General features: G+C 49.6%; 1 protein-coding gene and 1 pseudogene across 1 annotated transcript; one reads left to right on the forward strand and one right to left on the reverse strand.

Annotated features, from left to right (window-relative positions):
• The first annotated feature begins 49,159 nt into the window (after nucleotides 1–49,159).
• Nucleotides 49,160–79,999, forward strand: LOC103631140 (uncharacterized). Its single transcript, XM_020539978.1, has 5 exons — nucleotides 49,160–49,448; nucleotides 49,531–49,591; nucleotides 49,912–51,455; nucleotides 78,719–78,882; nucleotides 79,820–79,999. The coding sequence occupies exons 1-5, from the start codon at nucleotides 49,160–49,162 to the stop codon at nucleotides 79,997–79,999; spliced, it is 2,238 nt and encodes a 745-aa protein (XP_020395567.1).
• A 9,996-nt stretch (nucleotides 80,000–89,995) lies between these two features.
• LOC103631141 (leucine-rich repeat extensin-like protein 3) lies at nucleotides 89,996–90,549 on the reverse strand (annotated as a pseudogene).
• Between the last annotated feature and the right edge of the window lie 53,630 nt (nucleotides 90,550–144,179).

Here is a 144,179-nt window from a genome sequence, read left to right on the forward strand (position 1 = left end):
CATTGATTATGTATTGATACATTGAGGATCTGATGGTTCCCTTTTCGATGCATGCTTGTGGAGCCATTTTTTTTAGACCACCTATCTATTGGTTTGAAGGAAGTCCTTGCCTAGCCTAGAGTTGGTTGGGTGTGGCTAGTCACCTATTCCTAGATGATGTGGTGTTTACATCAGCTTAATATGTTTGTCAAATGTGTGAAGGATTAGGGGTTATTATTATTGACTTTGTATGTCTGGTACTTTGAGTGCATCGTATGATAGAATGAAATGTAAGTTTCTGAACTACAGTAGATGAAGACTTATATTATGTGTAGGTTATCCTTACTAGTTGGATATTTTTCTTAGTTGAGATGTTGAATGAAGTATAGTGACATGGGTTAAGCAAGTATTGTGTTGTTGTTGGGCTATCAGTGCTCTATGTAGAGTTTTTGGCATTTCTTCGATGAACTATGCCGCATAAGATGTTATTGGCTTCTTTTGGCTTTATTGCTCCATTAGTTCTATAGATTTTCTCCCTTTTGGTGGGGTGCAAGGAATGTTAGATTACATGATTATCTTTTCATGATGGCAAGAATAAGGTTTAGGAAGATTAGGAGTTTTGTTCCAATAGAACTACTTGTTTCATAGTGCTTTAAGGTGAGGTGTTTGATCTTCTTATACATTCGTCGGGTGTAGATGTTTCACCATTTAATTAAAATTAATGGTTGAAGTTGGTAAGGGTTGTGCTTGGTGCATATTACCCCTTCATAAAAGAGTGTTGTCTTAAGACATTGATGTTGATGTATAGCTGCATCCAAATTTGATGGTGTGAAATTGGAGTGTTGATTGCAACTATGACATGCTTTGAGCTTCATTACATGTTGTTTCATGCTTGATGTCAGGTCGTGTAGTTTCCTTAGACAATTAGTCCAAGGTAGAAGTTCTTGTGTTAATTAAGACCAATAATGGACCCATGTTTTGAATTGTGGTGCTATATGGGGTACCTTGGGTGTTTTGCTTGGAGTGGCCGAATTCGAGGTCGAATTCTTTTTAAGGGGGGTAGAGTGTAATATCCCAAAAAAAATGTTGACCAAAAGTTAATCTCTGGTGCGTGGATGAGGTAAAGGGTTGTGGGCCATTGGATGCAAAGATAGAAGTCATCTGAGGCGTTGTTTCTTTCTCCCACAAAAACCCTAGGTGGCCACCCCTTTTTTTCCCTTCACCCCCCCTCTTGGCCGCCACCCCCTTTTTCTCCCCCTTGGCTGGACGCCCCCTCCCCCTATGGCAGCCATCCTCCATTGCTTCCTCCCCCAAGATCTCCCCCTACGCAGCAAGGATCGAGAAAAGGAGGGGCACGTTGAATTGAAGAGGAAGAGAGGATCAAGGAGATGTTCTTCCCCATCTCCTCTTGAAGATTTATTGGGGAAACCCTAGGTATGGATGAGATCCTTGTTCCTCCCTGTAATTATAGGCTTTTGGAGGTTGTGGATCATGGGAATTAAAGGATTAGAGGTTGGATTTGATGTGGGGTTAGGTTTTGATCTCGAATTTAGTTTTCTGCAGAATGGCAGATTCGACAGTTTCTGTTCATGCCAGTTTTCCGTGGTCTTAGTGGCCTCAAAAAAATAAAAAGTCTATGTATGAGTCGTAGATAATTTGTAGATCTTTCCGTGGCCGCGAAGAACACCTCAATCGGACATCCGACCAGAAAGTTATTGCAGTTTTACTATAGCAGTTTTTCAGTCTCATAATTCTGTGCAGAATCTGTTCTCTTAAGATTTAGGCAATTTTATCAACAGAATTAAACTGTGGGTTGGTAAAAGAAGTTGTAGATAATTTTATAATCTTTCCAGATTGTTAAAGAGTGCATTCATATGATTTGTGGAACTCCAGTTATGTTTGTTTTACTGTGGCTGTTCCTGTTTACCTGACAAAAATGAGTGGGTCTGTTCACTGGTGAGTTTCATCTAGTAAATGGCCGAATTGGCTCTTCCAACTATGGAGACTTTTGTAGAGGGATAAAAGTTCTTACTTCCTGCAGAATTTCATAATTTTTGGTTCAGCAGTTTTGGAGATATCGAATTTTAAAGTTAACTATACTGCTGTCTAAAACAGATTCAGTCAGTTATCTTGTCAGATGTTTTAGAACTTGTAGATGGCAGAATTTAATTATCTATTGAATACTGAAGTTGTAGAGTATTTTGTGTAGATACTCATAGAGTATTTGTTTGATATCACCGCTGTTTGAATTTTAAAGATACAAAATTAACAAACAGCGTTGCTGCTGTATGGCATGTGGTTCAGGGTGGGAGTCTTTCCACTGGGTCTTGGTTTAAGTGTAGGAGTGTTTTGTTGATTGATGGCAAATGTTTGTGAAATATTTGTACTAAGTTTTATGCCCACTAGCAGGTGGCTACACTCCAGATCATGTCTAGTACATTTCTTCTTCTTCGATGAAGGCAAGTGAATGTAGCGGTGGTTGCTTCCGTTCTGACCTATTATTTCTATCGCCTACACTCTAATATTCAGAAGTATCAGATTCTTTCATAATTGGACTCTATGGTGATGCTTTACTTGCTTGCATTATACTGATGCTCAATCATATATTGATGATGATTATGATTTGAGTATGACTCATGAGATTAATTCACACCCCTGAAGGTAAATGAAGTATTATTTGAGGTTGGTATTGTATCTGAAGGTAAATGAAGTATTATTTGAGGTTTATGTTGTATCTGAAGGAAGTGAAGTTTATTGATAAATGTAGCATGCCATATACATTGCATGACTCATTTGCATATGAAGTTTTGTCGTGACCTATGGTCCGACCGTACCGGTACAACTTAGCATCGTACGTTGCCCGAGAAGGGGTACGATGCGGCTTCATACCCTTAGAGGTATGAAGGCAGAGGACATATGCATTGCATTCATATGCATTCATTGAAGTGATATTTGCAGATGATGTGGTTTTATACCCCCAGAGGTATGAAGATAGAGTACCTACACATTGCATTCATATGCATACATTGAAGTGATATTTGCAGGTATTGTTGACGCAGGGAAGTGTTATAGAACCTATTGTGGTTGTTCGAGGAAATGAGATGGTATTGGTTATAGTGGGACTACTGAGTTCTATATCTACAAGCATTTCTGATTTTTAATTGTGACTCTTTTAAAATGTTGATGAATTCAATTTGTGGTTTAAATATCTCGTCATAACAATTAGCTTGCTGAGATGTTTCATCTCACTCTTGCATTACTCAATGCAGGTGCTTGTTGCTCATCAAGGGGAGTGGGAAGTAGCAGCACATCCACCTTCATTCTCATAATAATGCTGCGCAGACGCAGCCATGATTTAATTAGAAACTTCTTGTCAAAAGATGTTTGTTTTTAACTAGTCGTGCGCACTGATTAATTCAGTTCATGTTGTTATGGTTGTCTTCCCATTGCTAGCAGATTATTAATGTCTTATATGTTTTCTTATCATGATATCTATTTATACTTTGTTGCTTCCCCCATTTATGCAATTTTCAAAGGAGATGCTGTCGAAATTTTATATATGAATATTAGATGTGTAGTTTAGTAGCATTCTGGGGTGTTTGTGGATCCCGGGGTGTTACAACTCACCTTCTTCTCCTTTGCCATAAGGCATGTGTGATGCTCGTTGGGGAAGAGGGATGACTTGTTGAAGGCAGTGGCGGCGAGTCCTTCATTGTCGGAGTCGGAGGAGGAGCAATCTGAATCCCACTCCTTGCCTAGATGTGCCTCGCCCTTTGCCTTCTTGTATGCCTTCTTCTTCTCCCTCTTGCTCCCTTGTTCCTGGTCACTTTCATTATCGGGACAGTTAGCAATAAAATGACCAAGCTTACCGCATTTGAAGCATGAGCGCTTCTCCTTTGTCTTGGTCTTGCTTGGCTGTCCCTTGCGACCTTTAAGCGCCGTCTTGAAGCGCTTAATGATGAGGGCCATCTCCTCATTATTTAGCCCGGCCGCCTCAACTTGCGCCACCTTGCTTGGTAGCGCCTCCTTGCTCCTTGTTGCCTTGAGAGCAATGGGTTGAGGCTCATGGATTGGACCATTCAATGCGTCGTCCACGTACCTTGCCTCCTTGATCATCATTCGCCCGCTTACAAATTTTCCAAGAACTTCTTCGGGCGACATCTTGGTGTACCTAGAATTTTCACGAATATTGTTCACCAAATGAGGATCAAGAACGGTAAATGACCTTAGCATTAGGCGGACGACGTCGTGGTCCGTCCATCGCGTGCTTCCGTAGCTCCTTATTTTGTTGATAAGGGTCTTCAGCCTGTTGTAAGTTTGGGTTGGCTCTTCTCCCCTTATCATTGCGAATCGTCCAAGCTCGCCCTCCACCAACTCCATTTTAGTGAGCATGGTGATGTCGTTCCCCTCGTGAGAGATTTTGAGGGTGTCCCATATCTGCTTGGCGTTGTCCAAGCCGCTCACCTTATTGTACTCTTCCCTGCACAAAGATGCTAATAGAACAGTAGTAGCTTGTGCATTTCTATGGATTTGTTCATTTATAAGCATAGGGCTATCCGAGCTATCAAATTTCATTCCATTCTCTACAATCTCCCATATGCTTGGATGGAGAGAGAATAAGTGACTACGCATTTTGTGACTCCAAAATCCGTAGTCTTCCCCATCGAAGTGTGGAGGTTTGCCAAGAGGAATGGAAAGCAAATGCGAATTCGAACTATGTGGAATACGAGAATAATCAAATGAAAAGTTCGAATTGACCGTCTTCCTGTAGTCGTTGTCGTCGTCCTTTTGGGAAGAGGTAGACTCATCGCTATCGTCGTAGTAGACGATCTCCTTGATGCGCCTTGTCTTCTTTTTCTTCCCGTCTTTGCGCTTGTGGCCTGAGCCCGAGTCAGTAGTCTTGTCATCCTTCGGCTCGTTGACGAAGGACTCTTTCTCCTTGTCGTTGATCACGATTCCCTTCCCCTTAGGATCCATCTCTTCGGGCGATTAGTCCCTTCTTGAAGAGAACGGCTCTGATACCAATTGTGAGCACCTAGAGGGGGGGGGTGAATAGGTGATCCTGTAAACTTCAAAACTTAAGCCACAAAACTTTGATTAAGTGTTAGCACAGTTAATGCCAAGTGGCTAGAGAGAAGATCTTGCACAATAGGATAATCACACGGAGTTCAACACAGAGAAGACACAGTGATTTATCCCGTGGTTCGGCCAAGTACAAAACTTGCCTACTCCACGTTGTGGCGTCCCAACGGACGAGAGTTGCACTCAACTCCTCTCAAGTGATCCAATGATCAACTTGAATACCACAGTGTTATGCTTTTCCTTTCAATTTCCCGTTTGCGAGGAATCTCCACAACTTGGAGTCTCTCGCCCTTACACTTGAGATTCAACAAGAAATACGGAGTAAGGGAGGGAAGCAACACACACAAATCCACAGCAAAATGCGCACACACACGGCCAAGAATCGAGCTCAAAAAGACTATCTCAAAGTTCTCACTAGAACGGAGCTCGAATCACTTAGAATGACAAACGAATGCGCAAAGACTGAGTGTGGATGATCAAGAATGCTCTAAGGTTGCTTGGTGTATTCCTCCATGCGCCTAGGGGTCCCTTTTATAGCCCCAAGGCAGCTAGGAGCCGTTGAGAGCAATTCTGGAAGGCTGATCTTGCCTTCTGTCGTCGGGCGCACCGGACAGTCCGGTGCACACCGGACACTGTCCGGTGCCCGATTTCCTTCCTTAAACAGCGCAGTCGACCGTTACTGATCTGGGAGCCGTTGGCGCATCGGACATGTCCGGTGCACACCGGACAGTCCGGTGCCCCCTTCCGACCGTTGGCTTGGCCACGTGTCGTGCGCAGAATCCGCGGCCGACCGTTGGCCCTAGCCGACCGTTGGCTCACCGGACAGTCCGGTGTACACCGGACAGTCCGGTGAATTTTAGCCGTACGCCGTCGGCGAATTCCCGAGAGCGGCCTGTTCGGCCGAGGCAGCCTGGCGCACCGGACACTGTCCGGTGCACCACCGGACAGTCCGGTGCCCCAGACCGAAACAGCCTGTTGGCTGTACACAGCCAACAATCTCCTTTTCTTCTTCTCTCTGTTTCTAACACTTAGATAAATATATTAGTACACAAAACCAATGTACTAAGGCTTAGAAACATACCTTTGCTCTAGATTTGCACTTTGTTCATCCATGGGCATGAATCACATTTAAGCACTTGTGTTGACACTCAATCACCAAAATACTTTAGAAATGGCCCAAGGGCACATTTCCCTTTCAATGTCTTGTATGAATTCCACGGCCTTAGCTGAAGTTAAAGAAGCAATGGGTTTGAACTCTATCCATTTAGTGAATTTGTCGATTGCTACTAGTATATGAGTGTATCCTCCTTGAGCTTTTTTGAAAGGTCCAATCATATCCAGTCCCCAGCATGCGAATGGCCAAGTTACTGGTATGGTCTGCAATTGCTGCGCTGGTAGATGTTGTTGTTTTGACAAGTACTGGCAGGCTTCGCACCTCTGAACTAGCTCGGCTGCATCACTTTTTGCTGTTGGCTAGTAGAATCCCGACCTGAAGACTTTCCCGACTAGCGTCTTGGATGCTGCATGTATTCCACATTGCCCAGCATGGACCTCATCTAGAAGTTGCTTCCAGTAGATGAGAGAATGCATTTCATGAGGACGCCCGATGCACCCCTTCTGTATAGTGTTTCCCCAATGAGTGTGTAGTGAGCTGACTGTCTAGCGATGCGCTCGGCTGCATTTTTGTCGTCTGGTTCCTCTTCATTCTTTATATATCTGATGATCGGCTTCCTCCAGTCGTCGGAATCTGACTCTAGTTGGTTCAAGGTATTACATTCTTCTGCCTGATCCAGTGAGATGCTTGGGTGTGGTATCTCTTGTACGAAGACTCCAGATGGGACCTGAGTTCGACTGGATCCTAGCTTGGACAATACATCAGCTGCCGTGTTTCGATCTCTCTCTACATGGTGAAATTCCAGACCTTCAAATTTATCTTCTAGTTTCCGGACGGCGGCGCAGTATTTTCCCATAGAATCGCTCGAACAATCCCATTCTTTGTTTATCTGGCTTATGACTACCAGAGAGTCTCTGTATACCATCAATCTCTTGATGCCCAGTGATATAGCGATGTTCAGTCCATGAATCAGAGCTTCATATTTGGCTGCATTGTTAGAGGCTAGAAATAACAACTGGAGGGCATATCTGAGGTGCTCGCCTCCAGGTGCGGTAAAGAGGATCCCCGCATCTACTCCCTGCAGCTTTAGCGAGGCATCAAAATACATTCGCCATACTTCTGCAGTTTCTGGGTTATCTCGTACTTGCTGTTCAGTCCATTCTGATACGAAATCAACCAGTGCTTGAGTTTTGATGGCAGTGCGAGGTCGAAATTCAATGTCATGAGATCCCAGCTCGCAAGCCCACTTGGCTATTCTGCCAATGGCTTCTTTGTTGTGAAGAATATCCCCTATCGGAAAACCAGTGACTACTATGACTTTGTGGTCGTCGAAGTAGTGACGTAGTTTGCGTGCAGTTAGAAGTACTGCGTATAATAGCTTCTGAACTTGAGGATATTTTTTCTTCGAGGGACCCAGAACTTCACTGATGAAATAAACAGGATGTTGTACTAGGTAAGCATGTCCTTCCTCTGCTCACTCGACTACCAACGCGGTGCTCACCACATGAGTCGTGCAAGAGATATATAGCAGCAAATCTTCAGCTGGTTGAGTCGACGTGGCCCGTCGTGGCGGTTTCAGCACTGGTGGTGTTGTGAAGAACTTTTTAATGCGTCTAGGGCTTCCTGTGCTTCTGAAGTCCACTGAAACTTGTCCACCTTCTTGAGTAACTTATAAAATGGTAAGCCTTTTTCTCCCAGCCTGGATATGAATCTGCTCAGGGCTGCCATACACCCGGTAAGCCTTTGAACCTTCTTTTGTGATCGCGGTGCCTCCATCTTCATGATGGCTTCGATTTTCACTAGATTAGCTTCAATTCCCCGGTGGCTGACAATAAACCCGAGTAACTTTCCTGCTGGTACCCCGAAGACACATTTTTTGGGATTAAGCTTCCATCGATATCGCCATAGACTGTTGAAAACCAGCTGTAGATCTTCAATGAAATTTTCTGAGTTTTCTGTTTTGTTTACCACATCATCCACATAAGCTTCCACACGCTTGCCCCAGTGATCAGCTAAGCATGTTTGAATAGCTCTCTGATAAGTCGCTCCAGCGTTTTTGAGGCCGAACGGCATGGAGGTATAGCAGAAAGCACCGAATGGAGTGATGAACGCTGTTTTTTCCTCGTCTTCTTTCGCCAAGCTAATCTGATGATACCCAGAGTAGCAATCCAAGAAGGACAGCACAGAACATCCAGCGGTAGAATCTACCACCTGATCTATCCTAGGGAGCCCGAAGGGATCCTTTGGACAGTGTTTGTTGAGATCCGTATAGTCGACGCACATGCGCCAATCCACTTTATTATTTTTGAGTACAAGAACAGGGTTGGCTAACCACTCGGGATGTAACACCTCTCTAATAAATCCAGTCGTGATCAAGCGAGCCAGCTCAGCGCGAATGGCCTCTCTTTTGTCGGGCGTAAAACGACGTAACTTTTGTCGAATAGGCCTCGCCTGGGGGTAGACCTTCAGTTTGTGCTCGGCCAGTTCTCTCGGGACTCCCAGCATATCCACAGGTTGCCATGCGAATACGTCTCGGTTATCTTGCAAAACTGGACGAGCGTGCTTTCCTATTTGTTGCCCAGGCTGGAGCTGATGATGGCGGTCTTGCGTTCATCAGTGAACCCGAGGTTGAACCTTTTAGTTTCTTCAGTCGGCCGCATAGAAGTCGCGGCTTGAGCTTCACTCGCATGCACTGCGAGGTCTTCCTCAGGCTTAGAGTTTGCCTGCACAGAAGAAGTCATCGATGGTTTGGTGGTGAGGGCCGCCTGGATGGCCACTCGGAAACATTCTGCGGCACCTTGGAAGTCAGCGCGCACAGTTATGATCCCTTGCGGTCCTGCCATCTTCAATATCATGTATGTGTAATGTGGAATGGCCATGAACTTCGCCAATCCAGGCCTCCCGATGATGGTGTTGTACCCGCAGTCGAAGTTTGCCACTTCGAACCTTAGGAACTCGGTTCTGTAGTTCTCCGGGGTTCCAAAGGTGACCGACATGTAGATGTGGCCCAGCGGGTATTCTCCTTCAGTCGGCACGATGCCGAAGAAGGGTGTATCTGACTCGTGGAGCTCTTTGAGGTGAACTCCCAAGCCTTGGAGTGTCCGGGCGAAGGTGACGTTGATGTTGCTCCCCCATCCACTAACACCTTCTTCACCCTGCTCTCTCGGATCAGCGGATCGATGAGGAGCGGGTATTTGCCTGGGTGGTCGAAGTTGAGCCACTGATCTGCCCGGGTGAAGGTGATCGGGTGCTCCGACCATCGGTACAGAGCGGGAGGACCGGTGGTCGCCACCATTATTTGGCGATCGTTGAGCTTTTGTTGTCTTCGGTTCTCCTGCGATCTGTGTCCGCCGAAGATGACGTTGACCTCTCCGTCGACGCGCGGGAAGGCTCCACCTCCTCCCTCCTCCTGTTGCTGGGGTTGTCGTGGTTCTCCTGGTCCTCCCCGCGGCGGAGGAGGAGGTAGAGGTTGGAAGGGTCGGCCGTGCCCGACGGAGTGCTTGAAGTCTCTGCAGTTCCGAAGGGTGTGGCGCATATCCTTGTGGTACGGGCACTGGGCGTCGAGGATGTCGCCCAGCGTGCGTTCGCCTCCACGAGGTGCTCCCTGGGCGCGAGAGGCGGGTGGTCCGGCGGCGTGAACTTCTTCGCGAGGCCTCTTCTCCCAGCGTTTGTCGGGTTGCTGGTTCGTATCGCGTCGTGGTGCTGCTGGCGCAGGCTTCACTCCTTCGATGAGGTCCTGAGCTCGCTCGTCGGCGGTGATGTAGAGGTCGGCTTCCCGGAACAGTTGCTCGGAGGTAGTCGGCGCCTTTTGTAATATGGCTCGAACGAAGGCCGAGTCGTTGGATCCTCTGTAGAAGTCCTTGATCACGGTCGCCTCCGTGACCTCGGGGATACAATTTCTCATGGTCTGGAACCTTTTGAGGTATGACCGGAGAGTTTCGTCCCCCCGGCACTTGATGGATTTGAGGTCCCATGGTAACGCTGGTTTGTCGGAGAGGGACTAAAAGTTGGTGGTGAAGCGTCGACTGAAGTCGCTCCAGTCGTCGATGCAGTGTCGGGGTAGATGTCGCAGCCATTGCAGCGCGTCTTGTCCGAGGACAATGGGTAAGTATGCGGTCATCACGGCCTCGGACGCCCCAGCAGCTCGAGTAGCGGTGGTGTAGACGGTCAGCCAGCCTCCTGGATCCTGCTTAGGTTCATATTTGTCGACATTGGATACCTTGAAGTTAGGGGGCCATTGAATGGCCCTAAGGCGTGGAGTAAGTGCAGACACTCCACACGTGTCTTCCTGTCGTCGGGGATGATGTCTGTCCCGGGGAGGGGAGTGGTTGTCGTGGTGCCTCGACCGTCCTCGGGTGGTACCGCCAGTCGAGGCTGTTGCCGACTCAGTTCTGGTGGCCTGACTCCGGGCTGGGATGCCATGGTCCCTGTCGTACTCTTCCCGGCGGCGGATCTCGTTCTCATGTCATCGTTCACGCGAGGCATTGATGGAGCTCCGCGCGTCCCGGCGACTGTTGATGGTGTGTCGTAGGTCGTTCGACGGGTGAGCGAGAGGTAGAAGATGGTTGGCTGCTTGAGTGAACAGTCATCGATAGCCTTCGGCGTCGGGAGTCCGAGGGAGCCCATCAGCTATCCGAGCCAGTACCCCTCCGACTTCACTCGGCGTGTTCATGGCTCGGGCGAAGTCGGGGTTCAGGTTGCGCCCGAAGAGTGGATTTTCCCGACGTTGCCTTGCTTCATGCTCGGCTTGTTCCTGAGCTCGTCGGCGATCACGCCGTCGGGAATTCCTTCGTTCCCTGAAGACGCGTTCCTCCGGAGTCTCTCCTATCTCTGAGACCTCGTCTCGAGATACGGGCTGCTCCGGGTCCCGTTCTCCGGCCTCGTGATGTCGCCAGATATTTCGACGTCGGTTCCTCCGTCGGCGGGATTCCCGCTGAGGAGGTTCCTCTCCGGGTGCAGTTGGCTCGTCGTCGGAGATGGGGGGCGACTCCACTCTCCCGATGAAGAGGACGTCGGGGTAGAATGGTGCGGCTGTCGTGGCGATCTTCTTTCCATTCTCCTTTGAGGACGGAGGCACAGAAAGAACAACTTGCTTCCCCCCGGTTTTATTTGTTTCTTTCTTCCTTGCGATTTGTGTCCATTCTTTCGTCGGAGAGGTAGATAGTGGAGTTCTCCGGGTCAGCGGGCTCTCGGCTCCTGGCTTGCTGAAGGCGATCTTTTTTCGGAGCGCTGGAGGTTGCACTTTTCCCTGCCTTACTCCGATATTTTCGGAGGTTGCCGGAGGAGACTTCTTCCTTGGCGGATCTGTGATGCGATGTAGAGTTCCTTCCTCATCTGCTACGGATGAGATAGTTCCGAAGCAGAACACGGATCTGGGGCGGAGGGTGATCTTGCGCTGGAAGGTGACGGCCATTGAGCTAGCTTAGATCGGCGACACACCCCCTACCTGGCGCGCCAACTGTCGGTGTTTTGGGTCCGACCGCACACCCGGGGTTGCCCCTCAAGGTGTTTTTTAGGAGTAGGACGGTGTTGCCGACTGTAGCTCAACGGTTCGTGCAGGACGCACGAGAAACTGCAAACAATGATGTACAGGTTCGAGCTGCTTAGAGATGCGTAACACCCTACGTCCTGGCGGGAGTGTTTTATGTGGTGGATTACAAGGGAATTCTCTAGTGCAAAGGACGTAGAGAGTTGAGGTGGATGGCTGAGTAGTGAGATGGATTCAAAGGGGTGCCCCCTAGGCCTTATATATTCGACCGTGGGGCAATACATACAGATATGATAACAACGTGCATCTAAGAAATAGTGAACCGATTGAGTCTATCTTCCTATAGTTCCACCGACTCATCCTCGCTCGGTTCCGTTGTACGGGGTTCCCGCGCGGGAAGGTCGGGTCTCTGTTGTAATTACTTGCTCGAAGTCATTGGGTCGTCTGGGCTCGCACCGATCCAGCTTTGTGTCAATCTACTTCACTGGTCATCCCTCCCCAGGCCCACGAAGGGATGGCCTTACGATTTATTGGGCCCTTGGGCCTTTTGTGGGGTCTTTTATCCTTCCAGTGGACCCGGGGGATATCTGTCCCCCACAGAACCCTGAATCAAATTTGAATTTGAAACAAACTAAGAAAAATAGATATTAGAAAAAATAGAAAAGAAATAGAAAATAAAAAAAGAAACATTATGCGTGCGCCTGGGCCGCCAGAGGTGGATTTCGGCCTAGCTCCTCTCCCTGGCAACTGCGGCCCATTTTCCCCTTCCCAAGCACGCGCGCAGGTAGCCCACCCGTGCCGGGCCCTCACATCATCCGCAGCGGCGTGCTGTGGGGGATGGATATCCCCTGGGTCCAAATGAGGCGTATTCTCTACATGGGCCGACCGACCGACTCGGGCCCGAGGCCAATGGGCTAAACAAACTTGGCGCACAAAACAGGGACTCTATTGTAATCTAAACCGTCTAGGAGATATATAAGGAAACTGACTTGTAACCCAAGCCATGCCGGATTATATAAGGCGAGCTAGGGATCCCTCCCAAGGCAGATCTTAGGGGATCTGATCTCATACACGCCCCCCGCCCCTCATCAAACATCAAAACCCTAGCCCTCATTGTAACCTCCAGATATCAAAGCAATACAATCCACCGCAAACAGGATGTAGGGTATTACGCATCTCACGGCCCGAACCTGTATAGATCGTGTGTCATGTCGCATCTCGAAGCGAACCATTGAGCTACAGTTGATGTTGCCGACCCACAAAAGCATCTCGTGGTATACCCCGTGGTGCATTGCCGGTACTAAAAACCGACAGTTGGCGCGCCAGGTAGGGGAGGCGACATTGACATCAGCTAGCTCTATGGACCATCTTCAACGACAAACAAGTTCAAGACTGAGCGGATCCAATCTACTACCAAACCGCCAGTGGCTGTTTTGTCATCGTTCGACGGATCTGTGTTGGCACGTGTGCTGCTGTCGCAGAGGATCAACAAGGCAGATTTCAACCAAGATCCTATGGTTCCGACAGACAAGTTCTACCAGATTGAACTGAAGAATATAGTTCTAGATCAACAATTGGAATCCTCCGCTAGAGTCACAAGGTTCAGAAAATCAAGTCAAGATCAATCTATTACTCTATTGGCAAGAAGATCAATCTGGCTGCACCCGAACTTGCCGTAGTAAGAGGGCACACTAGTCAGTAGTCGTTCATATTATTCCGGGATAGACTCAGAAGCAAAAATGCCCTCGAAGTTGTTTAGATAAAAAGCGAGAAATCTGCTATCACCTGTGGCTGGAGGGAATGTCACCAGCCCTTCATTGTGTACCGGCATAAGGAAATTTGAGCAGGCGCATGCATATATGTGCGCACACAAAAGAGAAGAAAAAGCAAGATTTTACTCCGCTAATTACGCTGTGTCAGGTGGCCAACTCAACTAAACAGCGCATACTTCGTCACGAAGGGTCAATTTCTATTCGGCGTGCAGATCCTCCATAGTCCATACCAGTTGTCCAATGGCTAGACTACTCCAAACAGCTAAGTCATTTTAATTATGCATTTAAATATGAACACACTAATTATTTTTTCATCTATCCACATTATTCGGTCTGGTCACTTGCATATCATTCATGTATTGAATGTTCTTTCTGCAAAAGTTACTACTCAGATTATTTTTGATTATTTTTTCAGGAAACTTGTCGCGACCTCGCGTAAACTTTCAGTGGTCTCTAGTTGGATCATTTATGTATCACTCGGGATGTCAGATCACTCATTATTTCTAGATTATTCATATTATTTCAGGATAACTCAACTACTCGTATTATTTCAGCACCAATATTTCTGGATCAACCAAAATTTTGGAGCGCTTAGTATATTCCTAGATCACTCTGATTATTTCGGTTCTTTCATATTATTTCTGGATCACTCTAATTATTTCGGTTCTTTCATATTATTTCTGAATCACTCTGATTATTTCGGTTCTTTCATATTATTTCTGGATCACTCTGATTATTTCGGTTCTTTCATATTATTTCTGGATCACTCTGATTATTTCGGTTCTTTCATATTATTTCTGGATCACTCTAATTATTTCGGTTCTTTCATATTATTTCTGGATCACTCAGATTTCAAATCAATTATATATCTCTGATCATCTCTCTGGGTCACACCTCGCTAACTCTAGCCATGTGTGCATCACAGTCAATTCACTCATACTATCTCTAGATCATCTCAGTTATATTACCTCAGGCGTCATGAACTCTATATGACCATCGTTAAAACGGAGCAATCGGCTTGGGTCTCGGTGCCCGACCCAGGTTCGGTGTTACATGCTCACGCTAAATCAAAAAAGGTACCTCAAAACCCTTCCTACAGAGCAATCGGCTTGGGTCTCGGTGCCCGACCCAGGTTCGGTGTTACATGCTCACGCTAAATCAAAAAGGGTACCTCAAAACCCTTCCTACGGAGCAATCGGCTTGGGTCTCGGTGCCCGACCCAGGTTCGGTGTTACATGCTCACGCTAAATCAGAAAAGGGTACCTCAAAACCCTTCCTACGGAGCAATCGGCTTGGGTCTCGGTACCCGACCCAAGTTCGGTGTTACATGCTCACGCTAAATCAGAAAAAGCTCGAGGGCCAGGTCGTTGCCCGCCTCGCTGACTCGCTACTTCGACAGCTCGGGGGCTGGGTCGTCGCCCGCCTCGCCGACTCGCTACTTCGACGGCTCGAGGGCTGGGTTGTCGCCTGCCTCGCCGACTCGCTACTTCGACAGCTCGGGGGCTGGGTCGTCGCCCGCCTCGCCGACTCGCTACTTCGATAGCTCGAGGGCTGGGTCGTCGCCCGCCTCGCCGACTCGCTACTTCGACGGCTCGAGGGCTGGGTCGTCGCCTGCCTCGCCGACTCGCTACTTCGACAGCTCGGGGGCTGGGTCGTCGCCCGCCTCGCCGACTCGCTACTTCGACAGCTCGGGGGCTGGGTCGTCGCTCGCCTCGCCGACTCGCTACTTCGACAGCTCGGGGGCTGGGTCGTCGCCCGCCTCGCCGACTCGCTACTTCGACAGCTCGGGGGCTGGGTCGTCGCCTGCCTCGCCGACTCGCTACTTCGACAGCTCGAGGGCTGGGTCGTCGCCTGCCTCGCCGACTCGCTACTTCGACAGCTCGGGGGCTGGGTCGTCGCCCGCCTCGCCGACTCGCTACTTCGACGGCTCGAGGGCTGGGTCGTCGCCTGCCTCGCCAACTCGCTACTTCAACAGCTCGGGGGCTGGGCCGTCGCCCGCCTCGCTGACTGGCTACTTCGACAGCTCGAGGGCTGGGTCGTCGCCCGCCTCGCCGACTCGCTACTTCGACGACTCGAGGGCTGGGTCATCGCCCGCCTCGCGACTCGCTACTTCGACGGCTCGAGGGCTGGGTCATCGCCCGCCTCGCCGACTCGCTACTTCGACGGCTCGAGGGCTGGGTCATCGCCCGCCTCGCCGACTCGCTACTTCGATAGCTCGAGGGCTAGGCCATCGCTCGCCTCGCTGATTCGCTGCTTCGTCGACTCCGGGAGGCCACACTACCGCCTCATCTGCTCGGGGTGCGTTACGACACACCTCGCCGACCACTTCGTCAGCTCGAGTGCTTCTGCCCACCTCACCAAAACCACCCGGAGGAGTAAGTTGCTTGATCCTTGAATGGAGGATACCATCAGAAAAACTTTTGAAGACTACAAGGAAAAATCTTCAGAAAGCAGAATTTGGATCTTCAAGCTGATTGTATCTCAAAGTCAACTTGAAGCTCGAGGGCTTGTGGGGGATGGATATCCCCTGGGTCCAAATGAGGCGTATTCTCTACATGGGCCGACCGACTGACTCGGGCCCGAGGCCAATGGGCTAAACAAACTTGGCGCACAAAACAGGGACTCTATTGTAATCTAAACCGTCTAGGAGATATATAAGGAAACTGACTTGTAACCCAAGCCATGCTGGATTATATAAGGCGAGCTAGGGATCCCTCCCAAGGCAGATCTTAGGGGATCTGATCTCATACACGCCCCCCGCCCCTCATCAAACATCAAAACCCTAGCCCTCATTGTAACCTCCAGATATCAAAGCAATACAATCCACCGCAAACAGGATGTAGGGTATTACGCATCTCGCGGCCCGAACCTGTATAGATCGTGTGTCATGTCGCATCTCGAAGCGAACCATTGAGCTACAGTTGATGTTGCCGACCCACAAAAGCATCCCGTGGTATACCCCGTGGTGCATTGCCGGTACTAAAAACCGACACGTGCGTACCCTGTCCTCGCTCTCACTGAGTGTGGGCTTACGTCCTTAGCTGCACTAGCATCGCGCACTGCCATCTAGGGCCCCTTGTCGGTCTCTGTGGGCGCGTACCGGTTCTTTTCCTTGGTTCGATATCAAGTGGCCCCGGTACCACTGTAGCTCTTCCTTCCCACTCCCCGCAAATGGCGCTGGCGGCGCACCTAATCGTGCGAGATTCTCGGACTAGCTGACCACGGGACTCATAGAATCGACCTACCGAACGTCGTGGGGAGATAAAGGACACCGTATCCTCATTACCGCTCTCTACCCAGCTAGACACCTCGCGACCAGAAAGTGACAGAGAAGGAGAGAGGAATCGCCGCAGGGGGGACTTCTAGTTCTTGGCGCCCAGGCCTTCGGTACCGTGCCCAACGCCTTCTGCAACCCCGGAGAAGGGAGGTGGTGGACGTGCCACCTGGAATTCGTTTCCGGTGCTGCCTAAATTGCTCGTCGGAGTCACGCCCTAGCAGCCAACCCGCTCTGCGTCGTGTCCAGACCCTCCACCACGCCGTATCAAGGTAATATGTAATTCTGATTGACTCGCGTCAGCTGGGGATCGGGCAGAGCGTTTCGGCTAGGAGCTTGAGTGTGGAATCCGGGGGCGAGGGAGTCCGGCCATGGTGCGCCGTCGTGCAGTACTATTTCGTCACCGGCGATGGCTTGGGGAATGGGAGGAAATTGTGATCGACCGTTGGATTCAGCGGACGGTCTGGATTGAGCAAACGGGGTCAGATGGGAAACAACCCGGAACCGTTGATTTCACTTGCGACGGCTATGATTAGAACCCGCGTGACCTTTCGAGCTACCGATCACGACCCTCTATCGGTGATCCGTCGGTTGCGAGCCCACCTTGGTAGTTTTAAACTCGGCCCGTAGATTTAGGATTTGGCGGATGTCAATAGATATCCGGTAGGAACTAATCCCCATCGTTCAGATTACATCGGGCAGCCATGGACGCATACCGGATCGCGGGAGCGCCGATCTGATCTGAGTGGTTGATTGATAATCGGACGGCTCTCATGACGTGATACCCCTTTGCGAGTACAATTTACTAAAGAGACCGTGGGCAAAGTAAAAGTCAACCTGCCATCCAAGGGGGGTGTAGACTGAGTCTGGGTAATCTTCTGAGATTGCCTCTGATCTTTTTAGTAATTGACGCACAAACCAGGAAATAGAGAAAACCGGGAAATTATTATAGAAATTGGTTTTTAATACAAAAATAATTCCATAAACTTGGATAAATCATATTAAATTCATTTTAGCTCCAAATTGATTCATTCCAGAGACATTAATTTTGTTTTAATATTGTCTATCAACTAGTAACACTGTTTAGCCATGAAACTTGAATTAAAATTGTTCATTTGAATTAATCTATTCTAAGTACCTAATAACTTCGAAAATTCATAATTTCTCCATTTTAACTTCGAATTGAATCGTTCCAGTTGCGTTAGCTTCATATGAATATTTACTATGTAATAACAACATTTATTATACCATGTCTCATTATTTTATAATTAGATATTTATATCTAACTTATGTTGGTTAGTCTTGTTAATCTCCTTATCGTTATAAATCTACTAAAATATGATCTATGATCAATTTATAATTTAGATTAAAATTGAATTAATTACTACTTTATGTTATCTTTTCTCTGAAATTATAAAATAAACATAGAACCTAGTGTTAATCATTTAATCACATCATAACTTGATGACCATAGTTCCGATTTTAGTGGTTCTCGAACCCACGATCTCGTAGCGACGTATAGATCATTATTATACATTTTGTTCTTATGTTTGGTGTGATGTTAATTTTATCTATACCATGTTTGTTTGTATTGCTACGATTAGCGCGAGGTCACGAGGATCTGAAGAATCATCCTGATATCTAGAATATCAAGTGCTAGGCAAGTTGTTCCCTTGTCCACTTTTGTTACCCAATAATGTTCTTTAATACCACTTATTCATGCATAGATTTAATTTTGATGGGACCCAATTGGTCACCCTAGTCTGTTTATCATTTTTCCCTTATTTACCCCTGAATCATTTGAGTAGTTATGCTATTGCTTTACATGGTTTTGGGTTAATATTTCATTATATCCATGTTCCAACTATTTTGTTATTTTATTTATGTTCATGTCAAGATCATTATTTTTAATTGGAATATGGAGCTTAACTTGAGAAACACGTGCCACCACAAGGGAGGAATGGGACCCCTTGGCTAATTAATTAGGAAAGCTAGTGGAAGACTACCTTACCCGAAAGGGGCAAGGGCAGTAGGGGAGTTGCATGTAGGGAGGTTCTCGGGTTGATTTTGCTGCGATGGCGGTGAGACGGGGGGTTCTTGCAAGTGCTCTTCCCATAAACTGTAGTGGGTTTTCGGGAGCTAGTGAAACTTTGTAAAGGCCTCGTAGTGGATCCCTAGCCATTCACCTCGGTAGTGTCTAAGGGCCTTGCAAACCCTGGCAACATGGGATACACGACTTGTGGGTACAGGGTACAACCTCTGTAGAGTGTGAAACTGGTATACTAGCCGAGCTCACAGTCATGAGCAGCTCAGGACTCTCGCATGATTAATTTATGTAACTTAAATTCAATTTGTCATTTGCATTTGCATTTGCATGGGATTATTTATTAATTTTGTTCTATTATTTATTATGGTTTGGTATTCACTTACATTTAGTAATTGCTAATAAAATTTGACCAACTTATTAAAAGCAATGCTCAGCTTTAACCCCTATTGTTGATCAGTCTTACACATCACATGAACTCCCACCTTTGGTGAGTTCATGCACACTGGTTTCCCCACAACTTGTTGAGCTATGATCATGTGTGAGCTCACCCTTACTGTCTCACACCCCCCACAGGAGAAGACCAGGTGGTTCAAGAGGAGCCACACAACGAGGAGTTTGATCTGATCCAGGTGGCGTCTCCCAGTTGACTTATCGGCGACAAGGATGGACCTTAGTTCGTTTTATGTTTATCTTTTATTTTGTAAGACTTCGCGATGTAATAAGTACTCTGATTATATAGTGATATTTATCTCTATACACTCTGTTATTATATATGTTGTCTTCTTTGGCGCATGTATGAGATGTACTCGGCTTTGTCCCTTAAATCCGGGTGTGACAGAAGTGGTATGAGAGGAATGTTGACTGTAGGACGAAACCTAGATAGAAATGGACAAACCCTTACCCTTTTACCTTACTCTGATTCTTTTCTAAACTTATCTTGATCTTTTCTCATCTATTTCCGCTTAACTCTGATTATTCTTACCTTTCCTTCTAAAGACAAATGTGGATTTCACACTTTGAAATCCTGTGCCTAAAGTGACCTTTAGGAATAGGAGACCTACTCTTAGGAACAAAAAACAAAACTATTTTTAGGTATCTATGCACTTGAATGCTTGTCTTATGATGCTTGTTTGATTTGGATCTTTGATTGAGTGTGATTAGTTATGGAGTAATGTCCACAATTACATCTGCATATACATATGGGCATGAATAGAATTCATAAGCTAACTAAACAACTTAGATTATCCTCCATTAAAGTATATCTATTTCATATAGATCCCTCTTATCTTAAAAGATTCTCTCTTATCATAATAGATCCATCTTATCTCGAAAAGATTCTATTCTACCCTAATCAAAGATTCTATCTTATTCATAGAGACTCATCTTGTCCTAATAAGCATACTTATCCCCACCACTTTGCTTATCTCATAATAGTGTAACAAACATGATCTATTCCAAAATAAAATAAGTAGATCTTATCTAGTCTAATCTGATTACACCAATTTAATTCTGATCCCATCTAATCTGATCAGATCTAACCTAATGGACAAACATGTTAGATAATACTGGTAAAATAAGATTGGATCCTACTCTTATAAATATGTTTTAACCTAAATTGGAGTCTTAGTCCAACCTGGTCATATGCAACTACCTTAACCACCCGATAGTTGCATAACCCCTCAGTTTTAACCTAACAAAGAATCTGACCCACCTACACCATATGACCCCTCCTATCTCAAAAGATTCTAACATATATTAATAATATATATCCTACCCTGGTAGACCTATTTAACTTAAACTAGTCTAATCTAGTTATATCCAATCCAATCCAGACCCTAGCTAATCTAATATGATCTGATCTAAAGGGAGTTACTTAAGCAAGTTAGTTAATGCTGGTAACACAGATTAGACCATCTTCATACGAATGGATTCTAAACCTAAATTTGTGTCCTAGACCAACTCGTCCATGAAACCACGACCTAGCCTATGTGATAGGTTGCCCAACTCATTCATCCCAAAAGCAAAGCAAAACTTTGTTTAATCTACCTACCCCATATACCGCAATTGTTATTCCAACTCAGATAATGGCATCTAACGCCACGACCGATGGTCCCTAATTTAGACCCCCAAAAGAAGCTCGATTATGACATAGTACACTCATTCTATGTCAACACTCACCTAATAGTTAAAACATGATGTACCCTTGTTTCTATACCACACCTGTTAATGGGATGAAAAATTTTAGGTGTATAAAATATATACTAATTGGAAGTTCCACTGAGATAAAAAATATATATATACTAGAATTTCATAAAGATAAAGTCAGTCGGATATGCTCAACTAAATGGTATTCTTAAATAGGATTATGGAATCTAATGTGCTCTAATCCAATGTGGTCTACTTAAACATATTAGTGGTACTTGGACCCTTCTAGCCAGGTGTAGACCAACTTAACCATGAGTATAAGAGCTAACCCAACCCATAGATTCATGATGAATGGCATAATCTATCTGTCCCCACCAAATGTCAAACAAGTTTTTGATCTACACCATATAGTTTATCTCATCTTGACAAATTTTATTTTAACCTTGGATATTCACCTTATACAACTAGTTACCCCAAGCTTGATATAAAACAACAGATTAAGCCATGTCAAAGAATCTTCAGTTCATAACCAGCTACTAGCCTATTCGTTCTGCCTTGCAAAACTATTTTTACCATATGTCTCTAACTTCGATGGTCAATACCAGGAATGAAAGATTATCAGGCAACAACAAACAGAAATGAATCCTCTAGATCCTCCATCGGTTGGAATTGATCAAGTGGTTGCCACCCAAATGCTGTTAATACAACAAATGGCAAACATGGTTACTGAAATGCAAAATCAGATAAGGCAAGAACGCCAGGAAATACGTCAGGACCGGCTGGAGATATGTCAAGAAATAAGGCAAGCACGGTTGGAAAGACAACAACAACAACGCCCACTACCTCCACCACCACCACCAGCTCCACCAAGCTACACACATATATATATATATATACTATTTGTAAGATCTAAGTGTTACTTTAGTTAGTAGTTGGTATGATACTATTTTAGAAGGAATAATAAGGTCTAATTGACCCCATGTGTTGCTAATAAAGTATGCATCATGCTGAGATTTTGTTTGTGCATATGTTCTGAGATGACATAGTTGTACACCCTTGTCTTACAAATCTCGAGGACGAGATTTCTGTTAAAGAAGTAGGATTTGTAAGGCCCAAAATTTTGTATAAAAATAATAATAAAATAAATAAATAAATAAATAAAATAGTAAATTCAGATATCTCAAAATTACATCGGAGCTTGGAATTTTGAAGACTGAATTTTGAAACCAAAAGAAATAATGGAAAGGTTTCTTGTCCAACTAAATGATTATTCATTTCATTAAAAAGGATACACTATAAGCATTTATTTAAATAAGAATTAAATTTAGATTACACAAATCGAGACTAGACTTTTTAAGTTTAACACAAAATTAAAACTCGAGAAAATAAATAATAGAAGATACTCCATTGATTTGTTATCCTCATAAATTATACATGCTCTTAAAACTTAATAATTGATAAGATTATTCCCTGGGAATTAAGTTATATTAAAAAAGGGGTAAAACTATTTTATGTTGAGGAAAATTGAGAGCACCTAGAGGGGGGGTGAATAGGTGATCCTGTAAAACTTGAACTTAATGCCACAAAAACTTGGTTAAGCGTTAGCACAGTATTGCCAAGTGGCTAGAGAAGAGTCTTAGCGAAACACAATAACCACAAGAGAATCAACACAGGTAGACACAGTGGTTTATCCTGTGGTTCGGCCAAGTACAACACTTGCCTACTTCCACGTTGTGGCGTCCCAACGGACGAGGGTTGCAATCAACCCCTTTCAAGCGGTCCAAAGACCCACTTGAATACCACGGTGTTTGTTTTTCCTTTCTATATCCCGTTCGCGAGGAATCTCCACAACTTGGAGTCTCTTGCCCTTACAAAGATGTTCACAAAGAAGCACGGAGTAAGGGAGGGATTAGCAACTCACACAAGACACAAAGATCACAGCAAATACGCACACACATGACCCAGACTTAAGCTCAAAAGACTAGCACACTAGAACGGAGCTCAAATCACTAGAATGTCGAACAAGTGCGCAAGAATGGAGTGTGGGTGATCAAGAGTGCTCAATGAATGCTTGGTTTTCTCCTCCATGCGCCTAGGGGTCCCTTTTATAGCCCCAAGGCAGCTAAGAGCCGTTGAGAGCAATCCGGGAAGGCAATTATTGCCTTCTGTCGCCTGGCGCACCGGACAGTGAGGTGCACCACCGGACACTGTCCGGTGCACCACTGGACACTGTCCGGTGTGGATTTCCTTCCATATTTGGCAAAGCCGACCGTTGGCAGCCTTGGAGCCGTTGGCGCACCGGACACTGTCCGGTGCACACCGGACAGTCCGGTGCCCCCTCCCGACCATTGACTCGGCCACATGTCTCGCGCAGATCGCGCAGCCGACCGTTGGCCCGGCCGACCGTTGGCTCACCGGACAGTCCGGTGCACACCGGACAGTCCGGTGAATTATAGTCGTACGCCGTTAATTTATTCTCGAGAGCGCCAAGTTCGCCTGAGCCAGCCTGGCACACCGGACACTGTCCGGTGCACCACCGGACAGTCCGGTGCACCCAGACAGCGCTGGCTTTGGCTGAAACAAAGCTATCTCTCTCCAATTTGTTTTCTCCTATTTCCAGCACTTAGACACAATACATTAGTCTTTAAAACAATGTACTAAGTCTGAGAAACATACCTTTTGACTTGATTTGCACTTTGTCCACCACCTTGCATATATTAACACTTAAGCACTTGTGTTGGACACTAAATCACCAAAACACTTAGAAATGGCCCAAGGGTACATTTCCCTTTCAATCTCCCCCTTTTTGGTGATTAATGCCAACACAACATAAAACAAGTAGAACAAGTACAAAATCAATTCAAATAAGAACTCAAATTTGTTTTGAATCAAATTTGGCATATATGGATCATTCTTTGCCACCACTTGGTTTGTTTTTGCAAATCAAACTCAATTTCCTATCTCTAAGTCAAACACACATGTTGAAACATAAAGAGAGATATTTCACGAGAAATTGATCAAGTATTCAAAAACTCCCCCTTTTTGTCATAATTAAACCTTCTCCCCTCAAGAGACCCACTTTTGACAATAAGAACAAATAAGAGTATTTTGACAAACAAAAACTCTAGCTCTATTATTTTCAAAATTCACAAGTGGTAGCTGATCCATTTATTGCTTTGGCCTTATTTTCTCCCCCTTTGGCATCAAGCACCAAAACGGGATCAATTTTGGCCCTTTAACCCCATTGCCTCACCAAAATCTTCAACTAAGAGTAAAAGGCAATAAGATCATAAAGATGAACTTGGAATAAGTTACCCTCTCATCGGAGTGCAGTGGAAGTCTTGCATGGTCCAAGTCCACCTTTTCCCTTTCAATCCTCCTTAGAGACTAAATCAAGCAAACTCAAGCACATGGTTAGTCTCAAAGGGTCAAGTTGTAACACATCTCCCCCTAAATATGTGCATCACTTTGCAACGGACTTGTGAGATCCGGGGAGTGCTTTTACAACTTGAGCACCATAAATAAGCAACCAAAATGCATAAGGAACATGATCAAAGGCATAAACACAAGTATGCTATAAATCAATCCAAGTTCCGCGAATCTAAGACATTTAGCTCACTACGCAACTTGCAAAAGGTCTGCTCATCTAAAGGCTTGGTAAAGATATCGGCTAGCTGGTTCTCGGAGCTAACATGAAATACTTCGATATCTCCCTTTTGCTGGTGGTCTCTAAAAAAGTGATGCCGGATGTCTATGTGCTTTGTGCGGCTGTGTTCAACAGGATTATCCGCCATGCGGATAGCACTCTCATTATCACATAGGAGTGGGACTTTGCTCAGATTGTAGCCGAAGTCCCTGAGGGTTTGCCTCATCCAAAGTAGTTTTGGCAACACTGTCCTTCGGCAACGTACTCGGCCTCAGCGGTGGATAGGGCAACGGAGGTTTGTTTAACTCCATGACACCAGGGACCTTCCTAAGAATTGGCACGTCCCTGATGTACTCTTCCTATCGACCTTACACCTAGCATAGTCGGAGTCTGAATATCCAATCAAGTCAAAGGTAGACCCCTTTGGATACCAGATCTCGAAACAAGGCGTAGCGACTAAATATCTAAGAATTCGCTTCACAGCCACTAAGTGACACTCCTTAGGATCGAATTGAAATGTAGCACACATGCATACGCTAAGCATAATATCTGGTCTACTAGCACATAAATAAAGTAAAGACCCTATCATAGACCGATATGCTTTTTGATCAACGGACTTACCTCCTTTGTTGAGATCGGTGTGTCCGTCGGTTCCCATCGGAGTCTTTGCGGGCTTGGCGTCCTTCATCCCAAACCTCTTGATCAAATCTTGTGTATACTTCGTTTGGGAGATGAAGGTTCCATCCTTGAGTTGCCTCACTTGGAACCCAAGGAAGTAGCTTAACTCGCCCATCATCGACATCTCGAATTTCTGAGTCATCACCCTGCTAAACTCTTCACAAGACTTTTGGTTAGTAGAACCAAATATTATGTCATCAACATAAATTTGGCACACAAAAAGATCACCATCACAAGTCTTAGTAAAAAGAGTTGGATCGGCTTTCCCAACCTTGAAAGCATTAGCAATTAAAAAGTCTCTAAGGCATTCATACCATGCTCTTGGGGCTTGCTTAAGTCCATAGAGCGCCTTAGAGAGCTTAAACACATGGTCGGGGTATCGTTCATCCTCGAAGCTAGGGGGTTGCTCCACGTACACCTCCTCCTTGATTGGCCCGTTGAGGAAAGCGCTCTTCACATCCATTTGGAACAAACTGAAGGAATGGTGAGCGGCATATGCTAGCAAGATATGAATGGACTCTAGCCTATCCACAAGAGCAAAAGTCTCCTCAAAGTCCAAACCTGCGACTTGGGCATAACCTTTTGCCACAAGTCGTGCCTTGTTCCTTGTCACCACCCTGTGCTCGTCTTGTTTGTTGCGGAACACCCACTTGGTTCCCACAACATTTTGCTTAGGACGAGGCACCAGTGTCCAAACTTCATTTCTTTTGAAGTTGTTGAGCTCCTCCTGCATGGCCAACACCCAGTCCGGATCTAGCAAGGCCTCTTCTACCCTGAAATGCTCAATAGAAGAGACAAAGGAGTAATGCTCACAAAAATTAACTAATCGAGATCGAGTAGTTACTCCCTTGCTAATATCACCCAAAATTTGGTCGACGGGATGATCCCTTTGAATCATTGCTCGAACTTGGGTTGGAGGTGCCGGTTGTGCTTCTTCCTCCATCACATGATCATCTTGTGCTCCCCCTTGATCACACGCCTCATGTTCATCATCTTGAGTTGGGGGTTGCACTATTGTTGAGGAAGAAGGTTGATCTCGTTCATCTTGTTCCTGTGGTCGCACATCTCCAATCGCCATGGTGTGTATTGCGGCCGTTGGAACTTCTTCTTCATCTACATCATCAAAATCAACAACTTGCTCTCTTGGAGAGCCATTAGTCTCATCAAATACAACGTCGCTAGAGACTTCAATCAAATCTGATGATTTGTTGAAGACTCTATACGCCTTTGTATTTGAGTCATAACCTAACAAAAACCCTTCTACGGCTTTGGGAGCAAATTTGGAATTCCTACCCTTCTTCACTAGAATGTAGCATTTACTCCCAAAAACTCGGAAATACGAAACATTGGGTTTGTTACCGGTTAATAGCTCGTATGACGTCTTCTTGAGGAGGAGATGAAGGTAGACCCTATTGATGGCGTGGCAAGCCGTGTTCACGGCTTCCGACCAAAAGCGCTCGGGGGTCTTGAACTCTCCAAGCATCGTCCTCGCCATGTCAATGAGCGTCCTGTTCTTCCTCTCTACCACACCATTTTGCTGTGGTGTGTAGGGAGCGGAGAACTCGTGCTTGATCCCTTCCTCCTCAAGGTACTCCTCCATTTGAAGGTTCTTGAATTCGGACCCATTGTCGCTCCTTATCTTCTTTACCTTGAGCTCAAACTCGTTTTGAGCTCTCCTTAGGAAGCGCTTGAGGGTCCCTTGGGTTTCAGACATATCCTGCAAAAAGAACACCCAAGTGAAGCGGGAAAAGTCATCAACAATAACTAAACCATACTTACTTCCTCCTATGCTTAGATAGGCGATGGGTCCGAAGAGGTCCATATGAAGCAGCTCCAGGGGTCTTGATGTGGTCATCACATTCTTGTTGTGATGCGCTCCTCCCACTTGTTTACCTGCTTGACAAGCTGCACAAGGTCTATCTTTTTCCAAGGTAACATTAGTTAAACCTATCACGTGTTCTCCCTTTAGAAACTTGTGAAGGTTCTTCATCCCCACATGTGCTAAGCGGCGATGCCACAGCCAGCCCATGCTAGTCTTAGCAATTAAGCATGCATCTAGACCGACCTCCTCTTTTGCAAAATCAACTAAGTAAAGTTTGTCGTCTAATACACCCTTAAAGGCTAATGAACCATCACTTCTTCTAAAGACAGACACATCTATATTAGTGAATAAACAGTTATATCCCATATTGCATAATTGAGTAACAGATAACAAATTATATCCAAGAGACTCAACTAAAAACACATTAGATATAGAGTGCTCGGATGAAATAGCAATTTTACCTAACCCTTTTACCTTGCCTTGATTCCCATCACCGAATATTATTGAATCTTGGGAATCCTTGTTTTTTACGTAGGAGGTGAACATCTTCTTCTCCCCCGTCATATGGTTTGTGCATCCGCTGTCGATAATCCAGCTTGAACCCCCGGATGCATAAACCTGCAAGGCAAATTTAGGCTTGGGTCTTAGGTACCCAACTCTTGTTGGGTCCTACAAGGTTAGCACAAATATCCTTAGGGACCCAAATGCAAGTTTTGTCTCCCTTGCATTTTGCCCCTAATTTCCTAGCAATTACCTTCCTATCCTTTCTACAAATGGCAAATGACGCATTGCAAGCATGATATATTGTAGAAGGTTCATTAATTTTCCTAGGAACATTAACACCATTTCTCCTAGGCATGTGATTAATAGCATTTCTCCTAGCTACATTTCTACCATGCATATAGGAAGAATTAGAAGCAAACATAGCGTATGAATCATAAACATGTGAATCAAAAGCATCATAACTTCTATTTGCATTTCTAGCATGTCTCCTATCATGATACATAAAAGCATGGTTCTTTTTAGCACTACTAGCCATAGGGGCCTTTCCTTTCTCCTTGGCGGGGATGGGAGCCTTATGGCTTGTTAAGTTCTTGGCTTCCCTCTTGAAACCAAGTCCATCCTTAATTGAGGGGTGTCTACCAATCGTGTAGGCATCCCTTGCAAATTTTAACTTATTAAATTCGCTTTTGCTAGTCTTAAGTTGGGCATTAAGACTAGCCACTTCATCATTCAATTTAGAAATTGACACTAGATGTTCACTACACGCATCAATATTAAAATCTTTACACCTAGTGCAAACCACAACATGTTCTACACAAGATGTTGATTTATTAGCTATTTCTAACTTAGCATTCAAGTCATCGTTTATGCTTTTTAAACTAGAAATAGAGTCGTGGCATGTAGACAATTCACAAGAAAGCATTTCATTCCTCTTTATTTCTAAAGCAAGGGATTTTTGAGCTTTTACAAACTTATCATGTTCATCATATAAGAGATCCTCTTGCTTTTCTAGCAATCTATTCTTATCATTCAAAGCGTCAATCAATTCATTTATTTTATCCACCTTGGTTCTATCTAGACCCTTGAATAAACATGAATAATCTATTTCATCATCATCACTAGACTCATCCTCACTTGAAGAAGCATAAGTACTAGTGTTACGAGCGCTTACCTTCTTTTCCCTTGCCATGAGGCAAGTGTGATGCTCGTTGGGGAAGAGGGATGACTTGTTGAAGGCAGTGGCGGCGAGTCCTTCGTTGTCGGAGTCGGATGACGAACAATCCGAGTCCCACTCCTTGCCAAGATGTGCCTCGCCTTTTGCCTTCTTATAGTTCTTCTTCTTCTCCCTCTTGTTCCCTTGTTCCTGGTCACTATCATTGTCGGGACAGTTAGCAATAAAATGACCAACCTTACCACATTTGAAGCATGAGCGCTTCCCCTTTGTCTTGGTCTTGCTTGGCTACCCCTTGCGACCCTTTAGCGCCGTCTTGAAACGCTTGATGATGAGGGTCATCTCTTCATCATTGAGCCCGGCCGCCTCAACTTGCGCCACCTTGCTAGGTAGCGCCTCCTTGCTCCTCGTTGCCTTGAGAGCAATGGGTTGAGGCTCATGGATTGGACCGTTCAACACATCGTCGACATATCTCGCCTCCTTTATCATCATTCGCCCGCTTACGAATTTCCCAAGAACTTCTTCGGGCGACATCTTGGTGTACCTAGGATTTTCACGGATATTGTCACCAAATGTGGATCAAGTACAATGAAGGACCTTAGCATTAGACAAACGACGTCGTGGTCCGTCCATTGTGTGCTTCCGTAGCTCCTTATCTTGTTGATGAGGGTCTTGAGCCGGTTGTATGTTTGGGTTGGCTCCTCTCCCCTGATCATTGCGAATCTTCCAAGCTCGCCCTCCACCAACTCCATTTTGGTGAGTAAGGTGACGTCGTTCCCCTCATGTGAGATCCTGAGGGTGTCCCAGATCTGCTTGGCATTGTCCAAGCCGCTCACCTTATGATACTCGTCCCTGCACAAAGAGGCTAACAACACAGTAGTAGCTTGTGCGTTTCTATGAATCTGTTCATTGATAAACATAGGACTATCCGAGCTATCAAATTTCATTCCACTTTCCACAATCTCCCATATGCTCGGATGGAGAGAGAATAGGTGACTATGAATTTTGAGGCTCCAAAATCTGTAGTCCTCTCCATCAAAGTGAGGAGGTTTGCCAAGTGGAATGGAGAGCAAATGAGCATTTGTACTTTGCGGAATACGAGAGTAGTCAAAAGAAAAGTTCGAATTAACCAGTTTCCTTCTCTCGTAGTCGTTGTCGTCGTTGTCCTTTTGGGAAGAAATGGACTCATCGCTGTCATCGTAGTAGATGATCTCCTTGACGCGTCTTGTCTTCTTCTTCTTCCCATCTTTGCGTTTGTGGCCCGAGCCCGAGTCGGTAGGCTTGTCATCCTTGGGCTCGTTGACGAATGACTCCTTCTCCTTGTCATTGATCACAATCCCCTTCCCCTTAGGATCCATCTCTTCGGGCGGTTAGTCCCTTTCTTGAAGAGAACGGCTCTGATACCAATTGAGAGCACCTAGAGGGGGGTGAATAGGTGATCCTGTAAAACTTGAACTTAATGCCACAAAAACTTGGTTAAGCGTTAGCACAGTATTGCCAAGTGGCTAGAGAAGAGTCTTAGCGAAACACAATAACCACAAGAGAATCAACACAGGTAGACACAGTGGTTTATCCTGTGGTTCGGCCAAGTACAACACTTGCCTACTTCCACGTTGTGGCGTCCCAACGGACGAGGGTTGCAATCAACCCCTTTCAAGCGGTCCAAAGACCCACTTGAATACCACGGTGTTTGTTTTTCCTTTCTATATCCCGTTCGCGAGGAATCTCCACAACTTGGAGTCTCTTGCCCTTACAAAGATGTTCACAAAGAAGCACGGAGTAAGGGAGGGATTAGCAACTCACACAAGACACAAAGATCACAGCAAATACGCACACACATGACCCAGACTTAAGCTCAAAAGACTAGCACACTAGAACGGAGCTCAAATCACTAGAATGTCGAACAAGTGCGCAAGAATGGAGTGTGAGTGATCAAGAGTGCTCAAGGAATGCTTGGTTTTCTCCTCCATGCGCCTAGGGGTCCCTTTTATAGCCCCAAGGCAGCTAGGAGCCGTTGAGAGCAATCCGGGAAGGCAATTCTTGCCTTCTGTCGCCTGGTGCACCGGACTGTCCGGTGCACCACCGGACACTGTCTGGTGCGGATTTCCTTCCTTATTTGGCGAAGCCGACCGTTGGCAGCCTTGGAGCCGTTGGCGCACCGGACACTGTCCGGTGCACACCGGACAATCCGGTGCCCCCTCCCGACCGTTGGCTCGGCCACATGTCTCGCGCAGATCGCGTAGCCGACCGTTGGCCCGGCCTGAGCCAGCCTGGCACACCGGACACTGTCCGGTGCACCACCGGACAGTCCGGTGCACCCACACAGCGCTGGCTTTGGCTGAAACAAAGCTATCTCTCTCCAATTTGTTTTCTCCTGTTTCCAGCACTTAGACACAATATATTAGTCTTTAAAACAATGTACTAAGTCTGAGAAACATACCTTTTGACTTGATTTGCACTTTGTCCACCACCTTGCATATATTAACACTTAAGCACTTGTGTTGAACACTAAATCACCAAAACACTTAGAAATGGCCCAAGGGTACATTTCCCTTTCAAAAATGCATAATAAATACTAGATTTTTGAATGAGCTATTCAAAAAAATATTGAATATACGTGTGATTATCTATTTAAAATATCCACATAAATGGATAATAGCAAATTATAATATATACAGTTCAAGCTGGATCTTTATGTGTTATGCAATCAATTTCTATTTTTTGTTTCAACCATGAATCAAATTCGAATTTGAAACAAACTAAGAAAAATATATATTAGAAAAAATAAAAAACAGAAAAGAAATAGAAAATAAAAAAAAGAAAGATTATGCGTGCGTCTGGGCCGCCAGAGGTGGATTTTGGCCCAGCTCCTCTCCCTGGCAACCGCGGTCCATTCTCCCCTTCCCAAGCACGCGCGCAGGTAGCCCACCCGTGTCGGGTGCACACGACATCCGCACCGACGTGCGCACTGCGTCCTCGCTCTCACGCCTGCGTCCTTAGCTGCACTAGCATCGCGCACTGCCATCTGGGGCCCCTTGTCGGTCTCTGCGGGCGCGTACCGGTTCTTTTCCTTGGGTCGATGTCAAGTGGCCCCGGTACCACTGTAGCTCTTCCTTCCCACTCCTCGTGTATGGCGCTGGCGGCGCACCTGATCGCACGAGATTCTCGGACCAACTGACCGTGGGTGTTGCGGAATCGACCTACCGAACGTCGTCGGGAGATAAAGGACATCGTATCCTCATTACCCCTCTTTACCCAGCTAGACACCTCGCGACCAAAAAGTGACAAAGAAGGAGAGAGGAACCGTCGTGGGGGGTGGGGCTTCGAGTTGTCGGTGCCCAGGCCTTCGGTATCGCGCCCAACGCCTTCTGCAACCCCGGAGAAGGGAGGTGGTGGTAGTGCCACCTGGAATTCGTTACCGGCACCGCCTAAATTGCTCGTCGGAGTCACGCCCTAGCCGCCAACCCGCTCTGCGCTGTGTCCAGACCCTCCACCGCGCCGTATCAAGGTAATATGTAACTCTAATTGACTCGCGTCAGCTGGGGATCGGGCAGAGCGTTTCGGCTAGAAGCTTGAGTGTGGAATCCAGGGGGCGAGGGAGTCCGGTCATGGCGTACCGTCGTGCGGTACTATTTCGTCGTCGGCGATGGCTTGGGGAATCGGGGGAAATCGTGATTGACCATTGGATTCAGCGGACGGTCTGGATTGAGCAAACGAGGCTGGATGGGAAACAACCCGGAACCGTTGATTTCACTTGCGACGGCTATGATTAGAACCCGCGTAACCTTTCGAGCTTCCGATCACGACCCTCCATCGGTGATCCGTCGATTGCGAGCCCACCTCCGTAGATTACATCGGGCGGCCATGGACGCATACCAGTTCGCGGGGGCGCCGATGTGATCTGAGCTGTTGATTGATAATTGGACGGCTCTCATGCCGTGATACCCTTCACGAGTACGATTTACTAAAGAGACCCTGGGTAAAGTAAAAATCAACCCGTCGTCCATGGGGGTGTAGACTGAGTCTGGGTAATCTTTTCAGATTGCCACTGATCTTTTCAGTAATTGACGCGCAAACCAGGAAATAGAGAAAACAGGGAAATGATTATAGGAATTGGTTTTTAATACAAAAATAATTCCATAAACTTGGATAAATCATATTAAATTCATTTTAGCTCCAAATTGATTCATTCTAGAGACATTAATTTTGTTTTAATATTGTCTATCAACTAGTAACACTGTTTAGCCATGAAACTTGAATTAAAATTGTTCATTTGAATTAATCTATTCTAAGTACCTAATAACTTCAAAAATTCATAATTTCTCCATTTTAACTCCGAATTGAACCGTTTCAGTTGCGTTAGCTTCATATGAATATTTACTATGCAATAACAACATTTATTATACCATGTCTCATTCTTTTTGAGAGCACCTAGAGGGGGGGGGGTGAATAGGTGATCCTGTAAAAACTTAACTTATAGCCACAAAAACTTGTTAAGGGTTAGCACAATAATTGCCAAGTGGCTAAAGAGGAGATCTTGCACAATACGACAATCACAGAGAATTCAACACAGAGGAGACACAGTGATTTATCCCGTGGTTCGGCCAAGTACAAAACTTGCCTACTCCACGTTGTGGCGTCCCAACGGACGAGGGTTGCAATCAACCCCTCTCAAGCGGTCCAAAGACGCACTTGAATACCACGGTGTTTTTGCCTTGCTTATCTTTATCCCACTCGCGAGGAATCTCCACAAATTGGAGTCTCTCGCCCTTACACTTAAGATTCACAAAGAAGCACGGAGTAAGGGAGGGAAGCAACACACACAAATCCACAGCGAAACGCGCACACACACGGCCAAGATTCGAGCTCAAAGACTATCTCACAGTTTCTCACAAGAACAGAGCTCGAATCACTTAGAATCACAAACGGATGCGCAAAGACTGAGTGTGGATGATCAAGAATGCTCTAAGGTTGCTTGGTGTCTTCCTCCATGCGCCTAGGGGTCCCTTTTATAGCCCAAAGGCAGCTAGGAGCCGTTGAGAACAAATCTGGAAGGCCATCTTTGCCTTCTGTCGTCGGGCGCACCGGACAGTCCGGTGCACACCGGACAGTGTCCGGTGCCCGATTCCTTTCCTTATTTGGCGAAGCCGACCGTTGCAGATGCGGGAGCCGTTGGCGCACCGGACATGTCCGGTGCACACCGGACATGTCCGGTGCACACCGGACAGTCCGGTGCCCCCTTCCGACCGTTGGTTCGGCCACGTGTCCCGCGCAGATCGTGCGGCCGACCGTTGGTCCAGCCGACCGTTGGCTCACCGGACAGTCCGGTGCACACCGGACAGTCCGGTGAATTTTAGCCGTACGCCGTCAGCAAATTCCCGAGAGCGGCCTCTTCGGCCGAGGCAGCCTGGCGCACCGGACACTGTCCGGTGCACCACCGGACAGTCCGGTGCCCCAGACCGAAACAGCCCCTCGGCTGTACACAGCCAAGTCTTCTCTTCTCTTCTTCTTTCTGTTTCTAACACTTAGACAAATATATTAGTACATAAAACCAATGTACTAAGACTTAGAAACATACCTTTGCTCTAGATTTGCACTCTGTTCATCCATGGGCATTGATTCACATTTAAGCACTTGTGTTGACACTCAATCACCAAAACACTTAGAAATGGCCCAAGGGCACATTTCCCTTTCAATCTCCCCCTTTTTGGTGATTTATGCCAACACAACATAAAGCAACTAGAACAAGTGCAAAATCACTTCAAATAAAAACTCAAATTGGTTTTGATTCAATTTTGGCATATATGGATCATCCTTTGCCACCACTTGGTTTGTTTTTGCAAATCAAACTCAAATCTCTATGTCAAACACACATGTTGAGGCATAAAGAGAGTCATTCCAAAAGAGATTGATCAATGATTTCAAAAACTCCCCCTATTTCCCATAATCAACACTTCTCCCCACAAGAAGCCAACTTTTGACAAGAGAGACAATAAAAGCATTTGACAAAACAAAAACTCTACTCTATTATTTTCAAAATCTCTCAAGTGGTAGCTGATCCATTTATCGCTTTGGCCTTTATTTTCTCCCCCTTTGGCATCAAGCACCAAAACGGGATCAATCTTGGCCTTTTAACCCCATTGCCTCACCAAAGTCTTCAATTAAGAGCAAATGGCAATAAGATTTCATGAGATGAACTTGGAATTAGTTACCCTCTCATCGGAGTGCAGTGGAAGTCTTTCATGGTCCAAGTCCACCTTTTCCCTTTCAATCCTCCTTCGAGACTAAATCATCAAACTCAAGCACATGGTTAGTCTCAAAGGGTCAAGTTGTAACACATCTCCCCCTAAACATGTGCATCACTTTGCAACGGACTTGTGAGGTCCAGGGAGTGTTTGTACAACTTGAGCACCACAATAAACAACAAAATGCAGAATGAACATGATCAAAGGCATAAACACATGTATACTATAATTCAATCCAAGTTCCGCGAATCTAAGACATTTAGCTCACTACGCAGCCTGCAAAAGGTCTTCTCATCTAGAGGCTTGGTAAAGATATCGGCTAGCTGGTTCTCGGTGCTAACATGAAACACTTCGATATCTCCCTTTTGCTGGTGGTCTCTCAAAAAGTGATGCCGGATGTCTATGTGCTTTGTGCGGCTGTGTTCAACAGGATTTTCCGCCATGCGGATAGCACTCTCATTGTCACATAGGAGTGGGACTTTGCTCAGATTGTAGCCAAAGTCCCGGAGGGTTTGCCTCATCCAAAGTAGTTGCGCGCAACACTGACCTGCGGCAACGTACTCGGCCTCAGCGGTGGATAGGGCAACGGAGGTTTGTTTCTTAGAGTTCCATGACACCAGGGACCTTCCTAAGAATTGGCACGTCCCCGATGTACTCTTCCTATCGACCTTACATCCAGCATAGTCGGAGTCTGAGTATCCAACTAAGTCAAAGGTAGACCCCTTTGGATACCAGAGCCCGAAGCAAGGCGTAGCAACCAAATATCTAAGAATTCGCTTCACCGCCACTAAGTGACACTCCTTAGGATTGGATTGAAATCTAGCACACATGCATACGCTAAGCATAATATCCGGTCTACTAGCACATAAGTAAAGCAAAGAACCTATCATTGACCGGTATGCTTTTTGATCAACGGACTTACCTCCTTTGTTGAGGTCGGTGTGTCCGTCGGTCCCCATCGGAGTCTTGGCGGGCTTGGCGTCCTTCATCCCAAACCGCTTTAGCAGATCTTGCGTGTACTTCGTTTGGGAGATGAAGGTGCCGTCCTTGAGTTGTTTCACTTGGAACCCCAGGAAGTAGTTCAACTCGCCCATCATCGACATCTCGAATTTCTGCGTCATCACCCTGCTAAACTCTTCACAAGACTTTTGGTTAGTAGAACCAAATATTATTTCATCGACATAAATTTGGCACACAAACAAATCACCATCACATGTCTTAGTGAAAAGAGTTGGATCGGCTTTCCCAACCTTGAAAGCATTAGCAATTAAAAAGTCTCTAAGGCATTCATACCATGCTCTTGGGGCTTGCTTAAGTCCATAGAGCGCCTTAGAGAGCTTACACACGTGGTCGGGGTACCGTTCATCCTCGAAGCCAGGGGGTTGCTCCACGTACACCTCCTCCTTGATTGGCCCATTGAGGAAAGCGCTCTTCACATCCATTTGGTACAACCTGAAAGAATGGTGAGCGGCATATGCTAGCAAGATTCGAATTGACTCTAGCCTAGCCACAGGAGCAAAAGTCTCCTCGAAATCCAAACCTGCGACTTGGGCATAACCTTTTGCCACAAGTCGAGCCTTGTTTCTCGTCACCACCCCGTGCTCGTCCTGTTTGTTGCGGAACACCCACTTGGTTCCCACAACATTTTGCTTGGGACGAGGCACCAGCGTCCAAACTTCATTTCTCTTGAAGTTGTTGAGCTCCTCCTGCATGGACAGCACCCAGTCCGGATCTAGCAAGGCCTCCTCTACCCTGAAAGGCTCAATAGAAGAGACAAAGGAGTAATGCTCACAAAAATTAACTAATCGAGAACGAGTAGTTACTCCCTTGCTAATGTCACCCAGAATTTGGTCGACGGGATGATCCCTTTGAATCATCGCTCGAACTTGGGTTGGAGGTGCCGGTTGCGCTTCTTCCTCCATTGCTTGATCATCTTGTGCTCCCCCTTGATCAAGCGCCTCCACTTGAGGTACCTGTTCGTCATCATTGGTTGGGGGATGCACCATAGTTGAGGAAGAAGGTTGATCTCGTTCATCTTGTTCCTGTGGCCGTACTTCTCCAATCGCCATGGTTCGTATAGCGGCCGTCGGAACATCTTCTTCATCTACATCATCACAGTCAACAACTTGCTCTCTTGGAGAGCCATTAGTCTCATCAAATACAACGTCGCTAGAGACTTCAACCAAACCCGATGATTTGTTGAAGACTCTATACGCCTTTGTATTTGAGTCATAACCTAACAAAAACCCTTCTACAGCTTTGGGAGCAAACTTAGAATTTCTACCTTTCTTCACTAGAATGTAGCACTTGCTCCCAAAAACACGAAAGTAAGATACATTGGGTTTGTTACCGGTTAGTAGCTCATACGAAGTCTTCTTGAGGAGGCGATGAAGATAGACTCTGTTGATGGCGTGGCAAGCCGTGTTCACGGCTTCCGACCAGAAACACTCAGGGGTCTTGAATTCTCCAAGCATTGTCCTCGCCATATCGATTAGCGTCCTGTTCTTCCTCTCTACCACACCATTTTGCTGTGGTGTGTAGGGAGCGGAGAACTCGTGCTTGATCCCTTCCTCCTCAAGAAACTCCTCCACTTGAAGGTTCTTGAACTCGGACCCGTTGTCGCTCCTTATCTTCTTCACTTTGAGCTCAAACTCATTTTGAGCTCTCCTGAGGAAGCGCTTGAGGGTCCCTTGGGTTTCAGACTTATCCTGCAAAAAGAATACCCAAGTGAAGCGGGAAAAGTCATCAACAATAACTAAACCATACTTACTCCCTCCTATGCTAAGATAGGCGACGGGTCCGAAGAGGTCCATATGCAGCAGCTCCAGGGGTCTTGAAGTGGTCACCACGTTCTTGCTGTGATGCGCTCCTCCCACTTGTTTACCTGCTTGACAAGCTGCACAAGGTCTATCTTTTTCGAAATGCACGTTAGTCAAACCTATCACGTGTTCTCCCTTTAGAAGCTTGTGAAGGTTCTTCATCCCCACATGAGCTAAGCGGCGATGCCACAGCCAGCCCATGCTAGTCTTAGCTATTAAGCATGCATCTAGACCGGCCTCTTCTTTTGCAAAATCTACTAAATAAAGTTTGCCGTCTAATACACCCTTAAAAGCTAGTGAACCATCACTTCTCCTAAAGATAGACACATCTATATTTGTAAATAGACAGTTATACCCCATATGACATAATTGACTAACAGATAGCAAATTATATCCAAGACTCTCTACTAAAAATACATTAGAGATAGAATGCTCATTAGAAATTGCAATTTTACCTAACCCTTTTACCTTGCCTTGATTCCCATCACCGAATATAATTGAATCCTGGGAATCCTTATTCTTGACGTAGGAAGTGAACATCTTCTTCTCCCCCGTCATATGGTTTGTGCATCCGCTGTCGATAATCCAGCTTGATCCCCCGGATGCATAAACCTGCAAGGCAAATTTAGGCTTGGGACTTAGGTACCCAACTCTTGTTGGGTCCTACAAGGTTAGTGCAAATTTCCTTAGGGACCCAAATGCAAGTTTTGTCTCCCTTGCATTTTGCCCCTAACTTCCTAGCAATTACCTTCTTACCCTTTCTACAAATAGCAAAGGGAGCATTGCAAGCATAATAAATGGTAGAAGGTTTGTTCACAACTTTTCTAGGAACATGAGCAAAATTTCTCCTAGGCATATGCACAACATTTCTCCTACACATATCTCTATCATGCTTATGGGAAGAACTAGAAGCAAACATGGCATGAGAATCATAAACATGTGAATTAAAATCATTATAAGCATTTCTAGCTTGTCTCCTATCATGGTACAAGAAAGCATGGTTCCTTTTAGCACTACTAGCCATAGGGGCCTTCCCTTTCTCCTTGACGAAGATGGGAGACTTATGGCTTGTTAAGTTCTTGGCCTCTCTCTTGAAGCCAAGACCATCCTTAATTGAGGGGTGTCTACCAACCGTGTAGGCATCCCTTGCAAATTTTATTTTATCAACTTCACTCTTGCTAGTCTTAAGTTGAGCATTAAGACTAGCCACTTCATCATTTAGTTTTGAAATTGAAACTAAGTGTTCACTACAAGCATCAAAATCCTTACACCTAGTGCAAATTGTAATATTTTCAACACAAGAGTTACTTGCTACTTCTAGTTTAGCAGTTACAACATTAATTTCACCTTTTAAAGAAGAAATGGTTTCATTACAAGTAGAAAGTTCACAAGAAAGTATTCCATTTCTTTTAACTTCTAGAGCAAGTGAATTTTGTGCACTAACAAACTTATCATGTTCTTCATATAAAAGGTCTTCTTGTTTCTCTAAGATTCTATCCTTTTCATTTAAGGCATCAATCAACTCATTAATCTTAGCTATTTTAGTTCTATCCAATCCCTTGAATAGACTAGAGTAATCAATTTCATCCTCACTAGATTCATCATCACTAGAAGAATCATAAGTATTAGCATTACGAGTGATTACCTTCTTTTCCCTTGCCATGAGGCAAGTGTGATGCTCGTTTGGGAAGAGAGCCGATTTGTTGAAGGCAGTGGCGGCGAGTCCTTCGTCGTCGGAGTCGGACGAAGAGCAATCCGAATCCCACTCCTTTCCAAGGTGTGCTTCGCCTTTGGCCTTCTTGTAAACCTTCTTGTTCTCTCTCTTCCCATTTTTCCCTTGCTCCTGGTCACTATCATTTTCGGGACAGTTAGCAATAAAATGACCAAGCTTACCGCATTTGAAGCATGATCGCTTTCCCTTGGTCTTGGCCTTGCTTGGCTATCCCTTTCGACCTTTTAGCGTCGTCTTGAATCTCTTGATGATGAGAGCCATCTCTTCATCATTGAGCCCGGCCGCCTCAACTTGCGCCACCTTGCTAGATAGCGACTCCTTGCTCCTCGTTGCCTTTAGAGCAATGGGTTGAGGCTCGTGGAGTGGACCGTTCAACGCGTCGTCGACGTATCTTGCCTCCTTGATCATCATCCGCCCGCTCACGAATTTTCCAAGTACTTCCTCGGGCGTCATCATCGTGTACCTGGGATTCTCACGAATATTGTTCACGAGATGAGGATCAAGAACGGTAAAGGACCTGAGCATTAGGCGGACGACGTCGTGATCCGTCCAACGCGTGCTTCCGTAGCTCCTTATTTTGTTGATAAGGGTCTTGAGCCGGTTGTAAGTTTGAGTTGGCTCCTCTCCCCTTATCATGGCGAATCGTCCAAGTTCGCCCTCCACCAACTCCATCTTGGTGAGCATGGTGATGTCGTTCCCCTCGTGAGAGATCTTGAGGGTATCCCATATCTGCTTGGCATTCTCCAAGCCGCTCACCTTATTGTACTCTTCCCTGCACAAAGACGCTAAGAGAACAGTAGTAGCTTGTGCATTTCTATGAATTTGTTCATTTATAAGCATAGGGCTATCCGAGCTATCAAATTTCATTCCATTCTCCACAATCTCCCATATGCTTGGATGGAGAGAGAATAAGTGACTACGCATTTTGTGACTCCAAAATCCGTAGTCCTCCCCATCGAAGTGTGGAGGTTTGCCAAGAGGAATGGAAAGCAAATGCGAATTCGAACTATGTTGAATACGAGAATAATCAAATGAAAAGTTCGAATTGACCGTCTTTTTGTAGTCGTTGTCATCATCCTTTTGGGAAGAGGTAGACTCATCACTATCGTCGTAGTAGATGATCTCCTTGATGCGCCTTGTCTTCTTCTTCTTCCCTTCCTTCCGTCTATGCCCCGAGCCGGAGTCGTTGGATTTGTCATCTTTTGGGTCGTTGACGAAGAACTCCTTTTCCTTGTCGTTGATCACTATTCCCTTCCCCTTAGGATCCATCTCTTCGGGCGGTAAGTCCCTTTGTGAAGAGAACGGCTCCGATACCAATTGAGAGCACCTAGAGGGGGGGGGTGAATAGGTGATCCTGTAAAAACTTATCTTATAGCCACAAAAACTTGTTAAGGGTTAGCACAATAATTGCCAAGTGGCTAAAGAGGAGATCTTGCACAATACGACAATCACAGAGAATTCAACACAGAGGAGACACGGTGATTTATCCCGTGGTTCGGCCAAGTACAAAACTTGCCTACTCCACGTTGTGGCGTCCCAACGGACGAGGGTTGCAATCAACCCCTCTCAAGCGGTCCAAAGACGCACTTGAATACCACGGTGTTTTTGCCTTGCTTATCTTTATCCCACTCGCGAGGAATCTCCACAAATTGGAGTCTCTCTCCCTTACACTTAAGATTCACAAAGAAGCACGGAGTAAGGGAGGGAAGCAACACACACAAATCCACAGCGAAACGCGCACACACACAGCCAAGATTCGAGCTCAAAGACTATCTCACAGTTTCTCACAAGAACAGAGCTCGAATCACTTAGAATCACAAACGGATGCGCAAAGACTGAGTGTGGATGATCAAGAATGCTCTAAGGTTGCTTGGTGTCTTCCTCCATGCGCCTAGGGGTCCCTTTTATAGCCCCAAGGCAGCTAGGAGCCGTTGAGAACAAATCTGGAAGGCCATCTTTGCCTTCTGTCGTCGGGCGCACCGGAAAGTCCGGTGCACACCGGACAGTGTCCGGTGCCCGATTCCTTTCCTTATTTGGCGAAGCCGACCGTTGCAGATGCGGGAGCCGTTGGCGCACCGGACATGTCCGGTGCACACCGGACAGTCCGGTGCCCCCTTCCGACCGTTGGTTCGGCCACGTGTCCCGTGCAGATCGTGCGGCCGACCGTTGGTCCAGCCGACCGTTGGCTCACCGGACAGTCCGGTGCACACCGGACAGTCCGGTGAATTTTAGCCGTACGCCGTCAGCAAATTCCCGAGAGCGGCCTCTTCGGCCGAGGCAGCCTGGCGCACCGGACACTGTCCGGTGCACCACCGGACACTGTCCGGTGCACCACCGGACAGTCCGGTGCCCCAGACGGAAACAGCCCCTCGGCTGTACACAGCCAAGTCTTCTCTTCTCTTCTTCTTTCTGTTTCTAACACTTAGACAAATATATTAGTACATAAAACCAATGTACTAAGACTTAGAAACATACCTTTGCTCTAGATTTGCACTCTGTTCATCCATGGGCATTGATTCACATTTAAGCACTTGTGTTGACACTCAATCACCAAAACACTTAGAAATGGCCTAAGGGCACATTTCCCTTTCACTTTTATAATTAGATCTTTTTATCTAACTTATGTTGGTTAGTCTTGTTAATCTGCTTATTGTTATAAATCTACTAAAATATGATCTATGATCAATTTATAATTTAGAATAAAATTGAATTAATTACTACTTTAGGTTATCTTTTCTCTGGAATTATAAAATAAATATAGAACCTAGTGTTAATCATTTAATCACATCATAACTTGATGACCATAACTCCAATTTTAGTGGTTCTCGAACCCACGATCTTGTAGCGACGTGTAGATCATTATTATACAGTTTGTTCTTATGTTTGGTGTGATGTTAATTTTGTCTATACCATGTTTGTTTGTATTGCTACGACTAGTGCGAGGTCACGAGGATCTAAAGAATTATCCTAGTACCTAGAATCTCAAGTGACCGGCAAGTTGTGTCCTTGTCCAGTTTTGTTACCCAATAATGTTCTTTAATACCACTTATTCGTGCATAGGTTTAGTTTTGATGGGACCCAATAGGTCACTCTAGTATGTTTATCATTTTTTCCCTTGTTTACCCCTGAATCATTTGGGTAGTTATGCTATTGCTTTACATGGTTTTGGGTTAATATTTCATTATATCCATGTTCTAATTATTTTGTTATTTTATTTATGTTCATGTCAAGATCATTATTTTTAATTGGAACATGGAGCTTAACTTGAGAAACACGTGCCACCACAAGGGAGGAATGGGACCCTGTCGGTACCCAAAATCAGGGGTACCCTCTCCTACAGCATGAAGACACCGCACCCATGCGACGTCCCTTAGCCACACGGAGGGCCGCGCCTGACCCCACCGGATGGGCAGGCCAAAGGGCGCCATGTGGCAGGGAAAGACACCACACCCCAGTAAGGCCGGACCCCCACAGAAGGACACCGGACCCCTATATACGAGTCTGGAGCCTTCGGGTAAGTCCGAACTTCAGCAGGGTCCCGGAGCGAGAAGGACCCTAGTGTGTGCAGGGGTCCGGCGCTGACACGTGTGCGGGCCTTGCCTCCGCTTCCCGCTCAGGCGGAGATCCACTGCTTGTGGCCCATGACATAAGCTACCGGGCCGACCCTGACAAGAAGTCGTGTAGCCCCTACATTTATTGAGGAAAAGACGCGCCACCTGCCACTGCGCTGATGGGCGACGCGCCCTCTAAGCATTAAATGTGTCCCGTCCCATCTGCTGGCAGGCGGCATCAAGGTCATCCAGCATGCGGCGCGCTTGCTGGGTCTGCTGGCAAACAGTGCGCCCGTGCTAGGCGGCACCCTATACTCGTCTTCTCTTCCGCAGGAAGCTTCCCCTGCACGCCAAGGATACGCAGACCTCGAGCGATAGGGCACAAGAAGATTGCCTCGGCAACAAACATTAGAGGATCCAAGCTCTATATTCGTTATGTCCCTGGGCCCACATGTCGGGGCCCAGTCCTTTTGTGCATGCCCCCTTTAGCTATAAAGGGGGAGGCATACGACGTTACAAAGGGGGCTCTCAGACCTAGCTTTAGGCAGACACTCATAAGTTCATACAAGCTCCAAGCAATACATCACACAGTGGAGTAGGGTATTACGCTCCGGCGGCCCAAACCACTCTAAACCCTCGTGTGCTCTCGTGTGTTGATCCAGCAGCCTCGTAGCAAGCAAAACGCTTAGGCCCCTCCTCTCTTCAGGATTTAGGGCGGGTGCAATCTGCCACCCGGTTGGGGAGATTTCCTCTCCGACATTTGGCGCGCCAGGTAGGGGGCTAGGCTTCAAGTTTTTGCTTGTTTTCTCGCTCAACATGATGGTGCGGATCATCGAGCACCGCGCCGAAACTTCGGAGGATTTCATGATGGAGCAAGAGGTTGCATCCTCCGTGCCACGAGCGCCCGACCGCCCTGACTCTGGGACTGCTGCCATGCATGCCATGCAGCAGCACACGCCAGCGCAGGCGTCCCAGACTCCGTCGAGGGCAGCGCCTACGGCGCTGTCTGCGGCCAGAGAATTGCTGCGCCACCCCCTAGCTCCTAGGCATCACCGGGGGCCATGAAGAAGTGGCGCGACGACGTCGACCGGCTGCTCGGAATGGCGCATTCTACTTCGTCCAGGTCGAGGCCTCGATCATCTCGGCGCCAACGCGAGGCGACAGCGTCTGTGCGCTCGCCTTCCGTAAGGGGTGCATAGACCGACGACCTCTGGGCGGAGCTCAACCGTAGGCGTACGGGAGATGACGCCCAGGTATCTTTGGAAAGGGCGCGTGAGCGCCGTCAGAACATTGAGGGTTGCAATCTCGACCAAGATTTCGCCGCGGAGGCACCGCAGACACCAGTGGGCGCCCGGTCCCAAACGGGTGTCCCCTTGGCCGGCGTGGGCTGCGCCGCCCTCGCAGACCATATTCGCGTGGCGTCATGGCCGCCCAAGTTCCGGCCATACCTGCCGGAAAAATACGACAGAACATCAAACCCGTCAGAGTTCCTATAGGTGTACGTTACCGCCATCACGGCAGCAGGTGGAAACACCACTGTGATGGCAACATACTTTCATGTGGCCTTATCTGGACCTGCCCAGACCTGGCTCATGAACCTCATCCCGGGATCAGTCTACTCCTGGGAAGAACTCTGTGCGCGGTTCGTGGCGAACTTCGCCAGTGCTTACCAACAGCACGGTGTGAAGGCCCACCTCCATGAAGTAAGGCAGGAACCCGGGGAAACCCTCTAGAAGTTCATCTCCCGCTTCACCAAGGTACGAGGTATGATACCTCGTATTTCTAATGCTTCCATCATCACGGCTTTCCGACAGGGAGTACGTGATGAAAAATGTTGGAGAAGTTGGCCACACATGATGTGGAAACTGTCCCCACACTCTTCGCTCTGGCCGACAAATGCGCCAGAGCCGCCGAGGGCCGTGCATGGCACTCGGCCCCACAAACTGGAGCTGCCCAGTCGGGTGGTACGGGGCCCGTCCTCTGGGACAGAAAGAAGAAAAAGAAGAAGGACCGTGACTACCAAAAGCCGTGGTCCACTACTCTGGTGGTCGCGGCAGCGACCGGAGGCCAGGGCGACCACAACAAACGCCCGCGACTGCAGAAGGGTAACAGCGGTTCATGCTCTGTGCACCCGCATGGTCGCCACAGCGCCATGGAGTGTCGCGAGATCATCGACCTCGCAAAACATGTCAGCGAGCGACGCGAGCAGTCCTCCAAAGACGACTCCCCGCCTCGCCGCCGGCCCGGCAAGGAAAAGGTGGACGACGGTGAGGTGGCCGCGGCTGAACGAGACCTCGGGTATCAGTCGCCCGAGGGCGACCTGAAGGATATCTTTGTCGGAGGCTCCTACTCCGGTGAAGACAGCTAGACGGACCTCGGGGGAACTCCGTGTCCCCCGGTCTACGAAGCTGAAGCACGCCTTCCTCTGGAGGCTCTTTCGGACCTCCCACGGGTCCGAGCTGCAGACAGGTACATGCAGAAGTGATCACAGCCAGAGACAAGGGTTCCCGTGTCAAATGCGGATAGGAACCCTGGGTCGGTGCTTAGCCCTGCGGCAAGTGCCACTCCAAGAGGTGCTCCGCAACTCTCCCCAAGCTGGGAAGGACCCTCCAAGGTAACGGGAGTGCACCGACCCAGGGGCAACCATCTAGCTACGACTGGAGGAGTACCTTACCCCGATGCCAAATATCTATATAAGTTCTATCCATAGAGCAAGACAAAGGGGTCGAGTCTATTTCCTTTTTTATAACTAAATGACGCATACGTGTATGATAACCCGGTGGGGTCTGCCCCCATGAACCCGGACTGTTGGTCTGCACACATGCACGACAAGTTATGAAGAAGAAACTACCCCCTTAGTCGTGCTCTTGTGATAGTTCCATCTTGCTGCTCCATGGTCCCACCTTGCAGTCTTTCAGATAATAACTTTCAGCTAACCCACCCGTACGGGTTCCATCTGTCTGACATGGCGACATCCGAATTGAACAGCCAGGCTTGCAGTTTAGGGCCCCTGACACGAAAGGGGGGAGGTCCGACAGCCTGGGGGCGGCTCTAGAAAACAGGACCCCGTTCCATAGGGTAGTCCGGAGCCCATGTAGCCGCTCAGCCAGGTCCTGTACCGTGGGCCTACATGCTCCACCACCCCGCGATGGGAACTTAGTATCTAGAGTTATAAGTCCTGTGGGTCCGACAACCTCGGGACCGGAGCTAGAGAAGGGACATTAGTCTCCTGGGTGGTCCAGAGCCCGCGTAGCCGCTCAGCCTGATCCCGTACCATGAGCCTGCACACTCCACCACCCTGCGACAGGTGTCCTAGTATCTAGAACCGCGACCCAAGGGGGTTCGGAAACGCAACTTGGCCACCCGGACTAAAACCTGCAGGTACCGAGCATGTATCAAAGGACGACTAATGTCAGACAGAGCACCCTATGAGGTGTGCTACTAATGCTTTCTAGCTAAAAGTGGTGTACAGATCTAGATCCCGGTGAGTTGCCTCCCGAGGATTGTTGGCAACCTTTTCAGAAACGCTGGTATCCAACCTCAACACATCAAGCCTGCATCCCAGGCGGGGGGCCAGGGAAGAGTCAACAACATCGCACACAGCAAGAACATGTGTTACACAGATAAGTGTTAAATGCTGCTTAGAAGACAATATTTATTTCTTTACAAAAACAGGGAAAGACCTGGGGGCCGGTTCTAAAGAACGGATGCCCGTTCCATAGGGTGGTCCGGAGCCTGTGTGGCCGGTTAGCCTGGTCCCGTACCCAAAATCCTGCACACAACACCACACCATAACGGGTGTCCTAGTATTTAAAACTATAGTCCTGTGCGTCCAACAACCTGGAGGTCCGGCTTTGAAGAACAGACACTTGTCTCCTGGGGGGTCCGGACGCCATGTAGCCACTCAGCTAGGTCCTGTGCCGTGGGCCTGCATACTCCACCGCCCTACGGCAGGTGTCTTAGTACTTGGAGCCACCATCTAGGGGGTTCGGACGCGCAACTGGGCTTCCCAGGCTAAAATCCTACGTATGATATTACATTTTTCTCTCAAACAAATATCATTACATTCCCTTACAAGTGGGACCCTAGCTCCATTTCCGCAGGAATGGACTACATTGCACCAACGAGAGTCGCGCTAGGAGCTGGCTCCGGACTGATGAGGACATCACTATTATTGATACAACCACACCAGTGACCCCTTTACCATTCGTAGCTAATCAGGGACCAATGACACGAGCTTGTGCACGTAAACTTAATTATAAGGTGAACTCGTTTCTGGCTGCTGAAGCTAATTATTCTTTAAATGTGGTATTAAAACCTTGCTACGACTTTATTATGCTCAGGTGTCTGGGAGGTGAACCATCTTGGAGTAGAGAAAACAACAAAGCAATAAAAGCTGTTGCACCCGAGATAATTTCATAACTGCAGCAAGTGCATGTTAAAGAGGGCATATCTTTCAACTCCCAAGGTTGTTTAAAGCAAATAAGCACTTGTTGGAAAGGTCTCTTCGTCTACTTTCTAGTGGATCAAGAATCAACGAGAGATCAGATACTAAGCGTCCAGAAACTGCCGAGTGAACTACTGCTCTACCAAGTCAATTTCGTAACTGCAGCATGCACCAAATTAAATGGAGCATAACTTTCCACTCCCAAGGTTGTTTAGTGCAAATAACTACTTGTTGGAAAGCTCTCTTCGTCTACTTTCAGGTGCATCAAGAATCAATGACAGAAACCAAACGAGGCATCCAGAAACTGCCGAGAGAGTTTCGTTCTCCATTAGAACTCCTTTCTATTCCTCTATTTAAGCAACTAGCAGCCACCAAAGAAGTTGGGTTTTTGTTTGATGTAAGTTTAGTCTTTGCTACTTCCTTGTAAACGCGTGTGTCGGCTAGACCACCCAGATACTTGAAACAGAACCCCAACTCTATCAGATCCGTGAGCGTCTGCTTTTTATCTTGTTCTTGCTTGTTCTCGTTTGCTTGCAGGTTCAAGGCTATTCTTGGCACGGTAAGAGCAGCAACAATAGGAGCCGGTGTAACTATCGCTAAGGCGCAGCACCCTTGTGGTTGTTGTAGTCGGATAGCACAACGTCGACCTCCACCCCAAATCGTAGTTATCAGGAGACGGTGTACCTGCCGCTCAAGGCGCCACACCATTTTGGTTGTGGTAGTCGGGCAGCCAACGTCGTTCTCCAACAAGTTTTCCACCACCATCATCTCTCATCGAAAGATCGGGCACCCTTCTACCCGTTGGGTTTATCAAGTGGTATCAAATTTCAGGTTGCTCGGTGAGAGAACTCAATCTTCCTTTTTTTATTTACCTACAGTCCACTTTTGCCCAAGGATATATTTAGATCAGAAATTCACCTAAAAACAGTTTGAGCCTTTGCTTTACTACTTAGTTTTCGACTTGTTGAATTCACGGTTGCTGCATTTGGGTCGAGTTGCTGGTCTAAAGTTTTCTTACCGCTAGAGTTTCGAGTTCGCGCCACCTTGTTTCGTCACCAGTTTAGACCTCTTGCTGCAATTCAACCAAAAAGAAGAGAAAGCAAAAGGCGAGTGCATAAAAAAAGCCGCACTAATCAGCAAAACAAAAAAAAGACACGTGCAAAACAAAAGAGAGAGAAAGAAAACCAGTTCTGAATTTTGGTAGATAAAATTTGTAAGTGCAACAAAACAAAAGGCAGTTTGTGTGCCTTCTTTTTATAGTTTCAGAAATCAGATTGCTGTTCTCAGCTTTTGGTGATACTATTTGTGTAACGGCTCGCGTCTCTATTACGGTTTGGACTAGGACCAGCACAACACCATTGTGGAACGTTTATTCAACTTGTTGTGGCTAACGTGGTACTAGCTATTCCTTGGAACTATTGAAATTGCAGCTACCTATAAATCCACAAATTTTTCTACTACACCACCAGGTTGTGCTAGCTGCCACCGTTGTTGTTGTTCTTGCGGTTTGTCGGCACCTCCTGTATTGTGTGGTGAGAATTTGTAAGAGCTTGATTTCTTGCTAGTGAGGCAGTATTTATCCATCCACATCCTAGCAACTACTAGGCTGCATTACTTGTTTTTGTATCTCTTTTGCACTAACCATGGCAGAGGATGCAAATGCGCGGCCTCCACATTCTCCACGAACAGCGGGCATCATTCAACATTTTGAACGTCAAGTAATGTTGCACACAGATGCTCTCAACGAAGATGTTCAAGTAACCAATGAGTGCATTGGTCAATTAGAAACAGCACAAATTGTTGCCAACAACACATTGACCACATTGGAACAAACACTAGCTGCTACTAACACCTCTCTTGCAGCAATTATTACACGATTAGATAGGATGGAACAATTTGGGCGTGAAGGAAGGCAACAAGGTGATAATGACGGTAATGGTTCTATTGCTAGTACAGCAAGAGATGATGATATGGAGTATTCAGTGGACACCGAGCATGATGACCGATCTAATAGGCATCGACGACACCAACGGCGCGATCGTCATGGCATGGGTGGTCGACCTCCACGACGTGAGGTACGTGAAAATGATGATTCTCTAGGAAGAATTAAATTTTCAATACCACCTTTTGATGGAAAATATGATCCTGATGCATATCTAACTTGGGAACTATCGGTAGATCAAAAATTTGCATGCTATGAATTTTCTGAAGTTAATATGGTTAGAGCTGCTACTAGTGAATTCACAAACTTTGCTTCTATTTGGTGGCATGAGTACCAAACTACACACCCAGCTGCCATACCACAAACTTGGAATGCTTTAAAAAGAATCATGCGTAGTCGTTTTGTTCCTTCCTATTATGCTCGTGACTTATTACATAAATTACAACAGCTTAGGCAAGGTAACAAATCTATTGAGGAGTACTATCAAGAATTACAAATAGGCATGCTAAGATGTGGTATGGTAGAAAATGAAGAGGCTGCAATGTCTAGGTTCGTGGGTGGTTTGACAAGAGAAATTCAAGATATCTTAGCTTACAAGGACTACAATAACATTACTCGATTATTCCATTTTGCTTGTAAGGCTGAAAGAGAAGTGCAGGGACGACGCGTGAGAGCTAATACTTATGCAGGTCGCAATACATCATGGCAGCCCCGCACTAGTGCTGCTAGCACTAACCATGATTTTCAGGGAGATGTTTCCAACCGGTCATCCACAACAACATCGAAATCAGCACCTTCTCGTGCTATTGAGACAGGGAAAGCATCCTCCCAAGCTACAGCCAAATCATCTTCTATTGCTTCCACAGGAAGAACAAAGGACATCCAGTGCCTCCAATGTAAAGGATTTGGGCACATCCGAAGGGACTGCCCAAGCAAGCGTGTGCTAATTATAAGAGAAAATGGTGAGTACTCATCAGCCAGTGATTTAGATAATGATACATATGCCATGCTTGCTGCCCAAGATGCAGAAAAGGAGAATGATGATGTAGAGCACATTGGGGCTGCATATGCTGAACACTATGAGAGCCTGGTTGTAAGACGTGTCTTGAGTGCCCAAATTATTAAAGCTGAACAAAACCAGCGACACAACCTGTTCCAAACTAAATGTGTAGTTTTGGAACGATCTTGTCGTATTATAATTGATGGAGGAAGCTGTAACAACTTAGCAAGCACCACCATGGTAGAGAGGCTTGGGCTGAAAACGCTTCCACATCCACACCCCTACTACATCCAATGGTTCAACGACAGTGGTAAGCTTAAGGTAACACGTATGGTCCGTGTGGAATTTACAATTGGTTCATACCATGATTATATTGATTGTGATGTGGTACCCATGCAAGCTTGCTCTATGTTATTTGGTAGACCATGGCAATTTGATAAGGACACCGTGCATCATGGTAAAACAAATCAATACTCTTTTATGCATAATGAGAAGAAGCTTGTTTTGCACCCTATGTCCCCCGATGCTATCTTGAAAGATGAAGTTGCTAGAGCATGCAAAGAGAAAAACAAATCTGTTCATAATAAAAATCTAGATGTTACAAAGGAATTGGTACAACCTAAGAGTGATAATTCTAAATCTGCTCATGTAAGGAAAAATGAAATACAACTGAAAAGTGCTTGTTTCCTTGCTTCCAAATCTGATTTACTTGAATTAAACGATGTTGATTCAATCTGCTATGTGTTTATATGCAAGGATGCTTTGTTCTCACTTCACAACATACCATCTACTTTGCCTTCTACTATCACTAATCTTTTGCAGGACTATGCTGATGTATTTCCAAAAGAAGTGCCACCTGGGCTGCCACCGATAAGAGGAATTGAACATCAGATTGACCTCATCCCAGGGGCTTCCTTGCCAAACCGAGCGCCATACAGGACGAACCCAGAAGAAACCAAGGAGATTCAGCGACAAGTACAAGAATTGCTCGATAAAGGTTATGTGCGTGAGTCCCTTAGTCCTTGCTCTGTCCCTGTTTTACTAGTCCCAAAGAAAGATGGCTCATGGCGCATGTGTGTAGATTGTCGAGCAATTAATAACATTACCATCAGGTATCGTCATCCTATCCCTAGGTTAGATGATATGCTGGATGAACTTAGTGGCTCGATGATTTTCTCTAAGATTGACTTACGTAGTGGATATCACCAAATTCGCATGAAGCTAGAAGATGAATGGAAAACAGCATTTAAAACCAAGTTTGGTTTGTACGAGTGGTTAGTCATGCCTTTTGGTCTTACTAATTCACCTAGTACTTTCATGAGATTAATGAATGAGGTTTTACGTGCTTTCATTGGAAGATTTGTGGTCGTCTACTTTGATGACATCTTGATCTATAGCAAATGTCTAGTAGATCATCTTAATCATCTACGTGCTGTTTTTAATGCTTTACGTGAAGCACACTTATTTGGTAACCTTGACAAGTGCACATTTTGCACAGACCGTGTCTCTTTTCTTGGCTATGTTGTGACACCACAGGGAATTGAAGTTGATCAGGCTAAGGTGGAGGCAATACATAGCTGGCCAGTCCCTACCACGGTCACGCAAGTCCGAAGCTTTCTCGGGCTTGCTGGGTTCTATCGTCGATTTGTGAAAGATTTCAGCACCATCGCAGGGCCACTGCACGAGCTTACGAAGAAGGGTGCAACATTTTCTTGGGGCAAGGCGCAAGAGGATGCATTTGAGACTTTGAAGGATAGGTTAACTCATACACCCCTTCTCCAATTACCTGATTTTAATAAGACTTTTGAATTGGAATGTGATGCTAGCGGTTTTGGTTTGGGTGGTGTTTTGTTGCAAGAAGGGAAGCTTGTTGCTTATTTTAGTGAGAAACTGAATGGTCCTAGTTTGAACTATTCCACTTATGATAAAGAATTATATGCTTTAGTTCGAACTTTGGAAACATGGCAACACTACCTATGGCCTAAAGAATTTGTTATACATTCTAATCATGAATCTTTGAAACATCTAAGGAGACAAACAAATCTGAACCGTAGGCATGCCAAGTGGGTCGAATTTATTGAATCTTTTCCCTATGTGATCAAACATAAGAAAGGAAAAGATAATGTCATTGCGGATGCTTTGTCTCGTCGGTACACCATGTTGTCCCAACTAGATTTTAAGATTTTTGGCTTGGAGACAATTAAACAACAATATGCTTTCGATGCTGATTTCAAAGATGTGCTTTTACAATGTAAAGAAGGAAGGACATGGAACAAATTTGTTCTCACCGATGGCTTTGTGTTTTGGGCTAACAAATTATGCATTCCAGCTTGTTCTGTGCGTATATTATTATTACAGGAAGCACATGGAGGTGGGTTGATGGGACATTTTGGTGTGAAGAAGACAGAAGACATATTAGCGAGCCATTTCTTTTGGCCAAAGATGAGAAGAGACGTGGAGCGATTTGTTGCTCGCTGCACCACTTGTCAAAAAGCTAAGTCCCGTCTTAATCCACATGGTTTATACATGCCTCTCCCTGTTCCTAGTGCACCATGGGAAGATATTTCTATGGACTTTGTTTTAGGACTGCCTAGAACAAAGAAGGGGAGGGATAGTATTTTTGTTATTGTGGACAGATTTTCTAAAATGGCACACTTTATACCATGTCACAAAACTGATGATGCTACCCATGTTGCTGATTTGTTCTTTCGGGAAGTTGTTCGTTTGCATGGGGTTCCAAACACTATTGTTTCTGATCGAGATACTAAATTTCTTAGTCATTTTTGGAAAACATTATGGGCTAAGTTGGGAACTAAATTGCTCTTTTCTACTACTTGTCACCCTCAAACCGATGGACAAACTGAAGTCATAAACCGTAGTTTATCTACCATGCTTAGGGCTATCCTGAAACATAACATCAAATTATGGGAAGAATGTTTGCCTCACATTGAGTTTGCTTATAATCGTTCGCTGCATTCTACAACTAAACTATGCCCTTTTGAAATTGTGTATGGTTTTGTCCCTCGTGCTCCTATTGATCTTGTTGCCATCCCACATTCTGAAAAAATGAATTTTGATGCTTCTCGCCGTGCTGAACTGATTATAAACCTGCATGAACAAACTAAAGCAAATATTAAAGCCATGAATGCTAAGTATGAACAAGCAGGTAGCAAGGGTAGAAAGCATATTACCTTTGAACCTGGTGATTTAGTATGGGTGCATTTAAGGAAAGATAGATTCCCTGATTTGCGTAAATCTAAATTACAACCTAGAGCTGCTGGACCCTTCAAAGTGCTTCACAAAATTAATGATAATGCATATAAAGTTGAATTGCCTGCAGATTTTGGGGTCAGTTCCTCTTTTAACATTGCAAGTTTGACACCATACTTGGGAGAGAACGACACGTTTGAGTCGAGGACGACTTTGTTGCAAGAAGGGGAGGATGATGAGGACATCACTATTATTGATACAACCACACCAGTGACCCCTTTACCATTCGTAGCTAATCAGGGACCAATGACACGAGCTTGTGCACGTAAACTTAATTATAAGGTGAACTCGTTTCTGGCTGCTGAAGCTAATTATTCTTTAAATGTGGTATTAAAACCTTGCTACGACTTTATTATGCTCAGGTGTCTGGGAGGTGAACCATCTTGGAGTAGAGAAAACAACAAAGCAATAAAAGCTGTTGCACCCGAGATAATTTCATAACTGCAGCAAGTGCATGTTAAAGAGGGCATATCTTTCAACTCCCAAGGTTGTTTAAAGCAAATAAGCACTTGTTGGAAAGGTCTCTTCGTCTACTTTCTAGTGGATCAAGAATCAACGAGAGATCAGATACTAAGCGTCCAGAAACTGCCGAGTGAACTACTGCTCTACCAAGTCAATTTCGTAACTGCAGCATGCACCAAATTAAATGGAGCATAACTTTCCACTCCCAAGGTTGTTTAGTGCAAATAACTACTTGTTGGAAAGCTCTCTTCGTCTACTTTCAGGTGCATCAAGAATCAATGACAGAAACCAAACGAGGCGTCCAGAAACTGCCGAGAGAGTTTCGTTCTCCATTAGAACTCCTTTCTATTCCTCTATTTAAGCAACTAGCAGCCACCAAAGAACTTGGGTTTTTGTTTGATGTAAGTTTAGTCTTTGCTACTTCCTTGTAAACGCGTGTGTTGGCTAGACCACCCGGATACTTGAAACAGAACCCCAACTCTATTAGATCCGTGAGCGTCTGCTTTTTATCTTGTTCTTGCTTGTTCTCGATTGCTTGCAGGTTCAAGGCTGTTCTTGGCACGGCAAGAGCAGCAACAATAGGAGCCGGTGTAACTATCGCTAAGGCGCAGCACCCTTGTGGTTGTTGTAGTCGGATAGCACAACGTCGACCTCCACCCCAAATCGTAGTTATCAGGAGACGGTGTACCTGTCGCTCAAGGCGCCACACCATCTTGGTTGTGGTAGTCGGGCAGCCAACGTCGTTCTCCAACAAGTTTTCCACCACCATCATCTCTCATCGAAAGATCGGGCACCCTTCTACCCGTTGGGTTTATCACGGACAGCCTCACCAACGGCGGCGACCACCTCTGCATCGATGGATCGCCAGCGGTAGCGACCACCCCTGCGCCAGCAGCGACAACGACCTCCGCCTCGGGCGGCTAGACAACAGCAGCGATCGCCCCAGGGCGAGCACTACTGTGAAAAGGTCCTCGCCCCCGTCCTCCTACGGGGGGTGACAACGAGGCCATTAAAGCCAAAGAGTCGGGGACTCAGCGGTAGATGGCTCTGATGCCCTCACCAGCAGAGGCAACCACCTCTGCAAGAGGTAGCCTCACCAGCGGCGGCGACCACCTCTGCACCGGTGGGCGGTGGCTGCCTCAGCACGCACGAAGGGATTCTCGCTCCTGTTTCGACCTACAAGAGTGAGGACAAGACCATCCAAGAACGTCGCTGCCACCGCCGTGGTGTACGACGTCTTGTACGGTTCCCCAGTGCGCTCGGCGGGAAGGGGAAGCCATGGATGTGGCAAACCCGCACACAGCGCGACTGTCGCCCGTGCAGTGGATGGGCAACCACGCCCCGACCAGACGGCAGGAGGCAGCGTCGGAGGCGGCACCAGAGCCATCCAGCCCCAAAGGGCCAGACACGCTGCAGCTGACAGCCTGCAGTCGGCCGGCCCCGTGTAGCCAAGGTCCCCCCCCGCAGGATTGGTGAACACCCTTCCCCTTCGAATGTTGGAGGAAGAAGCGGGTCACCAAGCCAAACGGAGGGTAGGGCCCCGGCTCAACCCGCCTCCCACCACATCGAAGATGATGAACATCCTTGAAGCTGGGGGTGGGAGAGAGGACGCAACCCGGCTTGCTTCTCCCCACCACAAGACTAGTGGTCATCCTCCTGGGTGACCGCCTGCGGGGGACTGCAGTCGGGCTGCGTGATGAAAATCCTTGAAGCCGAATGGTGGTGGAAGGATGCCAACCCCCACGGGGTTGCACCCCTCCAACGGCAGCAGGAGGAAGACAAGATCGGCGACGCCACCACAAGCGCATGCTCTCCGACGGTGAAGTCGCCGGAAGATACCACCTTGACGCGGATCCCTCCAGAGAACACCGGCGCACCCCATCTGGAGGCCCGGAAGGCGAAAGGGCGCGGTGGTCGCAAGAGGAGCGAGGCATGTCTACTGCCCGGGGGATCGACCCCTTTTTAAAGGCAGATCCCCACACTCGCGTCCCTGAAACATCACGGGCGAAGTCTCCCCCGGCATGCACCAAGGATCTCACCTTATGACACGGGGGCCAGGCCCCACATGTCATGCAAACTAACCCTAAGAAGAGGCGTGCGACTACCCTGCGGCTACGCGCCCCTCCATTTCCGGGGCAACCAGCGGTCAAAGAGGCGAACCGCCACGCAAGAGGCGTGCAACCGTCCCACGGCTGTGCGCCCCCTCAGCTCCGCCACAACTGGTGGCCCAACTCAGGGGTCCAGGCCCACACGTCATGTAACCGGCGCGCCGGTTACCTTGTGCAAAGAAACCGCACCGCCGCCTGCGCCAATGCCACGTCTCCTCGGGACTGTCACGGATTCTGAAAAGGTAAATTTTTCAGAACCAGTGCAGCGACTCGAGGCAGCCCCGCGAATGGCCCAACAGTGCCGTTAAGTACGTTGGTCACGGGTCAGTCAGCCGTGGGAATAGGCATAGCAGTTGGCATGGCCATAGGTGGGCTGGCAGTAATTGCAGCAACGGGCACACGGAAACAGCAGTCCAACCGCCAATCAGACTCTGGTCCCACCTGCAAGCTCGCATCCTCCTTTGAGGCGGGACTGGGTGCCACTGTCGGTACCCAAACTCAGGGGTATCCTCTCCTACAGCATGAAGACACCGCAATGCGACATCCCTTAGCCACGCGGAGGACCGCGCCTAACCCCACCGGATGGGCAGGCCAAAGGGCGCCACGTGGCAGGGAAAGACACCACACCCCAGTAAGGCCGAACCCCCACAGAAGGACACTGGACCCCTATATACGAGTCTGGAGCCTTCGGGTTAGTCCGAACTCCAGCAGGGTCCCGGAGCGAGAAGGACCCTAGTGTGTGCAGGGGTCCGGTGCTGACACGTGTGCGGGCCTTGCCTCCGCTTCTCGCTCAGGTGGAGATCCGCTGCTTGTGGCCCATGACATAAGCTACCGGGCCGACCCTGACAAGAAGCCGTGCAGCCCCTACATTTATTGAGGAAAAGACGCGCCGCCTGCCACTGCGTTGATGGGTGACGTTCCGTCTCAGCATTAAATGTGTCTCGTCCCATCCGCTGGCAGGCGGCGTCAAGGTCATCCAGCAGGCGGCGCGCCTGCTGGGTCTGCTGGCAAACAGTGTGCCCGTGCCAGGCGGCACCCTATACTCGTCTTCTCTTCCATAGGAAGCTTCCCCTACACGCCAAGGATACGCAGACCTCGAGCGACAGGGCACAAGAAGATTGACTCGGCAACAAACATTAGAGGATCCAAGCTCTATATTCGTTATGTCCCTGGGCCCACATGTTGGGGCCCGGTCCTTTTGTGCATGCCCCCCTTCAACTATACAAGGGGAGGCATACGACGTTACAAAGGGGGCTCTCAGACCTAGCTTTAGGCAGACACTCATAAGTTCATACAAGCTCCAAGCAATACATCACACAGTGGAGTAGGGTATTACGCTCCGGTGGCCCGAACCACTCTAAACCCTCGTGTGCTCTCGTGTGTTGATCCACCAGCCTCGTAGCAAGAAAAATGCTTAGGCCCCTCCTCTCTTCAGGATTTAGGGCGGGTGCAATCCGCTACCCGGGCGGGGAGATTTCCTCTCCGACAGACCCCTTAGCTAATTAATTAGGAAAGCTAGTTGAAGACTACCTTACCCGAAAGGGGCAAGGGCAGTAGGGGAGTTGCATGCAGGGAGGTTCTCGGGTTGATTTTGCTGCGATGGCGGTCAGACGGGGGATTCTTGTAAGTGCTCTTCCCACAAACTGTAGCGGATTTTTGGAAGCTAGTGGAACTTTGTAAAGGCCTCGTAGTGGATCCCTAGCCATTCACCTCGGTAGTGTCTAAGGGCCTTGCAAACCCTGGCGACATGGGATACACGATACAACCTCTACAGAGTATAAAACTGGTATACTAGCCGAGCTCATCGTCATGAGCAGCTCAGGACTCTCTCATGATTAATTTATGTAACTAAATTCAATTTGTCATTTGCATTTGCATGGGATTATTTATTAATTTTGTTCTATTGTTTATTATGGTTTGGTATTCACTTACATTTAGTAATTGCTAATAAAATTTGACCAACTTATTAAAAGCAATGCTCAGCTTTAACCCCTATTGTTGATCAGCCTTACACATCACATGAACTCCCACCTTTGGTGAGTTCATGCACACTGGTTTCCCCACAACTTGTTGAGCTATGATCATGTGTGAGCTCACCCTTGTTGTCTCACACCCCCCCCACACACACACACAAGAGAAGACCAGGTGGTTCAAGGGGAGCCACACAACGAGGAGTTTGATCTGATCCAGGTGGAGTCTCCCGGTTGACTTATTGGCGCCAAGGATGGACCTTAGTTCGTTTTATGTTTATATTTTATTTCGTAAGACTTCCGCAATGTAATAAGTACCCTGATTATATTGTGACATTTATCTCTATACACTCTGTTATTATATATGTTGTCTTCTTTGGCGCATATATGAGATGCATCCGGCTTTGTCCCTTAAATCTGGGTGTGACAAGGCTAGACAGTCTAGCCTCGCTAGACTTTAATCTCTCGACTAAAGAGAGCAGGATTTTGTCCTTCTCGAGGGCTTCATTCCAAAGCATTATGACTTCCAAATGTAGGTTCCCAAAAGCTATCTGAGTGCTTTCGTCTTCTGCATCCTTCTGGGCCTTCAAAGCTTTGCTAAGGATAAGACCCTGACAAACAAAATATATAAAAATAATAATAAGTATTACCACAAATCGTTTGCCAAAAACTTTCCTAACAAAAATTAGTAAACGCAAAAATAAAAATATGCAAACCTTCAAGCTGTTATAAGCAAGGTTGTCTGCAAGTTGGTCCTTCGTCATTGCAGATAGACCAAGTTCAAGCTTCGGATATCCCATGTTGTCCATCATTTCTCGACAAACATTTATCTATATGTTGTCTGGTAGACAATAAAGGAAGTCATCTTCATCATTTCCTCCATAAATTAGGGACCCTCGAGGGTATTTCAGGTCCTTTGTGTAATGTTGCGTTTTGGCCATTTGCTCTTCTAACATTGTTTTTCCTGAAGCACGACGAACAATATATTCCAAACTGTCTCGAGACGATGCTTCAGGCATAGGTGATGTCGGCTTGTCTGGATGATCTTCCTTTTCTTGTTCCGCTGGCTTAAATCTCGAAGGTCTAGCTTCAGCGTGTGCAAGAGAAACGCTTGCAGCAGTTACCACTAATTTTTCAGTATTAACCTCTGAAGCTTCACTAGAAACAGGAGTTGGAACCTTCAAAAAATTTAGAACTGCATCCAAAACACTAGCCATTCTACTTTTCCTAGGAGTCATTGTTGCAGCAGTTGTTAGCTTCGGCAACGCCGTCGTGGTTGGGGGACTCAGCAGTTTTGGATACTCTTCTGCCTTTGAGGTCTTTGCTTCCATCTCTTCTACCAGACCGACACTAGCTTCGACCATCACAACGGGAATTGTCTCTAAAGCCAAGGGGATGGCTTCGGCATGTTCAGCAATCTCCATCTACTCGGTACCAAGCACTGCAGTTGTCCTCTCTAAAGAATGTGGCTTCGGCCTACGAGTCAAAACCTTATCTCTTTTCGGCTTAGGCGCGGCAGAAGAAGACGGAGTTTCCATTTTTCTTTTTGACCCTTGTTTTTGGGCAGGAAAGCAGTAATCAGGATAAAAAAATCCGATCACATCAAAAACTCTGTTCAATCTCCTTTTGTCACGAGCGCCGAAGGTAGTGGTCATGGTTTTGTCCTCAGCCTTCGTATAAGCTCCCAACAGCTCGTCACTGGTAGCCTCAACAGCCTCAAGCCAGTCATCATTTGACTCGTCAAATTGACTTCTATAGCGATATGTGTATCTTAGATAAACAAGACCACCTTCGCTGGAGCCAGCAACAGTCATTAACAAGCAGGCACACATTATAAGAAATATGCTCTTGAACCAAATCTCTTGTGCCAATGTAAGTACACACCATGTTGAAGGCCATCAAACATGCTTGCACTTCGTTCCCACTTGCGATCGGTGGCCTCCTGATGCCGAAGCGTGACCGTATAGGGCGTTGGATTATACCCCTCACATCCTCCCTCTTACTCAGATTATTCTTGACATAAAACCATTGCTTCATCCAAGTGCCTGACCATTTCTTTCGGAACGTTGTCACATGACACCTCACATCAGAACGGTGCACAAAGTTGTAGCATCTGAAGTTGTTAGGATACTGCTCCTTCCCAATTGCCTTTGTCTGGTAGGATAATTCATGAATGTTGCAAAAGCACTTGGCATCTGGCTTCAGCCCTTGGCTTCTCATAGCCCAACTAAAAACTCCAACTTTAATTAAAGCTTCGGGAGTAAGCTGATGAAGGTATATCTCAAATGTCTTTAGCACTTCGACCAGCATCTTATGCAAGGGAAAATGAAGTCCAACCTTCATAAAACTTTTAAATACTACCACTTCATCTGCTTTAGGAAGAGGAATAGTGCTTTCTCCTCCCACCCTCACTATGGATATATCATGAAAATATCTGCCCTTCATTGCTTCAATTTGCCCTTGCTTAATAGCGGATTTCCCGAAAACAACATGGCTTGGCCTCCACGGTCGATCTTCGGTATCTTCGTTCTCACTTTCAACATCAAAACTCTCGTTGTCGCTGGAATCCCAGATAGCCCGGCTAACATTTCATCTGTGATTTTCTCAACGTTGGTCCTCTCCATGGCTTCGTAGAAACCAGTGAGCGCGGAGTCTACGCTTTTCTTATCGGCCATTTCAGTGATGATCACAACAGAAAGTCGAAGCTCAAAAAACACTAGTCGGTTGCCCATGCGTTGCGACGGCTTACAACAATACCCACATAAACTATCCATAAAAAAATTCAAGATTTTTTATTGATTGTCTCCGCTCTCTGTATAATATATTTTTTGATTTGGCTAACTGATGTTATTGTTTACTCCATGCAAATATGTCTTGGTACAACACAGCCAATGAAGTAAGCGATTAGAAAAGAGTTCACAACGATTGACTGAATGAACATAGATTATAAAATGACATAATTCCATCATACAGAGACTAAATAAGAGAAAGTTTGTGAGATCAAGTTTCTAAAATAAGTCCCATGAAGTCAAACTTATAAAAAAGATAGATCAAAATATGGAGTGATTGCTAAAGTCAAGCATCAATAAAAACTGGATGTGCTCCATATAAATTATGCTACTTCGTAACAATTACTAAAGTTTAAAACCAACAAATAACCTTTCATTTTGTTGTTAGTGTGACAAATCATTGTTGCTCCATCTAATTCAGCAACCTCAATGTAACACCCCGGGATCCACAAACACCCCAGAATGCTACTAAACTACACATTTAATATTCATATATAAAATTTCGACAGCATCTCCTTTGAAAATTGCATAAACGGGGGAAGCAACAAAGTATAAATAGATATCATGATAAGAAAACATATAAGACATTAATAATCTGCTAGCAATGGGAAGACAACCATAACAACATGAACTGAATTAATCAGTGCGCACGACTAGTTAAAAACAAACATTCTTTGACAAGAAGTTTCTAATTAAATCATGGCTGCGTCTGGGCAACATTATTATGAGAATGAAGGTGGATGTGCTGCTACTTCCCACTCCCCTTGATGAGCAACAAGCACCTGCATTGAGTAATGCAAGAGTGAGATGAAACATCTCAGCAAGCTAATTGTTCTGACGAGATATTTAAACCACAAATTGAATTCATCAACATTTTAAAAGAGTCACAATTAAAAATTAGAAATGCTTGTAGATATAGAACTCAGTAGTCCCACTATAACCAATACCATCTCATTTCCTCGAACAACCACAATAGGTTCTATAACACTTCCCTGCGTCAACAATACCTGCAAATATCACTTCAATGTATGCATAGGAATGCAATGTGTAGGTACTCTATCTTCATACCTCTGGGAGTATAAAACCACATCATCTGCAAATATCACTTCAATGAATGCATATGAATGCAATGCATATGTCCTCTGCCTTCATACCTCTAAGGGTATGAAGCCGCATCGTACCCCTTCTCGGGCAACGTACGATGCTAAGTTGTACCGGTACGGTCGGACCATAGGTCACGACAAAACTTCATATGCAAATGAGTCATGCAATGTATATGGCATGCTACATTTATCAATAAACTTCACTTCCTTCAGATACAACACAAACCTCAAATAATACTTCATTTACCTTCAGATACAATACCAACCTCAAATAATACTTCATTTACCTTCAGGGGTGTGAATTAATCTCATGAGTCATACTCAAATCATAATCATCATCAATATATGATTGAGCATCAGTATAATGCAAGCAAGTAAAGCATCACCATAGAGTCCAATTATGAAAGAATCTGATACTTCTGAATATTAGAGTGTAGGCGATAGAAATAACAGGTCAGAACGGAAGCAACCACCGCTACATTCACTTGCCTTCATCGAAGAAGAAGAAATGTACTAGACATGATCTGGAGTGTAGCCACCTGCTAGTGGGCATAAAACTTAGTACAAATATTTCACAAACATTTGCCATCAATCAACAAAATACTCCTACACTTGAAACCAAGACCCAGTGGAAAGACTCCCACCCTGAACCACATGCCATACAGCAGGAACGCTGTTTGTTAATTTTGTATCTTTAAAATTAAAACAGCGGTGATATCAAACAAATACTCTAGGAGTATCTACACAAAATACTCTACAACTTCAGTATTCAATAGATAATTAAATTCTGCCATCTACAAGTTCTAAAACATCTGACAAGATAACTGACTGAATCTGTTTTAGACAGCAGTATGGTTAACTTTAAAATTTGATATCTCCAAAACTGCTGAACCAAAAATTATGAAATTCTGCTGGAAGTAAGAACTTTTATCCCTCTACAAAAGTCTCCATAGTTGGAAGAGCCAATTCGGCCATTTACTAGATGAAACCCACCAGTGAACAGACCCACTCATTTTTGTCAGGTAAACAGGAACAGCCACAGTAAAACAAACATAACTGGAGTTTCACAAATCATATGAATGCACTCTTTAACAATCTGGAAAGCTTATAAAATTATCTACAACTTCTTTTACCAACCCACAGTTTAATTCTGTTGATAAAATTGCCTAAATCTTAAGAGAACAGATTCTGCACAGAATTATGAGACTGAAAAACTGCTATAGTAAAACTGCAATAACTTTCTGGTCGGATGTCCGATTAAGGTGTTCTTCGCGGCCACGGAAAGATCTACAAATTATCTACGACTCATACATAGACTTTTTATTTTTTTGAGGCCACTAAGACCACGGAAAACTGGCATGAACAGAAACTGTCGAATCTGCCATTCTGCAGAAAACTAAATTCGAGATCAAAACCTAACCCCACATCAAATCCAACCTCTAATCCTTTAATTCCCATGATCCACAACCTCCAAAAGCCTATAATTACAGGGAGGAACAAGGATCTCATCCATACCTAGGGTTTCCCCAAGAAATCTTCAAGAGGAGATGGGGAAGAACATCTCCTTGATCCTCTCTTCCTCTTCAATTCAACGTGCCCCTCCTTTTCTCGATCCTTGCTGCGTAGGGGGAGATCTTGGGGGAGGAAGCAATGGAGGATGGCTGCCATAGGGGGAGGGGGCGTCCAGCCAGGGGGGAGAAAAAGGGGGTGGCGGCCAAGAGGGGGGGTGAAGGGAAAAAAAAGGGGTGGCCACCTAGGGTTTTTGTGGGAGAAAGAAACGACGCCTCAGATGACTTCTATCTTTGCATCCAATGGCCCACAACCCTTTACCTCATCCACGCACCAGAGATTAACTTTTGGTCAACATTTTTTTTGGGATATTACACTCTACCCCCCTTAAAAAGAATTCGACCTCGAATTCGGCCACTCCAAGCAAAACACCCAAGGTACCCCATATAGCACCACAATTCAAAACATGGGTCCATTATTGGTCTTAATTAACACAAGAACTTCTACCTTGGACTAATTGTCTAAGGAAACTACACGACCTGACATCAAGCATGAAACAACATGTAATGAAGCTCAAAGCATGTCATAGTTGCAATCAACACTCCAATTTCACACCATCAAATTTGGATGCAGCTATACATCAACATCAACGTCTTAAGACAACACTCTTTTATGAAGGGGTAATATGCACCAAGCACAACCCTTACCAACTTCAACCATTAATTTTAATTAAATGGTGAAACATCTACACCCGACGAATGTATAAGAAGATCAAACACCTCACCTTAAAGCACTATGAAACAAGTAGTTCCATTGGAACAAAACTCCTAATCTTCCTAAACCTTATTCTTGCCATCATGAAAAGATAATCATGTAATCTAACATTCCTTGCACCCCACCAAAAGGGAGAAAATCTATAGAACTAATGGAGCAATAAAGCCAAAAGAAGCCAATAACATCTTGTGCGGCATAGTTCATCGAAGAAATGCCAAAAACTCTACATAGAGCACTGATAGCCCAACAACAACACAATACTTGCTTAACCCATGTCACTATACTTCATTCAACATCTCAACTAAGAAAAATATCCAACTAGTAAGGATAACCTACACATAATATAAGTCTTCATCTACTGTAGTTCAGAAACTTACATTTCATTCTATCATACGATGCACTCAAAGTACCAGACATACAAAGTCAATAATAATAACCCCTAATCCTTCACACATTTGACAAACATATTAAGCTGATGTAAACACCACATGATCTAGGAATAGGTGACTAGCCACACCCAACCAACTCTAAGCTAGGCAAGGACTTTCTTCAAACCAATAGATAGGTGGTCTAAAAAAATGGCTCCACAAGCATGCATCGAAAAGGGAACCATCAGATCCTCAATGTATCAATACATAATCAATGGATCAAGAGAATCAAAGATTTATTCTACAATTAGTATGACTAACATGCAACCACTTTAAACCACATCTAGGCTTTGTGGCAACTAAAACACACAATATGAGAGAGACATGTAAGCCATTCTGGCTATGAAAAGACTTCCCCCAAAAATCCATATAAAGTACCAATATTCATTTCTTTCAAAACTGGTTTCTCAACATAAACAATCATTCTTTGCAATGATAGTTGGAGCTATCCACCAACCGCTCAACAACTTAAATTCAAATTGATGATTACCTTGTACCCCAAAACACACAATTCACACTCCTCTTAGAAACATCCACAATCAAGCATATATAACAATATTATTGTAATAAAACTCAACCATGAAAAACATGGTGAAAACAACATAGGCATACTTGTATATCACAAGCATAATAACAACTTCATTCTCACCAATGACCAGCGATATCTACCGCATTAATAAAACAATATCAAAATTTCAGAAATAAATTATATCAAGCATTAAGCCATAAACAACTTACCACATCACCGTAAAGGAATAGGGAGGGGTGAAACTATTGTCATCTGCACTCCAAAGACATTAATATATATCAAAGATATTTGAACCCATACCCTTCCTATATGTGCAAGTGTGTCAAATTTATCTTCAAATTGCCAAGAATCTAAAGCCTATGCTTTGATACCAACTGTAACACCCCGGGATCCACAAACACCCCAGAATGCTACTAAACTACACATTTAATATTCATATATAAAATTTCGACAGCATCTCCTTTGAAAATTGCATAAACGGGGGAAGCAACAAAGTATAAATAGATATCATGATAAGAAAACATATAAGACATTAATAATCTGCTAGCAATGGGAAGACAACCATAACAACATGAACTGAATTAATCAGTGCGCACGACTAGTTAAAAACAAACATTCTTTGACAAGAAGTTTCTAATTAAATCATGGCTGCGTCTGGGCAGCATTATTATGAGAATGAAGGTGGATGTGCTGCTACTTCCCACTCCCCTTGATGAGCAACAAGCACCTGCATTGAGTAATGCAAGAGTGAGATGAAACATCTCAGCAAGCTAATTGTTCTGACGAGATATTTAAACCACAAATTGAATTCATCAACATTTTAAAAGAGTCACAATTAAAAATTAGAAATGCTTGTAGATATAGAACTCAGTAGTCCCACTATAACCAATACCATCTCATTTCCTCGAACAACCACAATAGGTTCTATAACACTTCCCTGCGTCAACAATACCTGCAAATATCACTTCAATGTATGCATAGGAATGCAATGTGTAGGTACTCTATCTTCATACCTCTGGGAGTATAAAACCACATCATCTGCAAATATCACTTCAATGAATGCATATGAATGCAATGCATATGTCCTCTGCCTTCATACCTCTAAGGGTATGAAGCCGCATCGTACCCCTTCTCGGGCAACGTACGATGCTAAGTTGTACCGGTACGGTCGGACCATAGGTCACGACAAAACTTCATATGCAAATGAGTCATGCAATGTATATGGCATGCTACATTTATCAATAAACTTCACTTCCTTCAGATACAACACAAACCTCAAATAATACTTCATTTACCTTCAGATACAATACCAACCTCAAATAATACTTCATTTACCTTCAGGGGTGTGAATTAATCTCATGAGTCATACTCAAATCATAATCATCATCAATATATGATTGAGCATCAGTATAATGCAAGCAAGTAAAGCATCACCATAGAGTCCAATTATGAAAGAATCTGATACTTCTGAATATTAGAGTGTAGGCGATAGAAATAACAGGTCAGAACGGAAGCAACCACCGCTACATTCACTTGCCTTCATCGAAGAAGAAGAAATGTACTAGACATGATCTGGAGTGTAGCCACCTGCTAGTGGGCATAAAACTTAGTACAAATATTTCACAAACATTTGCCATCAATCAACAAAACACTCCTACACTTGAAACCAAGACCCAGTGGAAAGACTCCCACCCTGAACCACATGCCATACAGCAGGAACGCTGTTTGTTAATTTTGTATCTTTAAAATTAAAACAGCGGTGATATCAAACAAATACTCTAGGAGTATCTACACAAAATACTCTACAACTTCAGTATTCAATAGATAATTAAATTCTGCCATCTACAAGTTCTAAAACATCTGACAAGATAACTGACTGAATCTGTTTTAGACAGCAGTATGGTTAACTTTAAAATTCGATATCTCCAAAACTGCTGAACCAAAAATTATGAAATTCTGCTGGAAGTAAGAACTTTTATCCCTCTACAAAAGTCTCCATAGTTGGAAGAGCCAATTCGGCCATTTACTAGATGAAACCCACCAGTGAACAGACCCACTCATTTTTGTCAGGTAAACAGGAACAGCCACAGTAAAACAAACATAACTGGAGTTTCACAAATCATATGAATGCACTCTTTAACAATCTGGAAAGCTTATAAAATTATCTACAACTTCTTTTACCAACCCACAGTTTAATTCTGTTGATAAAATTGCCTAAATCTTAAGAGAACAGATTCTGCACAGAATTATGAGACTGAAAAACTGCTATAGTAAAACTGCAATAACTTTCTGGTCGGATGTCCGATTAAGGTGTTCTTCGCGGCCACGGAAAGATCTACAAATTATCTACGACTCATACATAGACTTTTTATTTTTTTGAGGCCACTAAGACCACGGAAAACTGGCATGAACAGAAACTGTCGAATCTGCCATTCTGCAGAAAACTAAATTCGAGATCAAAACCTAACCCCACATCAAATCCAACCTCTAATCCTTTAATTCCCATGATCCACAACCTCCAAAAGCCTATAATTACAGGGAGGAACAAGGATCTCATCCATACCTAGGGTTTCCCCAAGAAATCTTCAAGAGGAGATGGGGAAGAACATCTCCTTGATCCTCTCTTCCTCTTCAATTCAACGTGCCCCTCCTTTTCTCGATCCTTGCTGCGTAGGGGGAGATCTTGGGGGAGGAAGCAATGGAGGATGGCTGCCATAGGGGGAGGGGGCGTCCAGCCAGGGGGGAGAAAAAGGGGGTGGCGGCCAAGAGGGGGGGTGAAGGGAAAAAAAAGGGGTGGCCACCTAGGGTTTTTGTGGGAGAAAGAAACGACGCCTCAGATGACTTCTATCTTTGCATCCAATGGCCCACAACCCTTTACCTCATCCACGCACCAGAGATTAACTTTTGGTCAACATTTTTTTTGGGATATTACACTCAAACACCATGTAGTCCATTGCGCCAATATGGTCTCAGAAACGACCTAATACTTGCAAGAGCCAAGAACGTCGTGCCGTGCTTGGGCTGTAGCCTCGGCCCGTAGTGCTGGCCCGGCCTGACATGATTATTTTTTTTATTTTACAAAAAAAACATATATACCTATATACAATTTATATTCAATATTAAAAACAACTTAGTGTGATGTTCTACTAGTTAGACAGTTTCGCCCAGTGTCTGCCGCCCTTCTTCCATCAGGGCATGGGTTCGAACCCCACCTCCTACACTGTTTTTTAACATTTTACGCTGATTTAATTAAATGGATCGACGGGCTAACAGGCTGGCCCGACACAGTTAGCAGGCCGGCATGACGTGCCTATGCCATAGTTGTGGCCCGCGTGCATCTAGCCCATGTCGGGCATCGTTACGCTGATTTAATTAAATGGATCGACGGGCTAACGAGCTGGTCCGACACAGTTAGCAGGCCGTAATGACGTGCTTGTATCATAGTTGTGGCCCGCGTGCATCTAGCCCATGTCGGGCGTCGTTTGGCATCTATAGACGTGCATCGGATTAATTTGAAATAGATGTGAGGGGTTATTTGTAAAAAATGACGCATGACGACCGTTGAAACTTGTGCTTTAAGTATAGTATAGAATTGTGCCCATAGAACAAGAAAGCTGAAACCACAATCACAACACAAAAGCTAGATAGCACGAAAAATATTCTCAGCGCAAGCCCTTGTATATATACACAAAGCACCACTGATTGGTGGGGCCCATAATACAGAATGTTTCGCTATTCTAGCGAAGGGAAGGTTTTTTTGGACCTTTGGCTAAAGGTCTTCGTTCATTTTGCAGTATGAATTTATTGCAAAGAAACAAAGTAATACTGCGAGGGGCTACTGTTGGGGGCCTTCCTCTTCCGAAGGTCCCCAAAAACATGACTAACCATTTGTTTCTAGCGTGTTGTTGAATATTATAGGAGCTTCGTCATAAGAAAAGCTTTGTTGTGATGAGGATCTTCTTCCCTGCCGAAGGTCCTCGAGACAAAGACATTGTCTAAGACAAATAACGACGAATGTCGAAGCTGCAGCCGAAGGACGACGGCTTCGGCTTAAGACGACAACGAAGGTCAAACATGATGCCGAAGGTATCAATGTAATATACATCCAGTTATTGTTCATGTATACCTATTATGAAATAAATATATGAGTGAATGAATGGATAACATATATTATCTCTATGGATTTTTTATTCTCATAAAAGATGAAGGTGTGCCCTTCATAATCTTTGTCCGAAGATCATTATATTCGAAAGGAGATAATGCTTCAAAGGACGAAGGTCCTTAATCTTTAACAATTGTGTTGCCTTGTTCTTGATTCACAACATTTGAGAACAAGTGACCAACATGATGATCATTGTTCATGACTTGATGAAGGATGATGGAGGAACTTCATGCTATGAATAGTAATCATAGGGAGCTTGGTTGGCTACACTATGGATTACCATTGTTCATCATTTGATTAAGTATAATAAAGGAATCTCGTGCAATATGAAACAATCAATGCACCATCATTTGAGAAGATGGATGGAATGCACAAGGCAAAGGTATAGCAATAGGTTATTTTATCGGTCAAGATGTGCTTAGAGGTTGAAATTTTGATAGGGTTAAAATGTCACACCCGGATTTCAAGGGCACCAAGACCCGGGCGTGCACATAAAGTCACCAAGTGTGCTAGGACCAAGTCTTACACATATGATGACTCATGGTACAGAAACGAATGTCACATCTTTACTATATAATAGGAGTTTTGTACAAAATAAATAAATAATTACATCATATGGAGACAACGATCCAGCAACCCAAAGTTGACTGAGAGACGATGGCCTAGACCTCTCATGAACTCATCACAACATCCTCCATGCGCCTCAGCCTTCGGTACCTGTTCTTGACCTGTGGGGGTGAGACAGCAAGGGTGAGCTCACATATGTTCATCGCTCAACAAGTTGTTGGGAATAATGTGCATGAACTCACCAAAGGTGGGTGCTCATGTGAAGTGTAAGGCTTACCAAAGAGGATGGTAGAAGCTGAGCATTGCTTTTAAAGTTGGTCAAAATTTTATTACCAATTACTAAGTATAAGTAGATACCAACCCAAATAAGTAGTAGATGAAAATTGATAACAACACTCGCGATGCAATGCATATGACAAATTGAGTTTAATTCCATCAATTACTCATGTGAGTGTCCGAGCCGCTCATGACCGTGAGCACGGCTGATATACCAGTTTTACACTCTACAGAGGTTGCACATCTTTACCCACAAGTCATGTTACTCATCTACCAAGGGGTCATGAATCCCATACACCTCTACCAAGGAGGTGAGGCAGGGTAACACTACGAGGCCTTTACAAAGTTCCACTAGCTTCGGAAACCCCGCTACAGTTTCTAGAAAGCTCCAATGCAGCGATCCCTCGCCTGACCGCTATCGTAGCAAAATCAACCCAAGGACCTCCCTACACTGACCACTCCCCTACTGCCCTTGCCCCTTTCGGGTAAGGTAGTCATCCACTAGCTTTCCTAATTAGTCGGCCAAGGGCATCCCATACCACCCTTGTGGTAGCACTGTTTTCCCGGGTGGTTCTCCATGTTCCAATTAACAATATGATCTTATCATGAACAATAATTAAACAATAGAATAATTGGAACATGATCATAATGAAACATTAGTTTCCCAAAAGCAGGTAGAGCAATAGCAAATCTACCCAATAATTCATATGTTTGCAAGGTGGGGAATAAACAATGCTAGGGAAACCTATTAGGTCCCATCAAATTAACCTGAGCATGTCACAGTGATTAATAGCGAATATTATTAGGTAAAAAGGAGTGATCAAGGGCACAACTTGCCTGGGACTCGAGATTCTAGGTACTAGGATGATCTTCGGGTTCTCATGACCTCACTGCTAGTCGTAGCAATGCAAACAAACATGGTATAGGCAAAATTAGCATCGCACCAAACATAAGAATAAACTGCGTTATAATATTCTACGCGATGCTACGAGATTGTGGGTTCAAGAACCGCTAAATTCGGAGCTACAGTTATAAAATTATGATTTTCCGAAGTTATTAGGTGCTTGGTACGGGATAAATTAAGTAAACAATTTTAATCTATGTTTCATGTCTGAACAGAGTTACTAGGTGATAAACAATATTAAACAAAATTAATGCCACTAGAATGAATTAAAAAGGAGCTAAGATGAATTTTATATGAATTATATAAGTTCTGGAATTATTTTGGCACTAGAAATCTTTTTTCCAAATTCTTCTTCCTATTTTCTCAGAACTCTGGACTGCGCACACAATAATCAGGGAGTTCGAGTGTCAATTTGTAAATTCCAGGGCACATCTGCAATTACTATGCGCTTCCCGTGGACGGTGGGTTGGTTTGTTATAAACCTGGGGGCTTATTTGTAAAAGGCACAGGCCGAAGGTGTATGGGTGAGCTAGGGCCATCCGATCAGACTTTGACGGCACAGATTAGAAGTTATCTATCCTGAACCGGTATGTGTTGACAACCACATGATCCCGGATCTACGGGTAAGATTTTAAGTGGGCGAGATTAACCAGGGACCGCTCGATCCAAACCCACGGCCCAGATTCATTCCCCGAAGCGGTATCGTAGTCAATCTAATCCTGCCCGTACGCATACGATCCAACGGTGGGCGCTACCCCACCCCACCCGAGAACCCCACCGCGGCGACACACCTAGAGCCCGCGGCCAGAGCGCGGCGCGACCGACACGATGATGCCCCAAATAGAGAACGGGTCGGTGCAAAACGTAGTAGGGACGACGGCGGACCACGGAGGGAGTAGATTACCGGTAGACGGGTTTAGCAGAACCCAAGCGATAGAGGATGGAGGCTCAACAGTGGTGAAGGAGCTCTGGTGAGCAATCACCAGTGCCCAGCGTGCCAAAAAGTACTTGGAGGGGCCACGGGCACTCGCCTGAGAACAGGATGAAGCTCCCAGACCCGCTGTCGAGACTCTACTGACGGTGTACCCATGATTCGTTCGCGGCAGATCTTGCTTCCCCAACGGCGGCGAACCCACAGCGTAGGCGGAGTCGTCAACCCGAGTTAAGGGGGAAAGAAGTCCACGCGAGAGGAGGTCGAGATCTCCGGCGAGGTTGATGCAGTTCTCCTACGCACACGCGAGTCTGTTACGATTTGGTGGAGATGGGACTGACCACCGGGTCCCACACGCAAACGACCGAGGCAGAACGGCCCACGTGCATGATTGACCGACCAATGGGGCCCCAGTCAATAGGTGCGAGCGCCAGAAGGGCAAATGGGGCGCATGGAGAGGAAGGTGCAATGGGCTGAAATTGCATATTCAAGCCCGCCTAGCTCTCAATTCCTTTTTCTTTTCTGTTTCTATTTCTTTCAAATTCTCAAATTCCTATTCCAAATTTAAACCTGTTTCAACTTTCTGTTTTGAATTTCAAATTCCCATTCTCAAATATAAACCTAATGTGAATATATATTCTACTGTTTATAATATTATCATTTATTCTTTTCCCTATTATTTATTTATGAAAGGTCTTAAATGACTTCCTTAAAATTTCCTTTCTCATTTTCTATTTTATGTTTTCATTTAAAATTTTGAGGTCAAGTTTAAATTATGATTTTTTATTTCAATAAAATGTATCCCCACAAATTCATAAGTATGAGATGCCCACTTTCTCATATGACTATTTTAATACCTTTAATTGATTATGAACAGGAAATGTCCTACTAAATTCTAAAGGTTTCAAAAAATCTAGAAATACTATCCTAGATATTCTTATTTCTTTATTTTATTATTTTATGATATATTTGTTTTATTCTACCAATTTTAGGTCTTACAAATCCTACCCCCCTTAAAAGAAATCTCGTCCTCGAGATTAGTAAGAAAAAGGAGGTATAACCATATTGTCTCAGAACATATGCACAAACAAGAATCTCAGCATCATGCATAACTTATTAACAACACATAAGGTCAAATAGACCTTATTATTACTCCTAAAATAGTAAATACTAGCTACTAACTAAAGTAATATTTAGGTCTTACAAATAGTACTGAAATATATATATATATATGTGTTTATATATTTATATGCTCTAATCTTGTTGCTCGTTGACTTCTTCACCAACTTCTTCATCTTCAACCAGCACTTCTTGGTTTTCAGGTTCAGCTTCTACTTCTGCATGGTTGGCTTGCCCCTGGTTGACAAATAAGGGCTGACTCTTGCCTACCGAAGTCTGACCCTGCTTCATCAGAGCCAGAGTAGTATAAGCAGCCCTGTTGGGACAGTAGTTGGCATAGTGTCCCGACTGTCCACACTTGAAGCATGGCCTATTTGTGGATGTATTAGGAGCAACAGATCCCGCTGGGGTGCTTTCTTGAGGAGTAGTTTGTGTCTGTTGAGTTTGTTGCCCGGAACTGCCACGAGCAGGTGTCTGTTGAGTAATAACCCAACGCTTCGTCGGTAATAACCCAATGCTTCATCGATAATACCCGAACGTTTCATCAGTAATAATCGAATATTTCGTCGATAATAACCCAATGCTTCGCTGGTAATAACCGACCGTTATGTCCCGTCAGTAATAACCGAACATTTCTTTACTGCTAAAATTATTACTGACTGATGACTGCAATATTACTGACTAATGACTGCAATATTACTGACTGATGACTGCAATATTACTGACTGCATCTATTACTGAGCGATTACTACTGTAAAATTACTTACTGATAACTGCAATCTTACTGACTGAATCTATTACTGACGATGACTGCAGTAAAATTACTAACTGCATCTATACTGAGCGATTAATGTTGTAAAAATAATATGCTATAAAATTACTTATTGATGACTACAATATTACTGACTGTATCTATTACTGAGCAATGACTGTAGTAAAATTACTGACTGAATACTGCAATATTACTGGCTGCATCTATTACTGAGCGATGACTGCAGTAAAATTACTAACTGCATTTATTACTGAGCGATTACTGCTATAAAAATATTGAATGATGACTAAAATATTACTGACGTCATCTATTACTGAGCAATTACTGCTGTAAAATTACTGACTGCATCTATTACTGAGCGATTACTATAAATTTACTAAATGTATGTGCATATAAAAAACTGCATCTATTACTGAGCGATTACTATAAATTTACTGAATGTATGTGCATATAAAAAACGAAACAGCATACGTGCAATAAAATAAAATGTGTGTTGTGTGACGCAAAAAAAAGAAAAAAAAATGGAAAAATCTAGCATGCATGCGAGAAATGTGTGTTGCGCAAAAAAGAAAAAAGTAAAACTGCTAACCATGCACACACGTATGCATTGCGGGCAATACTGTGCTGCACGTGTGGGGACCGCCTCACATGCGGGCTGCTCGGTCGTTTGTGCATAGTTAGGTGCCCGTGCGTTGCAACGGCACACAAATTGTTAAGGGAGATATGTTGCTACTCGTCCGAGTCGATGACGGGCTATCATTGTTGCTAGGTATCATCATCCAGATAAGGATAGGAGGATACAGGGTAGTAAGGAGCGTGAGGTTCTACACTAAAACCGAACAGAGCTTGGCAGCTCCCATCTTGCGAGACATGATGGACGTGTCCATCTTGCAAAACACATTGGAGATCCTCTTACAGGGATAACATTAAAAATGCCACAAGATTGAATAAGCTGAAGTAAACGCTCAACATCTACAAACACCTTAATCCTCCATCGTGCAGTGCACTTTAATATGCAAACACTCCCATCACTCACTCTGTCTGCAATTCATAACCCCTCATGCAAACTCATCCCCTATCAAAGAATGTACTAAAGTCAAAAAAAAGTTTCATATGACTCATCATATGATTAGTTGTGGTTAGTTAAGAATACAGTATGAACTCAACACAAAAGAGCTGGCATTGTGATCAATGATCACCCCGTAACTTCACAAATGTTCTCCCACAAATAAACATCTACAAAAATACAATCTAGTACACGTTAGTTCCTCGTTTAGATACCTAGACTACAATCTTTAGAGATAAGACAATCCATTGCAAAACCCTACAATCAACATAGGTACTTCTCCAATAGTGATGTCCTTCATTCATCGTCTGCTAAAGCATCCTCATCATCACCTAGTAGCTTTATATCCTCATCATCGAGTGTGTTTCCTGGCTAAGAGTTTGACTCTTCTCTACCAAATCCTATGGATTGAAAGCTGATAAACCAGTATGAAATTAAAAACATCTATTAAAGCTTTTTTAAGCACATCACAAAGCATGGTGTACACATGATGTAGAGGATATATACTCACTCTTTAAATCTTGGAGAGTTTTCTCAGCATCTTGAGCTTGAGCTTCATCTCTTGTTTTTTCAATGCCTATTCCATTTTTTCATTATTAAATAGAACCTGGAACACAAAATAGATAAGGTGAATGTGAAATGATTAAGAAAAAATTGGTGCTATCACTGTATAAATCTTGGAGTAAAATGCACATGGAGATCCTAAACTTATCTTGGATTCTCACTTAGGCCATAAGATCTCAAAATGAGGATTTAGGTCGTTAAACCTATTAGGTGGTTCACTCCAAGAGAAAACCAGGTCCATATCGAGGACACTTAAAAAAAGTTGAAGGACCTATAATCCTCGCTTTGAGAGTTTATGCACCTAGGTAAAAATCTAGGAAAATTAAGGATATTGAGTGGAAAACTTAAGGATATTGAGTGTGTTTTACTCTAAACCTAAAAATGCATAAGTAAGCACCACATAATTGTTGGAACTTGCTCTCCTGGGCAAGTTGATCCAACGGGGGAGTGAAAGCAATGTAAACAAGGCTTTTACTTGAGATGGCAATAGCTCTGTTAATCTAGCATCTCAAGGGCACTGTGCGGGGGTATTTATAGGTGTTTGAGTGCCCAGCGTCAAGGATTAAGGACGCATGTGCCCTCAGGTGCCTAGGTCCTCCCCGGAATATTCCCATTAAAGCAGGGTTACAGACTGTAATAACAGAAAAACTTTTACAATTGAGGCCCGTAATGCTCAGCGACAGCGCGGGGCCCGTTATGATGGGCCGGATCGCACGTGGGCCCTCGTGTTGGGCGACGCCGCGGGATGGGGCGACCTCACCATAGGTCTTCGTCCTTCGGCGTGTCAGACGAAGGGTGCAGTCTGCCAGTCGTCGTCTCCGTTGGTGCAGCGAGACTGGCGAAGGCATCGAGCGAAGGGTAGCGTCTTCGCCTTCGCCCCAACATTTGCCCTCCGAGGGACCAGTTCGACCAAGTCATCTGGTGCCGAAGGCGTCGCTAGATGGTGGAGACGCTGCCCTCGCTCGAAGTGGTTCCGCGGGGGTTTTTGACATGACCGTTGATTGACGCCGCACTGTTGGATTGCGGGTTTCCCGAAGCGTCGCGCCCTGTGTATAAAAGGGGGTGGGGGCGGCGCGTTTTGAACTTTATCTTTCCACGCGCCGCGAAAACCCTAACTTCCCTTTCAAACCGCTCGCTTGCTCGTCTGCCCTCCTTGCTCCTGCTCGTCGGAGATCTGGCCCGTGTGAAGCAGACCGCCCGCCGCCGCCGACGGTACGTAGCCATGCCGTCCTCTTCCTCTTCTGCTGCCGATACACCGCCGGTTGGTGCATCGTCCGAGGAGACGCTGAGCAATGTGGCAGCGGAGGAGTTGCGTCCCGGCGACACAGTGGAATTCGGCGCGTCGCGGATGTCCTCGGTCCGTGTGCAAGACATGCAATAGCTTGGGTATTTTGGTGGCGGAGTGGCACATGTCCCGGGGGCAGAGGAGGTTCCCGAGCCAGAAGGCGAGTTGGTCGTCTTCGAGGCTTTTTTTGCCGCTGGCCTTCGTCTGTCCGCGCATCGATTTGTGGGAGAGGTTCTGCGTAGATTCGAAGTCCAGGTCCACCAGCTGACACCGAATGCCGTGGTGGCCCTGGCAAAGTATGTCTGGGCAACGACTTCGTACGGCGGGCAGCCCTCTGTCGAAGTCTTCGCGAAGCATTATTGTCTGCATTGGCAGAAAAAGGAAAATCGGAAATAAGATTGCTCAATTTGGATCTTGCACATTTACGTCGAAGACCGGCAAGACTTCGATGGAAGTCGTGGAGTTGGTTCCCTGCGCCCGCAATAAATGGGGCAACTAGTGGGAATTTTGGTTCTACGTTGCCGAAGGCACAGTCAAAGACCATCCAGGGATCCCCGTGGCCGTCATGTGTTCGCATTATTACGCAGCGTACCCGCAGTTTGAGGTAGCGGAGGAGGATGAAAATGAAGGGGCCCTTCGGTGCGTGGCCCGCATGAGTAGCGGGCGCGACCTTGTTGAGGAGTTTTTCGGGTATGGGGTATGGCCCTTGGTGCGTGGCTGGGGGCTGGGCGAAGTATGCCCTCGCCAGATGCCCTCCCATGGCGGGATGCTGGTGCGGAGTCCTGCCTTCGCACTGGATTTGCATGGCCGAGATCCCGCCGCGTTCGTGCGTGAAGCGGAAGACGGTGCGGCGAGGATTGTGGGGCGCTACGTGCCGAAGACAGAGGGTCTACAGAGCTGGGATATCCGTGGGACCAACGACAGGCTGAATTGGGTCTTTGAGTTGAACCGTTTGCCTTACGGTGGTTACCCCGGGGAAGACACCGCCGACCGCCGCGGGAAGAAACCGATGGGCGGTACCGAGGAAGGGCCATCGCAGGAGGCCGCCCCGGCCACTAAGAAGAGAAAATTAGGTACTATAGTGGGGGAAAAGGGGGTGTCTGATAATTTTGTTGTGGAGTTGATGGGGACATGCGAGGCCCCCGGGGGAAGGATGTCTTCGCCCGAGCTCCGGGAGTCTTCGGCGCGAATACTGGAGGTTACCGGGGGTCGGTGGCCAAAGAATCTTCCGATCCCCTGGGCAGAGGGCAAAGACATGTCTACGTCTCGTATAGCTCGTGGGTTGAAGATTTTCCCTTACGGACAGAATATTGCTGCTGTTGTGTCGGCAGTGATGAACAAGGATCGCCAGGATGCTGCGCAGAAGCGTCGGGCGGTCGTCAGGCTCCCTGATCCTAGGTGTGAAGCGAAGAGAGCGCGGGGGAGCGCGAAGGCTGCTGCCGCCGGCGGTAGCCAGCCGACGCTGGCCGCGAAACCGGCCGCACCCAGCTCCAGCAAGGTGTCGGAGGGTGCGAAGGTCGTTGCTGCCGACGGAACCAAGTCGACCCAGGGCGAGGCCGCGAAGGTCCGGGAGTTGCCTTCGCCGGGGAAACGCGTTGCCGACTTCGGCACAAATATTAGCGTGGACGACTATTTTGTCGGTAAGTTTTTTTTGACCGGTGGTACGTTGCAGGGTCAGGCGAGGGGCAAATGGTTGTTGTCCCGCCTGCGGTGGCAACCACGGCGTCTACCGCGGTGGTCAAGGCGAAGGGTAGCGCTTTCTGCGCAAGCGGCGAGATCTCGTCGGCCGCTGCCGTCAAGGGCGAGGCGGGCACCATGTCCCGCCGGCTGAGGGAGGCATCGCTGCAGCTGTCGCAGCAGCTGTCGTAGCAGCTAAGTCAAGTAAGTTGAGCTGGACTTCAAAGGTTGTCGTTTTCATGGGGATTGTGGTCTCATGTATTTCTGTTAGGCGGCCGACTTTGCCGACCGCGTGGCGTCGGGTGCGCTCACTGCAGATGTGTCTGCCGAAGTCGAGAGACTTCGGGCGCAGCACGCGGACGCCGTCCGGGAGAAGTCGGCCGCGGAGAGCAAGAGCCACAGGCTGGCGGAGAAGGTGGCCGCCCTGGAGGCCGAGAGGACGGACCTCCGGCGCCAGCTGGTGGAAGAAAGGAGGGAGGCCAACCAGGCTATTGCCGAGGCGCAGGCCGCGCAGGCGGTGGCCAAACTGGCGCGGGCGGAGGGAAGCCTTGCCAGCTAACGCGCGGAGGAATGGGAGGAGTGGTTCAACGCTCTGCGTGGCCGCGTGGAGATGGTCGAGGCCTCTACGCGCTTGGAAGTGGAACGGACGCGTGCACAGCTCGTGGAGTCGTACCGCGAGCTAGGTGCGCGGACAGCTGACTTCGAGGTGCCCGACCGAGAGGCGGGCCTTCGCTTCCTCGAGTGGTTGCAAGAGGAACTGCTGGTGCTCCCGACCCTCGTGGAGGGTTTCATGTCATTTGCCTCCCTCGTCACCTGCGAAGGGACCACGAACGCACTGTCTGGCGAGGGCTGCAGACACTTCGAGGTCTTCAACCAAGCTGACGAGAGCTTTGAACGCGAGATTTTTAAGGCCGAAGACCCAGTTGTGAAGCAGTCCACGGGGGCACTGTTTGATAGGATGTGGGGGCGTATGGTCGGGAGGCTGTCAGGGAGCGGTCCGACCGAGCGAGGGAGCAGGTGATGTGTATTGCTTTGCTGTGGTTTATTGTGCGTTGGTGTGTGTGGAGTTTGCTGAAAGAATGTGCTGCTGCTGCAGATGGAGCGCGCCGAGGACGTCGAGGACTTCGGAAGTCTAGCCGACGTGCCGCCCAAGGCTACGGAGGGCAAACCGGTGCTGCCCTCGGATGCTGGTGAAGGCCCATCGGATGCGCCCGTGCCTGCTGCTGCCGGCGAGGACCCTGTGTTGGCCGCTGTGCCGACAGCCGAAGGCGCCTAGGAGGTGGTGGCGGAGCCGGTGGTCGAAGACCCTACGGTCGCGCCTTCGCAGGTGGCTAAGTAGTTGAATAGGTGGAGGGGAGGTTGTAAATTTTGTCTACGTGTTACTGAACCTCGGTTGCTGCGCTGGTTCAGGATTTTGGGCCTGCGCACGCAACCGCCACTGAAAGTGCTAATTTTGTGGCGGCTTCGACCGCGGTTGCGGAAAATGATTCGGATGATTCTGTGTCTAAGTTTTTTGAGTCTGATGGTTCTGGGAGTTCGCTGGTGTGGACGGAGGAGTCTTTGGATGAGGATTTGGATTATTTCGCGGCATTGGATGTGGCTGTGGTGGAGACTTCTCCGCATGTGATGGATGCTGTTCCCGGTCCTAGTGCTGGGCGTAGGCGGCGAAGGGCGGTGGCGAAGCGTAGGGTGAGTGAGGTTGAGGGTGGTCGTCTTCGTGTGGATAGGGCTGGCAAGCGGGAATTGTTGGCCTCGTCGGCTGGGGTGAGTGTTGGTGAGGGGGAGTTGCGAAATCTTTTTGAGGGTGAAGAGCTGAGGATAATGTTGTTTAACTACAGGGAGATGGGTATCATCCCGAAGGTTGAACCAATGTAATGTGTGGTGCCCTCGCTGCACGTATGTAACTGTAATTTGTATGATGAGTCTGTGTGCCTTCGCTGATCCAGCCGTGCCCGTGGGGGACTTGTGCATTTGATCTAGCGCGTTTATTATGCCGGTCCGGCTGTGCCTGTAATCGGTCTTTGCGCGGATAGTTTTTCAACAAAGATTTTCGCACGGATGTGCCTGCGATTTTGCGCGCTTGTTGTGCTAGTCCGGCTGCACCCTTGGGCGACTTTTGCACGGATAGTCTTTTGAAGAAGACTTCGATTTTGCGCACGTGTCGTGCTAGTCCGGCTGCACCCTTAGGCGACTTTTGCACGGATAGTCTTTTGAAGAAGACTTCGATTTTGCGCACTTGTTGTGCTAGTCCGGCTGCACCCTTAGGCGACTTTTGCACGGATAGTCTTTTGAAGAAGACTTCGATTTTGCGCACTTGTTGTGCTAGTCCGGCTGCACCCTTAGGCGACTTTTGCACGGATAGTCTTTTGAAGAAGACTGCGATTTTGCGCACTTGTTGTGCTAATCCGGTTGCACCCTTAGGCGACTTTTGCGCGGAGTGTCGCACGTGAGGGTAGCCAGCGCTGCCCCTCGCGGTGACTTTGTATTGGTCGAATGCTGAAGACCGTCGATGCGGTCTTTTTTCGACGTAGATTTTTGCGGGGGATTTTTCGCGTGTATATTACATGGCTCTGCCTCGTTAAAAACCTCACCCCCGGGAGAAAAAGAGTGCGAGCCGGAATAAAATTGTTTTGCGAATTACAAGGGTGAGCTGGCCCTGAGGAGTCAAACAAAAAAATTGTGGAGATTATCAATGTTCCAAGAATGCTCTAAGACTTCGTCGGATGGCGTTGTGAGCCTGTATGCGCTGGGGGACGCCTTCGTCTTGACGATAAAAGGGCCCTCCCACTTGGGCTCTAGCTTGCCCCGGGACTCTGTCCGTGCTGTCCAGACGAGTACGAGATCTCCTTCGCTGAATTCCCTTGGGATGACTGTGTGGTCACGCATGCTTTTGTTTGAGCTTGGTATTTGTTTAGAGCCTATAGGACGAAGACGCAGTCTCCGTCGATGAGGTCCTTCGAAGTAGGCTCGTCCACGTCGGGGACGGCTGACGGAACTGTCCGTGGTGACCCATGTTTTATTTCTTGCAGGGTCATGGCCTCCGATCCATATAGAAGGCAGAAAGGGGTTAACCCGGTCGCCCTGCACTCGGTTGTGTTTAGTGCCCAGACCGCTTCAGGTAACAGGTCGGCCCACTTGCCTTTTTTGTCGTCGAGGAGCATTTTCTTAACAGCTGTGAAAATTTTACCATTGGTGCGTTCCACAACTCCGTTGGATTGCGGGTGATACACTTAGGCGAAGGCAAGCTTGGTGCTAATGGAGAAGCAGAAGTCCTTGAAGTCTTGGCTGTCAAATTGCTTGCCATTGTCAACTGTAAGTTCAGACGGGACTCCGAAGCAGCAAACAATGTTTTGCCAGAAGAATTTCTGGGCAGTCTTCGATGTTATTGTGGATACAGCCCTCGCCTCGATCCATTTGGTAAAATACTCAACAGCAACGAAGGTGAACTTGAGGTTCCCCTGGGCCGTGGGTAGGGGCCCGACAATGTCCAGGCCCCAGCGCTGAAGAGGCCACGTGTGGGCGATTAGCTTCGTGAATTGCGAAGGGCTGCCCGAGCGTGGAGAAAATTTCTGGCAGGCTTCGCAGGACCTTGTGACCTGATTTGCAGCGCAGATCATGGCGGGCCAGTAGAAACCTTGACGGATTACCTCTGCTGCTAGGGCCCTAGGCCCTGCGTGAGAGCCGCAAGTCCCGCTGTGGACTTCACGCAGAATTTGGACGCCTTCGGTCTCGGTGACACATTTAAGCATAGGTTGACTGACGCCCTTCTTGTAAAGCTAGCCTTCAATTAGTGCGAAGTCCCGATGTTTGAGGCGCTTGGCCTCATTGATGTCGGTTGGATGATAGTACCCCTGCAGGAACAGGGTTATTGGTGCCCACCAGTCTTCGGTCATGATGAGATTGACTATGCGGTGGCCCTCGCTGTCATTGGTTATTTGGAGCCCCTCTGGGTTGCGAACGGCTGGCGTGCCGATGACATGGTAGAATACATCGGAGGGCAGGGCCTCGCCTTTGGCGGCTGCCTTGGCCAATGCGTCGGCCTCCTCATTCTTGGCTCGATCCACATGCTGCAAGGTGAAACCTTTGAATTGCCTCTTGAGACTATGGATAGCCGCGAGGTACTGCATAAGTGCGAGGTCCTTCGCTGCGTAGTCTTTCTCGACTTGGCCGGCGACTACCTTGGAGTCTGTCCTGATGATGCAGGTGGTGACGCCAAGTGCCCTTAGCTTGCGAAGGCCGAGGATGACAACTTCGTATTCTGCTATGTTGTTAGTGCATCTGTCAGACTCCAAAGCAAAGCTGAGGCGTGCTGCGTATCTGTGCTTGACCCCTGTGGGTGAAGTAATGTCTACAGCGGCGCCTGTCCCCGCATGGCACCATGTGCCGTCGCAATGGATTGTCCACACCTTCCCTGCGGACGGGTCCAGCTGTGTTATTGGCCCAGTCCAGTCGACGATGAAGTCTGCCAGGACTTGTGACTTGATGGTTGTCCTGGGTTCGAATGTGATGTGGTAGCCGGAGAGTTCGGCCGCCCATTTGGCAATCCAGACTGATGCCCCCGGATTTCTAAACAATTTGCCGAGTCCCCTATCTGAGGTGACTCAGACCTTGAATGCTTCAAAATAATGGCGCAATTTGCGCGAAGCCATAACAACTGCATAGGCGATTTTTTCCAGTTCCGTCATATTGCATTTTGATGTCGTAAGTACTTCGGAGACGTAATAAACTGGACATTGCCTGACTGTGCCCTCTCTGCTCTGCTCTTGAACCAGTGCTGCGCTGACCGCATGTGGCGAAGCTGCTATGTAGAGCAACAGGGGTAGCGAGGGGTCTGGGCTTGTAAGAATCGCCAACTCTGACAGGTACTGCTTCAATGAAGCGAAGGCCGCCGCCTGCTCTGGTCCCCATGCGAAGTCTTTTGCGCCGCGGAGTGTTTTGAGGAAAGGGAGGCTTCGCTCTACGGATTTGGAGATGAATTTGTTGAGGGCGGCCAATCTGCCTGTCAGTCGTTGGGCGTCTCTGGCTGACTGTGGGGGCGTCATGTTGATGATGGCCTAGATTTTGGTTGGATTGGCTTCAATCCCGTGGTGCGACACCAGGTAGCCCAATATTTTCCCCTGGCGAACGCCGAAGACGCACTTTTCAGGGTTTAGGCAAAGTCGTGCGTCCCTCATGTTCACAAACGTTTCGGCTAGGTCAGCCAGATGGTCTTCCTTACTTCTTCTGGTGACGACGATGTTGTCCACATACGTAAATATATTTCTGCTGACTTGGCCCTCGAGCACCGTTTTGGTGAGCCGAGAGAAAGTGGACCCGACGTTCTTAAGTCCCTCTGGCATTCTGATGAAGCAATACGTGCCGAAGGGTGTTATGAAACTGGTGCTCGCCTTGTCCTCCTCCTTCATATATATTTGATGGTAGCCGGAGAAGCAATCAAGGAGTGACATGACTTCGCACCCGGCCGCACTATCGACGATTTTGTCGATCCGAGGCAGCGGGAAGTTGTCCTTGGGGCAGGCCTTGTTAAGACTGGTGAAATCGATGCACATCTGCCATTTGTCGCTCTTCTTCTGCACCATCACTACGTTGGTGAGCCATGTAGGGTAGGCAATTGGCTCGATAAATTTGGCCTCAAGTAGGCGATGTACCTCAGCCTTGGCGGCTTCTGTCTTCTCATCAGACATCTTGCGCAGCCGCTGTTTCTTCGGCCTTACCAAAGGGTCAATTCCCAAGTTGTGCTCGATGATGGAGCGACTGACTCCGACCAGGTCAAGGGCGGACCAGGCGAAGACGTCTTTATTCTTGGACAGACAGCAGAGGAGTCTTTCCTCATCATGCGGAGTGAGGTCTTCGCTGATGGTGACCGTCTGCTTGGGCGTTGCTTGGTCGAGGGGAACAGTCTTGGTCCCGTCATTGCTCTGCAACTGTGCTTTGTCATGTTCTTTAGCGTTTGGGCTGGCAGACTCGGGGACCTCGCGCTGGGCCGTGAGGTAGTGTACGTTTCTTTGCCCGGGAACGAAGTCTCTTTCTATGTTGCGCGCAGCCTGCTGGTTGCCGTAGACTGTGATGGCGCCTTGCGGACCTGGAATCTTCATGCACAAGTAAAGTCCGTGAATGGCTGCCTCAAACTTGTTGATGGAGCCCCGACCCATTATGGCATTGTACGGGTACACCATGTCGACGATGTCGAACGTGACTTGCTCACTTCGGGCATTGGGTGCTACACCGAAGGAGAGGGGTAACTCTATTTTGCTGCCAGGAAAGGTGCCCTTGCCGCCGAAGCCATACAGTGGGTTGTCCGAAGGCTTGAGCAGGCTGTGGCTTATGCCCATGCGATCGAAGGCATGGAGGAAAATGATATCCGCCTGGCTGCCATTGTCGACTAAGACTTTGTGCAGATCCCATCCTGCCACGCTGCAGTTGATAACCATGGCGTCGATGTGTGGTGCGCTGCGCAGATCGACGTCTCGGGCATCGAAGGTCAGAGGCACATGGGACCACTTTGTCTGCACGACTGGACCGGTGACGGCGACGTGGTTGATGCTGCGGTAATGGTCCCTCTTCTGCCGCTTTTGTGTCGAAGACGACGCTGGACCCCCCAGTGATCATATGAATGACTCCGCGATACGGCTGATTGGCGAAGTCTTCTTGCTTTGGGGCTTGGGGGTGGTTGTGGTGGTGGACGTTTTGCTGTTGCTGGTGTGGAGGTGGGGGTGGGGGAGGTACGATTTGTACCTCCTAGTGGTGTTGGTATGCGTGGTGCGGTGGATGCGGAGCGGGGCCGTGGTTGTATGGCTGAGGGGTTGTTGATATGTGTGCGCGACAACTCTAGGGTTGTCGGCTGGTTGCGCTCGTGCCATCCTGTCTCTGGTGGCCTTCGTTTCTGGGCAGTCTCTTGTAGGGTGGACGCAGTCTTCGCCGTGGTACAGGCAGTAAAATCTGCGCGGCTGCTGCGCGTGTCCCTGGCCCCGACCACGAGTTCCATTTCCGCGGCCCTGGGGGGTACTCCTGGTGGCGAGGGGCCTCGCCAGCGGGGTTCTGGTTGGCGATGTTGTGCACCTGCTGCTGATTGCGGCCGTCCCGACCGAAGTCTGCCTGCGAGGGCCTCGTCCACGTGCGGCTGGACTGTGGAGTGTCTTTGGGTTTCCTCTGAGACTCGACTTTGCGCTGGTGGAGCTCTTCGGATCTGGAATATTTTTCAAATAGCTGATACAGCTCCTGGAGGTTCTTGGGCGGATCCCTGATGTAGTGGCTATAAAGGACGTCGGCCCGAAGGCCACTGATGGCGTAGTGGATAGCGATTTGTTCATCAACCGAAGGCAGTTGTGACTTGAGGGTCAGAAACTTGTGGTAGTACTCCCGCAGAGTCTCTTTTTCCAGCTGTTTGCAGAGTGAAAGTTCAGCCAAGGCGTTGGTGTCTGGGCGGTACCCTTGGAAGTTGAGCAAGAATTTGTCCCGGAGACTTCTCCAGGAGTCGATGGACAATGGGGGCAACCTGGTGTACCAGGTGAGGGCTGGGCCTTCGAGTGCGATGATGAATGACTTGGCCATTGTGGCGTCGTCCCCTCCGGATGATGCAACGGCGACCTGATAACTCATGATATACTGTGCTGGGTCAGTGCTGCCGTTGTACTTGGGATAGGTCCCTGCCCTGAAATTGGCGGGCCATGGTGATACTTGCAGGTGTGGCGCCAGGGGACTTCGCTCGTCAAGGTAGTTGACGCCTTGGAATGCCGCGGCGTGTGGGATGGCGTGGCCGCGCTGAGGGATGTACAGGTCTTCGACTTGTGCGCGCTGTTGGAGGGTTGGGCCATGTTGCAGGCCGAGTTGGCCTTCGCGCTGCATGAGCGCGATCTCTTGTTCGAGCTCCTGAGCCTTCTGCTCTTCGTCGCGTATCATCTGTCGCACCTTGGCTTGTGCAGACACACGTTGGCGCTTGGCCTCGAGGATTTCTTTTTGCTTCTGGAGGTTGCGGTTCTTGATGCGCAAGGCGCGCAGCTGTAGCTGCTCTTCTACTGAAACGTCGATGACTTCGCCGTCCTCGGTGGCGTCCTCGCCCTCCGGTGGAGCGAAGCCTGGGGAAGTTGCGGCTGTCCTCCAGAGCTGCAAGTGCGGAGACTGCCTTCGGGAGTGGGTTGTTCGTTGCGCTGCCTCTTGCTGAGTGTGTCGTCTTCGTAGGCCTCTTGGTGGGTGGTGTCGACAAGGGCCTTGCCCTTTTTCTCGGCCAGTAGTGTTGTCGTCGCAGCCTCGTCAGCCTTCGAGCTAGCTCTCTTGGGTGCCATCGCGGGTGGTTTTTTCGTAGCACGAACGGTGGACGCCAAATGTTGGAACTTGCTCTCCTGGGCAAGTTGATCCAACGGGGGAGTGAAAGCAATGTAAACAAGGCTTTTACTTGAGATGGCAATAGCTTTGTTAATCTAGCCTCTCAAGGGCACTGTGTGGGGGTATTTATAGGTGTTTGAGTGCCCAGCGTCAAGGATTAAGGACACATGTGCCCTCAGGTGCCTAGGTCCTCCCCAGAATATTCCCATTAAAGCAGGGTTACAGAATGTAATAACAGAAAAACCTTTACAATTTAGGCCCGTAATGTGCAGCGACAGCGCGGGGCCCGTTATGATGGGCCGGATCGCACGTGGGCCCTCGTGTTGGGCGACGCCGCGGGATGGGGCGACCTCGCCATAGGTCTTCGTCCTTCGGCGTGTCGGACGAAGGGTGGAGTCTGCCAGTCGTCGTCTCCGTTGGTGTAGCGAGACTGGCGAAGGCATCGAGCAAAGGGTAGCGTCTTCGCCTTTGCCCCAACAATAATTTAAACCTATAGCAGCTTTCAAGCCTTGCTACATCTGGAGCATCTGTAGACACTAAGGCTACATGCTTTTTGTCAAGTGTAAAATATTTTATCAATCACCAGAAAACAAAACTTCTAGATAAGTATGTTGATGTGCACTCAGACAGTATATGGTAACATAGCTCTTTCAATTCAATATGGATACAATTGTTGACAAAAGAATATACATTATAAATACCGGTAAGTCACAAATTTAATAATACTAACCTCTATAGGAAATAGCCTACTTTTCTCACTGCTTACAGTAGATCTAAATTCCACCTGTACCAAGAAGAGTTTGGGATTACTTCAAGGCCAAATAAGAAAACAAATACAAGCTAAAACAACATGGAAGAATACCCTAGAGTCACGTAGCCGCCCAATTTTTTGCAACACTGTGACATAAACCGAGGGGGTTATTGCTAGCAAGCCCCCATTTGGTTGGATATTCCTAACTCCTCCAGTACCTCGGATAGGCATTCCCTCATCATCTAGACCGAAGATTCCAGTTAGTTACTTAAACCAGCAAGTACTAATTTCTATGCTGTTGATTCTTATCTATGTAGTTGCTTATTCTTTTTCCCTTTCACAAAAAATTCAGTTATTGGATACGGCTGGGAATTGTGACCCTCTATGCTCGGCTGATGAAGTTAGATCACAGTACTTTGAAGCTAACTACAAACCAAAAAATTACCTTATAAAATCTTAAACTATCACTGGCACAGCCTTGACTGGAGCAGTATACAATATTTTTACTTGTTATTTACATGATTCCATCATTCAGTTCAATTAGCGGATGCAGCATACACATAACCTTCTATTTTGCTAGGGTACAACAAAAACATGTTAGTATTATTGTTAATGAAAATGTGGTCTAATTAGTTGCGCCAACAAACAAATTAATTTTATTTCTCCACAACTCTATCTACTGAATAATGCTAATCGAAACTTTCTGTGTTTCAATCCATGACATTTCAGATTTCGTTGCCCCTGATACTTTCTGATTCTTCTGGGTGATAAACAAGATATTCTGACCTTGTCCTACACACTTTAACCATAGCTCTACGATGTGCTTCCCAAGGTGGACATGCTGACTCTGTTGTTAGCTTTTAATCTTAACCATCATTCTTGATTTATATAGAGTTGGCAATATTCTTTGGATATGACATGATGGTGGCATGTATGTATTGCACGGTGCATGCTGCATAATTTGTTTCAAATGGGAATATCCAATTTGCGTTCAGTTCAACATCTCTACTATATTCTTAGTTATTGCCAAAAAATTAAAGTACCAACAAATTGGGGATAACTATTACCTTTCTCAAATATCCCACCAGTTTCATCAACTACCAGCATGCACATGTACCTAACGTTTGATGTAACATTAATTTCTGTCAATAATTCACTTATTCTTTGTTTTGACTCAGCTGCAAGTTTTTAATTGCAATTTGAGTGCCATATTTCGAGTTTCCCCAAGTGAGAAACATGTTGTGTTAGCCATTACTACAATATTGATGTTATTTAGTCTTTATCTAGAACTGATCTAAAGATCAAAACAAGGATAGAAGCAAACCGGCGAGTATTATTGTATTAATTATCAAATGTCAAACAAATTGATTGAGAAATCGGTTTCGCAGTGGAGTGTGCAAAAATGATCCTTTTAGCAGTACTCTGATGTCACTGCATAATAAAGGCTTACAACAATCACTTTAAAGCCGCTAATGAAAAAGATATGCTACAAATAAGACAGTTTTGTTTTGGTCCCTAGCAAACGTAGAACAAATCTTGCAAGGTCACCATCAAGCATTCCACCAAACTACTCGCACATTATTAAAAAGAAATGTGAAGTGGTATCCATCACACTACAGATTGGGGATCGAATAAAGGACCTCCTTCACCATCAGATAAGACTACAGATTGGGGATCCATAGAACAAATTGTTTTCTTTTCCACTCAACTCGGTTCTTCCAGGCAACAGATTCATATCCATACAAGAGACCACTGTGGTAGAACAAATTGTTTTCTTTTCCACTCAACTATGTTCTTCCAGGCAACAGATCCATATCTGCTGCCCCTACCAAAGAAGATCCAGTTTATCCAGCGATAGAGATGAACCAGCCAACAAAGAATAAATCGGGCATACTCTGTTCTTCTAGGCAAACTAGGCTAAAAAAGAACCAGCCTACAAAGAATAAATCGGACTCCAAAATAATCAGCCTAGCCTACAAGGAACAAACTATTAATGATGGCGAGGGGCTAGGACCGACGTGTCCTCCATCTTGGCCAGTCATGCCATGAGATGGCGAGGGGCCAAGACCCAACGCGCAATAGTGGATGCGAAGATGGGACCACCTCGATGGTGGCGGGGCATCGAGGCAGAGTGCGGCCATTGCGTCGGGCTTGGTGGCGAGGATCTGAGTGAGCGGGAAGGCAAGGTGTCTCCTTTTTCTAGGGGTGCTTACTGCGTGGCTAGGCGAGGCGGCACAGTGGCAGCGGAGAAGACGAACAGATCCTCAACGGTGGGCTTCTCCTCAAGGTCTTCTGTTGCTCGTGCTCGTCCTCTGGTGGCGGCGGTGCACCTCGCCGGAGGTGGGGCAGGGAGGTGTGGTGCAGGGAGGCGGGGTGCGGCCATCGCGTTGAGCTTGGTGGCGCGCTCGGAGGATCCGAGTGAATGGGAGAAGGAGGGATGGATGCCTCACGATAGAGGATGGGCGCAGAGGATGGCAGTGTGCGCTAGATGTTGGGAGGGGGCGGAGGCACAGCGGGGTAAGGGGATTGGCGCGTGGGAGGAGGTTCGCGAACTCGGGAGGAGGTTCGCGAGCGTCACATTCAATGCGATGGCCGCCCAGGAGGAGGTTCACGAGCTCGGCCGAAGCCTGGACAGAGGCAAATTGGTCGATAAAGAAGGCGCTCCTGGAGGTGAGGCTGCACCTGCGAAGGGCGATGACGGCACCACTCTTCTCCGCGTGCACAAGTCGGGTAGGACTGGGGCGGACGGACATGGCTGCCGTTGCGGCTCATGCGGTGAAGCTGGCGGCGCGGTGTAGGAGCTGCGTTAGGGTTTAGGACCTGCATTTCGGTGGGAGACATCAACGCGATAGCGGGACACGAGACGGCGGGACAGGGACGACTCGTGGGGCGGGGGCATGGTGATGCTGCTGTGGACGCCCACACTGCGTCCTTATAGAGTAGTAGAGACTAGGTCAATGCTCGTACGTTGCAATGGAGACAATATAATATCTCGATAACTTATATATACAAATATTTGTTATACAGTTGTGAGATAAAGGATGACATCCACGAGCTATCCGGGATGACATCAAAGAGAAACTCGGGGCTGTGATGCACGGGCACTCACCTAGTAGTGTATGATATAAGATAGGTCAGTGCCCGTGCATTGCAATGAGAACATATAATATCTCGATAACTTATATATACAAATATGTGTTATACGGTTATGAGATGGATGACAACATGCGCGAGCCGTCCACGATAACATCAAAGAGAAACCAAGGCCTGCAACACACTGACACTCATCTAGTAGTATATTATATAAAATTTAAAAAGAAAATTTAATGGCAAAAATTCAAAACAATAAATACAAAATAAACATAAACATAACTATCTATTTCATATAATTTTTTCCATAATACGGTCAAGGTACTCTTGTATATGTCCAGGAATGTTAAATCGATATGTGTTCCCCTCGTATGTCAACAGATCAATAAATAAATTCCTACGCAGAGTCGCACTATCATGTAAAAATGTTATAAGTAATATTATCCTCAACTACAAATTACATATATGTTATTATTCTCACCATACTAAGTTGTGCTTTTAAACCACTATCCCACCACTCCATAATGCGCAGAGCAAAATGACCAGTATTAAGACCGAAAAAGTTACCAACTTTGTTATATTATAAAATTAGAAACATAACATCTATATATATGACATAATAATTTTAAGTAATTGCCCTTTATGTCGATTTGAGCATCAGGTCGAATTGAATGTCGCCACATATAAATGTCATGTGACCAACCAATACGTTTGACACTGTATGCGGCCCTATATTTCTTCGAAATAAGAAGAATAGCTTTCCAAAATCTTTTTAGTGGTATATCTTTGCACCATTCTGGAGTAGGTGTGAAATTAAACACAGACACAGATTTTTTTGCATGATTAATAACGAAGAGTACATAGCCTGTAGAGTATTTCCGTGGCATAAGAACCTGCAAATCGTGAGACATTAGCATTATATGTTTGTACAACTTATTGAACTATGTAGATCAAAGGAATTCTGACTTACAAATATGCAAAGTGTGATGTAATAATTCATTTGAGGCCAATTATTTAATGTTTCTGCCAATTCTATTGCGCTAGGATCCTTACAAGACTTCGCTTCTTCGTCAAAACCACACATTTCCTAGAGAAAACATAATAATATAATAAATAAATATAGGAAATATAAGATATTATCATACATGTTATAACAATATTTAAATAACAAACTTACACATAAACGCATGTTCATATAGTGTTTTGTAATCTTTCGTTTTGCAAGAGACAACCTCTTTGGTTCATTATGGGCAAGAATTTGAACAACCATGTTAAAACAATCTATAGGCATATCTTTATTCACATTTAACAATTCCTGTAGTGTCTTGACTGTCAAATCTATCAGGTATGGTTTGGAGCTTCGGACCCATTTAGCCCTGTATAGCAACGTTATATAACAAATATTCAATTATATCTGAGTAATATACATAACTTGATTATTAAATAAATAAAATATGAGGAACTTACTCTAAAATTGTGGCATCTTGAATTGCCATGATATAATCACATAGAAACTCTATTATATCTGCTTTTATCACTGGCATATCCTTGGTGGAAAGACCACTCATTAAAGAGTCCTTGCCACACCCATTAACAAGGGTTGAAGTAGGGATGACATCATTCTCTTTTTTGGAACATATTTATTCAAAATATAATGATATAGGATCATCTTCGGGGCTAATTTGAGGGCTTCGTTTCCTCTTGTTAGGATTTGGGGAGGGTTCTAAAACCTCAACATCACTGGAGTCAGTCTCATTGTCTCTTGTACTTTTATTTGTATTATTTTTATATAACGGACATCCCTTTCTCTTGTTCAAATCCGAAGACAATAAAATAGCGGCCAATTTTGGCCTAAAGTTTTTATATCGGCCTGCAAAGTAAGAAAATACATGGTGTTATTTTTCATATCACTGTAGATATGTATATGATAAATTTTTTTGATATACCTGTATAAAATTGTCTAACTGTCCAGTACTCCATATAACTAAGTAGGAAAAGTCCACACGAAGAACTATATTAAAAAAATCAAATCAAATATGTTTCAATTTAAATGAAACGGTTTCAGAAAATCGAGCATACACCTATCTGTCTGCATGTCATCTTTAAACTCTATAAGTTTCCGAGGCCAAGAGGCAACTTGAAGGTCTGGCCAATTATTATGATCTTTAAGTTTCATGTATTGCGACACACCATCTATTTGCTTTTGCAAACCCTTTAGCTACAAATATAATCGTAAATCACATCAACAAAATTACTCATAACTACAAAAAAATTAGTAACATGTTTTATTTACTCACAACACAATCAAGATCTTTATGATCGAATGAAGAACCCAGTGAATCGAGTATTTGTATCTCTCTTCTTTTGGCATTAAGCACAACAAGATACGAGTGAAGTTCACGAATGTTTATAGGTACAAACACCTACAATATATATATGTTGCATAAGAATCATATAATGATTTTATAACTAAACTCATATATAATAAATTATTTTGTTACCATGTCATGTTGAAGATATAATAACACCTTTCGCTCAACTTGAGATCTTTCGCTAGTTTCACAGTATATATCATCAAATTCTCGAACATCACCAGCATCTCGCTTAAAAAATTCACTCGCAAATATAATCTCTATGTGGACTGTACCACTAGGATGATGCTTCATATGTTCTTGGGCTACCAATAAGTATATGTAAAAATTTATGACCTGCAAATACATGTACAAAAACTATATTATTTAATTAAATGCATAAATTTGTGTGTGAACGCGTACCAAAAAATATATTACCTCATCGCCCAAATAAGAATCTGGTTGAAATAAACATTCCATAAATTTTCTGGAAATTACTTGAGAGCCAACACATACAAGTTCTACATCCAATGTCGCATAAGGAATGTTTTTAATTGACTCAATAAGGGCAAGATCACCTTTATTACACATATAATCTAGAAACCAAACAGACATAGAATGGTCGAAGTTTATTAGTCTAAAATATTGTCGAGTGCCGTAATTAGGGGTACCCCCAACACTCCTAAACACGGCTGGTAACCACCATCAGCACAAGCTACAGAGACTGATGGGCGCAATTCAAGTCAAGGCTTCGTCTACTCAAGGGACGCGATCTCGCCTAGCCCGAGCTAGCCTCGGGCGGGAACAGTAGTCCAGGCGAATTCACGCCTCGCCCGAGGGCCTCCTCAAGCAACGGGTGCGCCCTCGACTCGTCCGAAGCCCAGTTCGGGTAGGCTTCGTTGTGAAGCAACCTTGGCCAACTCGCCTTCACCAACCGACCACATCACAGGCGCATTCAATGCGAGGATCACCTGACACCTTATCCTGACATACGCGCCTCAGTCAGCAAGGTCGAAGTGACCGCAGTCACTTCGCCCTTCCACTGACCGACCTGACAGGAAAACAGCGCCGCTCGCCCCTCTCCGACTGTTGTGCCACCCACTAGGGTGAGGCTGACAACAGCTAAGTGCAGCCTCAGGCGCAACAGGAAGCTCCGTCTCGCCCGACCTTGGGCCTCGGCCTCAGGAGGAGGTCTCCGCCTCGCCCGACCCCAGGGCTCGACCTCAACCTCGGCCTCGGAAGAAGGTCTCCGCCTCGCCCGACCCTAGGGCTCGGCCCCCGCATCGGCCTCGGAAGATGGTCTCCGCCTCGCCCGACCCCAGGGCTCAGCCTCGACCTCGACCTCGGGAGGAATCGCGTCCTCGCCCGACCTCAGCCTCAGGAGGAGTCCCCGCCTTGCCCTACCTTGGGCTCAGACCGACCGCGCCACAGGGGATACATCATTACCCTACCCCTAGCTAGCTCAGGATACGGGGGAACAAGATCGGCGACCCATCCAGGCTCACCCCGGTAACAAGTAATGATGGCTCCCCGCGTGCGTCCATGACGACGGCGGTTCCCAGCCCCCTACGGAAGCAAGGAGACGTCAGCAAGGTCCCAGCAGCCCCGACAGCTGTGCTTCTACAGGGCTCAAGCGCTCCTCCGACGGCCACGACACCATGTACACAGGGCTCTAGCACCTCTCCGACAGCCACGTTGGCATGTACATAGGGCTCTGGCACCTCTCTGTTAGACACGTTAGCACATAGCTACACCCCCATTGTACACCTGGACCCTCTCCTTGCATCTATAAAAGGACGGTCCAGGGCCCTCACGCAAGGGTGGTCGCGCGGGAGGACGAGCTGACGAACAGGCTCGCTCTCTCTCTCTCTCCCTCGCAAACGCTTGTAACCCCTACTGCAAGCGCACCCCCTCTGGCGCAGGATAACACGAGCCGCGGTTTTCCCCCCTTGTGTTCCATCTCGCGCCAACCCATCTGGGCTGGGACACGCAGCAACAATTTTACTCGTCGGTCCAGGGACCCCCCGGGGTCGAAACGCCGACAGTTGGCGCGCCAGGTAGGGGTCTGCTGAGTGTTGACGAACAACTTCCCGTTGAGTTCCATATGGGTAGTCTCCAGCAACCTCTTTAGCCCAGGACGTTGCTCCATTTTGGGAGTCTCGAGTTCATGTCCCTCGACGGCAGCTACGACATGGTACTCCTTCCCCCGCAGCACGACAGCGACAACGACGGCCATCAGCCCGCCCGGCGGCGGTGGACTCGGCGACGTCTTCCCCCCGTGGCGGAAGAGCAGCATCCAGGTTTGTCCCGTCGCCTTCCTCGCTGTAGGAGGAGGAGGCGGGGCAACCGTGGCCAAGCAGGAGGCGGCACCTCGTCGGCTGTCGAGCAAGTCGACGACGCCGGCACCCCAGCGGGGGACATGTCAGGCGTTGACCTCGCGCCTGAGACGACGGCGAGTGTCGTTTCCCCGCAACGTGCCAACCCCAAGCGGACAAATGACGAGCACTCTCGCGGAGGACTTGCTGGGCGTTAGCCTCGTACCTGAGATAACGGTGCAGTCCGTCCCTGACGCGACTTCGTCATCGTCCATCGATCGAGAGGTACCGTCCGTTTTCCACCCTGTGCCTTTTAGATTTAGCTTCGATCCACCAAGTGACCCCGCTTTGGTGAGCGCTTTCATAAAGGCATATCCTAACCTTCCGGGGTACCATATGTGGTCAACCTGGGACCGACTGACGGCCGTCTCGACCTATGGGCCCTCGGTTCCGAGGAAGACGACGAGCCCGACTCTGGTTGGGATTTCTCCAGGCTCGGTAATCCTAGTGCCATGCGAGACTTCATGACCGCATGTGACTACTGCCTCTCTGATTGCTCCGATGATGGCCACAGCCTTGACGATGAGGGTTGTGGCCCAAGTCGCGAATGTTTCCACGTCGATCTAGGGGGTCTCGACGAAGGCAACCACCTTGGTATGCCGGAGGATGATGATTCCCCTGGGCCTACGCCTCGCGTTGACATCCTGCGGGAGCTAGCTGTGGTCCTAGTCCCTGCGGGGGGTCAGGACACACAGCTCGAGCAAATTCGTGAGATGCAGGCCAAGCTCGACGAGGAAGCAGGACAACTTGTGCAGCTCCGGCAAAACATCAAGCAGGAGTGGGCAGGCCGAGCACTCGCCGGAGAGGCGCGTCATCAGGCCCGGGATGTCCAGCGCCGTATCACTAACGATACCAGGGCAAGGCTACCCCCGGCCTCCAATGGGGTCGGCCAGAATCTGACTGCAGCAGCAATGCTGCTCCGAGCGATGCCGGAGCTATCCACCACCGAGGGGTGGCGTATCTAGGGAGAACTCAAGAATCTCCTGGAGGATGTCGCGGTCCAGCGGGCCGAGAGCTCTGCCTCTCGAAGGCAAGGGTGCCCCCTGGAGCATCGCGCAGCAACTTCCCGATTCATGCGGGAGGCCTCAGTTCACACCGGGCACACGCGAGACGCGATGCCTGCAGCCCTGGGTCGCCTCGGCAACGAGCACCACCGCCGTGACCGTTGAGCCCGCCTCGACGAGAAGGTGCGCCGTGGCTACCACCCAGGCATGGGGGACGCTACGACAGCGAGGAGGATCGGAGCCCCTCGCCCGAAACACCAGGTCCGCAAGCCTTCAGCCGGTCCATACGACGGGCGCCGTTCCCGACCTGGTTCCGAGCCCCGACTACCATCACCAAGTACTCGGGGGAAACAAGGTCGGAACTGTGGCTTGCGGACTACTGGCTGGCCTGCCAGCTGGGTGGAACGGACGATGACAACCTCATCATCCATAACCTCCCCCTATTCCTCTCCGACGCCGCCCGTGCCTGGCTGGAGCATCTGCCCCCTGCGCATATCTCCAACTGGGATGATCTGGTCAAAGCCTTCGTTGGAAACTTCCAGGGCACGTACATGCGCCCTGGAACTCTTGGGATCTCCGAAGGTGCCGCCAGCAGCCAGGGGAATCCCTGCGAGACTACATCCGGCGATTTTCGAAGCAGTGCACCGAGCTGCCCAACATCACCGACTCGGATGTCATCGGGGCATTCCTCGCTGGCACCACTTGTCGCGACCTGGTGAGCAAACTGGGCCGCAAGACCCCCACCAAGGCGAGCGAGTTGATGGACATCGCCACCAAGTTTGCCTCTGGCCAAGAGGCGGTCGAGGCCATCTTCCGGAAGGACAAGCAGCCTCAGGGACGCCAGCAGGAAGACATCCCCGAGGCGTTCGCCCAGCGCGGCACGAAGAAGAAGGCCAAGAAGAAGTCGCAAGCAAAGCGCGACGCCGCCGACGCAGATCTTGTCGTCGCTATCGAGCACATGAACCCTCGAAAGCCTCCCGGAGGGGCCAACCTGTTCGACAAGATGCTCAACGAGTCGTGCCCCTATCACTAGGGTCCCGTCAAGCACACCCTTGAGGAATGCGTCATGCTTCGGCGCTACTTCCATAAGGCCGGGCCCCCGGCGGAAGGTGGCAAAGGCCAAGACAACGATAATAGGGAGGGCGACAAGGCAGAGGAGTTCCCCGAGGTCCACGGTTGTTTCATGATCTACGGTGGGCAAGTGGCGAACGCCTCGGCTCGGCACCGCAAGCAGGAGCGCCGGGAGGTCTGCTCGGTAAAGTTGGCGGTGCCAGTCTACCTAGACTGGTCTGACAAGCCCATCACCTTCGACCAAGGCGACCACCCCGACTGTGTGCCGAGCCCAGGAAAGTATCCGCTCGTTGTCGACCCCATCATCGGCAACGTTAGGCTCACCAAGGTCCTCATGGACGGAGGCAGCAGCCTCAACATCATCTACGCCGAGACCCTCAGGCTCTTGCAAATCGATCTGTCCACGATCCAGGCCGATGCCGCGCCTTTTCACGGGATCATCCCCGGGAAGCGCGTCCTGCCCCTTGGACAACTCGATCTGCCTGTCTGCTTCGGACCTCTCCCTCCAACTTCCGCAGGGAAACCCTCACGTTCGAGGTGGTCGGGTTCCGAGGAACCTACCACGCGGTGCTGGGGAGACCATGCTACGCCAAGTTCATGGCCGTCCCCAACTACACCTACCTCAAGCTCAAGATGTCGGGCCCCAACGGGGTCATCACCATCGGGTCCATGTACCGACACGCGTACGAATGTGACATGGAGTGTGTGGAGTACGCTGAGGCCCTCGCCGAGTCCGAGGCCCTCATCGCCGACCTGGAGTGCCTCTCCAAGGAGGTGCCTGATGCGAAGTGCCACGCCGGCAACTTCGAACCAGCTGAGGCGGTTAAGTCCATCCCTCTCGACCCCAGCAACGACGCCTGCAAGCAAGTCCGGATTAGCTTCGAGCTCGACCCCAAATAGGAAGCAGTGCTCGTCGACTTTCTCCGCGCGAGCGCCGAGGTTTTTGCGTGGAGTCCCTCGGACATGCCTGGCATACCGAGGGATGTCGCCGAGCACTCGCTGGATATCCGAGCTGGAGCCCGACCCGTGAAGCAGCCTCTGCGCCGTTTCGACGAAGAAAAGCGCAGAGCCATAGGCAAGGAGATCCATAAGCTTATGGCTGCAGGGTTCATCAAAGAGGTATTCCATCCCGAATGGTTAGCCAACCCTATGCTTGTGAAAAAGAAAGGTGGGAAATGGAGGATGTGCGTAGACTACACTGGTCTAAACAAGGCATGTCCGAAGGTTCCCTACCATCTGCCTCGCATCGATCAAATTGTGGATTCCACTGCTGGGTGCGAAACCCTGTCATTCCTCGACGCCTACTCAGGGTATCATCAAATCAAGATGAAAGAGTCCAACCAACTCGCGACTTCTTTCATCACACCTTTTGGCATGTACTGCTATATTACTATGCCATTTGGTTTGAGGAATGCAGGTGCGACATACCAAAGGTGCATGAACCACGTGTTCGGTGAGCACATCGACCGAACGGTTGAGACTTACGTCGATGACATCGTAGTCAAGACAAAGAAAGCCTCCGACCTCCTCTCTGACCTTGAAACGACATTCAAGTGTCTGAGAGCGAAGGGCGTGAAACTTAATCTCGAGAAGTGTGTCTTCGGAGTCCCTCGAGACATGCTCCTGGGGTTCATCGTCTCCGAGCGGGGCATCGAGGCCAACCCAGAGAAAATCACGGCCATCACCAACATGGGGCCTATCAAAGACTTGAAAAGAGTACAGAGGGTCATGGGATGCCTTGTGGCTCTGAGCCGCTTCATCTCGCGCCTCGGCGAAAAAGGCCTGCCCTTGTACCGCCTCTTAAGGAAGACCGAGTGCTTCACTTGGACCCCCAAGGCCGAGGAAGCCCTCGAAAACTTAAAGGTGCTCCTTTCAAACGCGCACATCTTGGTGCCCCCCGCTACGGGAGAAGCCCTCTTGATCTACGTAGCCGCAACCACTCAGGTGGTCAGCGCCGCGATCATAGTCGAGAGACGAGAAGAAGGGCATGCACTGCCCGTCCAGATGTCGGTCTACTTCATCAGTGAAGTGCTATCCAAGACCAAGATCCGCTACCCGCAAATTCAGAAGCTATTGTACGCAGTAATTCTGACGCGGCAAAAGTTGCGACACTACTTCGAGTCTCATCCGGTGACTGTGGTGTCATCCTTCCCCTTGGGGGAGATCATCCAGTGCCGAGAGGCCTCGGGTAGGATAGCAAAGTGGGCGGTGGAGATCATGGGCGAGACAATCTCGTTCGCTCCTCGGAAGGCCATCAAGTCCCAAGTCTTGGCGGACTTCGTGGCTGAATGGGTCGACACCCAGCTACCAACAGCTCCGATCCAACCGGAACTCTGGACCATGTACTTCGATGGGTCGCTGATGAAAACAGGAGCTAGCGCGGGCCTGCTCTTCATCTCACCCCTCGGGAAGCACCTCCGCTACGTGTTGTGCCTCCATTTCCCGGGCGTCTTCTCCAGAGACATACATCAACCCTCCGTCAAGACCGACGACACGCCCGAGCCCGAGGAAGCCTCGGCCTAGCCCGAGGAGACCTCGGCCCACCCCGAGGAGGCCTCAGCCACCGAGGGAGAGGCACTGCACGTCGAGGGAGAGCGGAATGGGGTCGCATAATCGAAACTGGCAGACCCCGTACCTGGAATATCTCCACCGAGGAGAGCTACCCCTCGACAAAGCCGAAGCTCGGCGACTGGAGCGGCGTGCCAAGTCATTCGTCTTACTGGGTGATGAAAAGGAGCTCTACCACCGCAGCCCCTCAGGCATTCTCCAACGGTGCATATCCGTCGCCGAAGGACAGGAGCTATTGCAAGAAATACACTCAGGGGCTTGCGGTCACCATGCAGCACCTCGAGCCCTCGTTGGGAACGCCTTCCGACAAGGCTTCTACTGGCCGACCGCGGTGGCCGACGCCACTAGGATTGTACGCTCCTGCCAAGGGTGTCAATTCTACGCAAGACAGACGCACCTGCCCGCTCAGGCCCTGTAGACAATACCCATTACCTAGTCGTTTGCTATGTGGGGTCTGGACCTCGTCGATCCCTTGCAGAAGGCACCCAGGGGCTTCTCGCACCTGCTGGTCGCCATCGACAAATTCTCCAAGTGGATCGAGGTCCGACCCCTAACCAGCATCAGGTCTGAGCAAGCAGTGGCGTTCTTCACCTACATCATCCATCGCTTTGGGGTCCCGAACTCCATCATCACCGACAATGGCACCCAGTTCACTGGCAAGAAGTTCCTGGACTTCTGCTAGGACCACCACATCCGTGTGGACTGGGCCGCCGTAGCTCACCCCATGACGAATGGGCAGGTGGAGCGTGCCAACGGTATGCTTCTGCAGGGACTTAAACCGAGGATCTACAACGACCTCAACAAGTTCGGCAAGCGGTGGATGAAGGAACTACCCTCGGTGGTCTCGAGTCTAAGGACGACGCCAAGCCGCGCCACGGGTTTCTCACCGTTCTTTCTAGTCTATGGGGCCGAGGCTATCTTGCCCACAGACTTAGAATACGGTTCCCCGAGGACAAGGGCGTACGACGACCAAAGCAACCAGACCAGCTGAGAAGACTCACTAGACCAGCCGGAAGAGGCTCGGGACATGGCCTTCCTACACGTGGCGCGGTATCAGCAGTCTCTACGACGCTACCACGCCCGAGGGGTTCGGCCCCGACACTTCCAAGTGGGAGACTTGGTACCCCGGCTGCGGCAGGACGCCCGAGGGCGCCACAAGCTTAATCCTCCCTCGGAAGGGTCGTTCATCATCACCAAGATTTTGAAGCCCGGAACATACAAGCTGGCCAACGATCAAGGCGAGGTCTACAGCAATGCTTGGAACATCCGACAGCTACGTCGCTTTTACTCTTAAGATGTTTTCAAGTTGTTCATATACCTCGTTTTCTATACATACACAAATAAAGTCTAACCGTCAAGGAAGGGTCAGCCTTGCCTCGGCAAAGCCCGACCCTCCCTCGGGGGCTAGAAGGGGGGAACCCCCTCTGCATCAAAATTTTCCTCGGAAAAAGTCTTTCTGCCAGAACATCTTTCACGCTTTTCGATTGCTTCGATAGCGGGATCCTGAAAACGACGAAGTACACGTAAGCGGCAAGGCCGACCGAGCCGAGGGACTCCTATGCCTCTGGGATATGGATACCTCACTCATCACCTTCCGCGATAAGTAACTCACGCTCGGATAAGCGATTCTGCTGCCGAACAAGTCCTAAACGCTCGAAAACTTTTCTGCCAGAACGATTTTCGTGCCTTCTCGACTATATCGATAAGAGAATCCTACGAACGAGTAAGAGTGCACGTAAGCGGCGAGGCCGACCGAGCCGAGGGACTCCTACGCCTCCGGGATACGGATACCTCACTCGTCACCTTCCGCGAAAAGTAACTCTTACTCGGATAAGCGATTCTGCTACTAACGAACAAGTCCGGATACTCGAAACAAGAGGAAAAGAAATGCAGCTTTATAACACGACAATAATATGTTTGGGCCTCGGCGGCCGCAAAAGAAAACATACGCATACTATAGACAAACTGTTCCGGCAGGTTCAGACATCGACAGAGGGAGCAGCAGCACCCTCGGCGTCGTTTCCGCCTTCGGCGGGATCTGGCCCGGCCTCAGACGGCGACTCAGGCGGAAGGATCTCCACCTCGAAGGAGGACGCCAGCACCGCGCTTGGGCCATCATAGCCAAGGTCTCCGCAAGGGTCCTGGCCCAAGCAGACACCTCGATCGGCCGCTCTGTAACCTCAGCCAGCTGTTCCCCGAGGACATCAGCCCGGCTCACGGCCTTGGCAGCGTGACTCCGGGGTTGGTCCCGCTAGCGGACGACCTGGCCAAGCTCCAGCCGCCGCTGCTGCACCTCCTCGGCCAGGGAAGCCACATGCTCCCAGGCCGACAAAGCCTCTTCTCGAGCCGACTCCGCCTCTGTCCACGCTGACACTGCCGCCTCCGGCTCCGGCTCATCGCAGAGCAGCCGAGGGTTCTGTAACTGAGCAAGAGAAGCCTTGAGTGGCAAGGCCGACCGAGCCGAGGGACTCCTACGCCTCTGGGATACGGATACCTCACTCGTCACCTTCCGCACAAGGCAACTCACACTCGGTTAAGCGGTTCAGCCAGCCGACAGGTGAGTCCTAGTGCTCAAAGTGAGGAAGAAACACGGCTTCACGCCAAAATACCCAGATGTTCAGGCCTCGACAGCCACAATGAACATACACCGGCACTCAAGGTGCCATTACAAACGGAACTCCGGTTCCACTCCCGCGGGTATGAACAACCTCCACATCGGAGGGCCTGCGGGATAACAAACTCCAGGTGGCTCGCCGCCGACCGCTGCACCAGCAGCGACAATGACCTCCGCTCCGGGCAGCTAAACAGCAGCATCGATGACCTCAGGGCAGACGCTGCTGTGACAAGGCCCTCGCCCACGTCCCCACTCGAGGGGCGAGGACAAGCTATCAAAGCCAAAGAGCCGGAGGTCTGTCCGCGGGTGGCGCCAACGGTGTCATCGGCGGAGAAACCTTCTCCGGCTGCCACCACCTCAGCACTGACGACAGCGGCCACCTTCCCACCAACACCGCACCAGCGAGCGCTGGTCGCCCCAAAACGCATCGGCAGGTCCTCAATCCTGTTCTCGCCACAAGAACGAGAACGGGACCATCCCAGAACACGAGTACCGCCCTCGCAGCGTACGACGTGTTGTGCGACCCCCCGGTGCAGCCGGCCACAGTCGCCCGGACGGAGGACGAAATGCTGCACCCTGGCCAGGCAGCAGCAGTTCGCCTTCCCCCGCATGGCTAGAGGACGCCTCCTCCGCAGAGCTGGAGGATGTCTTCCTCCCTCGGATGCTGGAGGAAGAAGCGGGTCGCCAGCCCATGCGGAGGTAGGCCCCGGCTCGCCCCGCCCTCCTCCCCAGCAAGGATGATGAAGATCCTTGAAGCTGAGGGCGGGGCAGAGGCCGCAGCCCGGCTTGCTTCTCCCCACCATCGAACTGGTGGTCACCATCCTGGGTGACCATTGGTGAGGGAATGCAGCCGGGCTGCCTGATGAAAATCCTTGAAGCCGAGCGATGGCTGAAGGGTGCAACCTCCGTGAGGTTGCGCTCCTCCAACAACAAGACGAAGGCAACACGGGCGCTCCCCATCCGGGGGCTCGAAAGGTGGAAGGGCGCGATGCATGAGGAGAGTGCAAAGGCATGGCTACCGCCCGGGGGGTCGATCCCTTTTTAAAGGCGGCTCTCCCCACTCGCGTCCTCAGGCGTCACGGACAGAGTCTTCACCAACGTGCTCTAGGGTCCTCCCCCTACGACACGGGGGCTGGGTCCCACACGTCATGCAAGCTGACCCGGAACGAAAGAAGCCAAACCGCCGCACGTGGAGCGTGTAACCGCCCCGCGGTTACAAGCACTCCTCCATCCTTGCCGAAACCAGCGGTTGAAAGGGCGGACCGCCATGCAGGTGGCGTGCAACCGCACCACAGGGGAGCACCCCTTCGACTTCGTTGCATCCAGCATGGAGGCCTAGGCCCACACGTCATATAACCGGTGCACCGGTTACTACGTGCAAGAAACTGCACCACCACTTGCGCCAATGCCGCGCCTTCTCGACTGCAGAACCAGTGCCGCGACTCGAGGCAACCCTGTGCGTGGCCCAACAGTGCCAGTCGAGCACATCGATCACGGGTCAATCAGCCGCGGGAGGAGGCGCGACGGTCGATATGGCCAAAAGTGGGCCGGCAGTAATGGCGGCAGAAGGCGAGCGGAAGCAGCAGTCAAATCGTCTGCAGGCTCACGTCCCCTCCTGGAGCAGCAGGGGAGCCCTCTCCCACGGCGTGAAGACGACGCGCCCGTGTTCCGGTCCTTGAACGGCTCGCGCAACGACCGCCCCGCGAACCACCCGTCCCATCGCATTAACTCCGCGGCAGGGCAAGCGACACCTTTGGCAGGCGAAGCGGGCGACGTTTCACCTCCGCCATGATGACCACGTCAAAAAAGGTGCGCCACACCATTTAAATTCATATCCTTTTCGTCCTCCCCTTTCTCTCTCTTGCTACAGGGACCGAGAAAGGGGATATTCTGAAAGGGATCCTTCTCCGCGAAGGAAGCGGGCCCTGAGCCCTCCTACTAATCAGGGGTTCGAAGGCTGTCTCCTCGGAAGGGTTCGACAGCCACCCCAGAGCACTCGGGCTTCAGGCTCATTACTAATGAGGGATTCGAAGGCTGGCCCCTCGGAAGGGTTCGACAGCCGCCTCAGAGCACTCAGGCTCCGCGCCCACTACTGATCAGGGGTTCGAAGGCTGGCCCCTCGGAAGGGTTCGACAGCCGCCTCAGAGCACGCAGAGCAAGGGATGACTCTGGGTACGTCCGTTACATGGCCAAGGCTCGGGCTACGCTCCCGAGGTACTCTAGGACATTTCCGAGACCAGCAGGAGCGATTTTGTAACGGAATCCCATAAGAGGGAGGCATCGAGACCTTGGACCCTATCGAACGGGACCGGGTCCGGCAAATCACCTGCAAGTACTTTTGGAGCGCGCCTCTGGGCCATTAGCCGACCCTTATCGAACGGGGCACGGGCGTCCACTCGGATCACCTGTTAGCAACTCACTAGAGACACCATGTTCGGTGCCCTCCGAGGGCAACATGGAGCTTTCCCCCCTTCCTCCTTGCGGAAAGGCGACGAAGGGGCGTATGATAAAAGTCGAGATAGTCCTTGACCGTCCTCTCGCTCCATGCAGAGGCTCGGGGGCCGCTCTCGCAAACCCGGCTACGGCCAAACCGTTGACAGTCTCAACAAACCAGCCTGAAAACTCGGAACCTGGCCATGCACCCGGGCTACGATCAAGTCGCATGAGGGAACAACCAGACCGGCCGAGGCACCATGAAAGGTATTAAGACCTCGGAGGAGTCAAACCACTCCTCCGAGGCCTCGGGGGCTACACCCGGCGGGTGCGCTCGCGCGCACCCACCGGAGCAAAGTGTAACCGAGAAGGGTCGGTCCCCTCGCAAAAAAGTGCGGCAAAGCCTCCAAACGAGTACCAACACTCCCTTTGAGGCTCGGGGGCTATTGTCGGGTACCGTAATTAGGGGTACCCCCAACACTCCTAAACACGGCTGATAACCACCATCAGCACAAGCTACAGAGACTGATGGGCGCAATTCAAGTCAAGGCTTCGTCTACTCAAGGGACGCGTTCTCGCCTCGCTCGAGCCTAGCCTCGGGCGGGAACAGTAGTCCAGGTGAATTCACGCCTCGCCCGAGGGCCTCCTCAAGCAACGGGCGCGCCCTTGACTCGTCCGAAGCCTAGCTCGGGTACGCTTCGTTGTGAAGCAACCTTGGCCAACTCGCCTTCACCAACCGACCACATCGCAGACGCATTCAATGCAAGGATCACCTGACACCTTATCCTGACACACGCGCCTCAGTCGGCAAGGTCGAAGTGGCCGCAGTCACTTCGCCCTTCCACTGACCGACCTCACAGGAAAACAGCGCCGCTCGCCCCTCTCCGACTGTTGTGCCACCCACCAGGGTGAGGCTAACAACAGCTAAGTGCAGCCTCAGGCGCAACAGGAAGCTCCATCTCGCCCGACCTTGGGCCTCGGCCTCAGGAGGAGGTCTCCTCCTCGCCCGACCCCAGGGCTCGGTCTCAACCTCAGCCTCGGAAGATGGTCTTCGCCTCGCCCGACCCCAGGGCTCGGCCCTCGCGTCGGCCTCGGAAGATGGTCTCCGCCTCGCCCGACCCCAGGGCTCGGCCTCGACCTCGACCTCAGGAGGAATCGCGTCCTCGCCCGACCTCAGCCTCAGGAGGAGTCCCCGCCTCGCCCGACCTTGGGCTCAGACCGACCGCGCCACAGGGGATACATCATTACCCTACCCCTAGCTAGCTCAGGCTACGGGGGAACAAGATCGGTGTCCCATCCAGGCTCGCCCTGGTAACAAGTAATGATGGCTCCCCGCGTGTGTCCATGACAACGACGGTTCCCAGCCCCCTACGGAAGCAAGGAGACGTCAGCAAGGTCCCAGCAGCCCCGACAGCTATGCTTCTACAGGGCTCAAGCGCTCCTCCGACGGCCACGACACCACGTACACAGGGCTATAGCACCTCTCTGACAGCCACGTTGGCATGTACATAGGGCTCTGGCACCTCTCTGCCAGACACGTTAGCGCATAGCTACACCCCCATTGTACACCTGGACCCTCTCCTTGCATCTATAAAAGGAAGGTCCAGGGCCCTCACGCAAGGGTGGTCGCGCGGGAGGACGGGCTGACGAACAGGCTCTCTCTCTCTCCCTCGCGAACGCTTGTAACCCCTACTGCAAGCGCACCCCCTCTGGCGTAGGATAACACGAGCCGCGGTTTTCCCCTTTGTGTTCCATCTCGCGCCAACCCATCTGGGCTGAGACACGCAGCAACAATTTTACTCGTCGGTCCAGGGACCCCCCGGGGTCGAAACGCCGACAAATATACAAACTAATCAAATAATAATAGTAGAGATAACTAATATACAATTTTAATACCTTCTTGGACGATTACACTTGACATGTCCTTTTTTGGTTTATTATGCTGCAATGCAAATTTGCATTCATCTGTTGGCACCAGATTTATAATCTTTGTTCCAAGTGTATCTTCTTTGTTGTGATATATACGAAGTCTGGTAGGCTCATCTATTTTTGTATCGAGAGGTGATTCATCATCAACAATTGAATGCTTGTCTACTTGGCTATCATCAAATGGTACTTCATTTGTCTCCTCTGAAGAATCCATCAAGGTAAAACAGTCCTACATACATTGCGAATAAAATAATCTAAATACACCGTAGATATACCATTATAATATTGAATTCCTACGTTAATGAATACAGGTATAAACAATTTATAGATAAAAACAAATGTTGGTAATATATTAGGTTTCCATCAATTTATAAATAATTATTAGGATAAACAACGTGATCAAGAACACAATTTGCCTTATTTGGTAGCCTCCATCTACTTCTGAAAATTGAGTTTCAAGTTCCTCGTAACCTCAACGTCTATTCGCATGAAAGCATTAAAATAAGCAAACAATCTCTACTACTATGAAGAATGTAAGGGGGTAGGCTGCCACCCCGTTCTGTCCCTCCCTCGTTCTGCCCTCCTCCATCCGTTATTGTCGCAGCAAAAAAAAATTACTACCAAGCCCAGGAATCGAACCCTGGATGCCTTGAGCAGAACGCCTAAGCTCCCACCCACTAGCCAACTCAACTCATGTTGATTTATATTCAACCTTAACTACGATATCTAAGTGATGAGATAATGCATGTTTAGTTTTTCATTTGGTGACCCTGGTATGTATAATTTTTTACCCACTATGGTATGTTTAACAACAACTTACACACTGCAGGTGATAGACTATTGCATAAATTTAATAAAATCTCAAAAATTACGCATCACGGGGCATAGTTCACATGGAAAATTGAGCATTATAAAAAATAGTTCACATGACAAACTTGCGCGGCAAGAAAAAACGTGGATTGGTTCACATGGAAATTTTACTCGAAAAAGGTGGTTTAGTTCACATGAAAAAAACGCAGGAGGGAAAATGTGGATTAATTACATGGTAGTTTTATATGTTTAGGCTCCTTCGAAATGCAGAAATTTTAGAAAAAAATCAATTTATGATAAAGCCAAAAAGATACCCTATTGAAGCTTAATTTTCTGCATTTTACCAAAAATTGTCTGAAATCATCTACTTGGAGGACTGCGTCCTTTGTCATCTATAGTCAATAATGGAGGGCATGTTTTTTTCCTTGCCATTCACAACAGTCGAGAAAAATCTTGAGTTGTATTGCAACATTAGGGTCGTAGTATATGATGTGATATCTGTCTCATAATTGTGATAGGTATTTTTAACAACAACTTACACACTTGCAGGTGATAGACTATTGCATAAATTTAATAAAATCTCAAGATCATCTAAAGTGCCAATCTGGAGGTCGTGTCCACATAGAAAATGTTTTTCAGTTCAACTTTCTAAAGCGAGACGGTGATGTTGAAACTAAAACAGACGAGCTATATCCAATTAAAGACATGTCACAAATATATAGTGCTGAATGAAGGGTTTTACTTTACCTAGACCATGACATGGTAAATATGAGTTTGAAATTTACACGGTTATTGTTTGCATGTATTTTATTTTTTATGCAATATTTATAATTGTTTACGTGTATCCAATTAAAGACATGTCACAAATATGTAGTGCCTCTTTGTTTCCCTCTCCTCCTGCAGTGATAGCTTTCTCGAGGAGATGAGCGCACCGCCCCCACGATCGGCCTACCTCCGTCGTCCCCACGTGCACCACCACCATCGGGTGGGAGAGGCAGTAACAACTCGCCCGAGGCCAACCCTCGGTGGGAGGGACAGTTATGACTTGCCCGAGGAAAAGCCAAAATAGGACAGGCAGTCACGACTCTTCCTAGACCACTCTCGGGCGGGAGACACAGTCACGACTCGTCCGAGGCCAAGCCTAGGCGGGACAGGCAGTAACGACTCGCCTGAGGTCATCCGTGGGCGGGACAGACAGTCACGACTCGCCCAACGCCAACCCCTGGGTGGGATACACAGTTACAGCTCGCCTGAGGCCAACCCCGGTGGGTACAAAGTTACAACTCGCCCGAGGCCAAGGCAAGACAGAACAGGCAGTCCGCCCGAGGCAACCCTCGGGTGGGAGAGGTAGTCACGACTCGCCCGAGGCCAAGCCCAGGCAGGACAGACAGCCACGACTAGCCCGAGGCCATCCTCTGGCGAGACAGGCAGTCACGACTCGCCAGAAGCCAACCACCGATGGGAGACACAATCACGACTCACCTAAGACCAAGCCCTGGCTGGACAGTTAGCCACGACTCACCTGAGGCCATCCTCGGGTGGGATAGGCAGTCACGACTCGCCCGAGCACAACCCGGGGTGGGAGAAGTAGTCACGACTCGCCCGTGGCCATCATCAGGCGGGACAGGTAGGCACCACTCGCCCGAGGCCAACCCCCGGCCTGATACGTAGTCACGACTCGCTCGAGGCCATTCTCGAGTGGGAGAGGCTGTCAAGAATCGCCCAAGGCCAAGCCCGGATGGGAGATGTAGTTACGACTCGCCCGAGGCCAACCTCGGGCGGGAGACACAATCATGACTCGTTCGAGGCCAAGCCTGGGCAGGAGACGCAGTCACGACTCGCCCGAGGCCACCTTTGGGCGTGAGACGCAATCATGACTCGCTCAAGGCCATGCCCAGATGGGACAGGCAGTCACGAGTCGCCCGAGACCAAGACCAGGCGAGAGACGCAATCACGACTTGGCCGAGACCACTCTCGGGTGGGAGAGGCAGTGACGACTCGCTTGAGGCCAAGCCTACACGGGACAAACAGTCACGACTTGTCCTAGGACACTCTTGGGCAGGAGACATAGGCACGAGTCACCCGAGGCCATGCCCAGGTGGGACAAGCAGCCACGACTCTCCCGTGGCCACCCTCGGGCGGGACAAGCAGACACGACTCGCCCGAGGACAACCCCGTGTGGTACTGGCAGTAATGACTCGCCCGAGGCAACCCCGGGCGGGAAAGGCAGTAATGATTCGCCCAAGGGCAACCCTGGGTGGGAGAGGCAGTCACGATTCACTCGAGGCCATCCTCGGGGGGAGAGGCAGTCACGACTCGCCTGAGGCCACCCTCAGGCGGGAGACACAATCAAGACTCGTCCGAGGCCAACCTGAGCGAGACAGGCAACCACGACTCGCCTGAGGCCATTCTTGGGCGAGACAGGCAGTCACGACTCGTCCGAGGCCAACCCTCAACGGGAGACGCAGTCACGACTCAACCGAGGCCAAGCCCTAGCTAGACATTCAGTCACGACTCGCCTGAGGCCACCCTCGGGTGGGACATGCAGTCATGACTCGCCCAAGGGCAACCCCTGGCGGGAGACGTAGTCATGACTCATCCGTGGCCATCCTCAGGTGGGGCAGATAGTCACAACTCGCCTGAGGCCATCCGCGGGCGGGACAGGCAGTAATGACTCGCTCGAGGCCATCTGCGAGTGGGATAGACAGTCACGACTGGTCCAAGGCCAACCTCCGGCAAGACAAGTAGTCACAACTCGCCCGAGGCTATCCTCCGGTGGGATACGCAGTCATGACTCGCTCGAGACCACTCTCGGGTTGGAGAGGCTGTCAAGAATCGCCTAAGGCCAAGCCCGGCGGGAGACGTAGTCACGACTCGCCTAAGAACACCCTCAAGCGGGAGACATAATCACGACTCGTCTGAGGCCAAGCCCGGGCGCGACAGGCAGTCACGACTCATCCGAGGCCAAGCCCGGGCAGCAGACGCAGTCACGACTCATCCGAGGCCAAGCTCGGGTAGCAGACGCAGTCACGACTCGCCTAAGGCCACTTTGGCAGAACTGTCTGCACCCGGCCTCCTCCACCTCCTCCCGCCTCTCACTCTAACCGCGCCACGTCCGACATGTCGCGGCCTCCATCCACCTAACGCCCTCCAATCTGCCTCCCGACGCAATTCGCGGTCCCACACACCCGACGCCCTGCCCCCCTGAGCCTGCCTCTCCCAATGTCACCTCCCTCGCATGTCGACCCGACGCATGAAGTTTGGTTGATAACATCACTAAACAATGATCTACACATACACAAGTGTCACCCTGCCGATTGATTACCTCACTAAATAATGACCTATGCCTGCATTAGTATTACCCGTTGCAACGCATTGATTACCTCACTAAATAATGACCTATGTCTGCATTAGTATTACCCGTTGCAACGCACGGGCATATACCTAGTCAATAAAAGAAGACTACACCGATCTCTACAAGTATTTAGAATTGACGGTGAGGGCAGAGCTCACATACTCCAACACGCCTTTGCGGCAGCAGCAGCGGTAGTGGAGCTCACGCACGCCAACACGCCTCACAACGGCAATAGAGCGCACTCCCTCCCCGCGTCGAGATGAGGCAGCGGGGGCTACAATAGATCCTGCGGCGGCGTACAGAGGCTTCGCGTGTGGAGAAGAGAAACAGATAAACGAACCGGATACTCGCATGGCCTCCTCCTACCTGCGTCGTGGGCATTGACAGAGAAATAAACCTGCAGACAGAGACCGAGAGAGGGTCGGTCGGGCTGGGAACTGCAATGATCCCGCTCTCGCAAAACTACGGAGCTGCAGCCGCAAGAGGCAGCAGCGCCCCCACAGATACCGGGCGGGGCAGCCACCTGTACCTGTGCACCCCAAGCCCGCCCGCCCGCCACCAGCCCCACGGACGAAGACAGACATATTCTCGCGCGGCCTCTAGCTTCCTGCGTTGTGAGCGTTGGCAAAGAAAGAACAGGTGTTGGCAGGGCGTAGGCAGAACGAGCCCTAATTTTATGGGAGTTATCTAGTGCAAACATTTGCTATTTAGATCCGATGAGCGCGAAAGATGTGATTCGTTCGCCCAGCCACAGCCGATCTGGTGGCAAAGTAGGTGCACGAATTCTGGATGTTTTTTAAAAGAGAAATGTACGTCAGCAGGGTACGAATGCTCTCAAGTCCAATTCACACTGCCTGATGGTGGGAGATGGAATGGGTGCATGTGCTGTCAGGGAGAAAATGGCTGCAATATGGATTAAAAATTCTATAAGTTTATATGAAATGATGATATAGATGCAGACAATAAAATTTCAAGAACAAACTCAATTTCATTTTTTAGATAGTATATGAGATTGACAAATCATGGACACAAAGTGAAGATAATACAGGTGTTCTCCTCTGTCGGTTGCATTTGGCATTAAACTTTTACATGCGTGTATATCACATTTTCTCTACATGTATGGATTTTTTGCGAGCTTTCAAACTTATAGGTATGTTTTATGTTTTTTAAGATTGCACCTAGAAGGGATTTGCACTTAATACAATCCCTTCGTATAGATGTCAATATATGTAAAGCACCATCAATCCTACCTCCCCGGAGAAACTTACAAGTTATTGTACCACAATCTCATAACTCATGAGACCCATATAACCATATTGCGGGAAACAAAGATGCTTTGTATATACTCAGGCACAAGGAAGCTCTAAGGATCTCAGGCTAGATGAAACCTATCATCATACTATAAAAGCTTGATCCAAAAGGCTACTGTCGGGTATCGTAATTAGGGGTACCCCCAACACTCCTAAACACGGCTGGTAACCACCATCAGCACAAGCTGCGGAGACTGATGGGCACGATTCAGGTCAAGGCTTCGTCTACCCAAGGGACGCGATCTCGCCTTGCCCGAGCCAGGCCTTGGGCGGGAACTGTAGTCCTGAACGAAGTTACGTCTCGCCCGAGGGCCTCCTCAGGCAGTGGGCGCACCCTCGACACGCCCGAGGCCCAACTTGGGTCAAGGCTTCGTCGAAAAGCAACCTTGGCCAAATCACCTCACCAACCGACCGTATCGCAGGCGCATTCAATGCGAGGATCGCCTGACACCTTATCCTGACACGCGTGCTTCAATCGGCAAGGTTGAAGTGACCGCAGTCACTTCGCCCTTTCACTGACCGACCTGACAGGAAAACAGCGCCGCTCGCCCCGCTCCGACTGCTGTGCCACCCGCCAGGGTGAGGCTGACAACAGCCAAGTTCAGCCTCAAGCGCAATAAGAAGCTCCGCCTCGCCCGACCCCAAGGCTCGGCCTCGGAAGGAGGTCTCCGCCTCGCCCGGCCCCAGGTCTCGTCCTCAACCTCGGCCTCGGAAGGTGGTCTCCGCCTTGCCCGACCCCAGGGCTCGGCCTCAACCTCGGCCTCGGAAGGTGGTCTCCGCCTCGCCCGACCCCGGGGCTCGGCCTCAACCTCGGCCTCGGGAGGAATCGCGTCCTCGCCCGACCCCGGCCTCGACCTTAGGGGAAGTCTCCGCCTCGCCCGACCTTGGGCTCGGACCGACCGCGCCACGGGGGATACATCATTACCCTACCCCCAGCTAGCTCAGGCTACGGGGGAACAAGACCGGTGTCCCATCTGGCTCGCCCCGGTAACAAGTAATGATGGCTCCCCGCGTGCGCCCATGACGATGGTGGTTCTCAGCCCCCTACGGAAGCAAGGAGACGTCATCAAGATCCTAGCAGCATCGACAGCTGTGCTTCTACAGGGCTCAGGCACTCCTCCGACGGCCACGTTACCGCGTACATAGGGCTCTAGCACCTCTCCGACAGCCACGTTGGCATGTACACAGGACTCAGGCACCTCTCTGCCAGACACGTTAGCGCATAGCTACACCCCCATTGTACACCTGGACCCTCTCCTTGCATCTATAAAAGGGAGGTCCAGGGCCTTCATGTGAGAGGGTCGCGCGGGAGAACGAGCTGACGGACAGGCTCACTCTCTCTCTCTCTCTCTCGCGAACGCTTGTAACCCCTACTACGAGCACACCCCCCTGGGCGCGAGATAACACGAGCCGCGTTTTCCCCCTTGTGTTCCATCTCGCGCCAACCCATCTGGGCTAGGACGCGCAGCGAAAACTTTACTCGTCGGTCCAGGGTCCCCCGGGGTCGAAACGCCGACAGCTATATACAGGAAAAGTGATCTCCTCTAACAGCATAGCTACATCACCATAAAAATGGCAGCGTACCGTACCCTGAAAGTTCACACATAATGTTATTTTTTGTTTCTAATATGGCTACTTGTACAGGAAAAATAAATTTATTTCATATTTACAACACAGGAGCAAATCCAAATATTACTATCCAAAATAGAGTTGAAACTATCGATCCAAACTATGCAAATGAGTTGTATGGACAATCTCCATTTGCTCCATGCATTCAAGGTGGATTTACAGGTCTTCTTCTTGGAGTTGAACAAAGTGCCACATTATCATCGTCTGCTAGAAGATTACACTTTGATGAACAGTCTCAAAATTGACACTTTTTGTGGTTGCAATCTGCCTCTGCAGATAAGCAAGGAGGGAGAGATTCAGCTCGCAGATACCACCATGTATCACTTCAAACACAGGTTGCTACAACAACTAGGTAGCTTAAAACAAACATGTAGTTAAAAATAATAGATGGAAGCCACCATTAGATATAAAAATAGTATGATGTAGGAAGATGGAAAAGGACGTGGAGAGCAATATCTAAGTCTACCACCCCCACATGCTTATGTATATTTTGCCGAGGTTTCATGTTCTCGTTTGCATGTATATTTTGGGAGAAGTTACTGAACAAACGGGCCCTGCCATATTCAGTGTTCCCAATCCGAATAACTGATAGGCTAAAGCTCATGCTCCCTCCCATCAAAGTTGTTACGTGGTCTATTTGATCTCTGAACTGAAATAAAGCAATACACATTTGTAGGATACAATTTATTGGGCCTACCATGTCTCCAAGGCCATGCATCATGTAGTCGCCAGGATTGCTTCCTAGAAAAATCCCACCTAACAAATTCCTTGGAAATACAGGCTTGACTGGAAGCTCTAGCTTCTTTATAATCAACTGCAATCCAGGCAGGACAAGAATCCATAGCCAGACAAATAGCCATAGTCCTCTTAGATGATCTATAAATTGTAAACCCAACCAAAAGGAAGTCAAGACACAAGAGCACAGCAGCAGAGCCATGGGTAGAAACCACATGCAGTTTAGCTTCATTCTCCAGTACCAAAAGTATCATCAACTCACATATTGTAAAGTTGATAACAAAGCACTCAAGTTGCCCTGTTTTCCAGTAGACCACCTCTTAATTTCAAAGTCTAAAGTGTCTCCAATTCTCTACAATTCACAATGTCCAAACAAACAAGTGGGATGTTAGCATCCAAGCAAGTGTAGTTAAAGGACCAAGGCATGTTGTAATCACTGACTGAAAATGATGGTGAGATATGAAAGCCGAAAACAATTTTAGATGATAATCAATGTTGGTGAGATATGCTATAATCAAAGGTGAGCTGTTACTTGGTCTATTTCATCTCTGAAATGAACATTATAGTGTAGACTGTTTTGAGTGTTAACATGGACTAAAGCAAGCATAATCAAGTTGATATGGATATGAAAAGCATATGCACTTACATCTCTCTCAGCCTGCTCCTTGTGAGCTTTTGCACATCTCGTTCATTCTTCTCAGCCCGAGCTTTTCATCCGAGACCATCACGAATCAAAAAGTGTCACAGCGAGGAGCTGTCCACTTCAAGATTGCAACCTACCTCTTCTTGTTCTGCCCTGCTTCACCTATAATATAACACAAAGTCAATAAATATATCCTACAACCCAACATAAAAAAGATAAATAATAATTACCCTGCCCATCAAAGAATATATAAAAAGATTATTGACAACACTAAGAGTTAGATAGTTTTCTGCATCAAATATATGACAAACACCAAGCAAACGGGTGCCCAATTTTTGGATTGATCATGTTAACCATGCCAACATAGTCAGAGCAGAAATATCATCACAAGGATAAAACATGAATCTATCAACTAGAGTGAACAATGCAGATAGATCGACCAAATTTGAAGGTGCAGAGGATGTTTCTATTTTTAGCATACCAACTGTGGATAGAGATAAGTCAGCGCACACTTCTCAAATTTAAGGATAAAATGTCCTAACAGCAGAATAAAAGTGTTGGGGACCATAATTAGGGGTACCCCCAAGACTCCTAATCTCAGCTGGTAACCCCCATCAGCACAAAGCTGCAAAGGCCTGATGGGTGCGATTAAGTCAAGGCTCGGTCCACTCAAGGGACATGATCTCGCCTCGCCCGAGCCCAGCCTCGGGCAAGGGCAGCCGACCCCGGAGGATTCACGTCTCGCCCGAGGGCCCCCTCAAGCAATGGACACACCTTCGGCTCGCCCGAGGCCAAGTCTTCGCCGAGAAGCAACCTTGGCCAGATCGCCACACCAACCGACCGTATCGCAGGAGCATTTAATGCAAGGATGGCCTGACACCTTATCCTGACGCGCGCCCTTCAGTCGACAGAGCCGAAGTGACCGCAGTAACTTCGCCGCTCCACTGACCGGCCTGACAAGAAGACAGCGCCGCCTGCGTCGCTCCGACTGTTGTGCCACTCGACAGAGTGAGGCTGACAGCAGCCAAGTCCGGCCTCGGGCGCCATAGGAAGCTCCGCCTCGCCCGACCCCAGGGCTCGGCCCCCGTCTCGGCTTCGAACGATGAACTCCGCTTCGCCCGACCCCAGGGCTCGGACTCAGCCTCGGCTCCGGAAGACGACGAACTCCGCTTCGCCCGACCCCAGGGCTCGGACTCAGCCTCGGCTCCGGAAGACGATGAACTCCGCTTCGCCCGACCCCAGGGCTCGGACTCAGCCTTGGCTCCGGAAGACGACGAACTCTGCCTCGCCCAACCCTAGGGCTCGGACTCAGCCTCGGCCTCAGACGATGGTCTCCGCCTCGCCCGACCTGGGGCTCGGACTCGACCTCAACCTCGGAAGACAGACTCGACCTCGACCTCGGAGGAGCCTCCGCCTCGCCCGACCCAGGGCTCGGACCGACACGTCACAGGGGGGGCCATCATTACCCTACCCCTAGCTAGCTCAGGCTACGGGGAACAAGACCGGCGTCCCATCTGGCTCGCCCCGGTAAACAAATAATGATGGCGCCCCGCGCACTCCATGATGACGGCGGCTCTCAGCCCCTTACGGAAGCAAGGAGACGTCAGCAAGGACTCGATAGCCCCGACAGCTGTCCTTCCGCAAGGCTCCAGCGCTCCTCCGACGGCCACGACATCACATGAACATGGTGCCAAGACATCTCCGGCTGCCACGACGGCATGTACTTAGGGCGCTAGTTCCTCTCTTCTAGACACGTTAGCACACTGCTACATCTCCTATTGTACACCTGGGCCCTCTCCTTACGCCTATAAAAGGAAGGTCCAGGGCTCTCGTACGAGGAGGTTGGCCGCGTGGGGGAACGGGATGACGCGTAAAGTCTCTCGCTCTCTCCCACGCGGACGCTTGTAACCCCCTACTGAAAGCGCACCCGACCTGGGCGCAGGGCAACATGAAGGTCGCGGGTTTCCCCTTTTCTGCCTGTCTCCCTCTCTCTTGCCCCCCTTCGTGCTCCGTCTCGCGCCGACCCATCTGGGCTGGGACACGCGGCGACAATTTACTCGTCGGTCCAGGGACCCCCCGGGGTCGAAACGCCGACAGTTGGCGCGCTAGGTAGGGGCCTGCTGCGTGTTGACGAACAGCTTCCCGTCAAGCTCCAGATGGGTAGTCTCCAGCAACCTTTCCAGCCCGGGACGGTGCTCTGTTTCGGGAGTCTTGAGTTCATGTCCCTCGACGGCAGCTACGACATGATACTCCTTCCTCCGCCGCGCGACAACGACAATGGCGACCGACATCCCGCCCGCCGGCGGCGGAATCAACGACGTCTTCCCCACGTGGTGGAAGAACAACATTCGGGTTTGTCCCGTCGCCTCCCCCGCCGACGGAGGAGGAGGCGGGGCAACCAAGGCCAAGCAGGAGGCGGCACCTCATCAGCTGTCGAGCGAGTCGACGGCGCTGGTGCCCCGACGGGGGACACGTCGGGCGTCGACCTTGCGTCTGAGACGAAGACGAGCGCTGCTTCCCCACAACACGCCAACTCCAAGCGAACGAACGACGCCAGCACGCTTGCGAAGGACCTGCTGGGCGTCACCCTCGTACCTGAGACGACGGTGCAGTCTGCCCCTGACGCGACTTTGTCACCGCCCGACAACCAAGAGGTACCGACCGATTCCCATCTCGTGCCTTTCGGATTCAGCCTCGACCCACCAAGCGACTTCACTTCGGTGGAAGCCTTCATAGAGGCATGTCCAAACCTTTCGGGGTACGGTATGCGGTCACCTTGGGACCGGCTGACATCCGTCTCTACCTACGGACCCTCGGGTTCCGAGGAAGATGACGAGCCCGACCTTTGTTGGGATTTCTCCGGGCTCGGTAACCCTAGTGCCACGCGGGACCGCATGCGACTACTGCCTTTCCGATTGTTCTGACGGTAGCCGCAGCCTCGGCGACGAGGACTGCGGCCCAAGTCGTGAATGTTTCCACGTCGATCTAGGGGGTCCCGGCGAAGGCAACCATCTTGGTATACCGGAGAACGGTGATCCCCCTAGGCATGCGCCTCGCGTTGACATCCTTCAGGAGCTAGCTGTGGTCCTAGTCCCTGCGGGGGGTCAGGACGCACAGCTCGAGCAAATCCGCGAGAGGCAAGCCAGGCTCGACGAGGGAGCAGGAACACTTGAGCCGTTCCGGCGGAACATCGGACAGGAATGGGTAGACCAAGCTCTGGCCGGAGAAGCGCATCATCTGCCCCAGGGCATCCAGCTCCGCATTGCCGACGACGTCAGGGCAAGGCCGCCACCGGCTTCCAGTGGGGTCGGCCAGAACCTGGCTGCGGCAGCTATACTTCTCCGCGCGATGCCAGAGCCATCAACCACCGAAGGGCAGCGTATCCATGGAGAGCTCAAGAATCTCCTGGAGGATGCCGCGGTTTGACGGGTCGAAAGCTCTGCCTCCCGAAGGCAGGGGTACCCCTCGGAGCATCACGCCGCGACTTCCCGATTCATGCGGGAAGCCTCGGTCCACACCGGCCGCACGCGCAACACAGCGCCTGCGGCCCCGGGTCGCCTCGGCAATGAACACCACCACCGCAACCGTCGAACCCACATTGACGAGAGGGTGCCGAGGCTACCACCCCAGGCGTGGGGGACGCTACGACAGCGGGGAGGATCGGAGTCCTTCACCTGAACCACCCGGTCCGCAGGCTTTTAGCCGGGCCATACGACGGGCGCCGTTCCTGACCCGGTTCCGAACCCCGACTACTATCACAAAGTACTCGGGGGAGACGAGGCTAGAACTGTGGCTCGCGGACTACCGGCTGGCCTGCCAGCTGGGTGGAACGGACGATGACAACCTCATCATCCGCAACCTCCCCGTGTTCCTCTCCGACACCGCTCGAGCCTGGCTGGAGCATCTGCCTCCGGGGCAGATCTCCAACTGGGACGACCTGGTCCAAGCCTTCGCCGGCAACTTCCAGGGCACGTACGTGCGCCCTGGGAACTCCTGGGATCTCCACAGCTGCCGTCAGCAGCCAGGAGAGTCTCTCCGGGACTACATCCGGCGATTCTCGAAGCAGCGCATCGAGCTGCCCAACGTCACCGACTCGGATGTCATCGGCGTGTTCCTCGCCGGCACCACCTGCCGCGACCTGGTGAGCAAGCTGGGTCGCAAGACCCCCACCAGGGCAAGCGAGCTGATGGACATCGCCACCAAGTTTGCCTCTGGCCAGGAGGCGGTTGAGGCCATCTTCCGAAAGGACAAGCAGCACCAGGGCCGCCAGCCGGAAGATGTCCCCGAGGCGTCCACTCAGCCGGCACCAAGAAGAAGGGCAAGAAGAAGTCGCAAGCGAAACACGACGCCGCCGACGCGGACCTTGTCGCCGCCGCTGAGTATAAGAACCCTCGAAAACCTCCCGGAGGTGCCAATTCTTCGACAAGATGCTCAAGGAGCCGTGCCCCTATCATCAGGGGCCCGTCAAGCACACCCTCGAGGAGTGCGTCATGCTTCGGCGCCACTTTCACAAGGCCGGGCCACCTGCGGAAGGTGGCAGGGCTCACAACAACGACAAGAGGGAGGATCACAAGGCAGAGGAGTTCCCCGAGGTCCACAACTGCTTCATGATCTACGGTGGGCCAGTGGCGAACGCCTCGGCTCGGCACCGCAAGCAAGAGCGTCGGGACGTCTGCTCGGTAAAGGTGGCGGCGCCAGTCTACCTAGACTGGTCCGACAAGCCCATCACCTTCGACCAGGCGACCACCCCGACCGCGTGCCGAGCCCGGGGAAATGTCCGCTCGTTGTCGACCCCGTCATCGGCAACGTCAGGCTCACCAAGGTCCTCATGGACGGAGGCAGCAGCCTCAACATCATCTATGCCGAGACCCTCGGGCTCGTGCGGATCGATCCGTCCTCGCTTCGGGCGGGCGCGGCGCCTTTTCACGGGATCATCCCCGGGAAACGCGTCCAGCCCCTCGGGCAACTCGATCTGCCCGTCTGCTTCGGGACTCCCTCCAACTTCAGAAGGGAAACCCTCGCGTTCGAGGTGGTCGGGTTCCGAGGAACCTACCACGCAGTGCTGGGGAGGCCATGCTACGCCAAGTTCATGGCCGTCCCCAACTACATCTACCTCAAGCTCAAGATGTCGCGCCCCAACGGGGTCATCACCGTCGGCCCCACGTACCGACACGCGTACGAATGCGACATGGAGTGCGTGGAGTATGCTGAGGCCCTCGCCGAATCCGAGGCCCTCATCGCCGACCTGGAGAGCCTCTCCAAGGAGGCGCCAGACGTAAAGCGCCATGCCGGCAACTTCGAGCCAGCAGAGACGGTTAAGTCCGTCCCTCTTGACCCCAGCAACGACGCCTCCAAGCAGATCCGGATCAGCTCCGAGCTCGACCCCAAATAGGAAGCAGTTCTCGTCGACTTTCTCCGCGCAAACGCCAAAGTCTTCGCGTGGAGTCCCTCAGACATGCCCGGCATACCGAGGGAAGTCGCCGAGCACTCGCTGGACATCCGAGCTGGAGCCCGACCCGTGAAGTAGCCTCTGCGCCAATTCAACGAAGAAAAGCGCAGAGCCATAGGCGAGGAGATCCACAAGCTGATGGCTGCAGGGTTCATCAAAGATGTATTCCATCCCGAATGGCTTGCCAACCCTGTGCTTGTGAGAAAGAAAGGAGGGAAATGGCGGATGTGTGTAGACTACACTGGTCTAAACAAAGCATGTTCGAAAGTTCCCTAACCTCTGCCTCGCATCGATCAAATCGTGGATTCCACTGCTGGGTGCGAAACCCTGTCTTTCCTCGATGCCTACTCAGGGTATCACCAAATCAGGATGAAAGAGTCCGACCAGCTCACGACTTCTTTCATCACACCTTTTGGCATGTACTGCTACGTTACTATGCCATTTGGTTTGAGGAATGCAGGTGCGACGTACCAAAGGTGCATGAACCACGTGTTCGGCGAACACATTGGTCGAACGGTTGAGGGTTACGTCGACGACATCGTAGTCAAGACGAGGAAAGCTTCCGACCTCCTTTCCGACCTTGAAACGACATTCCGGTGTCTCAAGGCGAAAGGCGTAAAACTCAACCCCGAGAAGTGTGTCTTCGGAGTCCCCCCGAGGCATGCTCTTGGGGTTCATCGTCTCTGAGCGGGGCATCGAGGCCAACCCGGAGAAAATCACGGACATCACCAACATGGGGCCCATCAAGGACTTGAAAGGCGTACAGAGGGTCATGGGATGCCTTGCGGCTCTGAGCCGCTTCATCTCGCGCCTTGGCGAAAGAGGCCTACCTCTGTACCGCCTCTTAAGGAAGGCCGAGTGCTTCACTTGGACCCCTGAGGCCGAGGAAGCCATCGGGAACCTAAAGGCGCTCCTCACGAACGCGCCCATCTTGATGCCCCCCCGCCGCCGGAGAAGCCCTCTTGATCTACATCGCCGCTACCACTCAGGTGGTCAGCGTCGCGATCGTGGTTGAGAGACGAGAAGAGGGGCATGCATTGCCCGTCCAGAGGCCGGTCTACTTCATCAGTGAGGTACTGTCCGAGACAAAGATCCGCTACCCACAAATTCAGAAGCTGCTGTACGTGGTGATCCTGCCGCGGCGGAAGTTGCGACACTACTTCGAGTCTCATCCGGTGACTGTGGTGTCATCCTTCCCCCTGGGGGAGATCATCCAGTGCCGAGAGGCCTCGGGTAGGATTGCAAAGTGGGCGGTGGAAATCATGAGCGAGACAATCTCGTTCGCCCCTCGGAAGGCCATCAAGTCCCAAGTCTTGGCGGACTTTGTGGCTGAATGGGTCGACACCCAGCTTCCGGCAGCTCCGATCCAACCGGAACTCTGGACCATGTTTTTCGACGGGTCGCTGATGAAAACAGGAGCGGGCGCGGGCCTGCTCTTCATCTCACCCCTCGGTAAACACCTCCTCTACGTGCTGTGTCGGTGTTTTGGGTCCGACCGCACACCCGGGGTTGCCCCTCAAGGTGTTTCTAGGAGTAGGACGGTGTCGACGACTGTAGCAAAATGGTTCGTGCCGATCGCACGAGGGACAGTGGACAAGATTTACAGGTTCGGGCCGCTTAGAGATGCGTAACACCCTACGTCCTGGTGAGTATGCTTGGTGAGTGTGGTTACAAGAGGGCTCTCTGGATTGAAGACACAGAGAGTTGATGTGGGTGGCTAAGTAAGATAGGGTCGATCATTCTGAAGGGGTGCCCCCTAGGCCTTATATATTCGACCGTGGGGCAGTACACGTGGATATGATAACAACAAGTAGCTAAAAGGTAGTGAATCTCTTGAGTTTATCCCTACGTAACCCTCGCCGACTTATCCTCGCATGGCTCCGTTGCATGGGGGCTTCAGCGCGGGAAAGTCGGTTCTCTGTTGCGATTTACTCGCTCGACGTTGTGGGCCGTCCGGGTTTGCACCAATCCGGTCTCACGTCACTCTGCTTTGTTGGTTGTTTCTCCCCAGGCCCACGAAAGAATGACCTTATGATTTATTGGGCCCTTGGGCCTTTCGTGAGGTCTTTTACTCCTTTAGTGGACCCGGGGGATATCTATCCCCCACAAGCCCCCGATCTTTGGGTTAATTTAGAGGTAATCAGCCCAAAGATCCCAGGTCCAACTTGCGGGTGTTTTGAAGAAAAATGACTCCCTGCTGTCTTCTCTTGCTCCGATCACTCATTTGACCGAAGCTTAGTTTCATGCTTGTGCCTTAGAGGTCGGCATTTCAATTTGTAGGATTCTGAACTTCATTGGGTGCACCGGAGGTGCACCCAATGGGTGTAGCCCCTGAGCTTTGAGTAGATTTTAGAAAATAATCTACTCGAAGGTCTTCCCCAGAAATTATCTCCATTTGTGCTCCTGCATCTTGGTTGAGGGTTGGTCTTTTAATCTTGTCCCACGCCTTAGAAGTCGGCACTATCTCGGCTTGGAATGATAATCCATGGGGTGCACCGGAGGTGCACCCAATGGGTGTAGCCCCCGACCTTCAAATGGATTTTTTAAGGATAATCCATTCGAAGGTCTTCCTTTCGTGCCTCTTTGCTGAAAATTATCCCTTTCGTTTGTAAAAATTAGCATGAAGCTATTTGCATTATGCTTTGGAGGTCAGCATTATGTCATCAATATTTTGCTGCAGAGGTCAGCATATATTTTGTCTTTAGCAGCCGAGTTTGCAATCCATCCATATCTTGCTAGGTAGTGCAATTTATTTGCTTCTGCGACTGATTGGACGTTTGATGGACGTTCTCTGTCTAGTCTTCACGTCGCTTCTGTCGACCATATCTTGTACTTCGCTGGCTATATTTGGCTTTCCTCTGATCCTTACTGATATCTCATTTTTGTCTTGAGGTATTCACTGCGTGCCCTGCACAGATGTGACCGTTTTGAAAAATATACTGATAATTCCTGGGCGTCCCCCCCCCAATGGGTGTGGGCAAGGGACGGCTTGGTACGCTGAGTGTTTTAGCCGGCTGCTTCTGAGTAGTAATGTGATGGGACGGCGAGTGTAATCATATCCTTTGCGCTGTTGACTGGAGTCCCAATGGGTGTAGTGTTGCATGAAACGGCGTCAGCCGCCTGACGTGTCTCCAGACGGGTGGAAGTGCTTATTGAATGCTTGCGACTGTTCAGTGACCACGGTTGGAGGTGAGCGGTTGCCTTTCCCTTCTATAAATAACGTCGTTGCCCCTCTGGTTTTTTCACATCTCTTCGCTGTTCTTTACTGCATCCTTCTCTTCTCTCCCGTCTGCTTCCGCCATGGGCAAGAGTAACAAACGCAAGCGCGAGCCGACTCCTCCGTCGGAGGACTTCGGCGACTCGGAATACTCGGAGGAAGAGTTCTCCTCCGAGTCCGAGGGGTCTCCGGCTCCCGTCTCTCCCCCGGCGTCGTCTGATGATTCAGACGACTCACACGGGATTGTCGCGGAAGTCTGGACGTACATCCGGGCCGTCGAGCGCTCCGGGCTCGAGGGCTCGGATGAGTCGGAGTACTCCTCGGATGAGGAGGACTCGGACGGCGGCGAGGATGAGGACGATGACGACGACGATGGCGATGACGACGACGGTGGCGACGGCGACGGTGACGGCAGCGGCAGCGGCGGGGGCAGCGGCGGCGGCGACGAGAGCAAGGGCAGCACCAGAGGCGGCAGCAGCAAGGGCAGCACTAGGGTCGGCGGCGGTGGCAGCAGCAGCAAGGCCAGTGGCTAAACGCCACTGGTCTTTAGATATTAGTATAGTGTAGTTAGAATAATGTAGTAGTAATGTAGAGTAGTATAGCGTAGTATAGTAGTAGTAGTAATGTAATGTAGTAATAGTAGGGAAGCATCAACTCGCAAAGAGTTGATTTGTAAGCTTATTGTCTTCCCTTAATGAAAGAATGACGTTGGCTTCTTCTTGATGACTCGCTTTGCTTGATTATAAAACTGATTCTTTTGAGACAGTAGATGAATAACTTGGGCATCACACTGACGCTTCCAGAAGTAGCTGCCGAGTAATCTTGTAGTCTGTGTCGACGTTTTAGAAGTAATGCCGAGCGACTGAACGCTATATCAGCGTCTTAGAGGCAATGCCGAGTGATTGAAGGTCGACGTCGGCATTTTAGAAGTAATGCCGAGCGATTGAACACGAGATCAGCGTTTTAGAGGCAACGCCGAGTGATTGAAGGTCGCCGTCGGCATTTTAGAAGTAATGCCGAGTGATTGAACACGAGATCAGCGTTTTAGAGGCAACGCCGAGTGACTGGAGGGTGATGTCGGCATTTTAGAGGTGATGCCGAGCGACCGAATACGAAAACAGCGTTTTAGAGGCAACGCCGAGTGACTGGAGGTCGGCATCGGCTTTTTAGAGGTAATGTCGAGCGACTGAATATGAAATCAGCGTTTTAGAGTCAACGCCGAGTGACTAGATGGTGACGTCGACATTTTAGAGGTAATGTCGAGCGACTGAATATGAAATCAGCGTTTTAGAGTCAACGCCGAGTGATAGCAGGCCGCATGAGCTATTTTGAGGATGATAACCGAGTGATGAGGTGGCGCATCAGCTTTTTGGAAATAACTGCCGGATGACCACGTGGCATGCTGGGGTTTTGGAAATAACCGCCGGGTGATGACTGGGCACTTTTTGAAACGGTATCTGGCTCGAGAATATCCCATAAGAGCTGCGCTTTTAGCCGCCTTTGCTTTCCGTGCCCTAGTTCTTGCATTCCCGCTTCCGAATCCTCTCTGCCATTCGCCTCCTACTCTGCTCGCTGGTGAAATCGAGATGGCGCCCAAGAGGAAGACTGCGAGCTCGTCTGCTGCGGTGATCCCTCCGATCGACCCCAACAGCCAGTTGCCTTTCGTAGGTAACCATATGTCCATCATTTCCGAAGCTGAACTTCTCCACCTCGTATCCATCGGGGTTCTTCCTCCGCGGGAACTCTGTTCTTGGCGGATTTGCCACGGGACTACTGTCCCGACAGAGGATACCCACGAGTCTGTAGTTTACGCTCCTTTTCTTCTCCGCGGCCTCGGCCTTCCCATCTCTCCCTTTTTCCGTGGCCTCCTTGATTTCTACCACATTAACTTGACCCATTTGAACCCTAATTCCATTCTGCAAATCTCCATTTTCGTTCACCTATGCGAAGCCTTTCTTGGCGTGCTGCCGCATTTCGGTTTATGGAAGTATTTGTATCATTGTCGCCCTGGGATGGCCGGGGGACAACATCAGTTGGTTGGAGGTGCCAGTTTGGAGATGCGTCGCGGGCGGAAAACTGAGTATCTTGAGATTCCCCTCAAGGACAGTATTAAGGGGTGGCGTCTAGAGTGGTTCATAGTTGATAATTATGGAAATTCTCTCCCCTCCCGGTCGGGAAGACAGCCAGACGTTCGCACTCCGAGCTGGACCGAGTCTCCCACAGATCAGGAAGTGGCTGAGGCAGGTGTGTTGCTAACTGAAGTTGGACTGCTGAAAGAGAGAGGTCTAACTGCTGAAGCTGTGGTCGCTGACTTTGTTTTCAAGAACATTCAGCCACTGAAAGACAGGGCCTATCCAGCATATCTGTATCGAGGGCTAGCCGACTCAACTCGGGTTACCAATAGGAGAATTCCTTCTGTAGACTTGGTAAGCCGACTTGAAATGATCCTCAGGGGTAAGGTGTCAAATGTTGGTGCTCCAGTGGCATACTCAGCCTGGAACCTGCCTCCTCCCAAAGCTTTCACCTTTTTGTGTCAAATCCGCCTGTGACTGATGGCAATTTGGGCCTTAGAGTGCGACCCTCTGCTGAAGAAGTCAGTACTTTGGTTGCTTCGCTTGGGGAGATTCCTGATGACGAACGACAGGTCCATTTTGAGGTGCCCCTGAACCCTAGTGATGCGGATATAAATGCCATGCTTGATCTGCTAGCTGAGGATTCCTCCGACGCTGCTCCTGCTGGTACGTTGGCAGTGGTGCCCCTTCCAGAGGTTGATACAACTTTGGATGTCCAGAAACCTGTCAGTACTCGCCCGAGGCGCCCTAGCCGAACCAATCAGCCTGAGCCTTCTGCTGATGAGCAAAAGAAGAAAAGAAGACGCCTCCGGCGAGTATCCAGTTTTGATGAGGACGCTGGTACCTCAGTTCCTGCTACTGAAGAAGTGCCTGCGACTGGACTTACTGACGCTGACCCCAATGGGTGTACCCAAACTGCTACTGATCCCAATGTGGGTGCTCCATCTGTTGCTGATCCCAATGGGGGTGCTGCTTGTGTTGTCACTGTGGAAGATGAGGAGGAAGAAAATGAGGCTCCTTTAACTCGGAAAAACAGTCGGCAGTTCATCACCAGCAGTGAAAGTAGTGGAGTTCCTTCTCCTGCTTTGTCTGCCCTCATTGGTCTGCAAGAACTGTCCCTGGCCAACTTTGATCAAACTCTTGAGGATATGGTCCCAGAGGACTTGTTATCAGAGCCAGTGGATGATGATGCAACGGAGGCTTGCGCTGCCGTGCCTGATGCTGGGTTGAGGTCATCCCGTGCCTCGTCGACCTTAGAGCGCGATCTCGAGGGTCGGGATGCTGACTTGGATTGTCCTGGTCCCATGGAAGTGGCTGAAGGCCCGTCAACCTTAGAGGTGGTTACTGCGGAGAGCCTGGACCTCAAGAATGGTGCTGACACATGTCCAGCCCCCGAGGATGTCGCCGAGGATGACTTAGCTCGGGTGAAGAGGGTAAGCCACTGCCCAGCCCCCGAGGGTGCTGCCGGGGATGATCCGGCTCAAGTGGGCAGTGCCAACTATGACCCAGCCCCCGAGGGTGCCCAAGCAGGGTCTCCTTCCTGCACTTCCATGGACGTTCACGCGGGATCACCTCCACACTCTGGCTGCATGGTGGTAGCCCAAACTTTGGACCAGGGAGTCGCTTTAGAGGGCAGCGTCCCCGCTGATCGGGTGTTTGGCTCTGTTGAAGGCACTGAGCTGATTCCTACTAGTCCGTTGCAAGCTGCTTCGGGTGGTGGCCTTGCGCCTGGTTATCAGCAGATTTCTCCTGATTTGGGGATCCCTTCGTTCTTTTCCAACCTCCAGGTACTGTGCTGTATTTTAGCTTGATCTTTACGTTGCATGAACTTTTGTCATTATGTTCATCTGCTCTTCTCATCAGGCTTTGGTGGATGAGATGGCCAGCCAGCTGAGATTGCAGGGTGCTTCCGTCCCAGAAGTGGCTTCGTCTCTTGCGTGTTGGAATCCAGTGTCACTTCATCGTCGTGTATCCGAGTTGGAGGCAACTAACGCTGGTTAGTGCCCTTTTTCTTCTCTTCGCCTTTGTTGTGGACTATTTTACCTTCTGACCTCGTTTTGTTTGATTACCTCTTGCTAGGAATGACTCGACAGATTGCAATTCTTGAGGAAAAACGTTCCCGAGATCAGGCTGAAATGGTTCAACGGTGCGCTGACTTCGAGGAGAAGTACTCTCAGAGCCAAACTGAACTAAATCAGGTCTCTGCTGCCTTGGATGACGCCAATGCCCTGAGTTCTTCTCTTCATGCTCGGCTTGACTCTGAAAAGGTAACTTACAAAACTGTGCCTTGCCTTGATATGTTCCTATTACTTGCTTGGTTTCTGAAGGAGTTGATTTTTGTTTGCAGGAAGAAAAGCGTATCCTTGCTGCTTCTCGTGACAATCTTGACAGATTGTATCGTGATTCTAGCAACTCGCTGTCAATCTTGGAGAGGAGTCACCGTTTTACAATGGAGGAACTGGACAATCAACGTTGTAAGCTACAGGAATCTGCGGACGAAGTGACCCGCCTTAAGCAATTGATATCAGCAAAGGATGCCACCATCAAAGAACTCCGAGCTTCCAAGAAATCCATTGCCCAGGAGTTAGAGGCTGCTCGGCTGGCTGCTAAAGTTGCCGAAGAAACTGCTGCTACTCTCAAAGCCCAGCGCGATAAAGCCATGGACAAGGCTATTCGGGCGGGACGAATCTTAATGAGGAGACCCGGCGTGGTTGTTCCTGAAGACATAAAGGCCGACGTGAATGCTGCCCCTGATTCCTCGAGTCGCCCTTCTTCGTCGGTCGCTCCTGAGAAAGACATTGGGAAATAGAGAAACATTTTGTGTGCTCTGAGCGCGCGGTTAGCATGATCGAGTATTTGTTAGAGGACATCAGTTTATCATTTGAATGACATAATTACTCTCTTATTGTATCAGAATTTATTGATTCGTAAATTTGCGGTAATGAAATGACGCATGATGATTATGAAATTTGTTTGCGGGATATGGAAGTCATCCCCTGAATTACATAGGCGCGAGTATGTTGCACCGGCTTAAGTCGCCACTGACTTTAGCCGATTGCTCCGTTAGTAGGGTATAGTGGTCACCCCGAGTTAAGTAAGCGTGAGCATGTTGCGCCGCCTTAAGTCGTTGCCGACTTAAGTCGATTGCTCCGTTTGTAGGGCATAGTGGTCACCCCGAGTTAAGTAAGCGTGAGCATGTTGCACCGCCTTAAGTCGTTTCTGACTTAAGTCGATTGCTCCGTTTGTAGGGCATAGTGGTCACCCCGAGTTAAGCAAGCGTGAGCATGTTGCACCGCCTTAAGTCGTTGCCGACTTAAGTCGATTGCTCCGTTTGTAGGGCATAGTGGTCACCCCGAGTTAAGTAAGCGTGAGCATGTTGCACCGCCTTAAGTCGTTGCCGACTTAAGTCGATTGCTCCGTTTGTAGGGCATAGTGGTCACCCCGAGTTAAGCAAGCGTGAGCATGTTGCACCGCCTTAAGTCGTTGCCGACTTAAGTCGATTGCTCCGTTTGTAGGGCATAGTGGTCACCCCGAGTTAAGTAAGAATGCAAGTCAATCGTAAACGAACTGAGTATCTTTGAAATCTCTCTTTATTGATGACATATTTCCACTTTATGGAATACATTGTCGCCCCAGCAGTTTTGAAATACAGCTAGGGATAAAACTTTCTGAGGTGCTCTATGTTCCAGGAGTTCCCAACTTCTGTGCCATCCATCTGAGTGAGGCGATACGATCCGGGCCAAGTGACTTCTGCTACCATGAAGGGTCCTTCCCATAAGGGTGACAACTTGTGTCGTCCCTCCCCCGTTAGAATTCGGCGGAGGATGAGGTCTCCTACTGAAAAGAACCGTTGCCGCACAGCCTTGTCATGATAACGCCTTAGAGTCTGTTGGTACCGTGCTGATTGGATTACCGCATTCAGCCGTTCTTCCTCAAGTACATCAATGTCCTCCAGCCTGGTGGCCTCAGCTTCTGCTATGCTTTCGAAGATCAACCTTGGCGCCCCAAACTTGAGATCAGCAGGTAGCACTGCCTCCGACCCATAGACCATGAAGAAAGGAGTGTTTCCATGCAGGGCTCGGCTAGGTTGGGTTCTTAGGCTCCAAACAACATAAGGCAATTCTCTTATCCACTTTCCTGCGAATTTTTCATTCTTATCGAAGACCTTTTTCCTGAGTGCCTCCAATATCATTCCGTTGGCTCGCTCAACCTGCCCGTTGGCTCTTGGATGCGCTACAGATGCGTACTTGATCTGAATGCTCTTTTGCTCGCAGAAGTCGAAGAATTCTGAACTGGTGAAGTTGGATCCTAAGTCAGTGATGATACTGTTTGGTATCCCGAATCTGAATATTATGTCTTGTATGAATTCCACGGCCTTAGCAGAGGTTAAAGAAGCAATGGGCTTGAACACTATCCATTTAGTGAATTTGTCAATCGCCACCAATACATGAGTATATCCCCCTTGAGCTTTCTTGAAAGGTCCAATCATATCCAGTCCCTAGCATGCGAAAGGCCAGGTTACTGGTATGGTTTGTAGTTGCTGTGCTGGCATGTGCTGTTGCTTTGACAAGTATTGGCAAGCTTCGCACCTCTGAACTAACTCGGTTGCATCGTTCTTCGCTGTCGGCCAATAGAATCCTGACCTGAAAACCTTCCCGACTAGTGTTCTGGATGCTGCATGTATTCCACATTGCCCTGCATGGACCTCCTCCAGAAGTTGCTTCCCAGTGGACGGGAGAACGCACTTCATGAGGATGCCTGATGCGCCCCTTCTGTACAATATCTCCCCAATGAGTGTATAGTGAGCCGACTGCCTGGCAATGCGCTCTGCCGAGTTCTTGTCGTCTGGTTCTTCTTCATTCTTTATATACTTAATAATCAGCCTTCTCCAGTCATCAGAGTCTGACTCGGGTTGATCTATGATGTTGCACTCTTCTGTTTGATCCATTGAGATACTCGGCTGCAGAATTTCTTGCACGAAGACTCCGGGTGGGACCTGAGTTCGACTGGATCCGAGCTTGGACAGTACATCGGCTGCTGTGTTCTGATCTCTTTCTATATGATGAAATTCCAGACCCTCGAATTTATCTTCCAGCTTTCGGACGGCAGCGCAGTATTTTCCCATTGAATCGCTTGAACAATCCCATTCCTTGTTTATCTGGCTGATGACTACCAGAGAATCTCCGTATACCATCAATCTCTTGACGCCCAGTGATATGGCGATGTTCAATCCGTGTATCAAAGCTTCATACTCGGCTGCATTGTTAGAGGCCGGGAATAGCAACTGGAGGGCGTACTTGAGGTGTTCGCCTCCAGGTGCGGTGAAGAGAATCCCTGCTCCTGCTCCCTGCAGCTTCAGCGAGCCATCAAAATACATTCGCCATACTTTTGCAGTTTCTGGATTATCCGGTACTTGCTGTTCTGTCCACTCTGATACGAAATCAACCAGTGCTTGAGTTTTGATGGCAGTGCGAGGTCGGAACTCGATGTCGTGGGATCCCAGCTCGCAAGCCCACTTGGCTATTCGGCCAATGGCTTCCTTGTTGTGAAGAATATCCCCTATTGGAAAACCAGTGACTACTATGACTTTGTGGTCGTCAAAGTAGTGACGCAGCTTGCGGGCAGTTAGAAGTACTGCGTATAATAGCTTCTGAACCTGAGGATACTTTTTCTTCGAGGGGCCTAGAACTTCACTGATGAAGTAAACAGGATGTTGTACTGGATAGGCATGTCCTTCTTCTACTCGCTCGACTACCAACACGGTGCTTACGACGTGAGTCGTGCAAGAGATATACAGTAGCAAATCTTCAGCCGGTTGAGTCGACGTAGCTCGCCGGGGTGGTTTCAGTACTGGTGGTGTTGTCAAGAATTTCTTCAGTGCATCTAGAGCTTCTTGTGCTTCTGAAGTCCATTCAAACTTATCCACCTTCTTGAGTAGCTTGTAAAATGGCAAACCTTTTCTCCCAGCCTAGATATAAATCTGCTCAGAGCTGCCATACATCCAGTAAGTCGCTGAACCTTCTTTTGTGACCGAGGAGCTTCCATCTTCATGATAGCTTCAATCTTATCTGGATTAGCCTCAATTCCCCGGTGGCTGACGATAAACCTGAGCAACTTTCCTGCTGGTACCTCGAAAACACATTTTTCGGGATTGAGCTTCCATCTATATCTTCTCAGGCTGTTGAAAACCAGCTGTAAGTCTTCGATGATGTTTTCCGAATCCTCTGTTTTGATTACCACATCATCTACGTAAGCCTCCACACGCTTGCCCCAGTGATCGGCTAGGCATGTTTGAATGGCTCTCTGATAAGTCGCTCCAGCGTTTTTGAGGCCGAACGGCATGGAGGTATAACAGAAAGCACCAAACGGAGTGATGAACGCTGTTTTTTCCTCGTCTTCTTTTGCCAAACTAATCTGATGATACCCGGAATAGCAATCTAAGAAAGACAGCACAGAACATCCGGCGGTGGAGTCCACCACCTAATCTATCCTCGGGAGCCCGAAGGGATCCTTCGGACAGTGTTTGTTGAGATCAGTATAGTCGACGCACATGCGCCAATCCACTTTATTCTTTTTGAGTACAAGAACAGGGTTGGCTAACCACTCGGGGTGTAATACTTCTCTAATAAATCCAGCCGCAACCAAGCGAGCTAAATCGGCGCGAATGGCCTCTCTCTTGTCGGGCGTGAAACGACGTAGCTTTTGCCGGATCGGCCTCGCCTGGGGATAAACCTTCAACTTGTGCTCGGCCAGTTCTCTTGGGACTCCCGGCATATCCGCAGGTTGCCATGCGAATACATCTCGGTTATCTTGCAGGAACTGGACGAGCGCGCTTTCCTATTTGTCGTCCAAGCTGGAGCTGATGATGGCTGTCTTGCGCTCATCAGCGAACCCCAGGTTGATTCGCTTGGTTTCTTCAGTCGGCCGCATAGAGGTCGCGGCCTGAGCTTCGTTTGCCGGTACTGCGAGGTCCTCCTCAGGCTTAGAGTTCGCCAGTGTAGAAGGGACTGTTGACGGCTTGGTGGTGAGGGCTGCTTGGATGGCCACTCGGAAACATTCTGCGGCGCCTTGGAAGTCGGCGCGCACAGTTATGATCCCTTGCGGTCCTGGCATCTTCAGTATCATGTATGTATAGTGCGGAATGGCCATGAATTTGGCCAATCCCGGCCTTCCGATGATGGCGTTGTACCCGCAGTCGAAGTTCGCCACTTCAAACCTCAGGAACTCGGTTCTGTAGTTCTCCGGAGTTCCGAAGGTGACCGGCATGTAGATGTGGCCCAGCGGGTATTTCCCCTCCGTCGGCACGATGCCGAAGAAAGGAGTGTCCGACTTGTGGAGCTCTTTGAGGTGAGCCCCCAAGCCTTGGAGTGTCCGGGGGAAGGTGACGTTGATGCTGCTCCCCCCGTCCACTAGCACCTTCTTCACCCGGCTCTCTCAGATCACCGGATCGACGAGGAGCGGGTATTTGCCCGGATGGTTGAAGTTGAGCCATTGATCCTCCCGAGTGAAGGTGATCGGGTGTTCTGACCACCGGTATGGGGCGGGAGGACCGGTGGTCGCCACCAGTATCTGGCGGTCATTGAACTTTTGTTGTCTCTTGTTCTCCTGCGACCCAAGTCCGCCGAAGATGACGTTGACCTCCCTGTCGACGCGGGGGAAAGCTCCTCCTCCTCCCTCCTCCGGCTGATGAGGTTGTCGTGGTTCATCCGGTCCTCCCCTCGGCGGAGGAGGAGGTAGAGGTTGGAAGGGTCGGCCATGCCCAACGGAGTGCTTGAAGTCCCGGCAGTTGCGAAGAGTGTGGCGCATGTCCTTGTGGTATGGGCACTGGGCGTCGAGGATGTCGTCCAGCGTGCGCTCGCCTCCGCGAGGTCCTCCTCGGGCGCGAGAGGCAGGTGGTCCGGCGGCGTGTACTTCTTCGCGAGGCCTCTTCTCCCAGCGTTTGTCGGGTGGCTGGTTCGCGTCGCGTCGTGGTGCTGCCGGTGCAGGCTTTGCTCCTTAGATGAGGTCCTGAGCTCGCTCGTCGGCGGTGATGTAGAGGTCGGCTTCCCGGAACAGCTCCTCGGAAGTAGTCGGCGCCTTTAGTATGGCTCGGACAAAAGCCGAGTCGTTGGATCCTCTGTAGAAGTCCTCGATCACGGCCGCCTCCGTGACCTCGGGGATGCGATTTCTCATGGTCTGGAACCTTTTGAGGTACGACCGGAAAGTCTCATCCCCCCGGCGCTTGATGGATTTGAGGTCCCACGGTTGCGCTGGCTTGTCGGAGAGGGACTGGAAGTTGGCGGTGAAATGTCGACTGAAGTCCCCCAGTCGTCGATGCAGTGTCGGGGTAGATGTCATAGCCACTGTAGCGCATCTTGCCCAAGGACGATGGGCAAATACGCGGTCATAACATCCTCAGATGCCCCGGCAGCTCGAGCAGCGGTGGTGTAGACGGCTAGCCAACCCCCTGGATCCTGCTTAGGTTCATATTTGTCGACATTGGATACCTTGAAGTTGGGAGGCCATTGGATGGCCCTAAGGCGCGGAGTAAGAGCGGACACTCCGCACGTGTCCTCCTGTCGTCGGGGACGATGTCTGTCCCGGGGAGGGGAGTTGTGATTGTGGTTCCTCGACCGTCCCCGGGTGGTACCGCCAGTTGAGGCCGTTGCCGACTCAGTCCTGGTGGCCTGGCTCTGAGTTGGGATGCCATGATCCCGGTCGTACTCCTCCCGACGGCGAATCTCGTTCTCATGCCGCCGTTCGCGCGAAGCATTGATGGAGCTTCGCGCGTCTCGGCGACTGTTGATGGCGTGTCGTAGATCGTTCGGCGGGTGAGCGAGCGGTAGAAGATGGTTGGCTGCCTGGGTGAACAGGCGTCGGTATCCCTCGGCGTCGGGAGTTCGAGGAAGTCCATCAGCTATCCGAGCTAGTACCCCTCCGACTTCGCTTGGCGTGTTCATAGCTCGGGCGAAGTCGGGATTCAGGTTGCGCCCGAAGAGCAGATTCTCCCGGCGTTGTCTTGCGTCTTGCTCAGCCTGTTCCTGAGCCCGTCGGCGATCACGTCGTCGGGAGTTCCTTCGTTCTCTGAAGACGCGTTCTTCCGGAGTTTCTCCTATCTCCGAGACCTCGTCTCGCGAGACAGGCTGCTCCGGATCCCGTTCTCCGGTCGCGTGATGTCGTCGAACGTTCCTGCGCTGATTCCTCCGTCGGCGGGATTCTCGTTGAGGCGGTTCTTCTCCGGGTGTGGTCAGCTCATCGTCGGAGACGGTAGGCGATTCCACTCTCCCGATGAAGAGGACGTCGGGGTAGAATGGAGCTGCTGTCGTGGCGACTTTCTTTCCGTTCTCCTTTGAGGCTGGAGGAACGAAAAGAACGACTTGCTTTTCCCTGGTCTCCTTCTCCCTCGCGATCCGTGTCCATTCTTTTGTCGGGGAAGTAGACAGCGGAGTCTTCCGGGTCAGCGAGCCCTCGGCCCCCGACTTTCCGGAGACGATCTTTTTCCGAAGAGCTAGAGGTTGCGCCTCTCCAGCATTTTCGGAGTTCGTTGGAGGAGACTTATTTTCCGGCGGATCCGCGATACGGTGTAGAATTCCCTCTTCATCTGCTACAGATGAGATTGTCCCGAAGCAGAATACGGATCCGGGATGCATGGTGATCTTGCTGTAGAAGGTGACGGCCATTGAGCTAGCTTGGATCGTCGACACACCCCCTACCTGGCGCGCCAGCTGTCGGTGTTTTGGGTCCGACCGCACACCCGGGGTTGCCCCTCAAGGTGTTTCTAGGAGTAGGACGGTGTCGACGACTGTAGCAAAATGGTTCGTGCCGATCGCACGAGGGACAGTGGACAAGATTTACAGGTTCGGGCCGCTTAGAGATGCGTAACACCCTACGTCCTGGTGAGTATGCTTGGTGAGTGTGGTTACAAGAGGGCTCTCTGGATTGAAGACACAGAGAGTTGATGTGGGTGGCTAAGTAAGATAGGGTCGATCATTCTGAAGGGGTGCCCCCTAGGCCTTATATATTCGACCGTGGGGCAGTACACGTGGATATGATAACAACAAGTAGCTAAAAGGTAGTGAATCTCTTGAGTTTATCCCTACGTAACCCTCGCCGACTTATCCTCGCATGGCTCCGTTGCATGGGGGCTTCAGCGCGGGAAAGTCGGGTCTCTGTTGCGATTTACTCGCTCGACGTTGTGGGCCGTCCGGGTTTGCACCAATCCGGTCTCACGTCGCTCTGCTTTGTTGGTTGTTTCTCCCCAGGCCCACGAAAGAATGACCTTATGATTTATTGGGCCCTTGGGCCTTTCGTGAGGTCTTTTACTCCTTTAGTGGACCCGGGGGATATCTATCCCCCACATGCTGCGCCTCCATTTCCCGGCGTCCAACAACGTGGCCGAGTACGAGGCTCTGGTTAACGGGTTGCGCATCGCCATCGAGCTAGGGGTCCGACGCCTCGACGCTCACGGCGACTCGCAGCTTGTCATTGACCAAGTCATGAAGAACTCCCACTTCCGCGACCCAAAGATGGAAGCCTACTGCGATGAGGTTCGGCGCCTGGAAGACAAGTTCTATGGGCTCGAGCTCAACCACATCGCCCGACGATACAAAGAGACTGCGGACGAGCTGGCTAAGATAGCCTCGGGACGGACAACGGTTCCTCCCGACGTCTTCTCCCGAGACCTACATCAACCCTCAGTCAAGACCGACGACACGCCCGAGCCCGAAAGGGCCTCGGCCTAGCCCGAGGCGCCCTTGGCTTAGCCCGAGGCACCCTCGGCCCCCGAAGGTGAGGCACTACGCGTCGAGGAAGAGCGGAATGGGGTCCCGCCTAATCGAGACTGGCAGACCCCATACCTGCAATATCTCCACCGAGGAGAGCTGCCCCTCGACCAAGTCGAAGCTCGATGACTGGCGCGGCGCACCAAGTCGTTCGTCTTGCTGGGGGACGAGAAGGAGCTCTACCACCGCAGCCCCTCAGGCATCCTCCAGCGATGCATATCCATCACCGAAGGCCAGGAGCTCTTACAAGAGATACACTCGGGGGCTTGCGGTCATCACGCAGCGCCTCGAGCCCTTGTCGGAAATGCTTTCCGACAAGGTTTCTACTGGCCCACCGTGGTGGCCGACGCCACTAGAATTGTCTGCACCTGCCAAGGGTGTCAATTCTATGCAAGGCAGACCCACCTGCCCGCTCAGGCTCTGTGGACAATACCCATCACCTGGTCGTTTGTTGTGTGGGGTCTAGACCTTGTCGGTCACTTGCAGAAGGCACCCGGGGGCTACGCGCACCTGCTGGTCGACATTGACAAATTCTCCAAGTGGATCGAGGTCCGACCCCTAAACAGCATCAGGTCCGAACAGGCGATGGCGTTCTTCACCAACATCATCCATCGCTTTGGGGTCTCAAACTCCATCATCACCGACAACGGCACCCAGTTCACCAGCAGAAAGTTCCTGGACTTCTGCGAGGATCACCACATCCGGGTGGACTGGGCCGCCGTGGCTCACCCCATGACGAATGGGCAAGTAGAGCGTGCCAACGGCATGATTCTGCAAGGACTCAAGCCGAGGATCTACAACGACCTCAACAAGTTCGACAAGCGATGGATGAAGGAGCTCCCCTCGGTGGTCTGGAGTCTGAGGACAACGCCGAGCCGAGCCACGGGCTTCACACCGTTCTTTCTAGTCTATGGGGCTGAGGCCATCTTGCCCACAGACTTAGAATACGGTTCCCCGAGGGCGAGGGCCTACGATGACCAAAGCAATCGAACAAACCGAGAAGACTCACTGGACCAGCTGGAAGAGGCTCGGTACATGGCCTTACTACACTCGGTGCGGTATCAGCAGTCCCTGCGACGCTACCACGCCCGAGGGGTTTGGTCCCGAGACCTCCAGGTGGGCGACTTGGTGCTTCGGCTGCGACAAGACGCCTGAGGGTGGCACAAGCTCACGCCTCCTTGGGAAGGGTCGTTCGTCATCGCCAAGGTTCTGAAGCCTGGGACATACAAGCTGGCCAACAGTCAAGGCGAGGTCTACAGCAACGCTTGGAACATTCGACAGCTACGTCGCTTCTACCCTTAAGATGCTTTCAAGTCGTTCATACACCTCGTTCACATACAAAGTCTAACCATCAAGGAAGGGTCAGCCTTGCCTCGGCAAAGCCCGACCCTCCCTCGGGGGCTAGAAGGGGGGAACCCCCTCTGCGTCAAAATTTTCCTCGGAAAAGGTCTTTTCTGCCAGAACGTCTTTCGTGCTTTTCGACTACTTCGAAAGTGGGATCCTGAAAACGACGGAGTACACATAAGCAGCCAAGGCTGACCGAGCCGAGGGACTCCTACGCCTCCGGGATACGGATACCTCACTCATCACCTTCTGCGATAAGTAACTCACGCTCGGATAAGCGATTCCAAGGACCGAACAAGTCTTAACGCTCGAAAAACTCTTCTGCCGAAGCGATTTTTCGTGCCTTCTCGACTATATCGATAGCATAATCCTACGGACGAGTAGGAGTACACGTAAGCGGCAAGGCCGACCGAGCCGAAGGACTCCTACGCCTCCGGGATACGGATACCTCACTCATCACCTTCCGTGAAAAGTAACTCTTGCTCGGACAAACAATTCTGTTACCGACAAATAAGTCCAGATACTCGAAACAAGAGGAAAAGAAACGTAGCTTTACAACGCGATGACAGTATGTTTGGGCCTCGGCGGTCGCAGAAAACATACGCACACTACAAGATGAACCGATCCTGCAGGCTCAGACGTCGACGGAGGGGGAGCAGCAGCATCCTCGGCGTCAACTCCACCTTTGGCAAAGTCCGACCGAGCCTCGGACGGCAACACGGTCGGAGGGTCTCCACTCCGAAGGATGACATCGGCACCGTGCCTGGGCCATCGCCGCCAGGGTCTTCTTCAGGAATCCGGCCCGAGCAGACGCCTCGGTCGGCCGCCCCGAAGCCTCACCCAGCTGTCCCCCGAGGACATCGGCCCGGCTCATGGCCTCGGCAACTCGACTCCGGCGCTGGTCCTGCCAGTGGACGGCCCGGCCAGGCTCCGGCCGATGAAGTCTTCTTTTCGAGCCAACTCTGCCTCTGTCCATACTAACACCGCTGCCTCCGGCTTCGGCTCATCGAAGAGCGGTCGAGGGTTTCCCTTAACTAAGCAAGAGAAGCCTCGGGCGGCAATGCCGACCGAGCCGAGGGACTCCTACGCCTCCGGGATACGGATACCTCACTCGTCACCTTCGCACGAGGCAACTCACACTTGGTTAAGCGGTTCAGCTAGCCGACAGGCGAGTCCTAGTGCTCGAAATGAGGAAAAACATGGCTCTGTGCCAAAAATACATACATGTTCAGGCCCCGACAGCCACAATGAACAGTCACCGGCATTCAAGGTGTCGTTACAAATGGAACTCCGGTTCCACCCCCGCGGGTACGAACAACCCCCCACGCTGGAGGGCCTGCGGGGCGACGAAACCCCAGGCGGCTCATCGACGCCCGAAGAGCAGCAGCGACAACAACCTCTGCTCCGAGAGGCCGAACAGCAGTAGCGATGACCTCAGGGCGGATGCTGCTGCCATAAGGCCCTCGCCCACGTCCCCACTCGAGGGGCGAGGACAAGCAGAAGGCCGTAGAGTTGGAGGTCAGTCCGCGGGCGGCACCGACTATCTCGTCGGCGAAGAAACCTCTTCCGGCTGCCTCGGCGGGAGGTGGCACCGGAAGCGGCGCCGAAGCCGCTCGGGCCGGAGAGCCAGACACGCGGCAGCTGCCAGCGCCACGAACGACGAACGCCCTTCCCCCTGATCACTGAGGGAAGGAGCAGCCGCTGCCTGCACGGAGACAGGCCCCAACTCGGCGCACTCCCCTCCCCAGCACTGATGATGAACATCCTTGAAGCTGAGGGAGGGGCAGAGGCTGTAGCCCGGCTCGCTTCTCCCCACCATCGAACTGGTGGTCACCGTCTTAGGTGACCACCGGCGAGGGGATGCGGCCGGGCTGCCTGATGAAAATCCTTGAAGCCGAACGATGGCTGAAAGGTACCAACTTCCGCGAAGTTGCGTTCCTCCAACGACGATAAGGCGAAAGAACCGCGGGCGCCCCCCATCCGGGGACTCGGAAGGTGGAAGGACGCGAGGCATGAAGGGAGCGCGAAGACATGGTTGCCTTTCAAGGGGGTCACCCTCCTTTTAAAGGCAACTCTCCCCACTTGCGTCCTCAGCCGTCGCGGGCTGAGTCTTCTCCAACACGCTCCAAGGTCTTCCCCCTACGACACGGGGGCTGGGTCCCACGTGTCATGCAAGTTGGCCCAAGGCAGAAGAAGCCAAACCGCCGCACGCGGTGCGTGCAACTGCTCAGCGGTTACAAGCATTCCTCCACTTTCGCCCAGACCAGTGGGTGGAAGGGCGAGCCGCCATGCAGGCGGCATGCAACCGCACCAAGGGGGCGCACCCTTTCGGCTTCGACCCGTCCAGCATGGAGGCCCAGGCCCACACGTCATGTAACCGGCGCGCCGGTTACTACGTGCGAGAAACTGCACCGCCACTTGCGCCAGTACCGCGCCTCCTCGACTGCGGAACCAGTGCCGCGACTCGAGGCGACCCTGCGCACGGCCCAACAGTGCCAACCGAGCACATCGGTCACGGGTCAGTCAGCCGTGGGAGAAGGCACGACGGTCGATACGGCCAGAAATGGGCTGGCAGTAATTGCGGTGGCAGGCGGGCGGAAGCAGCGGTCAAGTCGTCAGCAAGCTCACATCCCCTCCTGGGACAGCGAGAGAACCCTCTCCCACGGCGTGAAGACGACGCGCCCGTGTTCCGTTCCTCGAACGGCTCGCGCACGCACAACGGCCGCATCGCGAGCCACTCGTCCCGTCGCATTAACTCTGCGGCAGGACAGGCGGCACCTTTGGCAGGCGAAGCAGGCGACGCTTCACCTCCGCCATAATGACCGCGTCAAAAAAAGGTGCGCCACGTCATTCGATTTTGTATCCTTTTCCACTTCCTCTTTCTCTCTCTTGCCTCAGGGATCGGGAAAGGGGATACCCCAAAAAGGATCCTTCTCCGCGAAGGAAGCGGGCCCCGAGCCCCCTACTGATCAGAGGTTCGAAGGCTGGCCCCTCGGAAGGGTTCAACAGCCGCCTCAAAGCACTCGGGCTCCGCGCCCAGTACTGGTCAGAGGTTCGAAGGTCGGCCCCTCGGAAGGGTTCAACGGCCGCCTCAGGCCACTCGGGCTCCGCGCCCACTACTGATCAGGGGTTCGTAGGCTGGCCCCCGAAGGGTTCGACAGCCGCCTCATACGCAGAACGAGGGATGACCCTGGGTACGTTCGATACATAACCAAGGCTCGGGCTACGCTCCCGAGGTACCCTAGGACATTTCCGAGACCAACGGGAATGATCTTGTAACGGAATCCCATCAGAGGGAGGCATCGAGCCCTCGGACCCCGTCAAAAGGGGACCGGGTCTGGCAAATCACCCGCAGGTACTTTTGGAGCGCGCCTCTGGGCCACTAGCCGACCCCTAACGAATGGGGCACGGGCGTCCACTCGGATTACCCGTTAGCAACTCACTGGAGACACCATGTTCGGCGCCCTCTGACGGCAACATGGCGCTTTCCCCCCCCCCCCCCCCCCTCCTCCTTGCGGAAAGGCGATGCAGGGGCATATGTAAAAAAGTCGAGTCTGTCCTTGACCATCCTCTCGCTCTGTGCGGAGGCTCGGGGGCTGCTCTCGCGAACCCGGCTCCGGTCGAACCGTTGACAGCGTCAACATACCAGCCCGAGAACTTGGGACTCGACTATGCACCCGGGCTACGGCCAGTTCGCATGAGGGAACAACCAGACCGGCCGAAGCATCACGAAACGCGCTAAGACCTCGAAGGAGTCAAATCACTCCTCTGAGGCCTCGGGGGCTACACCCGGCGGGTGCGCTCGCGCGCACCCACCGGAACAAAACGTAACCGAGAAAGGTCGGTCCCCTTGCAAAAAAGTGCGACAAAAGCCTCCAAGCGAGTATCAACACTCCCTTCAAGGCTCGGGGGCTACTATCGGGGACCATAATTAGGGGTACCCCCAAGACTCCTAATCTCAGCTGGTAACCCCCATCAGCACAAAGCTGCAAAGGCCTGATGGGTGCGATTAAGTCAAGGCTCGGTCCACTCAAGGGACACGATCTCGCCTCGCCCGAGCCTAGCCTCGGGCAAGGGCAGCCGACCCCGGAGGATTCACGTCTCGCCCGAGGGCCCCCTCAAGCAACGGACACACCTTCGGCTCGCCCGAGGCCCAGTCTTCGCCGAGAAGCAACCTTGGCCAGATCGCCACACCGACCGACTGTATCGCAGGAGCATTTAATGCAAGGATGGCCTGACACCTTATCCTGACGCGCGCCCTTCAGTCGACAGAGCCGAAGTGACCGCAGTCACTTCGCCGCTCCACTAACCGGCCTGACAAGAAGATAGCGCCGCCTGCGTCGCTCCAACTGCTGTGCCAGTCGACAGAGTGAGGCTGACAGCAGCCAAGTCTAGCCTCGGGTGCCATAGGAAGCTCCGCCTCGCCCGACCCCAGGGCTCAGCCCCCGTCTCGGCCTCGGACGACGAACTCCGCTTTGCCCGACCCCAGGGCTCGGACTCAGCCTCGGCTCTGGAAGACGACGAACTCCGCTTCGCCCGACCCCAGGGCTCGGACTCAGCCTCGGCTCCGCAAGACGACGAACTCCGTTTCGCCCGACCCTAGGGCTCGGACTCAGCCTCGGCTCCGGAAGACGACGAACTCCGCCTCGCCCGACCCCAGGGCTCGGACTCAGCCTCGGCCTCAGACGATGGTCTCCGCCTCGCCCGACCCGGGGCTCGGACTCGACCTCAACCTCGGAAGACAGACTCGACCTCGACCTCGACCTCGGAGGAGCCTCCGCCTCGCCCGACCCAGGGCTCGGATCGACACGTCACAGGGGGGGCCATCATTACCCTACCCCTAGCTAGCTCAGGCTACGGGGAACAAGACCGGCGTCCCATCTGGCTCGCCCCGGTAAACAAATAATGATGGCGCCCCGCGCACTCCATGACGACGGCGGCTCTCAGCCCCTTACGGAAGCAAGGAGACGTCAGCAAAGACTCAACAGCCTCGACAGCTGTCCTTCCGCAAGGCTCCGGCGCTCCTCCGACGGCCACGACATCACATGAACAGGGTGCCAAGACCTCTCCGGCTGCCACGACGGCATGTACTTAGGGCGCTAGCTCCTCTCTGCTAGACATGTTAGCACACTGCTACATCTCCTATTATACACTTGGGCCCTCTCCTTACGCCTATAAAAGGAAGGTCCAGGGCTCTCGTACGAGGAGGTTGGCCGCGCAGGGGAACGGGACGACGTGTAAAGTCTCTCGCTCTCTCCCACGCGGACGCTTGTAACCCCCTACTGCAAGCGCACCCGACCTGGGCGCAGGGTAACACGAAGGCCGCGGGTTTCCCCTTTTCTGCCTGTCTCCTTCTCTCTTGCCCCCCTTCATGCTCCATCTCGCACCGACCCATCTGGGCTGGGACACGCGGCGACAATTTACTCGTCGGTCCAGGGACTCCCCGGGGTCAAAACGCCGACAAAAAGCTATAAGAGGTGATTAAAGAAAAAGATAATTACCTCTATACCTCATCCCATATATCGTACATGGTTCCTTTCATAAATTCCAAGACTAACATCACTCCATCTTCTATCGCCATTTGCTGGAGCATCTTGGCAGCAATATCTGGCTGCTACAACCTC

Source organism: Zea mays, chromosome 6 (assembly GCF_902167145.1).
Source record: "Zea mays cultivar B73 chromosome 6, Zm-B73-REFERENCE-NAM-5.0, whole genome shotgun sequence".
Taxonomy (NCBI): Eukaryota; Viridiplantae; Streptophyta; class Magnoliopsida; order Poales; family Poaceae; genus Zea; species Zea mays.

What these genes read in the sequence shown, in the direction of transcription:
- LOC103631140 (XM_020539978.1), top strand. Translation starts at nt 49,160, where the DNA reads ATGGCAGAGGATGCAAATGCGCGGCCTCCACATTCTCCACGAACAGCG. An exon ending in GCAACAAGGTGATAATGACG is followed by an intron (nt 49,449 to 49,530) that starts GTAATGGTTCTA and finishes CCGATCTAATAG; the next exon opens with GCATCGACGACACCAACGGC. An exon ending in TGTCCCGCCGGCTGAGGGAG is followed by an intron (nt 78,883 to 79,819) that starts GCATCGCTGCAG and finishes CTGCTGCTGCAG; the next exon opens with ATGGAGCGCGCCGAGGACGT.